This window comes from Lithobates pipiens, unplaced genomic scaffold (assembly GCF_037356315.1).
Source record: "Lithobates pipiens isolate NorthernLeopardFrog02 unplaced genomic scaffold, aLitPip1_a1.2 Scaffold_23, whole genome shotgun sequence".
NCBI classification, from domain to species: Eukaryota; Metazoa; Chordata; class Amphibia; order Anura; family Ranidae; genus Lithobates; species Lithobates pipiens.
The window spans coordinates 118714647-118855807 of record NW_027507785.1 but is presented as its reverse complement, the minus strand read 5'-3'; the positions used below and the strand labels follow the sequence as shown (position 1 = coordinate 118855807).

General features: G+C 44.8%; 1 protein-coding gene across 1 annotated transcript; it reads right to left on the bottom strand.

Annotated features, from left to right (window-relative positions):
• Positions 1–27618: 27618 nt before the first annotated feature.
• On the bottom strand, positions 27619–139641 carry IFT27 (intraflagellar transport 27). Its single transcript, XM_077452261.1, has 7 exons — positions 139415–139641; positions 77560–77639; positions 71321–71380; positions 50334–50393; positions 32925–33042; positions 28975–29084; positions 27619–28099 (listed from the first exon to the last, which is right to left on the bottom strand). The coding sequence occupies exons 1-7, from the start codon at positions 139446–139448 to the stop codon at positions 28001–28003; spliced, it is 561 nt and encodes a 186-aa protein (XP_077308387.1). The 5' UTR covers positions 139449–139641; the 3' UTR covers positions 27619–28000.
• Between the last annotated feature and the right edge of the window lie 1520 nt (positions 139642–141161).

Sequence of the window (141161 nt, the reverse complement as noted above, 5' to 3'; positions counted from 1 at the left end):
GTGGACGAGTCCGTTCATTTCAAAAGTAGGGTGGATAGTACGGCGGACTTAGTACGCCATATTAGTCCGCTGAAAAAGTGCCGTGTGTGGGCAAGTAGCCCGTTCGGAAAGTCCGACGGACAGTCTGGCGGGAAGTCCGCCAGACTAAGTCCGTCGGATAGTCGGCTACATGTGTACGCGGCATCAGTCCGCCGGATAGTCTGATCGTGTGTACGTGGCATAAGGAGTTTACCAGCTTTTACCAGAGTGCAGGGGTTGCTAGGGTCTGGATTCAACCAGACAGCCATGACAAGGTGAGTGGCCAAAAAATATTCATAACAATCCGGGAAAGATAGGCCACCCTGGGAGGGGCGCATTAAAGCAGACAGTTTATATATAGGAGTTTGCAGGCCCCAAAGTAAGGAAGAGAAATTTTGTTTGAGGTGCTTAAAAAGAGACTTCAGAATCAACTGGGAGGAGTGTTTGAATAAACAGATTTTGCCAAAGGAGAGGTTTAGACGGACTCATCCTAATAGCATCACATGCAATTCCAATAGAGATGACTGATTCCATCATTACATCAGGGGGAGCCCTGCAAAACGGGTAGACCATTTGCAAGTGCATGTATATATTATATTGATGTAGCTTTGAAGTAGCCGAAAGATTACTTCAGGGTTACATCATTGCCCAAAGCTGGCAGTCTCACGTTTATGGCTAAATCCCACCCTACCTCAGTTTTATATCCTATCGGAGCCACATGCCTGGACTAAATGTAATATTAAGGTGATATCACAAGTAGTTACCAACCAATCCTTGATTCCCCTGCCTCTACTCTCCTCTACATATACTATCCTTGTGTCCTATCAATTTTGATATTTCCAACTCTCCCCTGCTCGCTGCAGTCAGTTCCGACAGTGCGCCCCACAGGTTATTCAATCTGTTCTAGAGAGTGCACTAAGATCGGAATGCACGGATAAACCCACCATCTGTATTCTCATCTCATTACTGTATCCCTGCCTGTCTTGGTCTTATGCCACGTACACACGACCAAACTTTTTGACAGCAAAGGTCCGACAGAACGAATTCGGACAATGTCGGACAATTTGATCGTGTGTGGGCTCCATCGGACCTTTGCTTGCCAAAAATCCAAACATAAAAATAGAACATGTTTTACATTTTTCCACCGGACCTAGTTCCTAGTGGGAAACCCGTTCATCTGTATGCTGGTCCGACGGACGCAGGGCAGCTACAGCACCTGCCCGTGAGAATGTTTCCAGCGAGATCCTATTGCGCTGGTTCTCGGCTGCAGGGTACTGTACACATCTTGCGCTCGCTGCAATAGGAAAAACACATTTTTCTATTGCAGCATGTGTGAGAGAGGTGTCAATGTCCCTTAGGTCTGGTATGGATTTTAAGGGGAACCCCCTGCGCTGAAAAAAAAGCATGGGGGTCCCCCCAAGGTCCATACCAGGCCCTTATCCGAGCACACAGCCAGGTCAGGAAAGGGGTGCCATCATAAGGGGTGGGGTCACCAAGCATGCAGCCCGGCCGGTCAGTAAAGGGGGTGCCGTTATAATGGGTGGGGTCACTGGGTGACATCACCCGGTGACCGCGCCCCATGCCTATATAAGTCGCTGCACACCGCGTACATAGCATTACAGAGGGAGAGAGCGTTGTGTCAACATTAGAAGAGAAGAGGAAATAAAACAACAGAAGAGATCGGGTCACTGCTAGCAAAAGAGCAGACGATAGCGGAGGAGCCCGGGAGAAGAATTCGGAGAGCGGGAGAAGAGGCCGGAGAGAGTGGAGGAGTCGGAAGAGACCCCCGAAGACGGAAGAGACCCCTGGAGCAGCCTAATAAACTACTTTAAAAACCTGTCTAGTGTGTTTTTTTTATTGACTTTCATTCCCCCCAGGTGAATGGGTAGGGGTACGATGTACCCCATACTTATTCACATAGGGTGGGGGGCTGGGATCTGGGGGCCCTCTTATTAAAGGGGGCTCCCAGATTCTGATAAGCCCCCTGCCCACAGACCCCGACAATCAACGGCCAGGGTTGTCGGGAAGAGGCCCTTGTCATCAACATGGGGACAAGGTGCTTTGGGCCGGGGGCACTTGCTCGTCCCCACCTCCTTTCCTGATCGGCTGAGCTGTGTGCTCGGATAAGGGTCTGGTATGGACCTTGGGGGCCCCCACGCCATTTTTTCAGGGCAGGGGATTCCCCTTAAAATCCATACCAGGTGACAGAGCTCGCATGGTGTCAATCTCACCGATAAAACCGGTGAGACTGACATCCTTTTCTAGTCCCATCGTAACTCATCATATTCAAAATGAATGGACTTTAGCCCATGTGTGGGCAAAACTGTTCATTTGGAAGTCTGTTGTAACTCCATCGGGAAGACCGGCGGACCTAGTCTACCAGGAAGTCCGGTCACGCGTGGGCAAGTTCGTTAGTTCGGAAAGTCAATCGGAACTCTGCCGGAAGTACGTCGGGAAGTCTGTCGGACCTAGTCTGCTGGAAAGTCCGGTCATGTGTACATGGCATTAGGGCTTGACTTCCACGAGATGTCCCTTTTGATCCCTGTTCCCTTTACGATCTAATTCAGTTCAAATGGTTCATTGTACTTATTTTACTGCCTATAGATTGCATAAAAATGAATTCCATTTTGTCTCCTTGAGTGCTGGAGGTTTGGAGGGGTCCCTGGGATTTGTCATATATATTTTGGACCTGTCCTATAATTAAAAAATACTGGGAAGAAGTGTTGTAGTTAATACATTTAGTTATCTCCATCCTTTTGCAACCTTCAATGTCCATGTATATATTGGGCCTGGTGGAACATCCATTACCCACAGTGGTTGAGCGCACTTTGGTTAGCCTGCTTTTATTTTATGCAAGAAAAGCCATTGCACTACACGGGAAGAAACCCACTCCCCCATCCCATACATTCCTGAAACAACTGGTCAATAACAGCTTACCACTCTACAAGGATACTTATGCCAACAGAGTCTACCCTAAAAAATATAATGGGGTTTGGTCCAAATGGTCAGCGGAGCCTTCTATGGCTTCCGATATGTCCACAGAAATATGTTCCTTTTTAAAATATATTACTATTGGGGTACCCCCTAGCCATAGTGACATCTCATATCTTTAGACTGTTCATACCTACAGTGCCTTGAAAAAGTATTAATTTTGTTATGTTACAACCAAAAACGTAAATGTATTTTATTGGGATAGACCAACACAAAGTGGCAGATAATTGTGAAGTGGAAGGAAAATGATAAATGGTTTTCAAATAAAATAAAAAAAAATGTGGCGTTGCATTTGTATTCAGCCCCCCTGAGCCAATACTTTTTGGAATCACCTTTTGGTATAAATACAGCTGAAAGTCTTTTTGGGTATGTCTCCCAGCTTTGCACATCTAAAGAGTGAAATTTTTGCCCAATCTTCTTTGCAAAATAGCTCAAGCTCTGTCAGATTGGATGGAGAGTGTCTGTGAACAGCATTTTTTAAGTCTTGCCACAGATTCTCAATTGGATTTAGATCTGAACTTTGACTGGGTCGTTCTAACACATGAATATGCTTTAACCACTTAAGGACCGCCACATGGCAATGTACGTCGGTGCAATGGCACCAACAGGCACAAGCACGTACATGTACGTGCTCTCCTTCCAGCGGGTGGGGGGTCCGATCGGTCCGTTTCGCTGCAGGAGCAACCCGGGATGAGGGGATGGCCGTTGGTTTCTGGCCATCCCCTCTCGATCGCTCCTGGCGAATGAGAAGCTTCCTCCGCTGTGTATAGTAAACACAGGCAGGGAGGAAGTGATGTCATTCTCCTCGGGCGGTCTTTTTGACTGGACTACAAGGAGAACAGTGAAAGTAAGTGTGCACCAACACTACACTGACATGTAGGCACACAAACCCCCCCCCCCCCCCCCGATCGCCCCCGCTCCCCCTCCCCCTCCCAGTCACAGTGTCACTGATTGCAGTGATCATTTATTTACTGATCACTGCATTCAGTGTCAGTTGTGACAGTAAAAACTGTCAGGGCAGTTAGTGTTAGGTCCAGGGTAGCCCCCTACCCCCCAATAAAGGTTTAACCCCCTGATTGCCCCTAGAGTTAACCCTTTCACCCCCTTTTGCCAGTGTCACTAAGCAATCGTTTTTCTGATTGCTGCATTAGTGTCACTGGTGCCGCTAAGTAGCTAGTTATTCTTTTAGGTTCACCGCCAGGTTTTTATAGCGCTAGGTACCCCGATATACTACCCAATAACGGTTTTAACCCTGATTGCCCCTAGTTAACCCTTTCACCCCCTTTTGCCAGTATCACTAAGCGATAATTTTTCTGATCGCTGCATTAGTGTCACTGGTGCCGCTAAGTTATTTTTTTAGGTTCATCGCCAGGTTTTTATAGCGCTAGGTACCCCGATATACTACCCAATAATGGTTTTAACCCCCTGATTGCCACTAGTTAACCCTTTCACCCCCTTTTGCCAGTGTCACTAAGCGATCGTTTTTCTGATCGCTGCATTAGTGTCACTGGTGCCGCTAAGTAGCTAGTTATTTTTTTAGGTTCACCACCAGGTTTTTATAGTGCTAGGTACCCCGATATACTACCCAATAATGGTTTTAACCCCCTGATTGCCCCTAGTTAACCCTTTCACCCCCTTTTGCCAGTGTCACTAAGCAATCATTTTTCTGATCGCTGCATTAGTGTCACTGGTGCCGTTAGGTAGCTAGTTCTTTTTATAGGTTCACCGCCAGGTTTTTATAGCGCTAGGTACCCCGATATACTACCCAATAATGGTTTTAACCCCCTGATTGCCCCTAGTTAACCCTTTCACCCCTTTTTGCCAGGGTCACTAAGCGATAATTTTTCTGATTGCTGCATTCGTGTCACTAGTGTCGCTAGGTAGCTAGTTATTTTTTTTAGGTTCACCGCCAGGTTTTTATAGCGCTAGGTACCCCCGTATACTACCCAATAATGGTTTTAACCCCCTCATTGCCCCTAGTTAACCCTTTCACCAGTGATCACCGTATAAGTGTCACTGGTGACGCTGGTTAGCCAGTTAGTTATTTAGATTCCCCGTCAGGTTTTTATATAGCACCAGGGACCCCCATATACTACCTAATAAAGATTTTAACCCCCTGTTTGCCCCTAGTTAACCCTTTCACCAGTGATCACTGTATAAGTGTTACGGGTGACTCTGGTTAGTTAGTTTGCTTTTTATAGCATCAGGGCACCCACCATTTATTACCCAATAAAGGTTTAACCCCCTGATCACCCGACGGGTGATATCAATTAGGTTTTAGGGTCAGGGTCTGCGTCGCCCCAGGCAGCGCTAGGTTAGTGCCAGTACCGCTAACACCCACGCGCAAAGCATACACCTCCCGTAGTGGTATAGAATCTGAACAGATCAATATCTGACTGATCAGATCTATACTAGCGTCCCCAGCAGTTTAGGGTTCCAAAAAAAGCATTGTTAGTGGGATCAGCCCAGATACCTCCTTTCACCTGCGTTTTGCCCCTCCGCCCAGCCCATCCAAGTGCAGTACTAAACACATAACTGCAGCGTTCGCAGAGTCAGGCCTGATCCCTGCGATCGCTAACAGGTTTTTTTTGTATTGTTTTATATTTAAATCCAGAAGGCAGTGCTTGGTTTTCGGGGTCCCGAACGTGGCTAGGCTCCCAAAAAGTCCCCCACATGTGGTATCCCCATACTCGGGAGAAGCAGCAGAATTTATTTTGGGGTGTAATTTCACTTATGCCCTTAGCATGTGTGAGCAATATATCATTTAGTGACAACTTTGTGCAAAAAAATAAAAAAAATTGTAATATTCCTGCAACTTGTGGCAAAATATAAAATATTTCATGGACTCAACATGCCTCTCAGTAAATAGCTCGGGGTGTCTACTTTCCAAAATGGGGTAATTTGGGGGGGTTTTGTGCTATTTTGGCATGTTATGGCCTTCGAAACTGTGATAGGTAGTGAGGAGTGAAATCAAAAATTTGCACCCTTAGAAATCCTGAAGGCAGTGATTGGTTTTCGGGGTGCCGTACGTGGCTAGACTCCCAAAAAGTCCCACATATGTGGTATCCACGTACTCAGGAGAAGCAGCAGAATATATTTTGGGGTGCAATTCCACATATAACTATGGCATGTGTGAGCAATATATCATTTAGTGACAACTTTTTGTAAATTTTTTCTTTTTTGTGTGTCATTATTCAATCACTTGGGACAAAAAAAAAATATTCAATGGGCTCAACATGCCCCTCAGCAATTTTCTTGGGGTGTCTACTTTCCAAAATTGGGTCATTTGGGGGGGTTTTGTGTTATTTTGGCATTTTATGGCCTTCGAAACTGTGATAGGTAGTGAGGAGTGAAATCAAAAATTTGCACCCTTAGAAATCCTGAAGTCAGTGATTGGTTTTCGGGGTGCCGTACGCGGCTAGACTCCCAAAAAGTCCCACATATGTGGTATCCCCGTACTCAGGAGAAGCAGCAGAATATATTTTGGGGTGCAATTCCACATATAACTATGGCATGTGTGAGCAATATATCATTTAGTGACAACTTTTTGTAAACTTTTTTTTTTGTGTCATTATTCAATCACTTGGGACAAAAAAATAAAAATATTCAATGGGCTCAACATGCCCTTCAGCAATTTCCTTGGGGTGTCTACTTTCCAAAATGGGGTCATTTGGGGGAGGGGGTTGTACTGCCCTGCCATTTTAGCACCTCAAGAAATGAAATAGGCAGTCATAAATTAAAAGCTGTGTAAATTCCAGAAAATGTACTCTAGTTTGTAGACGCTATAACTTTTGCGCATACCAATAAATATACGCTTATTGACATTTTTTTTTACTAAAGACATGTGGCTGAATAAATTTTGCCCTAAATTTATGACTAAAATTGAGTTTATTCGATTTTTCTTATAACAAAAAGTAGAAAATATCTTTTTTTCTCAAAATTTTCTGTCTTTTTCCATTTATATCGCAAAAAATAAAAATCGCAGAGGCAATCAAATACCATCAAAAGAAAGCTCTATTTGTGGGAAGAAAAGGACGCAAATTTTGTTTGGGTACAACATTGCATGATCGCGCAATTACCAATTAAAGCAGTGCAGTGCGAAATTGTAAAAAGACCTCTGGTCCTTAGGCTGACAATTGGTCCGGGGCTGAAGTGGTTAATCAAAACCATTCCATTGTAGCTCTGGCTATATGCTTCGGGTCGTTTTCCTACTGGAAGGTGAACCTCTGCTCCAGTCTCAAGTCTTTTGCAGACAGGTTTTCTTCTAAAATTGCACTGTAGTTGGCTCCATCCATCTTCTCATCAACTCTGACCAGCTTTCCTGTCCCTGCTGAAGAAAAGCATTCCCACAACATGATGCTGCCACCACCATGTTTCATGGTGGGGATGATATGTTTAGGGTGTTTGGCAGTGTTAGTTTTTTGCCACACATAGCATTTTGCTTTTAGTCCAAAAAGTTAAATTTTGGTCTCATCTGACCAGAGCACCTTCTTTCACCTGTTTGCTGTGTCCCCCACATGGTTTCTTGCAAAAGGAACTTTTTATGGTTTTCTTTCAACAATGTCTTTCTTCCTGCCACTCTTCCATAAAGGCCAGATTTGTGGAGTGCACGACTAAGTTGTCCTGTGGACAGATTCTCCCACCCGAGCTGTGGATCTCTGCAGCTCCTTCAGGTTACCATGGGCTTCTTGGCTGCTTCTCTGATTAATACTTTCCTTGCCCAGCCTGTCAGTTTAGGTTTACAGACATGTATTGGTAGGTTTGCAGTTGTGCAATACTCATTCCATTTTCGGATGATGGATTGCACAGTGCTCTGTGAGATGTTCAAAGCTTGGGATATTTTATTATATCCTAACCCTGCTTTAAACTTCTTCACAACTATATCCTTGACCTGTCTGGTGTGTTCCATGACCTTTATAATGCGGTTTGTTCACTAAGGACTTCACAAAACAGCTGTATTTATACTGAGATTAAATTACACATAGGTGGACTCTATTTACTAATTAGGTGACCACAGCAATTAGTTCCACTAGATTTTAATTAGGGGTATCAGAGTAAAGGGGGCTGAATACAAAGGCATGCCACACTTTTTAGATATTTATTTGTAAAGTATTTTGAAAACAATTTATCATTTTCCTTCCCCTTCAAAATTATGTGACACTTTGTGTTGGTCTATCTCTATCACATGAAATCCCAATAAAATACATTTAAGTTTTTGGTTGTAACATGACAAAATGTGGAAAATCTCAAGGGGTAAGAATATTTTTTCAAGGCACTGCACTTGTTATGCTGCTTATGTTATCTAAGTGAGCCATGCCTTATGTCCCACTGATGTAATCCTCTCTCTCTTTCTCGGATTCGTCTTGCAGTGATTTTTGTTTTAAAATAATACTATGCAGCCCTTATTGGATAATGTAATAAACATATAAAGCCCATATAGCTGAATTTGAGGTCCCCGCCAACTGATACATTAATGGTATATTGGTACATAGGGAAGCCCTTACTATTGCCTGCTCAGTATAACTTCATATAGAGTTTCACTTACAGAGAAGCTTCTGCTGTGTTCTGTCTTTTGAAAATTCTGCGCTTTACAAAGCGCGCTGAACAAATTCCTTTGTAAAGCACAGAATATTTCAAAGACAGAACACAGCAGAAGCTTCTCTGTAAGTGAAACTCTATATGAAGCCATACTGAGCAGGCAGTAGGACTTTTCTATGTACCAATATACCATTACCGGTCATTTTCATTATTGTGATCTAATGCTTAAAAATATTGGATGCTTATAAGTATGTTTTTTTTTTATTACAGATTGAGATTTTCATAACATCCTTCACTATGGGATCTTTTATTTTATTTATACTTTGCCAAGCTATTGTCATCCGGGTTTCGATTATGTGAAGGGTCGTGTTGCCAGTTGCTCGAGCCTTTTATGATATGGAGCTTGAAAATATAGCCGTTAACTTGATGTCCAGTGCAAAGCTTGGGTTAGACCTGTGTTGTATGCGGATATGACCACTCTATAATTTAAGGGTCCAACCCCTCTGGTAAGGAGACTTGCTAGAATCATTGTGGTGTTGTGTGTGTCACCTATCACACTGAAGCTGCTGTGGGGCCTTTATCTGTCTCTCAAATATGGAAATTGATTGGCAGGCGGGATTCTTCCTGGGTCCATCAACCCTGGGCTGTGAGTACGCCCCAAATTCCCCCCCAACCGGTCAGGCTAGGGTCCGTTGTGATCACCGTCCAATGAAGATGAAGAGGAAGAAACGACTTCCCGGAACCGAATGACCGGCGATCTCAGCCACCAGAGTAGGGAATCCCTGACTAGCTGGCTCACCCGAATTTGACAATCCAGGGACAACAGAGATTTGTCCTATTTGGGCAGTATCTCCTTTTGCAAGACTCGAGTGTGGAATTGAGCATAAGGTACCGCCTCGAAAGTGGTTACCATGAGACCCAGGACTCACATGCAAAAACACAGCGACGACCACCTACGAGATACCAACAACTTTACCGCAGCTTGAAGAGTCTGCAACTTGTCTGGAGGGAGAAAGACTCTCGCCTCTGAGGAGCCCAGAAGCAAGCCCAGGTACTCCAGGCGTTGAGTCGGCACAAACACCACCTTCTGTAGGTTCAGTACCCAACCAAACACCCGAAGAGTTTGCATGGTGATTGCCACATCTCTTATTAATTCTGAGGGGGAAGCTGCCCTCAGAAGGAGGTCATCCAGGTAACTCACGGTTGTGATCCCTTGCTGCCTCAGCAAAGCCAAAATTGGGGCTAGCATCTTGGTGAAGACCCTCAGTGCCGATGCCAGGCCAAAAGGGAGCTTCCCCCTGATAGAGTGCAGTGACCACTGAGCGAACTGATTTCATCCTGAACCTTTATACTTTCAGAAAGCTGATGAGGGCCTTGAGGTCCAGGACCGGACGGACCCCTTTCCTTTGGGACTACAAACAGATTGGAGTAGAATCCCTGAAACCTTTCCGGCATCGGTACAGGCACTATCACCCCATGGAGAAGCAGGTCCTGTACTGCCCCAAACAGGGCCTCCCGACGAGCTGGAAGATGATGAAGGTTGGAGGGAAAAAATCTGTTTGGTGGACAAGAAAGAAACTCTATCTTGTACCCTGAGGAAACCAGTTTGCAGACCCATTGGTTGGAAGGTCCACCGAGCTGCAAACTCCCGAAGGCGACTCCCCACCCAAGCGTCGGGCTGGGGCAAACCTTCATATGGTAACAGATTTGCTTGCAGGCTTGTTTGGCTTGCGAAACCAGGGATACTTTTGTCCCTCAGCAGGCACCTTGTCGGACTGGGAACGATTACCTGCCGACCCAGGCGGACAAAAAATCCGCTTCCGAGCGGAAAAGGAGGACCCTTACCTACGGTGTGGCTCCTTACCTTTCCTGGACTGTGGGAGCAACGTACTCTTAGCCCCAGTAACATTCTTAATAATGTCATCCAGCGAAGCTCCAAATAGCTTTTCTCCCTGGAAGGGCAAGTCCGCCAGTGCTTTCTTAGATGCTTGGGCCGCAGACCAGCATTTCAGCCAAGTCAGGCGACGTAGCACTACTGCGGATACGGAGGCTCTAGAGAGCAAGGGGGCCGTTTTTAAAGTCACATCGCAGGCATACTTAAAGCCCTGCACCAACTGATCTGCCAGCTCCACGCAGGCCAGGGAAGCCTGTTGCTTTTCCAATTCACAATGCAACAACTTAGCCCATTCAGTCAGCGTCTGTGATACCAGGGCCGTGGCTAACATTGGCTGCAATGCTGACCCCACCACGGTAAACATGGACTGGGCAACCGCCTGGGACCTTCTGTGGGCAGGGTCCTTGAAAGCAGGAGTTCCTTCCACCGGAATCGTGGTTACCTTATTTAACCTGGATACCGGGGGGGTCAACAATCGGAGGAGATGTCCATTTCTTCAGGAAACTCTCCTCAAAGGGGTAACGCACCGCCATGCGTTTTGGGACCGAAAAGGTCCGCTGCGGTTTTCCCCATTCCTTCTAAATAAACTTATCAAAATAAGTTAGGTAAGGAAACACCTTAGGCGTGTGGGCCGGCTTGTGGGACCTGAAAGGGACCGACACCTTTGTAGATGCCCCCACCGTATCCTCCATTTTTAGGGTATCCGCACTGCTGTAATACATGGCTCCTACAAGCCTCTTTTCCTGCGCTGACCCGGACACTGGGTCAGCCTCACTGTCCGAATGGTCCTGGTCCACATCCTCTGATACATCAGAACAGGGGCCGCGAGTCACAGCGGGGGCCTGAGTCTGAATCAGAGACTGAGGTGGCCCCCCGCAAGACTCACCACCCTGACCCAGGTACTGCGCTGTGCTGCCGCTCTCCCCTGTGCCATCCACGAGGTGTCTGTGTGGAAGCGTGCTGTTCTAGAAGGAAAAAAGTGCCCAATGCTAGAGACAAAACCACCCGAGGCTACTAGAAAATGGCCGCCGGCCACCTCAGCAAGAAACGTCTGAGAGCACCAAGAAAATAGCCACCAAACTACTAGAAAATGGCTAAAGGCAAAAAACTAGCTGTGGCTACCACAAAATGGCCCCAGGATAATGGCAGAGGAGCGCACGGTGGCCTCCCCACATGGCTCACACAGCACAGACACCCACCATGGCCCAGAAAAAAGGGAAGAGGATGAGTGAACCCCCAACTCCCAGCGAAGCCCCCTGCCAGGACCCCGAGCCCCCCCGGCCAGGTACGTGCACCGCACCCCCATGTGCCCAGTCAAACAATGGCCCATAGCATGAGGAGGAGGGAAAGGACAGGGAGAGGACAAAGGGAGAGCGAGAGACTCCCTAGTCGACCTTCCAGGTTATGCCCAGCTGCTCCATCCTGCTAAGACAGGTGGAACCATACTTACCCCTCCTGCAGGAACTGCTGGACACATTCCACAGACAGAGCCATCACCCAAGCAGTACGGGGTGGCTGCCGGCCATGGCAGACTGTGAAACAGACAGCAGTAGCCCGGTCATATGTGTACCCCGGAATAGTGATGGCCGAACGGTTCGCCCGGCGGTCGTTTCGCGGCGAATTTCCGACATTCGCGGTCCGCACGTTCGAACGCCTTTTTCCGTCGTTCGCCGCGGCGGACTTACGTGTTTAATGTATACAAGAACTTTAACCTTTGGTGACACGTTTATCATGTGATACAGGACAGCCAATTGAGACATGACAGCACATGGACACTTGTACATTCCCCCTAACCTATAAATACACCCGATCCGGTGGCCATTTTACATTCTTTCTTCTGTTAAGATAGGGACAGGTTCCTGTGTGGAGTAGGGAGAGATAAACCACTAGCTATTTGGTACACAAAAGTTCTTTTCAGGACTGGTATAGGTGTTAGGTGTTGATAGGTTTGCTGTGCTGCTGATTCTTGCAGCAGCCTGAGTGTCTTTTGTTAGTTTAGAGAAAGGGAAAGGACGGTGTATGCTACAGGGACAGCCAGATTAGTCTTTCATCATCATCATCATCATCATCATCATTAGCTGTTACTATCAAGGTCCACAAAAGAGCTGTTCCAGTAACCACTAATCGTTCTCTTTTTTTGCCAATTTGTATAGGGACAGGAAGGAAGCAGTGTTGTCAGGCAGTGAGGGTAATTTTAAAGACTTGCTGTTATTATTAGTTCCACAAAGGTTCTTTTCAGGACTGGTATCAGTGGTACAGTAATAGGCTTGTACATGTATAATATTCTTTCTTCCAAATATAGAAAGGATATTATACTTGACTGCTGCCCTTCTGCTGCAGTCTGCTAAACATTCACAACTCACTTGTTCCACAAAAGTTCTTATAGCGGTATAGGGACTGACGTACAGTCTGCTAAAAACTAATACACAACCTGCTTGGTCCACAAAAGTTCTTATAAGGACTGGTAACTTGGTATAGGGTGCTACGGTACATAGGCTTGAGTGCGGTACAGTCTGCTGTTCTGTAAGGACCGCTATCGGTCCACAATAGATAGGGTTGACGTGCACCACTGCTGACCGCTCACCTATACTGCAGCAGTCCTTCAGCGGTATAGGGACTGACGTACAGTCTGCTAAACACTAATACACAACCTGCTTGTTCCACAAAAGTTCTTATAAGGACTGGTAACTTGGTATAGGGTGCTACGGTACATAGGCTTGAGTGCGGTACAGTCTGCTGTTCTGTAAGGACCGCTATCGGTCCACAATAGATAGGGTTGACGTGCACCACTGCTGACCGCTCACCTATACTGCAGCAGTCCTTCAGCGGTATAGGGACTGACGTACAGTCTGCTAATCACTAACACACAACCTGCTTGTTCCACAAAAGTTCTTATAAGGACTGGTAACTTGGTATAGGGTGCTACGGTACATAGGCTTGAGTGCGGTACAGTCTGCTGTTCTGTAAGGACCGCTATCGGTCCACAATAGATAGGGTTGACGTGCACCACTGCTGACCGCTCACCTATACTGCAGCAGTCCTTCAGCGGTATAGGGACTGACGTACAGTCTGCTAAACACTAATACACAACCTGCTTGTTCCACAAAAGTTCTTATAAGGACTGGTAACTTGGTATAGGGTGCTACGGTACATAGGCTTGAGTGCGGTACAGTCTGCTGTTCTGTAAGGACCGCTATCGGTCCACAATAGATAGGGTTGACGTGCACCACTGCTGACCGCTGCCCTATACTGCAGCAGTCCTTCAGCGGTATAGGGACTGACGTACAGTCTGCTAAACACTAATACACAACCTGCTTGGTCCACAAAAGTTCTTATAAGGACTGGTAACTTGGTATAGGGTGCTACGGTACATAGGCTTGAGTGCGGTACAGTCTGCTGTTCTGTAAGGACCGCTATCGGTCCACAATAGATAGGGTTGACGTGCACCACTGCTGACCGCTCACCTATACTGCAGCAGTCCTTCAGCGGTATAGGGACTGACGTACAGTCTGCTAATCACTAACACACAACCTGCTTGTTCCACAAAAGTTCTTATAAGGACTGGTAACTTGGTATAGGGTGCTACGGTACATAGGCTTGAGTGCGGTACAGTCTGCTGTTCTGTAAGGACCGCTATCGGTCCACAATAGATAGGGTTGACGTGCACCACTGCTGACCGCTGCCCTATACTGCAGCAGTCCTTCAGCGGTATAGGGACTGACGTACAGTCTGCTAAACACTAATACACAACCTGCTTGGTCCACAAAAGTTCTTATAAGGACTGGTAACTTGGTATAGGGTGCTACGGTACATAGGCTTGAGTGCGGTACAGTCTGCTGTTCTGTAAGGACCGCTATCGGTCCACAATAGATAGGGTTGACGTGCACCACTGCTGACCGCTGCCCTATACTGCAGCAGTCCTTCAGCGGTATAGGGACTGACGTACAGTCTGCTAAACACTAATACACAACCTGCTTGGTCCACAAAAGTTCTTATAAGGACTGGTAACTTGGTATAGGGTGCTACGGTACATAGGCTTGAGTGCGGTACAGTCTGCTGTTCTGTAAGGACCGCTATCGGTCCACAATAGATAGGGTTGACGTGCACCACTGCTGACCGCTGCCCTATACTGCAGCAGTCCTTCAGCGGTATAGGGACTGACGTACAGTCTGCTAAACACTAATACACAACCTGCTTGGTCCACAAAAGTTCTTATAAGGACTGGTAACTTGGTATAGGGTGCTACGGTACATAGGCTTGAGTGCGGTACAGTCTGCTGTTCTGTAAGGACCGCTATAGGTCCACAATAGATAGGGTTGACGTGCACCACTGCTGACCGCTCACCTATACTGCAGCAGTCCTTCAGCGGTATAGGGACTAAGAGTTTTGTCACAGGGTCATTTAAAAAATGACATGCAGAGGAAGAGGCAGGCCCTTCCGCAGGGGTGGTAGGGGTAGGGCAGGAGCAACAGGCTTGAGCCAAAGTGGGAAGTTGCAGAAGGTGCGTTCAATTACTTTAAAGGATGCACCAGACTTGGTTGAGTGGCTCGCTCAGCCTTACTCTTCTGCACCCTCCTCATCCTCTCGATCTGCACCCTCTTCTTCACTCTCTGCTATGTGCACCCCCAAAGACACTACCACCAACAACACGACCACCACCACCACCACCACATACCTTCCGCTTGAGTCACTGGAATTATTTTCCGATCCATATCAAGAGGACATTTCTGATGCGCAGCCACTCTTGGTATTGGATCAGGAAGAGGAGGTAGCAACAAGCGCTACTCAGCAGTCTGACGCCAGTACCCAGATCAGCCCAAGGAGGAGGTTGGTCCCCGGTGTTGCTGCCTACTCCGAGATCTCTACTTATAGCGGTGGGGAAGGTGACGTTGATGATGACGTGTCTAGTGATGTCACGTGGGTGCCCACAAGAGAGGAAGAGGAGGGGAGTTCAGAGGGAGATATGGACCAGCAGATAGGGAGGAGAAGCAGCAATGACTTACATTGCACAGCAGGGACAAAGCAGACTGCAAATGTATCAGGAGCGAGTCATCGACCATGTACGGTCACATCTGGCGCTCCCAGGACACCGGCACATGGCTCCGCAGTGTGGGCTTTTTTTAACGTGTCCGCTGCTGACAATAGCGTTGCCATCTGCAATCTTTGCAGTCAACGCGTTAGTCGCGGTAAGCCCAATACTCACCTAGGGACGACCGCCTTAAGAAGGCACATGAGCAGCCATCACCGAGCCCAGTGGGAGCAACGGAACACACAAAGCCACACTGCAGGCTCTCACCGTCCAGCCTCGTCTTCTACTTCTCCTTCTCCTCTCTCCTCACAATTGTCCTCCACTCCACCTTCCATCACGCCAAGCTCACATTTTTCTGCAAAAAGGCAGGCTTCCGTGGGCCTAATGTTTGAGCGTAAAAAAATGATGATGCCGGATAACCCTCTTGCCCAACGGTTGGCGGCTGGCTTGTCAGAACTCATAGCCCGCCAACTACTGCCATATAAACTGGTGGACTCGGAGGCCTTTCGCAAATTTGTGGCCATTGGAACACCACAATGGAAGGTCCCAGGAAGGAAGTATTTCTCAGAGAAGGGCATCCCAGAGCTATATGGCCATGTTCAGCGGCAAGTGAATGTATCTCTGGCACACAGTGTCGGTGCCAAGATACATCTGACCACAGACACGTGGTCTAGCAAACACGGGCAGGGAAGGTATATCAGTTTTACTGCCCACTGGGTGAACCTTCTGACGGCCGTCAAGCATGTAACCCGTGGCACCCGTGTAGATTTGGTTTTACCGCCACGGATTGCATGCAGGCCTGACTCTTCTTCTCCTCCTCCTACTCCATCCTCCTCCCTCTCCTCCTCAGCTGCCTCCTCCTTTTCCGCTGCTAGCGTCTCTTCCACTGCACCGCCCAAGCTCCCCAGAACCTATTCCACATGCCAGGTGAGACGTTGCCATGCCGTGCTGCGTCTGTTGTGCCTGGAAGCAAAGAGCCACACTGGCCCGGCACTCCTTTCAGCTTTGCGTTCACAGGCAGATGAGTGGCTAACACCGCTCAATTTGACAGTTGGTAAAGTGGTGTGTGACAACGGTGCCAATCTGCTTAGCGCATTGAAACAGGGCAAAATCACGCACGTGCCGTGCATGGCACACGTCTTAAACTTGGTCGTGCAGCGATTCCTTGTCAAATACCCTGGGGTCCAGGACATCTTGCGGCAGGCAAGGAAAATCTCGGCCCATTTCAGAAGATCTTACACGGCCATGGCTCGCCTTGCTGACATTCAGCGGCGACACCATCTGCCGGTCAGACGTCTTATTTGCGATTGCCCGACGCGATGGAACTCAACCTTCTATATGCTTGATAGGCTGCTCCAGCAGAAACGTGCAGTTAACGTCTACCTGTATGAACTCTGCGAAAGAAACGGTTCTGGGGAGCTGGGTTTTTTTTCACCGCGCCAGTGGCTGCTCATGCGCGACACATGCAGACTTCTGCGGCCATTTGAGGAGATCACCAAACTGGTCAGTCGCAGCCATGGCGCCATCAGTGACATGGTACCTTATGCCTTCTTTCTGGAGCGTGCATTGCGTCGTGTCATTGATCAGGCTGTGGAGGAGCAGGAGCGGGAAGATGAGGAAGTCGCAATGCTGGATGAATTCCCAGGGGGGGCTACTCTATCTGAGACAAGTCAACAACAGGAGTCTGATGAGGAGTCAGAGGAGGATGGTGCCGGGGCGGATGAGCAGGAGCAAGAAGAGCATGCTTTAAACCTTTCTGGGATCCCTGTTGTGCGAGGATGGGGAGAGGAGAATGAAGAGGACGACATTATCCTGGATGATGAGCAGGAGCCAGGCCACCACACCGCTTCCACTTTAGTGCAAATGGGGGCCTTCATGCTCCAGTGTTTTAATAGGGACCCCCGTATAAAAAGCATGAGGGTCAAGGACCAGTACTGGGTGGCAACGTACTTAGACCCCCGGTACAAACACAAAATGGCGGAAATGTTACCGCCGTCGCAGAGGGCTGTCAGAATGCAGCACTTCCAGGCCTTGCTTCGAGAAATGCTGCATTCTGCTTTTGCGTGCGCTGGCAGAGGAGCAATTCCCACTCCCAGAGAAGGATTTGCGGGTACCAATCCAACAGCGCCTGCAAGAAGAGGCCGGTTTGAAGATGTGTTGGTGACTTCGGATATGAGGTCATTCTTTCAGCCGACCCATCGACAGGTGTCATCCGGATCCAGCATCAGGGAACGCCTAGACCGTCAGGTGTCCGACTACATTGGGTTAACGGCCGATGTGGACGCTCTGAGGAGTGATGAACCCCTAGACTACTGGGTGGGCAGGCTTGACCTCTGGCCAGAGCTTGCCCAATTTGCAATCGAACTGTTGGCTTGCCCCTCATCCAGTGTCCTGTCCGAAAGGACGTTCAGCGCAGCAGGGGGGATTGTGACCGATAAGCGTACTCGCCTAGCTCACCACAGTGTTAACTACCTCACATTTCTAAAAATGAATGAGGCATGGATCTCGGAGGAATTCAACACATGTGACCAGTAGACCATGTATATGTCTATAAACTATTTTTTTAATCAAGCACACAGACCTTCTTAATTCATTTGGCTCACTTCCTTGACCCAAAAAAGCACACCGTACTATATGCCCCTACCCTCCTCTTTGAAGAGGTTGAGCGGTGTCATATTTCTACTGGGGCTGCTTATGATATCCCTGTGCTGTGCTGACTTCCTCCTGGGGGTTCTTATTATGAAGGGATCACACTATCCCTGTGCTGTGCTGACTTCCTCCTGGGGGTTCTTATTATGAGGGGATCACACCATCCCTGTGCTGTGCTGAATTCCTCCTGGGGCTGCTTACGGTGCTGCTGTCAGTGCTGTATGTCACGGTGCTGCTGTCAGCGCTGTATGTCACGGTGCTGCTGTCAGCGCTGTATGTCACGGTGCTGCTGTCAGCGCTGTATGTCACGGTGCTGCTGTCAGCGCTGTATGTCACGGTGCTGCTGTCAGCGCTGTATGTCACGGTGCTGCTGTCAGCGCTGTATGTCACGGTGCTGCTGTCAGCGCTGTATGTCACGGTGCTGCTGTCAGCGCTGTATGTCACGGTGCTGCTGTCAGCGCTGTATGTCACGGTGCTGCTGTCAGCGCTGTATGTCACGGTGCTGCTGTCAGCGCTGTATGTCACGGTGCTGCTGTCAGTGCTCTGTATTACGGTGCTGCTGTCAGATGCCTCTATCACGGTGCATGTGTCATTCCGGTATGTCACGCTGCTGGTGATCATCTCCTGCACCCTCTTCTTTGCCTACCCTGGTCCCTGACCTTCCCTCTCCTCCATTGCCTTCATTAGCTCCATAGTCCTGAATTGTTAGAACAATTTCCCAAATAAAATAAAAATGCTTGTAGTTATCGATCCCAAATTCACCTCATACATGTATTATGTCATTGTCCAGATGGTGGGACTACGTTTTACCCCCTAATAATTACCACGTGGCCGCAAATTCGACATGAAGGTTTGCAAAGTTTGCCTCCCATTGAAGTCAATGGGGCCCGCGGCGAACGGTCGGTTTCGCGAACGTTTGGGTCCGTTCGCATTTCGCGTTCGCGAAACGTCCCGTCGGAAGTTCGTCCATCACTACCCCGGAACATATAGCTCACCAGCCACCCCTGGAATAGATGGAGCATGTTGTGGCTGACACAGCGCGTAGCTAGGCTCACGCCCAATGACCAGGCTGGGGAGACTACAAGGATCTATATTATCGAGCCTGTCACCCAGCCCGGCTGTTGATTGAAGATCACAGGAATCAAAAATGCTGAAAAAAAGAAAATCCCAGGACCAATGGTCCAATCGGGAGCCAGGTCCTTCTATACTAGGCAGAAAAAACTGAGCTGCTGGATGCAGTATGAGGGGTTATAGCTAGTAGGACCGCCCCCCTGGGCAGTACTGTGCAAGTGTGCCTAGTCCTCTCCTAAAGGGGCGATATAACCCTAAGGTCAAGGAGAGCTGCTGTGTCCTTCAATGAACGATAGAGAAATGCAGGTAGCCAGATTTAAAAAGGAAAACACCTTCACCATATCTTCACTAATATTGTAGTGAGATATGATAGTGACGGAAGCACTCTACTATGCAGAGGCCAGTTGTGAGGATCATTGGGGACAATGGTAACATATTTCATCTTTGGTGCATATTCAACATATTTATTGGGGGTTTTCAGCGTGTTCAGTAGGAGGGATGATATGCAGCTTGCTGACTGCATCAAAAGCTTTTCAGGTGCAGGAATTTGCTGGTAAATAAAGGCTGTATAACCTCTTCTTGGTATTTTAGGAAGGAGTTGTGTCTTCCTGTGGCCCTGTATGTAACGTAGGAGCTTTAAGTGGCCAATTGGAATAGATAGATGAACACTTTTTCTATACCATTAAATGGATCCTCAGGTTGCTAGGTAGGGAATCAACATTTGGTCGTTATAATCTACACCTCCCATGAATTGATTGTAATCGTGTATGCAATTCCCGCTTGTCCTTCCATTTAAGGGTTCAAATTTTCTCATTGTGGAAACTTTCCAACTCTCCCTTTTAGCTTTGTGGTCACCAGTCTTTGAAGAAAGCCCTTGCGCTTTATTCCCACTGTACCACACACCCCTTGAGTTTTCTGCAGATAAATGTGTTGGAAAAGTGGCCGGCTGGTATAAACATTGTTCACATGGCGGTGGTAACAGGGGGTGATCTAAGGTCTAACAGTTTTTCTGCTGTTGCGCATATATTTTGGGCATCCAGGGGGCTCCAGGTGGCTGTCTTCATAATCATGGAAGTCATATAGTTTATGCACCCTGTGGCCCTCTTACAAAGTTTATATAACTACACTCCATATGTGGCATGTTTACGGGGGATATATTGTTTGATGCCTAGCCTGAATATTAAATGGATGAAGGATTCATCAATGCAGGTATGTTTGTCAGGAATACAAATTTTGGGGAAAAATATTTGAAAAGTTACCTAATTTGGTATTACATGTTGTATTCAGGGTAACGCCAGGGAGGGCACATAACATTCTCGTTGAAATGCAGGAAACTCAAACTATTATATAACAAGTTCTGGTCATTACGGAGGAATACAATAGCATATGATGAAAGAGGTGTTTGAACTAATAGAACTGCAATTACATTTTTTGTGTGTCCCATATTTAGGGTAAAGCCAATAAATATTTTAAATTCTTCATGGACTTCCAAACGGGTGGGCATTCACGGAATTGGGATTATCCGTGATGTAATGCTGGGCACACAGATTACACTGGTTCACAATTTAATTGAAAAAAATAAAAATAATACAAAAACTGAAGAGGTGTATAATTTGAGGTTTATTTTTGCCTGAATGGGGATGATAAGTGCTGCTGAATTAGAAGGTAGTCATAAATAATTTAAAAGTTCCTCTGGGACACTAGTAGGGGCCCCGAATCCTTTTTGGTTGATGTGATAACCCACTACTTCTATTTACATTTCATCCAGATGTACTGCACTGCTGATGCTTGCTTGCTTGCTGCTGTTCAAAATGCTTCATTCTTTTTGTAGGAACCCCTTTCATTGTCTGAATCAGAGGCTGTTACTGAACCGCTGCTCTCCATGGGTTCACATTCACAAACCTGAATCTGGCTGTGAAAGCTTCTCCTCGCAACTTTTTTGCTCATAACCTGAAAAATAAATCCGCACTTGTGAACCTTCTTTTGGACATGGCGTTCAGGACACCAGTTCTGGCGATCAGGTTACGCTGGCTCTTGTGACACTGTACTGATGTGCAGTGTTGGTCATCTTACTTTAAAAAAGTAATTAGTTAAGTTACAAATTACTTCTCCCAAAAAGTAGTTGTGTTAGTAACTTGGTTACTACATTGGAAAAGTAATTAGTTACTCAGCAACGTAATGGACTTTTTTTTTTAAAATATTCTGTAGCCGGACTAGCGAAGGAAGTGAATGTCACCGCCTCCATCGGCGAGATTGACACCTCGCGAGCCCTATCACCTGGTATGGATTTAAAGGGGAACCCCTACGCTGAGAAAAAGGCGTGGGGGTCCCCCCAAAGTCCATAGCAGACCCTTATGCGAGCACGCAGCCCAGACGGTCAGAAAAGGGGGTGGGGATGAGCGAGCACCCCCCCCTCCTGAACCATACCAGGCCACGTTCCCTCAACATTGGGGGATGCTTTGGGGAAGGGGTGCCTTGCGTCCCCCACCTTGTCCCCATGTTGATGAGGACAAGTGCCTCTTCCCAACAACCCTGGCTGTTGGTTATGGGAGTCTGTGGGCAGGGGACTTGTCAGAATCTAGGAGCCCCTTTAATAAGGGGGCCCCCTACCCTATGTGAATGAGTATGGGGTGCGATGTACCCCTACCCATTCGCCTGGGGAAAAAAGTGTTAAAAAAAAAAACACAAAAAAACAGAGGTTTTTAAAGTACTTTATTAGACAGCTCCGGGGGTCTTCTTGCCGGGCTCCTCCACTATCTTCTGCTCTTTTACTAGCGGAGCTTCTTCTTTCTTCCCGATGTTGATACAACGCTCGCTCCGGCCATAATGGCAGTGACAGGTTGTGCAGCGACTTATATAGGCATAAGGGGCGGGGTCACCAGGTGATGTCACATGGTGACCCGCCCCTTATGTCACAGTCCCAGCATCCCCCGGGACTGTGACATAAGGGGCGGGGTCACCATGTGATCGGGTGATGCCACATGGTGACCCTGTCCCTTATGATGTCACAGTCCCGGGGGGATGCTGGGACTGTGACAGCATACGGGGTGGGGTCTACATGTGACATCACCCAGTGACCCCGCCCCTTATGCCTATATAAGTCGCCGCACAACGCATCCCTGCCATTACGGACGGAGAGAGCATTGTGTCAACATAAGGAGGAAGGAGGAAGATAGCGACAAGACCAGGCCAATGCTAGTAAAACTACTGGTTTCTCAGACATTGGCACTGGTGTGACTATCAGAACAGTGTTGCTGGCTTTACTGCCTCTGTGGACATTGGCAATGGTGTGATGGTGATCAGGACACTGATACTGGAGTATACTCACCTGGCGTCACTGACACAGGTATGCAATCAGGGTCACTAGCTAGCTGCACTGGTCAGAGGACTGTGGCTGGTGCTGGAGGTCAAGGACATTGTGGCAGACAGCACATTAGTGACAAATCACACTGGTGTGGCTATCATTAAGGGACACTCTAGCTGGATTCACTTGTGTTTTAGTGGAGAAACACTGTGTAATACAGGGGTTAAAGCATGTGTTACACACACACAAAAAAAAAGGATCCTGTTGCTTTAAAGTATGAATAACAGCACAGTGCTGTGTAATTTGGCCCTTTCTATCATCTAAAATACCTGGGTGATCCTGCCCTCCCCTCTGTAAAATGACCACGGTTTATCATGGCTGCTAAGCCCTGACATCATGGTCAGTTTATGTACCGCCGTCATCCGCTGTCTGTCCTCTCTCTCTCCCTCCCTCTTTCCCTCCCTGCCTGACAGTTTGTTCCAGTACCCACCCCTCTGCTGAAATGAATGACATTTTTAGGCAATCCCGTGTTCCATAATACTATGTGCCCATGTGCTTTATGAAAACAATGCAGTTCTATACCTTACTTAAGAGCGCCGCTCACGTGACTGCCCATCACTCTCCTGTTCTCCTCCACACATCATTCAAATACTACAGGGCCAATTTCCTGTACTCGGTCCTGTGATCCATGCACCCAGGGGATGGAATGATCGCAAGGTACACCACTGCAGGCTCTGTGAGCTCTGAAAGAGTGGCTGATGTGAGAGACTGTGTGTACACACACACACACACACACTAATAATATATATATGCACTCCCACATTAACACTACTCCTATCCAGCCATTTTTCTACATGGGCCAGATAGGAATCCGCAATAATGGTTTTCCAAAATACTTGCAACATACAGAATTTATCTGATCAGGGTAAGGATAAATATTATTATATTATACAAGAGTTATATAGCTCCAACAGTTTGCGCAGCGCTTTACAATATAAAAGGGAGACAATACAGAAACAATACAAGAGGGTTTGGAGTGCCCTGCTCCTGGAGCTTACAAACGAATAGAGAGGGACTGGTGGAACAAAGGGTAATAACTGTGAGGGATGAACTTATGAGAGAAATAACAGCTTCAGTTATTAGCTGAATGCAGGATAGGCTTCCCTGAAAAGATGAGTTTTCAGGGATTACCTAAAAGTAGAAGATACCTGGACAGATTAGGGGTAGGGAAGTTCCAGAGGATGGGAGAAGCTCTGGAGCAGTCCTGTAGACGAGCATGGGAGGAGAAGACAAGGGAGCTACAGAGTAGGACTTCTTGGTGGGAGGAGAGAGGAAGGTTTGATTAAAATTTGGAAACAAGATTGCTGATGTAGCTCAGGGCAGAGTTGTAAATGACTTTGTATGTTAGTTATGTTTTGAATTTCATTGGTTGGACACTGAATGGTTGGTAAGGTGGAAGAGTCTGGCAGCAGCATTCATTACAAACTGAAGAGGGGATAGCCTATGAAGAGGTATGCAGAGGTGAAATATACAAGATTTGGACAGCGAGGTATTACAGAGGTGAAGTCTACAAGATTTGGACAGCAAGATATTACAGAGGTGAAGTCTACAAGATTTGGACAACGATTGGATTTGGGGCTGAAAGGACAGATCAGTGTCCAGGATTACACCTAGTACTCTGGCATGAGGGGGGAAGGACTAATCGTGGTAATACTGATCTTGATAGAGAAGGCGGGGGGGGGGGGGGGGGGGAGAACAGGCAGGAAGGATTATTATGAGCTCAGTTTTAGAAAGATCATATTTGAGGAAGTGGTGTGACATCCATGCTGATGTCAGTTAATAAGTTAGTAATGCGAGAGGAAACTGAAGGAGTGAGGTGAGGAGTAGGTAGATAGATTTGGGTGTCATCAGCATAGAGATGGTACTGGAAGTCATGGGTGTTTATCAAGTGACCAAGGGAGGGGTAGATGGAGAAGAGGAAGGGCCTGAGGACAGAACCTTGAGGGACCCCGCAGAAAGAGGAAGTAGATAGGAGACCAAGTTATATGTAACACTGAAAAAACACTGTGAAAGGTAGGAGAACTAGGAGAGAGCAGAGTTCTGAAGGCATAGAGAGTAGGGATTTTTGAGGAGGAGGGGATGCTCAACAGTATCAAAGGCTACAGAAAGGTCTAGTAGTACGAGTATGGAGTAGTGGACACTGAAAAAAGAGAATGATTAAAGTGATGAAGGGTTTCTACAGGTAATTGTTTACTGCTTGGAGATATAGGTGGTTGAAGACAAGGACACTGTGAAAGAGATGAGGTTGTGATCAGACAGAGGAAAGGGGGTGTTGGTGAGGTTGCTAGGAGTGCAGAGATGGGAGAAAACAAGGTCAAGAATATTACCATCAGAGTGAGTGGAGGACTGTGCCCATTGTGTTAGGTCTAAAGATGAGGTTAAGTTAAAAAGTTGAGATGTAGTCAGGCTGTTAACATTATTGGGGATGTTAAAATCACCAAGAATAAGAGTCGGTATTACAGCAGAGAGAAAGTAGGGTAGTCAAGCAGAGAAATCATCATGGAAGCGTGACATCAGTCCAGGAGGATGACAGATCACTGCAAACCTCAGAGAAAGCGGAAAAAACAGATGAATACAGAGAATTTAAAAGAATAGAAGGATATAGAGTGAGGGGTAGGAAGGACTTGAAAGGTGCTCAGTGGGAATAGAAGCAAACCAACTCCACCTCCTTTCCGACCATTGGGTCTGGGCGAGAGAGTCCAGTGGAGGCCTCCATGGGAGAGGGCTGCGAGAGAAGCAGGATCAGATGCTTGAAGTCAGATTTCTGCAATTGCAAGTGGGTTAAGGGACTGAGAGACAAAAAAAAGTAATGGACAAGGGTGAGCTTGTTACACACAAAGTGGACATTCCAGAGCGCACATGAGAAGGGGGGGGGGGTGGTTTTTGGGGGCAGGGGGATCGAGAATAAACTGCATGCATTGCGGCTACTGCTGGAGTAAGGAGGGTACAGGGTGTGGGGGTGAGATACTGGAGGACCCAGATTAGGGGAAGATAATTCCAAAGATTAGGAGGAGGGTTATGCTGGCCATATACAATATGAAAAATCGGCCGAAATTCAGTCATTTAGCCAGTTTGTTGGTTTTTCGGCTAGTTAATAGGCACAAAATCGATAATCCCTGGGACGTTTTTGAGCCGAAATAACAAAGGACACATTTGGAGATTGTCTGCTGAATGTACGATAAATTGAAAGGTTAATGTGTTTCCGGTCCAAACTGTCTGCACTAGGTATATGTAAAAAAAAATTCAAAAAATGCATTAATTTATGTCCACTGAATGATTTATCGGTCATTACATGATGGCACTATCATTTACGCTTGTGGCCAAATGTTCGTTTTTTCGAAAATGGGTTTGGCCGATTTTTCATATGGTGTATGGCCAGCATAAGGAAAGTAAGATGGGAGTGGCAGTGCACATACCTCCCTGTCCTGTTTCTTTGGTCAGTATGCGGGTTAAGTATTTGCAAGAGGTGATGAGAACAGTAGTAGGGAGAGGGTAGAAGTAAGGGCGATATGTACAAGCTTTGGGGTGGAGAAGAGGGTAAAGAAAAGAGAATTGGAGAACAGAGGACACTAATATGAGAAGGAAAAGTAGAGGGGGCATATTAAAAAGGGTAGGAGTAGGAAACAGACTTGTAAGAGATCCTTTCCAAAGTGTTGGTTTGCTTGCGGTCAGTCCACTGTTGAGCAGAGTTCTTTGTTGTTTCTTCTTGCAGCTTTTAAGTATCCTGCTTTAAACTCCTGTGTTAAAGTGCTGAACACTCCTGCAAAAAAAGCCCTGACTGTGCCCTCTGTCTGTCACATTCCCCATAAGTTGATCTAAATTTATAGGGAAATGGGGCAGGAAAGGATTTACCAACTAGGAACTGATATGGAACACACAAATAGAAAGATTACTCATGTTTCACTATATACAAATTAAAAATCTTTTGAAGAGATCTGTCAAGCCACTTGAGAGATACAATGCTTCTCATCTCTTTCCTACCAACTCCTAAATGGATGCACACTCTACTGAAGACCCTACATTTCTTGATAAATGGGGAAAAGACCTTCGACTGTCAGAGAAACAAGAAAGCACAATTTTATTCTTCGCCCACAGAGCCTTTTTTTGTAACAAATATCAACAGATTTCCTACAAACTTGTGACCAGATGGTACAGGAACACACCTGTAGTCCTCGCCAAACATTTTCCAAATAGTATCCCATTATGTTGGCGCTCACCTAGGTTCTTATTATGCCCCTTTTTGCGCTAGATAATAAAACTGAAGCAGTATTACTCCACCTTATGACTATGTCCTGGAAGATGCATAAGAAACTTCTATTAATTCACCTACCAAGCCTTGTAGACCAAGCTCCTGGAAACATACCAGTCCACTGACCCGAAAACAATGTTCTGGCAGGGTGCTACCCATGGGGACCAATTTTAAGATCCCCCTTTAACTTCTGGTTCTTCCACAATCCCCTCACTCTGACCCTACCTTTCCCTGAACAAATCCTAAAATAAAAAACACTTGTTGATATGTTCACTGAATACTTAAAGTGGTTGTAAACCCTTACAGACAACTTTTTGCTACAGGTAAGCCTATAATAAGGCTTACCTGTAGCTGCCCAGGATATATCCTAAACCTGCACAGTTTAGGAGATATCCCCTGTCCACTGCATGTGCCAATGTCATCGACACATGCGCAGTGGAGCAATGGCACGTATGTGCTGCTGCTTCAGTGAGTGTGCCGTTGCCGGTGGCTCCTGCGGGCATGCACGGGAGTGACATCATCGCGGCTCCAGCCCATCACAGCGCCAGAGCCACGATACCTGAAGTAACCCCCCCCCCCCCCCCCCCGAGTGATGTCGCCAGTCGGTGCTGTGTACAGGCACCGCAGTGAGGGCTTCGATCTAAGGTGAGTATTACATAATGAGCTAGTATGCTATGCATACTAGCTCATTATGCCTTTATCTTGCAGGTGTTAGTTTTTTTTGTTTTGTTTTTTAAGTGGGTTTACAACCACTTTAATGCTGATAATTTAATTAAATTACATTTTCTTAAGATTATATTGAGACAAATCGAATGTTCCTTGTGTCCTGTCAGACTGTCTTTTATTTGTCTACATTATATTTACAAATCCTGCTGGACAGGATGACTTCAAGCACACAGAATACTTGTTAAGTGCTTTGTTTTTCCTGTTATAGTGAACCATTCTAAAAAAAAAAAAAAAAAAAAAAAAAAAAACACATGAAAAACCATTCCTAAATAAAACAAAAAGGTAATAAACAGCACTATAAAATATATAAAAATATATGTTTGCAAAAATTTTAACATGTTCCACAATTTCATTTTCCCCAACAATAGTCCTATACAACTGAGACATTAATAAAGACTGTATGACAACAATTCATACAACCCAGTCTTTGACTGTAGCCCCACAATCCAGATGGAAAAAGATAGCTTGAGTCTATAGAAGATTTCTGAATCCTTCCATTTTCTCTTGGTACAAATGATGAAATGCTTTTGCCAGTGCTCGAAATGGTTGATCATAGTTTTCCAGCTCTTTCTGCAAAGAAATCATATTACATAGAACAATCGCTCAGTTACCGTAATTTTAATTTATTGAAAAAAAAAGAAAAGGAAAAAGGTTTATAAACCATCTCTAGAATGTATTACTGTTCAGGAGCCCCTACAGAACTTTCTACTGTTATCCTTAGCAATGCCACGCTGTATGATGTGGGATAAATTGGGAAGAGTGAAACTCAAAAAGAATACAAAAATAGAAGTGTGTTAGATATTTGCATCTGATATTTCTGAGAATGGCTGCACAGTGTGCCTTTTTAATCCAAATGAAATCAATGGGTTTGTGAAAAACACACTATCAATTCTCCAAAAGCCAAAAGGTCCCCCCGCTCTCTCTTATCATCCATTAATCTTATCAGTAAGGGGTGGAGGTAAAGCATAGAGCTACAACCATCCCTAATGATTGTCCATCCTCTTTTAGAGAAAACTGCTCTAGAAATGGTACATAAAGGAGATAAATTATATGTTCTCAACATGCTTAATTTCTTATCATGGTTTGTGTGGGTGTGTGTATGCATTTGGGTCTTCACCATAGTAAAACATTTTGCTCAAACTTAATCAAAGAGTTAATTTTACCACTCAAAAAGTACTTATATCACTATATAAAGACCTAGTTTCTAGTTTGGGAAAAAAAAATAAGACTTATTCTAAACAAGTGATAGCGCAATTAGCTACTGAAAACTTGATGCTGCCAACACCAGATTAACTGAAAGAAAAAGGGGTGGATTAACAAAACTCTCTTATGTAGAGAAGCAAAAAGGTAGAAGAATAGTTCTCGAGATCGACAGCTGTTTGGTACAGCATGCAGCCAAGAATAGTTTGTCTCGCTTATCTGCTTTATACACAAGATGTAATTACCGCGGATGTCTCAAAATACTCCAATCCGTGGCTCACTGCCCACTCTTCAGCTTGATTCTTCTCCACCACTCTGCGGCCAGTTAGGTCTGTTTTGTTTGCCACCAGAACTCCTAATGAGAAAGAAGAACAGATAAGCGATGGATCTGAACCAATACTACAGGGACAGAAGGCAAAATAAAAAACAGAAAATGGGAACCAGAAAGCAAACAGTGAATAGATGCAAATTTTGAAAAGCATTGAGGGGAAAAAAAAAACAAAAAAAACGACAGGCATCCATATTTCCCTTCATTATTATGATCACTACAAGAGACGGAAAGTGGGCTAGCAGCAAAGTTCAGCAGCCACTGAAGTGGGTCAATGGTTGACGTTCCGCAGAAAGCCACATCTATATTGTCAGGTAAAGCTTTTGTTGTATTCGTAAAGCTACATCTTGTCACTAGCCTTACCTATGGCCTAGTCCCACAGATAAAAAAAAAGTTTGTGTTGGGTCTTTTGAATTACCCCCCATGATAGTGTAGGAAGTTATGTTATTTAGAATAGAATAATAAGAGAGCAGCATACATGTGAGGACATGTCCAATAGTATGGAAATATCAAGACCCTGCCTTGAAAGCTTCACCTGAAGCAGTTCCAGGTATTTCCTAGCAGAGGAGGCTAGTCCTAATGCAAAATTGGACAACAGCATTATATTTCAGTCGAAGCATTCCTTTTGCTTGTTCAAGGAGCAAACATTGCCATTAAAAACAGAGGGTAAGTGGCAGGCATCTCTCACAAATTTGGCTACTGCTGTAGCCAATAAAAATAATAAGGTTTTCAGTGTCATTTGCACAGGCAAGAAAATCAACATGGTTCTAAATCGCTTTGTTTGCTCTGGATCAAGTACTTCACTTGCTTCTTTTAAGTGACAATTTTTTCCCCCCCCAGCTCTTGGGATGCTTTGCATCAGCAAAATACAGCGGATAAAATAGGTATTGAACATATCATAATTTTTCTAGGTAAATATATTTCTAAAGGTGCTACTGACATGAAATTTTCACGTCGGCAACAACCCATAGTTACATAGTTATTCAGGTTGAAAAAAAGACATAAGTACATCTAATTCATCCAAAAAATAAATAAAAAATACAATCCCATATACACAATCCTTCACGCACAGCTGATCCAGAAGAAGGCGACAAACCTTGCCAAACCATGCTCAAATTTGCTACACCAGGGGAAAAATATCCTTCCTGACCCCCGAGAGGCAAACAGGTTTTCCCTGGATCAACTTTACCTATAAAAAAGGTTAGTACCCAGTTATATTATGTACATTTAGGAAAGAATCCAGGCCATTTTTAAAGCAATCTACTAAGCTGGCCAGAATCACCCCTGGAGAGAGTCTATTCCACATTTTCACAGCTCTTACTGTGAAGAAACCTTTCTGTATTTGGAGACAACAACCGCAGCTTGGCATTGCAAGCTATTATTGAGCTTATGATCTACCCAAACCCCCAGATCTTTCTCCACTATGGATCCCCCCAGTTGTACCCCCCCCCCCCCCCAGTATGATGCATGCATATTCTTAGCCCCCAAGGGCATAACTTTACATTTATCAACATTAAACCTCACTTGCTACTTAGTTGCCCAATTAGACAGGGCATTGAGGTTGGCTTGTAAATTGAAGACATCCTGTAAGGACGTTATTCCACTGCATAGCTTGGTGTCTTCTGCAAATACAGAAAATCCACGCAATCCATACAAAGAAATGAAACCGCTAACTCAGGGCTCGACAAACCCCAGGTGCCAGGACACCATGGCGACCAGAAACTGCGTCCTGGCGCCTAGGCTTCTGCCAGTTACTCACTGCTTGCACTCCCATTGCTGTCATGTATGCTGCTAAAGTTTGCCATCTGCCCTGATGCCTAACACTTTATAACTGAGCAGAGGGCCTTGTAGACTGACAGCTGAGTGCCAAGTGCTGGGCGCTCTGTACGATCCTGTGGCCAGCACAAGAAACCTGTAAGCCGTACTGCTTGTCAGACAAAATTATCTATAACCGACAGCTGAAATCAGTACGGCCTGCCCCTCCAAGATGAACTCATTCCCGGGCCAGGGAGCGGTAGCAGTGCGGCATGGGAGCAGAGTACCAACTGTGCACTCTGGGCGATCCTGCACCTGGTACAAGAAGAAGCCTGAAAGCTGTACTACTTTTCAGGCAGAGCCATTTCCACCCCACAGGGTAAAAGTCCATTCTGGCTTGCCTCTCTAAGATTATTTTCCTGGGCCAGGGAGAAAAAGCGTGGCATGGGAGTGGATTGTATTGGATGTAAGGTAGATGAAAGTAGTTGCTATGTTTACTGTTTCATGCAAAAATGCTCAGCTGATGTTTATGGGTGGACACTTTTGCTGCAAAAGACTTCAAGTCATATATAATCTAAAGTTCTGTTTTGTTCTCAGGGAAATCCTGAGCAGACTAAGCAAGATGCTAAAACTGCAGCATGTAGGATTTTTTTAAACATATCATGCCTCTGAAACATAAACCCAAATGGTCTGGATTTTAGGTATAGTTTATGATGTACAAAAAAATGCTTGAGATTGTGAGGGGGGGGGGGGGGGGAGCTGGGCGCAGTTTGGCATGTTCAGCAAATGACCTTTTTCCCCGACACTGCAGCTGAGCCAAAGTTTCTGTCCACGCATTGGCATCCCTGTGCACTCCCCTCTCCCTCTGCACCAGCCAATCTGTGCGCACTGTGGCCCACCCTTCCTCCTTCCCGCCAGTCCCTGCGCCTGACGCTGGAGACAAGCAGGGAGGCAAGCAGAGTCCAGGCAACACGGTATGCCACACACCACAATGAATACATCAAAAATATCAGCCCGAACAAATTCAAGTGTCAAATACCCACACCCTGAGAGCCCCAAAGAGAAACGCATCCTCTGAAACCGCCTAGTGAGAAAGCCGTCCCACCGGCTCCAGTCCCCTTGATGTTCAAATTCTAAATCTGCCATCTCCGTCGTTGAAAATAAAGCCCTGTTAATAAAAAAAAAAAAAAAAAAAAAAGGGTCCTTACTTTCTAGCTGGCTCCTAGATTCAAAGCAAATTTGTCAAACCCTGCGCTAACTGAAATGTATTCAACACTTCGTACAAAATCTTTTGTTAGTAATGATAGCTTCAATATGCCTTCTGTATGGAGAAACTAGTCACATGCATTGCTCAGATGTGATTTTGGCCCATTCTTCCACACAATCTTCAAATCTTGAAGGTTCCGTTGGCCTCTTCAATGAACTCTGATCTTTAGTTCTGTCGGTAGCTAGAATCTAAGAGCGGCACATAGCTACATTTGTTGGGAACGTTAACAGCTATTTTGGCCAAAGCTTTACATGGATAACCAAATAATCTGTTAAAATTTGAAAAGACCAATGTAAATTATACAGTGGGGGAAATAATTATTTGATACCCTGCAGAAATGAAGGGTCTAAAATTTTTATCATAGGTGAATTTTAAGTGCTAGAGACAGAATATCGATAAAAAAAAAAAACGAGAAAATCTGTAAAGAAGAGTGGATCAAAATCCCTCCTGAGATACGTGCAAACCTGGTCACTAATTACAAGAAACATCTTACCTCTGTGCTTGCCAACAAGGGTTTCTCCACCAAGTACTAAGTCATGTTTTGCTTGGAGATCAAAAACTTATTTTACTCACTGAACTGCAACTCAATTTATAACAGTTGTATTGTGGGGTTTTGTCTCTATCATTTAAAATACACCTATAACAAAAATTATAGACCCTTCATTTGTTTTAAGTGGACAAACTTACAAAATCAGCAGGAGATCAAATAATTATTTTCCCCACTGTATATGACGACAAATGTACACATAGCTATAAAATGTAAGGATAAAAGAAAAGAAGAGCATTAACTGATAGGAGTACATATAAACAAGCTATGCAAAATTAAGTTGGCGGTTGTCACTAACCTGGGAGGTGAGGGCTCATGGTTTTGGATTTCACTCTCTGCAGCCATCTTGAACAGTCAGTAAAAGATGCCTCACTGGTTACATCAAACACTAAGCACAAAGCACCAGGCTGGTCCCACTGACAAGGTAAAAGCATATTAAACCATTAATGTACCATCCCTGTAGGCTTTCATTAACAAGCACACTGCCATATTTATGTCCCCAGATAAGTGTTATGAAATAAGGATGGTGCCCTCTAATTGCCAACGATGCCTAGAGAGTACAATACTGGCAGTTGATACAAGGGGTCCTGCGTGTTTTTGCCATATATCCAGTTCTGTAAAATAAAATCTGAAGACCTATCTTGCTGGTGCGTTCCACCCACAGTGAGGACATGCACCATCAGTGAACCTTTAGGTGATGGTTGTTACATTTATTCACTTTTGCTAAAACATGGAGGAATATATAAGTGTGTTGATCTTATATTCATATTTTGTAACACCTTAAATCTTTGATTTAATGATGCACATGTGTCATTGGATTATGCTAGAGATAAAATCAAATGTCCCTTTCAAAAAAATAGATACAAGCATAAGAACTGATTAACAAAGTATATACCGTACATTCATGTGAAAAAGTAAATACACCCTGGAATACACCATGGAAATTGTTGACTTTTTTTTAAACATATTTGAATAGGTGAAGACTTGATCTTTATTCAAACACTACCTACAGAAAAAAAATACCTTTGGGTCTGGTATGAGAATTAAGGGGAAGCCTGAAGCAAAATAAAAAGTAAAAAACAGTTTGGGGGTCCCCATAAATTCCATACCAGGCCCTTCAGGTCTGATATGGAAATTAAGGGGAACCCTGCACCAAATTTAAAATAATGGCAACCTGGCAGGCCGCAGGAAAAGAGGGGGGAGGAGAGAGCACCCCCCCAAACCGTACCAGGCCACATGCCTTCAACATGGAGAGGGTGCTTTGGGGTCAGTCCCCAAAGCACCTTGACCCGACAATTCATTACAGCCGTGATCAGTTTTGAATGACAATTTTTCCTTCAATATTTCCCTAGAAATGTAATTTTGCTGTGGTACTTTTCTAAACACTGGAAAAATATGCTACTTTGCAGGCATACTATAGACACCTCCTAGGCACGATATTTAACCACTGGCTTACTAGGCACTTAAACCCCCCCAATTGGCCCAGACCAATTTTCAGCTTTCAGCGCTGACACACTTTGAATAACAATTGTGCGGTCATACAACACTGTACCCAAATTAAATTTTTATCATTTTTTTTCACACAAATAGAGCTTTCTTTTGGTGGTATTTAATCACAGCTGGGAATTTTTATTTTTTGCTAAACAAAAAAAGATGTAAAATTTTGAAAAATAAAATAAAAAAAATGTTTCATAGTTTGTTACATGATCTGCGCAATAATCAGGCCATAACCATCAAACCATCAGATAAAGGGGGAGCAGTCGTTGTGATAGATACAGGCAAATATATACAAGAGGACCAGAGGCAGCTGGCAAATAATACTTACTACATAAAACTGGATTATGATCCGACCCAGGATTTTACTAAGCAATTAAAAGATCTCATTGCGACAATACCAAGCCACCTACATTCAGAACTCATCAATGCAATTCCAGATAATCCAGAAATTGGAGACTTCTACATGCTGCCCAAGATTCACAAGCCAGGAAATCCAGGCAGACCCATTATAACAGGTATGAATACACTTACCGCACATATCTCAGGCCTTGTAGAAAACATGTTAAAACCTTTAGTCATGAACACTGCGAGTTTCCTACAAGACACCACTGATTTTCTGAACAAGCTTAACAATATACAATTACCACCAAATACACTTCTAGTCACCATGGATGTAGAATCTCTGTACAGTAACATCCCTCACAAGGATGGGTTGACAGCATGTCACAGATTCTTATCATCCTCACCAAACCAGAAATACACTGCTGAGGATGTGACACAGCTCATCGAATTCATTCTTACACACAACTACTTCACTTTCAATAATGACATCTATCTCCAGTGTATGGGTACTGCTATGGGTAGCAAAATGACACCCCAATATGCAAACTTATTTATGGCTGACCTGGAGGACAAATTCCTGAACAGCAGCCAACAAAAGCCATACAGATATTATCACTATATTGATGATATCTTCATGATATGGACTGAAGGTGAAGAAAATCTAAACCAATTCTTCTCATTGATCAACACTTTTCACCCATCTATTAAACTAAAAATGGATTATTCAAACACACGTCAACTTCCTAGACACTACAGTATACATCAGGGATCACAAGCTTCATACAGAAAACCGACTGACCGATGCAGCTATCTTCACAGTTCCAGTTTTCACCCACAACACACTAAACGGGCCATCATACACAGCCAGGCCATCAGATACCACCGAATTTGTTCAGACCCAGAAGACAGAGATAAACATCTCAGAACACTGGCAGACTCCTTCCACAAGAAAGGTTACAAAGAGAAAACCATCAACAACAGCATAAACACAGCCTTGAAAACCCAAAGAGAAAATTTCCTCCAATACACAGAGAAAAAAAACAAATAACCGAGTACCTCTAGTCACCACATACAACCCAGCACCAGAAGGGATCAAAAAGATAATCAAAGATTTACAACCCATTATAACAGAGGATGAAACTCTGAAAGGAATATTCCAACAACCTCCATTATTGGCTTCCAGACAACCAGCCAACCTCAGACACAAACTAATCAGCAGGAAACTTTACTCTGATTATGAAGTCACAAATAATGGAAGCAAACCCTGCAATAAAAAGTGCTGCAAACTATGCAACCAGATCAATCTATCCAAAAGTGTCACACACACACACACACACACACGCACACACACACACACACACAGGACCTTCAATATCATGGGATCTTACAACTGTACCTCCAGTAATGTTGTGTACCTCATCCAATGCAAAAGGTGCAGCAAAGGATCTTATGTTGGTGAAACAGGACAGAAGTTGCAAACGAGGATGAATTTACACAGACATACCATCAAGGAACATAAAGAAGACAGTTTATGCACACCTGTGGGACATCACTTCTCACAACCGGACCACACTATAGAAGACCTCAATGTTTTAGTTCTTAAAGGGAATTTCAGAACTATCCAGGAAAGGAAAACCTTTGAACTAAGAATGATAATTCTTTTTGACACAAAAAATAATGGCCTGAATTTAGATATAGGTTTCCTTACTCATTATACTAAAGTTTTACAACCCCCTCTGTGACTAGCAACCCCCCCCCCCCCCCCCCCCTCCATTCCATAGCTCTCCCTCTGTCTCATCTCCCTAACTCTTCTGTTATCTTTATTGCCATTGATTTGTATGTGTTTTTTTTTTTTTTTTTTTTTTTTTACATTCTGCTTAAAAATGTGTAAACCAGTACTGCTTGGACCTTGAAGAAGGGGACATACCCCGAAAGCTTGTGCTGAAAAATTGTATGTTAGTGCAAATAAAAAAAGTATCACGTCAGTACTTAATTTTCTCTGTCACAATTGCACTAATACGGCCACAATCACATTAAGTATAGTTTGTTATAAAGTTTTGCAAAGAGGTAATTTTTCTCCTTCGTTGATATGTGCTGATGAGGTGGCACTGGTGAGCACTGATGGGCAATGATAGGCACAGTTAAGGTGGGACAGATTTAAGCATTAAAAAGAAAAAAAAAATCACTTCTCCCGAAAAAACGTCAGTTTTTAAAAAACAAAATTGCATTGATACATATCCCCTGGGGCAGCAGGACCCAGGTCCCCAAACACTTTTTATGACAATAACTTGCATATAAGCCTTTAAAATGAGAACTTGATTTTTCATGTTCATGTCCTCTAGACTTTAACAGTGTTCACGTGTTCTGCCAAATTTTTTGCCTGTTCGCAAGTTCTGGTGCAAACTGAACCAGGGGGTGTTCAGCTCATCCCTACTCCCTACATTTACCTCCATCACAAACCCATGAAATCAGAATCAAATGTTCTGATTAGGTTCCAATGGCTAGAAGCTACTCAAAGTGGTTGTAAAGGTAGAAGGTAGATCTAATATCCCAGAAGAGAAGGATCGGGGATCAATGGTTTTGCATGGAGCAGGTAAGAACAACATGTTTTTTATTTAAAAATATAGCATTTGCAGTCACTTTAAGGAGTATGTAGAGGGAACAGTCCTAATTTAGCTCTCAGGTATCTAGGCTCTCTTTGTAATGGATGTGCATGCTGACATCATTTATTGAATAAAAGAGCTCTCTAAGGCCCTCACAAAAGGTTGTGGATGCCTAGGAGTCTGGCAAGGAATTTAACAAGATAATCAAATTATTTGAAAGCAATCATTCCACTGTATGGAAAATAATCCACCAGTGGCGTAGATTTCAAACAACTAATTTGCCAATAAAATTTCACTGGGGTATTTACAGGTAATGCTTGCAATAGTTGATGTCCAATTACATGCATCTACAAATCAGAAATCAATTGAACCAACTTAACTTGCATGGAAGATGTACCAGGAAAAAAAAAAAAAATTTGATTAACCAGTGAATTCCATATTTTGGAGTATAGTGCAGGACACAAAAGTCATAGACAATGTTTTATATGCTGCTACCTTCAAGTGACTCTGTAGGAATTTTATAGCAAGCAAGAAGGAGAAACAGAGGACAGATGGAGGGGACTTGTGTATCGTACTCCAAGATGTGGAGTCTATTGGTAATTCAACATTGGCATTGTTTTAATTGTATAGTACAGGACACAAGATAGTCAACCACAGAGCACAGACCATGGAACACTGAGCAATACACTAAGGGGTGGCCAACAACATAGCAAATAGAGATGGGCCTAACACCTCCCAGTCCGGTTTGCACCAGAACTCTCGGTCATCACAAAAGTTCGCAAAAACTGCAAACCTTATTAAAGTCTATGGGACCCGAATTAAAAATAAAAAAATAAAAAAAATAAATCCTAATAATTTTGAAGGCTTATATACAAGTTATTGACCATAAAAAGGGTACGAGGGCCCAGTTACTGCTCTGGGGGACATGTACCAATGCAAAAAAAAAAAAAAAAATTTAAGTGATTTTAATGATGCTTAAAGTGAAACATTAAAAATGAAAAATTCCTTTAAATACAGTTGTGCTCATAAGTTTACATATCCTGGCAGAATTTATGATTTCTTGGTAATTTTTGGCCTGATAACACGCACACAAGTTGACCCAAAGGGGTTTGAATGGCTATTACAAGGTAACCATCCTCACCTGTGATCTGTTTGCTTGTAATTAATGTGTGTGTGTGTGTGTATAAAAAGTCAATGAGTTTTTGGACTCCTGACAGATCCCTGCATCATTTATCCAGTGCTGCACTGATGTTTCTGGATTCTGAGTCATGAGGAAAGCAAAAGGATCTGTGGGAAAAGGTAGTAGAACTGTATAAAACAGGAAAGGGATATAAAAAGATATCCAGGAAATTGAGAATCAGCAATGTTCAAACTCTAATCAAGAAGTGGAAAAATGAGGGGTTCTGTTGAAACCGAACCATGGTCAGGTAGACCATCTAAAATTTCAGCCACAGCTGTCATGAAAATTGTTTGGGATACAAAGAAAAACCCACAAATAACTTCAGGTGAAATACAGGACTCAGAAAACACGTGGTGTGGCTGTTTCAAGATGCATTAGAAGAAAGCCATTACTATACAAATGCCACAAAGTATCCTGCTTAGAAATGCGTCAAACAGCACAGTGACAAGCCTCAAACCTTCTGGCACAAAGTCATTTGGAGTGAGGAGACCAAAATGTAGCTCTTTTGGCCACAACCATAAACGAAACATTTGGAGAGGAGTCAGCAAGGCCTATGATGAAAGGTACACCATTCCTAATGTGAAACATGGAGGTGGATCACTGATCTTTTGGGGATGTGTGAGCTACAAAAACCACAGGAAATTTGGTCAAAATTGATGGCAAGATGAATGCAGTATGTTATCAAAAAATACTTGAGGAACATTTGCATTCATCAGCCAGGAAGCTGCGCATGGGACATACTTGGACATTCCAACATGACAATTATCCAAAACACAAGGCCAAGTCGACCTGTCATTGGCTACAGCAGAATAAAGTGAAGGTTCTGGAGTGGCCATCTGGTTCTCCTGACCTCAATATCATTGAGCCACTCTGGGGAGATCTCAAACGTGCAGTTCATGCAAGACAGCCCAAGAATTTCCAGGAACTGGAGGCTGTTTGCCAAGTGGAATGGGCAGCTTTACCATCTGAGAAGATAAAGAGCCTCATCCACAAATACCACAAAAGACTTCAAGCTGTCATTGATGTTAAAGGGGCAATACACGGTATTAAGAACTGGGGTATATAAACTTTTGATCAGGGTCCTTTGGTAGTGTCTGTTGCCATTATGATTTAAAAAGAGTAAACACAGTTGAATGATAATAAATGGCTTCAGCCAAACACCAACCACGAGTGAAAGAAAAGTTTTTGTGTTTAAATAATCTTTATTTATGAAAGACAGGGTAATACATTTCAATAAACATTTACCAAAGGTAGTGGCTTCAAATAATACACCAGTCATTTTTTTTTTTTTCACACAAGAGGGTTACGAGAACATAAATGACAGTCAATCACAATAGGACCTGTCTGCTGAGAGTGTGACAAATCTGTCCTCCTAAGAGGAGTTATTGTGCGTGTTAAATTTGTCTGGCTTCCTAGACAATACTTATATTATGGTGTATCGCATGGGGTTAAGTGGTGGGCCAGATGGATGCGTGCGGGGGGGGGGGGGCGCACTTACGCCTCCAACTAACCTCTTACCCTACCACCCCCCATCCGGGACCATCCAAAGCCCAGGTGTCTGCACCATGGTGCCACAAAGGTGCCAGTCCCCCTTACAAGTCGGGGTGTCTCATGGTATCAGACCGCCTAATTCTGTCAGGCTAACCTGCTCACCTATTTCTCACCCATCACCTAGTATTTAACAGATAGGCCACCTGAGGACAGGGAGCTATAACCAGTTGAAACAAAGTAGTAGAAGGTGGTAAAGGGAGAAAAAGAAAGAGAGAATAGAACATAACTGGAACCTCACGTCCAATCCCGCCTCCGCTCCGAGCTCTGCCGGCATCTCAACACATGCTGGAAAGCTAAAAGGAGAGAAAAGAACATCTTGTCCCTGCTCCCCCAATTGGCTAAATAACTTATTGGTGTGCTAGAGCCCTTTCAGCTCTGGGTTCCCATCTGTGAGCCTCAGGGTTGTCCCCTCAGGGATGGTTCCGCCAATTCCAGTAGGGCCACATCTAAGCTGGAAGGCACATGGCCCGAATCCGAGACATATGCAGTCCAGGTCCGCCAAGTTGTGGTGAAGCGGTTATGGACACCCATGCAGGCAACGATCCAATCCTCTGCCTCTCAGATGTCACTCACCCTACGACACCATTCCCCCCTTACTTGGGATTTGTGGGCGCTTCCATTATATGGGAAGTAGCCGCTTAGCTACGTTTAGTAAGTGGGGCAGCACACTTTTCCTTTACTGGCTCACTGGCATAGGGAGGAATGTGTAACAGAAAGTGGACAGAGAGAGGTATGTCTATGCCCATAATTTCTTTGATTTGGGACTTGACGTCTTCCCAGTAAGGTTTGATCACCAGGCAATCCCACCAAATGTGCAGAAGGGTGCCCCTGTGGCCGCAGCCCCTTCAGCACTGGTCTGATGTGGATGGTTATATTCTTGCCAAGTCTGCCGGTACTCGGTACCAGCGTAGCAGTATTTTGTAGTTCATTTCCTGTGGCTTGAAGTGGATTTCGCTAGATCGGGTAAGTTGGTAGAGGGAAGATAGTTGGGTGGGGGTGAAAACTATCCCATTCCCAGGCCCAGATGTATGAGTTCCAAGACCATGTATGGGATCGGTTCCTCTGCTATGAAGAGGCGTTCAAAAGGTGTAAGGGTGGAGATGTCTCGTATGGAGTTCCCTTGTGTTTTAAAAAAATGGTGGAGTTGCCTATAGCCCCAAAACTCTGTAGGCAAACTCCCAGTCCAGTCTCTGAGGGTTTCGAGGGGTATTCATTTTCTGCCCTGCATTAATTTACCACAGCTGGCGCTACCATTATCTACCCAGGGACCGAAAAATGCCACCTGATCTCCAGGCGGGAACCATGGATAACCTCCCAGTGGGGCTAGTGGGGACACAGGGGGTGCCAGTGCCAAGTTGGCGTAGAGTCGGTCCCAGGTTTTCAGAGCCTGTGTCGTCAGCAGAGAAGTAGAGTCAGACAGCCCACTGTGTTCCCAGGCCAGCCACAGAGCATAGGCTAAATTTCTGCACGCCATATATTTCTCTAGGGAGACCCATAGTTTGGATTGAGTGTGGAAGCGCCAGTTAAGTATCCTCTAAAGGACTATAGCCCTATAATACCTTTGGGTATCTGGTAGGCCAAGACCTCCTGTGTCTCTATGGCGGTGCCATAGTCTAAGTGCAATTCTTGGTCTCTTATTGCAGATGAAGGTTATCAGACTGGATAATTGGGCAAAAAAGCTCCTAGGTAGGGACACAGGCACCATCTGCATATAAAGCAATACTCCTGGGAGAATATTACATTTTGATAATGTTGAGTCTTCCTATCCAAGTCAAAGCTGTCTTAGTCCACAGGGCCAGATCTTTTTTTTTTATAGTTGTCAGTAGGGGGGGGGGGGGAAGTTAGTGGTATATAGGGTGTCAAACTTGTCAGTCAGCCGTATACTTAAGTATTTCTGGGACGATTTAGCGCAAGTGATTGGGAAGGCAGTCTGTAACCTGTCAGTCAGGGAGGGCGGCAATTGGTTATGAAGTTAGAGAATGCCCCAAAGTGTTGGAGTTCCCGCATCAGATTAGGCAGGGAGATCAGGGGTTCCGTTAGGTGGAAAAGCACGTCGTCGGCATATCCCGAGAGCTTGTGCTCCGTGTGACCCACCGTAAGTCCTTTAAAGTGGCGAAAGAGGGCATCCCTGTCTTGTGCTATTTCTGATCGGGAATCTCGGGGAGAGGAAGCCGTTGACCTTGTCCTGAGCACTCGGGTCCGAATACAGAGGCATGATCCAGATAAGCATGTGTGAAAGTAAGCACAGCACTTAAATAAGTCCAGTCCACCTGATCAAAGGCTTTCATCGCATCAGTGGGCAGGATCAGGTAGGGGGGGGGGGATTCAGGGGAGGAACGCACCCAGTGGATAAGGTGGATTGCCCTGATAGAGTTGTCTCCAGCCTCTTGGCCTGTGATAAACCCTGTCTGATCTGGGTGGACAATTAGTGGGATAAGGTGTTTTAGTCTGGTCGCAGGGATCTTAGCTAGTATTTTTATGTCCACATTAAGAAGGGATATGGGTCTGTAACTTTGGGGCACAATGGGTCTTTCCCCTCTGGGGATTACTGAAATATGGGCCAATATGGCCTCACTAGGGATTGCATTGTTGTCTGCTTTAGAATTAAAATTAGCTGCACATCGACTCTGACAATAGGGGTAGGAATAGTTCATACTATGCCTAGGTGAACCCGTCAGGGCCTGGGCTCGTCCCGTTAGGCAAAGATTTCACCGTGGACTCCAGCTCGGTGGTGGTGATGGGGGCTTCCAGTGTGGCGCGCTGCTCGTCTGTCAGCAGGGGTAGGCCAGAAGCAGTCAGACAAGTTTGGATGTCCTTCAGTCTCGCAGCCTGGGTCCCTGGGGTCTGTGTGCAGCTCAGGTTATAAAGGGTGGCATAGTAGTCCTGGGAGCCCAGAGGCCATTTGGGAGGACCTGACCGTGAATTAATCTGAGGAGAGGAGCAGCTTGTGTACATAAATGAGCGTGCGCTTCTTCCTAAGAGCTCTAGCCAACATACGGCCACAGTTGTCTGCGTGCCTGTCGGTCCAGTAATCCTGCAAATAATTCTCTTAATTCCGTCAGTGTTCTCAGAGCCTCTGGGTCACCGCCCTGCTTATGTTAAAGTTCCGCCTGCTGGAGTGCCTGAAGTACCCTGTTATAGTCTGCTTGTCAAACTTTCTTAAGTCTGGATCCCTGAGAGATCAGTTCGCCTCTCACCACTACCTTGTGGCCCTCCCAAATAATCCCCTTGCTTATCCCTTCCGTGTTGTTTTCTTTGAATTAGTGGGGCAGAACCCCTGTGACCCCGGGGACCACTGCCGCATGGTCCAACAGGGAATAATTTAGGCGCCACAATCAGGCCTTATGGGTGCCCTGCGGCAAGATTAGTTTTTGTGTTATCATTCATATTTTCTGAAAAATGGCCAAGAACTCAAATTCTTCCATGGGAATGGAAACTTATGAGCACAACTGCATAGTGCCTGAGGGGTTCACTTAGTCTGTAAAGTGGTGCATCTGTACCGTGTATAGAACCTGCTGCAGCAAAACTGACATTTATAAAAGGAAAAAAAAATGTAATTTAAATAAATTTTCGATGCAAGCTCTCTTTATTTGGGCAAGCTGGAATTTAAATGCTGGACATATGGGTGTCAGGGAGTGTATTTTTTTTCTTCAATGCAGCAGCTGAGGAAGACAAGTTTGCCTGCTATACTCCACAACTTAGTGGTGTGCTGCTGGCAGACGTATTGCAAGGACCTGGGACATCCTTTGCTATACCATCATCCCTGTCAGTGGAGGCTGCTGAGAGTTCATGAGATATAGCGGGAGTAGACATGAAAGATGAGGAGTGAGGAGGAGAAGAATTGTGTCCCTTGTGTGTGGCTTTCAGGTGCTCTTGCCAACGGATGGAGTGATGGGAGGTCCAGCATGTGGTACCCAAGTGGCTGGTGCTTGATCTGCTTGCGGAAGAGATTGCAAATTCCAACAGTGCGATCGGCTGCACATGTGCTAAAAAAGCCCACACAGCTGAGCTGTGGGAAGTGGGCTGGGAGCTAACAGCTCCACAATCTGATGGGATAGGGTGACTGCTCTCTACTCTTCCATGCTGGCTGCCTCTGGAGGACTTCCTGCCTCGTTGGGGTTATGCCTCCCCCTCACTTTCCCCCTCTGCTCTATCCAGTACCCAAGTCACGTCAGTGACCTCATCATCATCATCCACTCCATCATCATCACTGGAGCCAACTTGGCAATACACTGGGGCAGGGGGAACAGGACTGCCAATTTGTTTTTTATAAGTGTTCTCCCCTCTCTGTAGTCTCATGTTACTCCTTTCCTCTACTTCAGAATCAACATCTGAATCAAGTAATGTCTGCGCATCCTCAAAAAGCAAGTGGTTGACGCTGTGTTCAAATAATTCAGCCGACTCATCCATGCATGATGCTGGGGCTATGTCAGGAGTAGCTGTGGACAAGGAGGCAGAATAAGCTGCTCTGGCAGCTGCAGTGGACTGTGCACTAGGGTCAGTTTGGGTCATAGAGGATGAAGATGATTTAGTAAGCCAGTCCACCCCCTCCTCTACATGCTGTGGCTGGGTAGCACGGGAAACATCACCAAAACAGAGACAAATGTGCCCTGCCTGAGGACAGACCATGTTCACCTTTGCCTCTGTACATAGACGCTGCTGGCTCCCTCATAGTGGCACGGAAATGCCTACCTCTCCTTGTTGGCATCCCAGACATAATGGGGGGGGGGGGGGGGGGGCTTGTTACCCAAATTTAATAGAAACTGGGAAAAGTGCGACTGGACACATGCTGAGAGAAATGTAAAAACTATTAAAAAAAATATGAAAACATAAAGGGGGAACCTTTTCGCCAACTCTAATAGCAAACAGATCCACAAAAGAAAGGGTCAACAGACCTTAAACACTCAGAGGACAGCTTGAAGCACCTTGCGACCAAACCATCAGCAGAGGCCTGAACATCTACCCAGTAAAACTTTTAAAAAGTATGAACAGAAGACCAGGTGGCAGATTTGCAAATCTGCAAAACATAGACTTGATGCTGAAAAACCCAAGAAACATCCACAGATCTGGTGGAATAAGCCCTAATAGGAAAGAGAGGAACCTGTTTCCTGAGGGCGTAAACCCTGGAAATGAGTTGCCTGAGTCACCTAGCAATGGTGGAAGAGGAAGCTAAATTCTCCTTTCTGGGGAGGGCATAAAGGGATTATGTTTTTTTGAAAAAAAGATATTGCACGTAGATAGGCCCTAACCCCTCTGACCACATCCAGGTATTAGAGTGAGATCTCCTTGGTGCGTTTCAGAGCAGAACATTGGAAAGGGAGGAAAATATCCTCATTGAGATGAAAGGAAGGGATAACTTTGGGCTGCAAGGAAGGTCTGGGTCTTAGGACAACCTTGCTTTATATAAGTCAAGAAAGGCCTCCTTGCAAGAAAGAGCCACCAACTTGGAGGCACACCTTGAGAGAAATAATGGCCACCAGAAAGGCCACCTTACCCTTGAGATCCGTCAATGGGATATCCCACATGAGTTCAAAGGTACTATAAAATGTCTAAATGGGATAAAGCTATGTGGAGCTTTTCTTTACATGATTAATTACCCATGGAGTGATTTGCAACCCTTGGTATTCGGATGACATGCCTTTGACTTTCCAAGGCTTGTGATATACTCGATGGCGAGTTTTAACCCCTAGGGGAGTGACTCACGCGGTGTGGGTCTTGGTGTATGGTGCACGCTTATTAACATCAACTAAGACTACCACCTAATATCAGAATTTTTATCACCAACTGTTGCTTATAAGATTAAATACATATGAATGCCGGTCATGCTTTAACGACTGACAGGAGTGCACAAGATTATGCTTTTGGACTATCCTTTTTACTATAAGTTTATGCATTTATGTGAATTTTATAGCGGCTGCTTTTTATGCATCATTGAGTTGATTGACATCATTCACGTGATTGTTGTATTTTTTTGATTAACTTTATTAGTCACATAGCGCTGAGTAGCGTGAGTAGGCCTAAAAATTACCCTAAGGCCGCGTACACACGGGCGGACTGTTCGCCCAACCTTGTCCGCTGAACAGTGTTTGGGCGGACAGTCCGCTCGTGTGTAGGCTTTCAGCGGACAGTTTCAGCGGACAGTTGGACGGACAAAGTCTTTCGGAAATTCCGAAAAACTGTCCGCTGAAACTGTGTTTGAGCGAACAGTCCGCCCGTGTGTGGGCTTGTCCGCTGTACTTTCGAAATGAGCGGACTGTTCCCGCTCGGAAAGTCCGCCCATTTCGAGCACGTGTACAGGTAGGCGGGGCCCGCGAAGGAGACGTCGCGGGCTCCGCCGCCTGGAATGGGCTTAAAGGGGAACCCCAACGCCGAAAAAAATCGGCGTGGGGGTTCCCCCCAAGTCCACACCAGACCCTTGTCCGAGCACGCTACCCGGCCGGCCAGGAAAGGGGGGCGAGCGAGCGCGCCCCCCCTCCTGAGCCGTACCAGGCCGCGTGCCCTCAACATGGGGGGTGCCTTGGGGAAGGGGGGGCCGCGCGGCCCCCCCACCCCAAAGCACCTTGTCCCCATGTTGATGAGGACAAGGGCCTCTTCCCGACAACCCTGGCCGTTGGTTGTCGGGGTCTGCGGGCGGGGGGCTTATCGGAATCCGGGAGCCCCCTTTAAGAAGGGGGCCCCCGGATACCGGCCCCCCACCCTATGTGAATGAGTATGGGGTACAATGTACCCCTACCCATTCACCTGTGAAATAAAAGTACAAAAAAAAACACAACACATGGAAAAAGTATTTTATTGCACAGCTCCGGGGGTCTTCCGTCTTCGGGGGTCTTCTCGCCGGACTCCTCCGCTATGTGTGTGTAGCTCTTTTACTAGCGGAGGAGTCCGGCTTTCTTCCTCCCCACCGCCGGCCTCTTCTCCCGACTTCGGGGGTCTTGTCCCCCTCTTCGGTTCTTCTGCCGGGCCACCGCGCCTGGTCCGGTGGCCCGGTCTTCTGTCGCCGTCTTCCGTTCTTCTGTCGCCGCCTTCGGTTCTTCTGCCGGGCCACCGCGCCTTCTTGTAGCTCTTTTACAGGCGGTGGCCCGGTCTTCTGTCGCCGCCGCCGCCTTCCGTTCTTGTTCTTCTTCTTGTTCTTCTTCTTGTTCTCCTGGAGATGTTGACTCGACGAGCTCTCCGGCCGGAATGCCAGGGACACGCTCCGCTGCCACTTATATAGTGACAATGGGGCGGTGTCACATGGTATATGTCACATGGGTTGGTCACATGGGTTGATGTCACATGGGGACTATGACATCGTAAGGGGGCGGGGTCACCATGTGACCAACCCATGTGACATATACCATGTGACACCGCCCCATTGTCACTATATAAGTGGCAGCCGAGCGTGTCCCTGGCATTCCGGCCGGAGAGCTCGTCGAGTCAACATCTCCAGGAGAAGAAGAAGAAGAACAAGAAGAAGAACAAGAACGGAAGGCGGCGGCGGCGGCGACAGAAGACCGGGCCACCGCCTGTAAAAGAGCTACAAGAAGGCGCGGTGGCCCGGCAGAAGAACCGAAGGCGGCGACAGAAGAACGGAAGACGGCGACAGAAGACCGGGCCACCGGACCAGGCGCGGTGGCCCGGCAGAAGAACCGAAGAGGGGGACAAGACCCCCGAAGTCGGGAGAAGAGGCCGGCGGCGGGGAGGAAGAAAGCCGGACTCCTCCGCTAGTAAAAGAGCTACACACACATAGCGGAGGAGTCCGGCGAGAAGACCCCCGAAGACGGAAGACCCCCGGAGCTGTGCAATAAAATATTTTTTCCATGTGTTGTGTTTTTTTTTGTACTTTTATTTCACAGGTGAATGGGTAGGGGTACATTGTACCCCATACTCATTCACATAGGGTGGGGGGCCGGTATCCGGGGGCCCCCTTCTTAAAGGGGGCTCCCGGATTCCGATAAGCCCCCCGCCCGCAGACCCCGACAACCAACGGCCAGGGTTGTCGGGAAGAGGCCCTTGTCCTCATCAACATGGGGACAAGGTGCTTTGGGGTGGGGGGGCCGCGCGGCCCCCCCTTCCCCAAGGCACCCCCCATGTTGAGGGCACGCGGCCTGGTACGGCTCAGGAGGGGGGGCGCGCTCGCTCGCCCCCCTTTCCTGGCCGGCCGGGTAGCGTGCTCGGACAAGGGTCTGGTGTGGACTTGGGGGGAACCCCCACGCCGATTTTTTTCGGCGTTGGGGTTCCCCTTTAAGCCCATTCCAGGCGGCGGAGCCCGCGACGTCTCCTTCGCGGGCCCCGCCTACCTGTACACGCGCTCGAAATGGGCGGATTTGCCTCCTCCTTACGTGGGCGAGTCCGTTCATTTCAAAAGTTGAGCGAACTGTTTGCCCAACCTTGTTCGTCAAACAGTCCGCTCGTGTGTGGGCAAGTCCGCTCATGCAAATTTTGAGCGGACTGTTTGCCGAAACTGTTTGACGAACAAGGTTGGGCAAACAGTCCGCGCGTGTGTACGCGGCCTTAGATTAGTTGAGGGAGAATATTCACTGAAGGGAATGCATATACCAGTCTGAACTGAGAACAAGAGATCACCAGGGCATCCACTGCGAAAGCCAAAGGATCCCTGGGCCTGACCAAAAACTTGTTGAATCTGAAGACCATGATGTCCACATATTTGGTGTTTCCCATCAGGAAGATCTTGGGGTGGAAGGTCCACTCCTCTGAGACCAGACTTTGCTGGCTCAGGAAGTTAGCATGTAAATTTTCCACTCCCAGTATGTAAATAGCAGAGAGTGTTGGAATATGGCTTGACACCTAGGAGATAATCAGGCTAGCTTTGTTCTTGGCTGCCTAACTTCTGGTGGTTTATGCAGGCCACAGCTGTGGTGTTGTCTGACTGCACCCTAATGGGTGACTGTGTAGGAGAGGGGTCCAGGGTGGGAGGAGTCAGTCTTATGGCTCTCAGTTCCAAAATGTTGATAGGAAGATTTGGCTTCTGTGGGGACCATATTACCTGGTCTGATAATGGGAATCTAACTCAATTGTGTAGAGCTTGTTAGTGAGCTCACGCCAATCAGGAAGTGCATTTTCAGGTCTTGATGGCTCACTTTTATTTATTTTTTTAATAAAACAAATAAAAACATCATAAAAAAACATGTTTTTAAATAAAACAAAAGTTCCTTACATCAGGTTGTCCCACACAGGGGTTTTCACCATCAGTGCACAGGCTTACTCCTGCTTAGGCTTCGGTTCCAGGCCTCTGGTAGGGTTCCACAGAACATCTTGCACAACCCCTCAGTGTTCATGCACCTATCTCACAGCCCCTAGGACTCTCCCATTCCTCTAGGTTCTCTCAGTCCTCTAGAATTGCTCAGCCATTTCGACTCTCCCAATCTTTTAGACAAGGAACCTCTTGACTCCAGCATGGAGTACTGTCTCCTGAGGGGAGCACACCAGTCTCCTAATGGGAGTTCTGAGCTATGCCCAAGCCTATGATTATAAAGGCTGTGTGCACACTTAGGCTGCTGGTCCCCAGTAAGACCTGGATGTTCGGTTGGAGGCTTCTTCCCTCCAAAAGTTCTTTGAGGCCACAAAATGCTGGAAACCAAATTTGAGAATTACAAAATTTTGAGTGCTCCAGTTTTAGTAAATCTTCCCCAATGTGTTGAAAGCACATGACAAAAAAAAAAACTTTGAACAGGGGCCCTAATAGCAGTGCTTGTATGTACAAATATGACAAAAAAGAAAAAAAAGAAAAGAGAATAGAAAGTTGGAAAGCCACTTGTAAGCTTATTTATTGCAGTAAGCATAGTCGGTACCTCTTTCATGCAACCTCTTCTTATTTAGACCATAGTTATGTTATTAATGGTCCAGCTTATTACATAACTATTCTTTTCATGAAGCAATCAAATTTCTCAATCCTATGAAACTTTAGAGAAGAGGCTCAAACCAGGTAATTAGGAACTGAGATCTGCGACATTGTTTCTTCTTGTGTTCACATCACCTGTGATCCCACACATCAATCACATAACTACCATCCCGATGTTCCGAAGATCCAGGCTGTGATGTTCAGAGGGAAGGGGGCAGTGTGTACAGAGAGGAGGAACAGTATATGCAATGGGTGAATTTATTATGGGATAATTCCCAGGTGGTGTTGATGTGTGATTTCTAATCAGACCATTAGGCCACACCTAATATTCATCAAAATGTGACCACACCCTTTTTTCAGCAGCACACTACGTGCACCACAGTTCAGGTTCTCCCTGAAGTGGGAGATATGCAAAAGTTGCTCTAGATCAGGGGTGCTCAACCTGTGGCTCTCCAGCTGTTGCGGAACTACAAGTCCCATGAGGCATGGCAAGGCTGAAAAGTACATGTATGACTCCCAAAAGCAGAGGCATGATGGGACTTGTAGTTTCACAACAGCTGGAGAGCCACAGGTTGAGCATCCCTGCTCTAGATCCTACACGTACAATACTATCTACTACTAAGACTAATTTTTGTCATCCATCTTTCATTTTTATTAACGATGAAAAGGAGAAAAAAAAAAAAAAACACTTACCAACACTTCTGTCATCTCAAAAAACATTGCCTTTCCAGGAGAGTCACACAGAAAGAGTTCCTAGAAGTAAGACAAAAGAATAGTATACTTGGTTATGTAAAATAACCTTATTTGCCATTTTATAGCCTTGCAGAGCATTAACTAAGCATTGTAAACATCCATGACACATTTGCCCATACTGCAACAGATTTTGGACCTGACAGACACTCCTACAGTAGTTTGGACATTCACTACATACAGTAGGGTCTTCTACCAGAGGGGTAGGAGGAACTTCCCTCTGCAGACAGGAACAAAAGAGCATTGCTTGTGCTCGTTCCTCCACCACTCAAACTGCCGCTTTTTATTTTTGTCAATGAATATTAGGCAGGTTCAGATTGGCTGATGTGGAGATTGTGACACCATTTGATCCTCCTTTCCACCTCTCCCAATCTGAGTCTGCCTAATATTCATTGACAAATTACAAGGCGGCTTCTGAATGATGGAGCAGAAAAAGTTGCTCCTACCCCTCCGGAAGACGACACTGCTTACTGTATGTAGCAAATGATGCTGCAGTGGATTGCGACATACCCAGCGGCCATACAGTTATGACATGTATAGGACTGGTTTAACCAAGAAGGCCCACAGTAAGTCTGATAAAAATACTGTAACAGCTGACTTTTATTAAAACGGACACTAATCTGTCCAGGGGTCCAGCGCCATGTTCACCCTAAACTTCTTCAGGTCCCCAGCTGTCAGGAAAGGGTTCACCTGCTGGTAGCACTGTGGCTCCCAGATCTACAGGGTGCAGTTCCGGTGTCCACCAGTGGGTGTCTGTCATGGTTATGCATTAGAGTTGTTCTCCTTACCTGTCTGCATGTGTTCATTTCTAGAGACCAGCCGAGCTTCACCTGACTGCTTTTATTTCCTTCCTCTGGAATGGCTCCACCCTAGCCCCTATCAGACTACACTATATTAACCTTTGCACTGCTAGCCTATCCTGCTGATCAACCTTTGTGTATTAGCTTCCTGTTTCCTGTCGTGTGCTCTGCTTCCGATTTCCGTTACCGACCTTGGCGTGTTCTGACCATCCCTGCTTGCCTGTGACCCTGACCTATTGGCGTGTACCCGACTATTCTGTTCTGCTTGTGGCCCCGACCTTGGCTTTGTCCCTCACCATCCCTATCCTCCTGTTACCTACTGTGGGTGTGAGCTGGGGGACCCTGGGGGTCGCGACCTGGAGCCAGTTGCAGCCAAGACCATCTTCACCACTCGAAGCTCTGGTGAACACCAGCTGGCTCTTAGACTCCGCGCCCCGGGGAATCTTACGCTCTTACCCCAGTGGGATCTGTCCCCCGTCTGCAGCCGTCAGCCGTAGGGCCCACAGCCTTGCGGTGCATCCCCAACCCTACAGTGTGCACCTGTCACCTGGCCTCAAGGTGACCTGACAGTGTCCCTCAGCAGCAAGAAGCTCAGATCATCTCATGTAATCAGTCATCACCTGATGCTTGTTGCAGGATGGGTATTTAAGCCCTACCTATGCTCTTCCTTCCTGCCTTGGTGTTTGTCTCCATGTGCTCCTGACCGGCATTCCTGCATCCTGATCCTGGACCCTATCCCCGAGCCTGCAGTCTGATCCCTTCCTACCTGTTCGCCCTGTCTTCAGTTACCCTCTCTTTGTCCTGTCTTGTTCCCAGCTCCATCTGCTTGACCTCCCATGTATGACCCTGGCTCTGTTATAACCATGCTTCGCTGATCCTGTTTTCCTGTATGTACTTGGTTTGGGCAGTTGTTCATTGGGTGTCACTATTTGTTTGGTTATCTGGTTTGATTTACACAGTTTTGGTAAATTGGAGGTGCATTTACCTTTACTTACTTATTTTTAAATAAATTATAGTATTTTATACTTTACTTGTGTATGGTATTCTCTGTGGCAGACCACATATTTCTGGGCACACCTGTTTATGACACCAGTGCTCGTATGTTTACTGTGGGTAGTTGGCTGTGAATCCTTGCAGCTTCATAGCAACTGCTCACTGCGCAAGTGAAAGCCGCGCTGCATTTTTTTTTTATAGTGCCACAGTCTTCTGGGACCCGTGACATGTCCCAGGTGACTACAGGGGGAGGTGAGAACTTCCGGAGGATTGCAGCAGAAATCTGACTGGAGGTGGGAGCAGCTACCTCGGGTACCCCTGCTCTCCGACCTTCCCAAAAAAGTGCCATAATTAGAAGAGGAGTGAGTGGATGGCATCAAGTGAAATTTCCCCTTTTAGAGTGATGTTCTGTTTTAATTTGTTAGTCAAGTCCATCTAAACTTGCTTCTGCATCTAATGCCGCGTACACACAATCAAACAATCGGGTGGAAAAGTCCGGCAAACTCAAGTCCGCCGGACAATCCCCCCGTGTGTAGCCTCCGGCGGACTTTTTTTTACCCGAAAGTACGGCGGACTTAGAAAGTAGTTTTGCACTCCAATCTTCCCGCCGGACTTGCATTTTGGCGGACAATCCGGTCGTGCGTATGCCAGTCCGCCGTACTTTTGTAAATGAACGGACTTTTCCCGCCTGGAGAAAAGTCCGCTCATATTGAGCACGTCTCCAGGTAGGCGGGGCCCGCGAAGGATGCGTCACTGGCCCCGCCACCTGGTATGGACTTAAAGGGGAACCCCAGGTCCACATCAGACCCTTGTCTGAGCATGCTACCCGGCCAGCCAGGAAAGGGTGGACGAGCGAGCGCCCCCCCCCCCCTCCTGAGCCATACCAGGCCGCGTGCCCTCAACATGGGGGGTGCCTTGGGGAGGGGGGGGGCGCTCGGCCCCCACCAACCCAAAGCACCTTGTCCCGTGTTGATGAGGACAAGGGCCTCTTCCCGACAACCCTGGCCGTTGGTTGTCGGGGTCTGCGGGCGGGGGGCTTATCGGAATCCGGCTTTCTTCCTCGTCGGCGCCCTCTTCTTCCGACTTTGGGGGTCTTGTCCCCCTCTTCGGTTCTTCTTCTTCTGCTGGGCCACCATGCCTTCTTCTAGCTCTTTTACAGGCGGTGGCCGGTCTTCTGTCGTCGCCGCTTTCGCAGTCTTCTGTTCTTCTCTTCAGATGTTGCCTTGTCGCATCCTCCGCTCACAATGGCACCGACACGACGCGTGGCGACTTATATAGGGACATCACCGGATGATGTCCCCGCCCATTATGGTGTCACAGTCCCAGACTTATGTGACATCATAATAGGCGGGGACATCATCCGTGGATGTCCCTATATAAGTCGCTGCGTGCCTTGTCCCCGTCATTGTGAGCAGAGAGAGCGACGAGGCAACATCTGAAGAGAACAGAAGATTGCGAAAGCGGCGACAGAAGACTGGGCCACCGCCTGTAAAAGAGCTAGAAGAAGGCGCGGTGGCCCAGCAGAAGAACCGAAGAGGGGGACAAGACCCCCGAAGTCAGAAGAAGAGGGTGGCGGTGAGGAAGAAAGCCGGGCTCCTCCGCTAGCAAAAGAGCTAGAAGAAGATGGAGGAGGAGTCCGGCGAGAAGACCCCCGGAGCTGTGCAATAAACTATTTTAACCCTTGTGTACTTTATTTTACAGGTGAATGGGTAGGGGTACATTGTACCCCATACTCATTCACATAGGGTGGGGGGGCCGGTATCCGGGGGCCCCCTTATTAAAGGGGGCTCCCGGATTCCGATAAGCCCCCCGCCCACAGACCCCGACAACCAACGGCCAGGGTTGTCGGGAAAAGGCCCTTGTCCTCATCAACATGGGGACAAGGCGCTTTGGGGTGGGGGGTACAGCTCAGGAGGGGGGGGGGGGGGCGCTCGCTCATCCCCTTCTTTCCTGGCCGGCTGGGTAGTGTGCTCGGACAAGGGTCTGATGTGGACCTGGGGGGACCCCCACTCCGATTTTTTCGTCGTTGGGGTTCCTCTTTAAGTCCATACCAGGTGGCGGGGCCAGCGACGCATCCTTTGCGGGCCCCGCCTACCTGGAGACGCGCTCAAAATGAGCGGACTTTCCTCCGCGTGTGTGGGCGAATCCGTTCATTTCAAAAGTACGGCGGGTAGTCCGGCGGACTTAGTACGCAGTATAAGTCCGCTGAAAAAGTGGCGTGTGTGGGAAAGTAGCCCGTTCGGAAAGTCCGCCGGATAGTCCGCTACGTGTGTACGCGGAATAAGGCTACTATCTCACCGAATGACAATGCCGTTACCCAATGGTGTCTCCTTTGCTCCTCCAGGGTGGAGACACTGACAGGAAGTGTGTTACTGGCCATGTCACCAGGTGAAAATAAAGGTAAAAAGTCCTCATGCACACAGGGCATTTTTACTGATGCTTTTAGGAGCGTCAGGCTTTTTTTCTTTTTTTGCTTGCAGCTTCAAAACGCTCCATGTTATGCTATGTGTCCATTCACATTCTGGCTTTTAGAAGCTATTAGTGGAATAGGCGTTTAGAAGCTGTAAAAAAAAAAAACAATGGCCAGCGTGTTCAGAAGACCAGCATGAGAGCTGTAAAAATGCTTGACGCTCCTAAATGCATGTTAACTCTGATTACAGTGTTTAGCCGTGTCAAGCTTCCCTCCTTTCTCTTTGGCCCCCTCTTCCCTTTTCATCCTCCGATCGCACCCTTTTTTCCATCCCCTCCCAATTCTCCCCCCCCCCCCCATCCCCTTACCCCTCCTTTCCCACCCTCTTGTTTCCCCATTTGCTTCCCTTACACTATTCAACTTAATCTAAACATCATGTTCCTCTTTTGAACTTGGTATGCCAATATACAGATTTATACATCTGACAATATCTGCAAATATTGATGGACTTTAGAGGATTGAGTTGTGTTCCCCATGGACTTGGCTGACTAGGTGATAACAGTGTCTCACACATTGATTATACAGGTAACTATAATATTCACAAACATTTAGTTTAGTATAAAATAATTTATTAATTCCTCTGTTTAGGATACCTACGTTGGATATACCATCTGCATACTTTAAAATCATAAATGAATGTAAAATACTACATTATGAATTTAAAATAATATTCAAATATGTCCTTTAATCACAAGATAACACTGCAATAATAAAATGTATAAATGTCCTAATGAATGTTTGCAATCAATTACAGTACCTTCTAGACTTTAGAGGATTCAAGGCCCTGATGAAGCGGGCAGCCTGTGAAATGCACTGGCCAATATATGGAATCCTAAGGCCTAAAGATATACTACCATGGCCGTCACATGTGTGAATATGTTTATAACATATATGGTTTTAATGTCTTTCGATATAAAATAAAACTGTATGTAATTTCACATTCACTGAGTTGGTGTTTAATATAACCTAGAAGGCACAAAGTCCTATTCAATTTCATGTTTTTTGTATTGAACAGATAATGTTGTCGTGTTGTATCCAATTTTATCTTTTAGTTGCTATGATGCACTACAGCACTGGTCAATTTTTACTTCAGCGTGGGGGTTAACAAGTACATCTTAATGTGTATTGTACATTATAGTAAAAGGACAAGTTTTCCTCTGTGTGGGGTAAATGTATGCAGACTCCAAAGGAAACTGTATACACTTGCCTCGCACATGGGGGGGGGGATTCACTGGAAGAAGCCAATTGTATTTTTTTTTACTTAGTGCCAAGAGCCACAAGAGAAATAAAAAGACAAAAAGGCACCTTAGAAAAAAATGTATTCAAAGAAAAAACTTTTGTTAACCACTTGCCGACCAGCGCACGACGATGTACGTCGACAGAATGGCACGGGCAGGCAAATGGGCGTACATGTACGTCCCTTTAAATTTGCCGCCCTGCCGCTCTGGTCGGGACCCCCGTGAGTCCGGTCGCGGGACCCGCGGACTCGATCGCCGAGGGCATCCCCGCGATTGTCTCATGGAGCGGCCGAATGGAGAAGTGCCATTGTAAACAACATTTCTCCATTCTGCCTAGCAACTAGTGACGCTGATCTCTGCTCCATGTGATTGGAGCAGAGATCAGTGTTCACTAAATGAAAGCCCAACCCCCCCACAGTTAGTAACATGCCCCTAGGAACACTTAACCCCTACACTGCCACCCACTGGTTAACCCCTTCACTGCCAGTGTCATTTACACAGGAATCACTGCATTTATATAGCAGTGATTACTGTATAAATGACAATGGTCCCAAAAATGTGTCAAAAATGTCCGATGGGTCCCCCACAATGTCGCAGTCACAATAAAAATCGCTGATCGCCACCATTACTAGTAAAAAAAAAAATAATAAAAAATTATTAATAAAAATGCTATAAAACTATCCCTATTTTGTAAACGCTATAACTTTTGCGCAAACCAATCAATAATCGCTTATTGCGATTTTTTTTACCAAAAATATGTAGAAGAATACGTATCGGCCTAAACTGAGGGAAAAAAAATGTTTTTTTTATATATTTTTGCGGGATATTATAACAAAAAGTAAAAAATAATGAATTTTTTTCAAAATTGTCGCTCTATTTTTGTTTATAGCGCAAAAAATAAAAACCGCAGGGGTGATCAAATACCACCAAAAGAAAGCTCTATTTGTGGGAAAAAAAGGACGTCAATTTTGTTTGGGAGCCACGTCGCACGCAATTGTCAGTTAAAGCGACCCAGTGCCGAATCGCAAAAAGCGGTCTGGTCTTTGACCAGCAAATTGGTCCGGTCTGAAAGTGGTTAAAGGAAGTAAGCAGAGTTAATGCATAAACAAAATATATTACACGTATTGATCCTGTACTTTTGTCTCCGGTGATACGAAAAAATTAACTAATGTTTAAAAAATAAAATAAAAAAATAAATTAACCAATTGCAGATGGTCATAACACGTGCAGTTGAACGCAAGTCCATAAACTGAACATGTTGACTTGGATTATGTGGCTCCAGTTCAACAGTGCCTCTCTCCTTGTCCTGCAGAAAGTTATGAAATTTACACAACAGGCCAGTATCACTTTAATGGTATTTTCAATGTCCAGATGCATGCATGACAGGAGTACTCTCCACTTTGTGGTGCAGATGCTGAAGACACATTCAACAACCGGGGGAGGGGGGCATGGCTGAGTCGATAATTGAATAATTTTTGTTTCTGGCTATGACCGTAGCCACTGTATGGCCTCATTCGATTTTCTGCCAGTCCAAAGGCCTCATCTGCTATCATGACCGAGACTGGACTGGGTTCTTCTGTACAATGTAGAGGCCTGCTGGGTGAAATGTGAAGGCATCTTTCATGTAGGCGATGTCCAAAAGCCGACTTGCAAATGACACGGGCATTACCTTGGCTTTCAGGATAACAAAAATGTAAAATACCCGATTGTCACAAGCAGCCGCTCCTCCGGATACACACTTGTTTGCACCCAAGTGTTCATTCTTGCCAGCCTTGGTCTGAGCCTCTCCAGCAGGTCATCAAATGAAGAAATGAACATCCGAGAAGTTGAAAAAAACTTTCTGGATGCATGCGTAGTTGGGTATGCAAATTTGAAAAGTACCTCGAAAAGAGACTCTGGGATATAATAGGATGCTTCCAGAAACGATGACGATGGCTGCTTCTCTCCTCCTCCACCTGTCTCCCTCTCCTCCTCCGTAATGCAATCAGGATGGTCTCGTCGATTTTCCGAACATCAGGATCCATTACATTAATCAAATACTCAAATACTCGCAGATGCTCTCAGATACTCTCTCCCCAACCAAAATGGAGCAGAGTAATGACGATTATAACATATTTATTTATATGCATTGTAGAAAATTTGGGAGTGGAAAATAGAACAGGGAGTCTTTAAAAAAAAAAAAAAAGCTTTTAAGCGCGAACGTGGATAAACGCCTATTAATGCTTGTGCAAAATGTGGCTAAAAGCACGTTTTTAATGACACTTTTTCCTGACTGGCCTTGCAGCTCATTTTTTTTTAAATGCCCTATGTGCACGAGGACTAAAGAAAGAAAAGGAATGCAGCCACCACATTTGATGATTGGTAAGTGGCAATATATAAATATATTTAAGTTTTGTTTTAGGGATTAATACTGCTTTAACTCTCCAGCATCTACCAAAGTATATGTTTTGGGTTGACTGACCCTTTGATGGTTTTCAACCAACATTGCAGTTTAAAAGGCATCCATTTGCTGTTTTCAAACATAAAACATTCCATAATAAAATGTCTTTGCATTGCTCAGGTTCAATGGTTTGTGGCTTTCTGCTAATGTTCCTTCATGTGTTGCTCTTGGATACAAGTGAATAGCAGCTCTGTCATTAATTCCATCTTTGGATGCCGATAGCTTACAACACGTCTGCAGATAATTGATCACAGAGGTGTCAATTATATTCTACTGTGATTTTTGGGGTACTTAGCAACCTGTTAAGTCAATGTATGACCATTAATAATACAATAGGACTATAGTATTTCCACACAGCTACTTACACCCACATTCTGCATCTTGTTTGTTCACTTTCATACTATGACAAAGTGCTGTTTCTTCTTTTGTTGAAGGACACTTTTGTAAGTCAGTCAAAGTTGTTTTCAGAAGAGTACCTGACGGTTCTTTTTTTTTTGCACAAGCAGCTAAAACACAAACATTCATCCCTTTGACCATGAGCCCTGCAACCATAGAATTTTCATTGCTTAATTTACAAAATGCGAATTGCCAATCAACTTTTGCAGCTGTATTTGAAATTGAGATTTCTTTCAAGGTTAACTCCTTTTTCGTATAGTGTTCTTGTGATTTTTTTTGTACCACTGTAATATTTTAATTATATATGTCCCTAAAATAAATGTGGCTAGTAGGAAGTACTCCTATGCTGTAGATGTACACTTTTTTTTTTTACCCTACTCTTAAGAAACCTTGGAGTTCTGGCATGTGCTATACGCTAATGACCCAATTTCAGGCTGACTCATGTTATTAGTCATTCCCAAATCTTTTATACAAGTAGAAATAAGCAGATCAAATTTCTGTAGCATCTTGGCAGAGATTTTTCAGGATGGTGGGTATTTCACCCATCATTTTAAAAGGAAATATGCTGCAAATGCCAGTGCATTACATTTCAATGTTAGTAGTTTTAAGTCCAGGACTTTTTGCAATGAAAACAATGAAAATGAATTGCATAAGTATCTTTTTAACCTTGAACCTAGCTACCTTTTTCTTATTTCACACTCTTAACACTTGATATTTTCCCCCCTAACTAAAAACCTAATCTTAAAGAGGGAGTCCAGCCGAAAAAAAAATATTAATTTTAATTTTATTATTAATTATAAATACTACAGCTGCTGACTTTTAATAAATGCACCCCCCTCCCCTCTGAAAGGTGCCAACTGTGGCAGCGGAGGGTTCTGATGAGAGGAAGTTCCACTTTAGGGAAGAACTCCACTTTAATGCCCAACTCTAGCCAAAACGTCTTTTTATATTTTTGATGGTGGGAAAGGGTTAGAATCTGTCAGATTTTCATTTCTGTGCATCCTTTGGGGAGATTCACCCTGCATCCTGTTCCAATGATACTTTTTAACAGGGACAGAAAGTGAGAGATAAGTTTACAGTGGTCAACAAAAACAATGGCCAAAAATCTTCCACTGGGGATCCAAAGACAGCTTTAAATAATGGGATTTGCTCTCTTCCTGTTGTTTCTTTAGAAAAGGAAAAAAAAAAAAAAAGGGGGGGGGGGGACATCTCTCCAGTGGGGATTGACAAATTGTTACAATGTTTATCAACTGATAAAGAATGCTTTGATTCTTGGCAGATTCACAGTTTTTCTCTTCCTTTCTTTTGAAGGCTGTGGCTTCAGAAGAGCAGAGAGAATTCTTTGCATAGAATTGTGCAACACTTTAGTCAAGATCGCGCTAACGATTCCTGACAATTAATTATGCAGCTCTACTGGATATACAGTGAAACAAACGAGGAGGAGGACATCAGAGGAGCCCACCCTGCATACCCCAGCATATAGGGGTCGGCAAAACTTGACCTAGTAATAGAGGTCAAAGATAGAGGTGAGCACATTCGTTGAGAGGTGGTGGGGCGCACCGAAGCATCAGCACTTTTTTGATTACAGATTATCCTAATTACATGGACTCACCTATGAATTGCTTATACATGCTGCACTTTTAAGGATTTTTTTCGGTTTATGCGATTTATGCTGCGACTGTTTTTTGCGATTATGCCATTTTGTTGCGATTTTTTCACAGTACACATGGCGTTTCACATTTATTTGCACTGTTATTAGAGTACATCTAGGCACAAGTGTTTGATGTTATGCAATTGATATCTATATATGATCCACCAATACTATTCACTAAGGACAATAAGAAGGAAGATTTCAGACTTTGTTTGCACTTACGCGATTTTATTATAAGATTGTGATGTCGCGATTATGCTATTTTGTTGCAATTTTTTTCAAAAGTATACATTTTGTTTCACATTTCACTTATATTTGTGTATTCACCAATATTATTTACCAAAGACACTAAGGAAGAAGGTTTCTGATTTCTGGAAGTTAATTGCGCCATGCTTTTCACTCATAATTCTCTACTCAACCTGTCTCCTTTATGCTTTGGGGGATGAAATCTCTGTTGCGGAATGACTCCCTGATGAAACCTCTCTCTACTATATACAAAGCCCTTCAACCTACGATACATGGTGGACTTGAGAAACCTTTATTGTGCTGGCGTGGGGCCGTCCTGGAGTTAGATTCCGAGGATGTCCAGAGCCATGAAAACCTAGCTAGGCTTGCTACTATTTTTTTCCCGCAAATCTATATTACTCAACTGGAAATCCCCTCAAGCCCCTACAGTTGATTTCTGGAAGTCCATAGTCAATAAGATGGTGCCACTATATAAATATACTTATGAGTCTAGAGCAGGGATTTCCAAAATATGGCCTGCAGACCACTCTCACTTCAGGGACCGTTCTCTTTAAACTTTGTTGGGTTGGGGGACGTTCGCTGCATACTCCATTCCCCCCGCACTGTACAGAGCAAGTCCTGCAAACTTACAAAGCCTGCCCCTCCCGACACCGTACTGTGCTATTGGTTGCTAGGACCACCTAGCAACCGATGGAGTACTTCATTAGAGTCCTTTTGTTACAACGTCTTTTACACAGGGTGCCTATGTAAATCGCAGGACCAGAGCTGTGAGGTGCACCATATCAGATATTTCAGAAGCACAAGCTAGAGATTTCTGATGGGGAGGCAAATGTGCTTGGGGGGTTCTGAGGGGGACAAAAAAAAAAAAAAAAAAAAAAAAAAAAAGTACATGGTGGGCTATGAGGGGGACATAAAATGTACACGGGGGGCTGTGATGAGGAAAAAATGTTCGGGGGGCTCAGAAGGGTACATAAATGTGTGTGAGGGGACATGATGGGGGTGCTCTGAGGGGGACATAAATTTACATGGGGGCAAAAAAGTACATAGGGGCGCTCCGAGGGGGATAAAAAAAGTACATGGGGGGCTCTCAAGGGGACACAAATATACATGAGGGGCTCTCAAGGGGACACAAATGTACATGAGGGGCTCTCAAGGGGAGACAAGTGTACATGAGGGGCTCTCAAGGGGACACAAGTGTATGTGGGGGGCTCTGAGCAGAGACATAAATCTGTACATGGGGGGGCTTTGAGGGGGACACTAAATGTACATGGGGAGCTGTGATAAGGACATAAATGTGTGTGAGCGGGCTGTGATGGGGACATAAATGTGCATGGGGGGCTCTGAGGGGGACAAAAAAAAAAGTACATGGGGGGGTCTGAGGGGAACAAAAAAAAAAAAAAAAGTAGTACATGTGGGGGCTCTGAGGGCGACAAAAAAAGTAAGTGGAGGGCTCTCAAGGGGACACAAATGTACATGGGAGACGCTGAGCAGAGAAATAAATGAATACGGGGGGGGGGGGGGGGGCTCTGAAGGGGACACTAAATGTACATGGGGGGCTGTGATGAGGATGTAAATGTGCCTGGGAGGGCTCTAAGGGGGACATAAATGTGTGTGAGGAGGCTCTGAGAGGGACACAAATGTGCATGTGGCTGTGATGGGGACATAAATGTGTTTGATGGGGTCCATGAAGGGGAAACACAAATAAGTGGGAGGCTCTGATGGTGACACAAATGTGAGGGGAACTCTGGGGATAGAGATGTATAGGGATACGCTAAAGGGAGCAAAGGTGCAAGGCCCCGGGGCATGATGCCGGCAAAGGATACAGGAGCACCATCCAGCACCGCTGCCAGTTGCCTGGCAAATTCTTTTCTATTCTGCTGCTGCAGTTTCAATTATAACTAACACATTTTTTTCGGCACTCAAATTTGTTTAAAATTTACAATGTGGCCCTTGAAGTAAGAAGTTTGGAGACCCATAGTCTAGAGGATGCCCCAGTAAATTCTCCAAGGTCCTGGAAAATCAAACACATGAAGGTGGCTATCTAACCCATGATGTAATGAATAGAGCTCTGTGTCCCGTGATGTAATTTCAAGAAAAGGATTTTACAGGTAAGCCGTTTTAAAAAAAAAATCCTATTTTAATTAATACTTTATATACCATTACATTATCCCTATGCTCCCAATGCTAATATATACATAATGAGCTAACAAGAATTATTTTATATTATATATATATATATATATATATACAGTGGTGTGAAAAAGTGTTTGCCCCCTTCCTCATTTCCTGTTCCTTTGCATGTTTGTCACACTTAAGTGTTTCGGAACATCAAACCAATTTAAACAATAGTCAAGGACAACACAAGTAAACACAAAATGCAATTTGTAAATGAAGGTGTTTATTATTAAAGGTGAAAAAAAATCCAAACCATCATGGCCCTGTGTGAAAAAGTGATTGCCCCCTAAACCTAATAACTGGTTGGGCCACCCTTAGCAGCAACAACTGCAACCAAGCGTTTGCGATAACGTGCAATGAGGCTTTTACAGCGTCCTGGAGGAATTTTGGCCCACTCATCTTTGCAGAATTGTCCTAATTCAGTTACATTAGAGGGTTTTCGAGCATGAACGGCCTTTTTAAGGTCATACCACAACATCTCAATAGGATTCAGGTCAGGACTTTGGCTAGGCCACTCCAAAGTCTTCATTTTGTTTTTCTTCAGCCATTCGGTGGTGGACTTGCTGGTGTGTTTAGGATCATTGTCCTGCTGCAGAACCCAAGTTCGTTTCAGCTTGAGTACACGAACAGATGGTCAGACATTCTCCTTCAGGATCTCTTGGTAGACAGCAGAATTCATAGTTCCTTTTATCACGGCAAGTCTTCCAGGTCCTGAAGCAGCAAAACAGCCCCAGACCATCACACTACCACCACCATATTTTACTGTTGGTATAATGTTCTTTTTATGAAATGCAGTGTTCCTTCTACGCCAGATATACTTGGACACACACCTTCCAAATAGTTCCACTTTTGTCTCATCGGTCCACAGAATGTTGTCCCAAAAGTCTCGGGGATCATCAAGATGTGTTGTGGAGAAATTGAGACGAGCTTTGATGTTCTTTTTGCTCAGCAGTGGTTTTCTCCTTGGAACTCTGCCATGCAGGCCATTTTTGCCCAGTCTTTTCCTGATGGTGGAGGCATGAACGCTGACCTTAACTGAGGCAAGTGAGGCCTGCAGTTCCTTGGACGTTGTTGTGGGGTCTTTTGTGACCTCTTGGATGAGTCGTCGCTGCGCTCTTGGGGTAATTTTGGGCGGCCGGCCACTCCTGGGAAGGTTCACCACTGTTCCATGTCTTCGCCATTTGTGGATAATGGCTCTCACTGTGGTTCGCTGGATTCCCAAAGCTTTGGAAATGGCTTTATAACCCTTTCCAGACTGATAGATCTCAATTACTTTCTTTCTCAATTGTTCCTGAATTTCTTTGGGTCTCGGCATGATGTGTAGCTTTTAAGGATCTTCTGGTGGACCTTACTGTGTCAAGCAGCTCCTATTTAAGTGATGCCTTGATTGTGAACAGGTGTGGCAATAATCAGGCCTGGGTGTGGCTAGAGAAATTGAACTCAGGTGTGGACAACCAAAGTTATAGTATGTTTTAACAAGGGGGGCAATCACTTTTTCACACAGGGCCATGATGGTTTGGATTTTTTTTCACCTTTAATAATAAACACCTTCATTTACAAATTGCATTTTGTGTTTACTTGTGTTGTCCTTGACTATTGTTTAAATTGGTTTGATGTTCCGAAACACTTAAGTGCGACAAACATGCAAAGGAACAGGAAATGAGGAAGGGGGGCAAACACTTTTTCACACCACTGTATATATATATATATATATATATATATATATTTTTTTTTTATATGGTATTGCTGAAATATGCCATGTAGCATCCCCACTGTTACCGGGACTTGTAGTCCCATATATTGTTTCTTAGTTGTATTCTTATTTTTGTATTTTTTAAATATTTAGTATTATGGCATTATACATTGGTTATCCACTTTATTATCAATCTCCCCGCTTCCTTTCCTTATTGTGGTTTTAGCCGACACTTGGTATTCATTTCTTGCTTACAACTCAGTTTAACATCGCTGGCACCCCGCCCCTTGTCACACCCATTTTCCTATATCTGTGATCCAGCAAAGACTCATCTCCATCGGCATGAAGAAGAAGCCTATCAGATACTCTGAAACACGTCCTGCCCAATAGACGTCACTTCCGGCCCGTGCGCTCCATGCTGGTTCTGGGCGCATCTGAGGTGACATCCACGAGTTCAGCGTTCCATGCTGGTTTACTACAACACAGCTATCTCTCCACTGGTCTCCTGTCACGCGGTTTCCCTCTGCTGGACAGCTGGCATCAACACCTTGCTGCGGACCTGACCATCCTAGGACTACACCTACTGCTGGACTTCTTTACACATATGATGAGCTTTTTACTTCTACCTCTAGTAAGGTTTTTTTTAACCCTTTGGGTAAAAAAGTCCTAATGCTGCTGCATTTAGAGGCTTATTTTTTATCCTGTTACTGAGTAGTGTAGCTGGCTGGCTGCGGAATGAGGGAGTGTGATTTATGTTGAAGTGGGCTTGTTCACATTTAACATGTACAGGCCTAGTGTACCCTCCCACATTCCCTCCAATTCCCAAAAATTCATGGGAAATGTAGTTTGATTATGGTGTAGAGAGAGAGAGAGAGAGGAGAGGATATCATGGAAGGATATCATGTAATTCCTGTTCTAACAACTCCTTCTTGGCAGAATAGCTGCTGAATTTTTTTGAATTATTGAGAATTCAATTAGACTTTTCTCTTCAAAAGTATGGAATTTTACAAATGTAATAACTGTTTAGTGTTTTGCGTAGGGGGGGTGTACTAATGGGGGATTTTTTGCCAATCCTGGAGTTCTGCTTTAAGGATTCTTGTCTGTCTCTTGGCAAACTTGAAGTTTCAGCTCCCTCCATATATTTTCGATTAAGGTCTGGAGACTGACTAGGCCACTCCATGACCTGAATGTGCTTCTTTTTATGCCACTCCATTGTTGCCTTGGCGGTATGTTTTGGGTTATTGTCATGCTTCAAGACCCATCAACTAACCCATATTCAGTGTTCTGGCTGATGAAGAAGGTTCTCATCCAAGATTTTACAATACATGCCCCTGTCCATTGGCCTTTCAATGCGGCAAAGTCGGCCTGTACCTTTAGGGTACTTTAGGGGCTTCAAGACAGTGGCTGATTTTTCAAGGTGCAAGCTTTGGGGCTATCATCTGTATCTATCCTTCACTACTAGCTTTGTTACTGACCTGTAGCAAGCTTGTGCATACCAGCTGTTGGAACTCTAAATAAACTCATTAAAGAGTAAGTAAACCCTGATGGGTTTACTTCCTCTTTCATCCCCTGCGAAGGTAAAGCATAATGGACTACTATGCATCGCATAGTAGCCCATTATGTGTCACTTACCTGACACAGGAGCCAGCGAAGTCACCGCTGTCCCCTGTAGTCCGGCGCATCCATCTTCTCGGTGGGTCTCGCTGCTCCGCCGCTGTCATTTGGCGAAGCCGCGATGACGTCAGTCCCACGCATGCGCACAGGAGCCGCCACTCGCAGCATATCGCCGTTGACCGCGGCACGCCGCTGACAGCGGTGCATGTCTTTCGGCAAATATCTCCTAAACCGTGCAGGTTTAGGAGATATTTCTTGGACCTACAGGTAAGCCTTAATCTAGGCTTACCTGTAGGTCAAAGTTGGTTGTAAGGGTTTACAACCACTTTAATATAGTAAGAATAGGGACTACTGCTATGGAGCATGCACTTTTAAAAACAGGCCAGCCATGATATCTCATATTTTGTTCCCCTGACAGGTTCCCTTTTAAAACCGTGGCCACTAGTCTTGGGGCTTATAATGTGGCCCCTCAGAATGTATTTACTTGAAAACACCAGTTCGTTGAATTTGCCTGGATCCACTGATCACTAGAGCATCAGTCCCAAATCTGCTGATGAATAGAACTTGTCCAGAATCTGCTGATTAATTGACCGGCTTCCTGAGTGTTAAGGATTAGCTGTCCTGTACAAGAACTGAGCACTCACCACATTTAAGAATGATTTATTTTATACTCCTGTTAGAAAGCTAGCTTTTCATATATCTGTGAATTAACGTTGATGTAACAGAGTGTAAACCGTTTTACACTTATTAACTCATTAGGTTTCATCAACTGTATATAGCATTGTGTATACAAAACATTTAGATGTTAATTTAGATTTAGTGTTATGCTGGGTCTCTGTATTAAGTACAAAGGAACCATGCAATTTTCTTTTCTAAATCAAATTAAAGGCATATAATGCCTTATAATAAGAATGGTGGTATCTGTAAAATTCAGAAAATATATACTTATTGTACTTGTTTAGGAAAAATGTCTTACAAAGTCTCTACCCAACTGCAAAAAAAGCTATGCCACAGCAAAAAACAAACCAACAAAACAAAAACAGAAGTATATCTCTGCACATATTTCTAAAGCCCCATACACAGGATCAGACTTTGTACAAACTTTCCCGTGGACTTTTGTACAAAGGGCGTTGGCCGTAAGTTTGTATTGCAAACACATGATCAGACCTTTTTAGGCAACAAACACGAACGTAATGACGTTTCAACGTACTGACGACATTTCAAAAGAGGACGTTCAATTACTCCAGTGCCACCTAACTTCTGTATTGTTGTCTGATCTTTTGCATTGGCTCTGAGCATGCGTGTTTGTACCTTGTACAAAAGTCCGATGGTTTTGCGTACACACGATCGGACTTTGCTCCATCAGACTTATGTTGTCAAAAAAGTTTGTCCGTTCGCACAGCCAACAAAAGTCAGGTGAAAACCGAAAACACACGGTCGGATGTTGCTCCAAAACAGCCAATTTGCATGTTTGTTGTCAAAAAGTCTGATCGTGTGTACGGGCCTTAAGTTTAATCTCGTTTAGTCTTGGTTTACACTGGTGAGATGGGGGAACCAGCAGGATTCCTGTGTGGGTTCCCGCATCGCATCTGACTCGCAGGCAGTTCACACTGACATGTGCGAACCACTGCGGGTGTCAAAATAAAGTTAATGAATCGGTTCGCAGAACACAATGCAAACTGTGGAATCGGATTGCATAGGTCTGAACACCTATGCTATACGATTCCAATAGGGACCAAAAAAAGGGTCCTGCACCATTTTGGTGCGAACGTGATGGGATTTCAGCCATAAAACTGTATTGCTGAATTTGCATCGCACATACATCGCATGTGATATGCACAGCAATGCACCGAGAATCACATGCGATGTCTGGCAATGCACAAGTGTGAACCCAGCCTAAAAGTACCAAGTACAGAAAAATATCCGTCTACATAAGTTGTACCGGTTTATCCGCAGCCATTTTTTTCTGTAGATCTTCTAAAAACACAGATCAAATGATTTCTTTTGTCAGCTCTAGTAACGGGGGGCATGGATCTGACATCACACACAGTGCAGAGCCAGAGCACAGAGTTCTCCGATAGCTGAGTGGAGGGACACACGTCCCTCCACACATGCTCTTAGAAAAATACACAAAGCTAAGGCTATGAGTCACCTGCTGTGTGCTGGAGGTGGGTGAGCCGTCTTCCCTGCTGGCTGTTGTGTCTGGAAAAAATGGTCAGAAGTTACTCATGTCAGCAGAGAGGACAGATCCGAGACGAGCCACACTTGAGGCTTTGGATTTAGGCTAGTACACACTATAGCGGGATGTGCTTTGTTCATTTTTCATGTCTAAGGTTTTTACAACCACTTTAAGTGCTTACTGGATTTCTGCCAAACACGTGTTTCCTGTACTTGCAGCATTTGTAAAAAAAGACAAAACATGGAAAAATGTGCATGTATTGCAAATATGTACTAAATAATATTATTTATATATATTTTTTTTATTTTTTTTTTGCTCAGAGAACCAGTTCACCCATTTACCTTATATCAGGAATCCCTGTTGTGGACTAGTTTGTAATGCAGCAGAAGTATTCATTCATACACACACCTACTGTGGGGTTCTTGTGATCTTTCACATACAGAAAACCTGATGTACTGTCAATACTTATGTTTCTTACAGCCATAAGATTGAATCCTATGGTCTGGCAATACTCATATTGAAAATGACTTCATTTACAGACTGACATATGTTGTCCCTGTCCAATGGAATGTCCTGCCAGTTTTTTCTGGAAATGTTATTAAGCTATGCAATATAATACCAGCTTTACTCACACATGTGTACTTATGATTTTAAAGTGGTTTTAAAGGCAAACTTTTTTTTTTTTTTACCTTAATACAATTTCTCACCAATACCATGCCTTCATCCCAGGCATCCCCAAACACTTCTAGGCTTCTGTCAGTTAACTTCTGTGAGGTAGGAGTGGGGGGCATGGCTGAGCCACGCTGTGCGAGTCTAGGGATGCACACAGCTCGGGTCAGGAGTCTTCCTGCACAACTGCCCCCTCAGCACACAGCTTGCTGTTAGGGCACTAAGAGAAGAGGAGGAGCCAAAAGCTCTGATGGGAGACTCGAGAAGAGGTAGTAAGCTACCACTCTGTGCAATTTCATTGCACAGAACAGCCAAGTATAATATGTTTTCTTATTTTAAATGTATAAAAAATAAGAAGCTTTTTTTTTTACAACTACTTCAAACATCACATTAAAGCTGTGTTTGAATGGATTCATCTGGAATATTTCTGACCTACCATTTAGCTTATGAGGTTTAGAGAACCTAACAAACCTTCCTTGCTTACATGACATAAGCATTACAAGTAGGTTCTGAAATGGCCCTTACCTAACGTTTATCTATTATAATATAAGGTTACTGAAAATGATCCATCTTAGCCACATATGCATAAACATTAGGGCACAATAATATGCAAGCGTCTTCAAACAAGACAGAAAGAAATGAACAGTTTTGCCCCGTATGCCACTAATCATAATTTATCTGTAAATATTCTAAATTCATAAATGCATACTGCAGATTATTACTGCTACTTACAAACTGTTTAAATGTGTTACTAAACCCAGGACCATGCATTCAATATATCTGGTCTCCCACAGTACACAGAACATGGAAATGCAACTATTTTAGTAAATATAAACTGCCAAATGCCTTTTCTAATCAGCAGTATATAGCAGTCTTGTGACTTCTATCGGTGTCTGGCCCAGCACTGGTTAAAGCTTATAGTATGACATTTTATTCTTCTCTGGCTGTCCTATGAGGCTGCATGACCCCTTACCCTCTGTCTGGAAAGTGCTGATTGGCCCTGTGCTGATCACATGCACACTCCCAAAGAATAAAAAAAAGCTCCCTAGCAATATACACCTAATTGAGCATGTGTGCATTTTATGGAAAGGGCCAGGGACTTTTTTTTCTGGTTTTTGGTTCCATAGACTTCAATGGATGAAAAACGTGTATTGAAAAATGCAAAATGCACCTGGATTATGCAAACTGCAATCTGCATAGGTGTGAATTAGGCCTTAGGCCAGGGGTCTCAAAGTGGTGGCCCTCCAGCTGTTGCGAAACTACAAGTTCCATGAGGCATCGCAAGGCTGACAGTTACAAGCATGACTCCATCAGGCAGAGGCATGATGGGACTTGTAGTGCCGCAACAACTGGAGGGCTGCCACTTTGAGACCCCTACCTTAGGCCTAAGGCCTGATTCACACCTATGGTATACGGTCGATCACATGCATCCTCCTAAGAAAAAAAAACTCTAGCAATACACACCAACTGAGCATGTGCAGCCTGTCCCCTGGCTCTGTATTATCAGCAGGTGGATTGGGAACAGTAAAAGTAGTGGAGGATCAGAGAAGACAGGTTCAAACAACCTTTTTACACAATACGGAGGATTAACCCCTTAGATTCCACAATGACTGTAACAAACTTGCTTTACTGCATATACAGGTTTACACTACTGTTGTGGGTTTAGTAACACTTTAAGGGTCCTTTCAAATGGTCGTTCAGTTCAAATGCCCCTGTTGGTTTTTCAGAAGGATATGAATAGAAGCTTCATTTGTGTCTATGAGCAAGTGGATGTAACCAGAAGTGGTTTTGTTTACATCTGACTACTTCAGAGTCTGTTTAGGTCAGACAAAAAATGGAATTGCTTTTCCAAACTTTGCATCTTGACTACAAACCTGACGGATCTGAGGTAGTCGGATGTAAATGTCCATTTCCATTCACCTGCCCATGGACTTAACATGGGTGCCTTAATGTCCAGATATCCAAACAAGAAAACTCGCTGCTCCAGGTGAGATGAAATGCCTGATGATCTGGACAGTTTCCCGCCTCCGCATGTAGCCAAAAATAGAAGAAATGGACGCACTCCGTACTCTATCAAAATTCTTTTTTATTCAGAACATCCCAAGTGTTGATATATTTTGTCAACACTTGGGATGACCTGAATAAAAAAGAATTTTGATTGAGTACGGAGTGCGCCCGTTTCTTCTATTATTGCCTTAACGTTCAGACAGAACAAGTGAATGGACGTGGATTTCACAAAGGTGATTTCCATACAGCCTGGCGCCAATATCGGATCTGTTGGCCAGTATGAGGGGAGCCTTGCTGAATAGGTCAGATATGGAGTAGCCATTTTTAATTAAATCTTACAGAATAAATCCTTTACATACCACACTATCACCAGTATCTGGAATCGGTACAGTTTTCATAATAACATCCATGGTAGTTGTCTGAAAGAAAGTTAAAAAAAGAAAACATATTTAGCTGTTTACATACATAGGCCACTGTAGGTCCCGTTTATAAAACAGCAGCATGGACTCATAGCAGCAACAACAATATAGCTTTAGAAATGAGAAAATGTGGCAATAAAGGAAGAAGCTGGCAACTACAGGCTAGTGAGTTTAACCACTGAGCACTTTTACCCCCTTCCTGCCCAGGCCAATTTTCAGCTTTCAGTGCTGTCATATTTTGAATGACAATTGCACGGTCATACAACACTGTACCCATATGAAAATGTAATAAATTTTTTGAGACAGAGCAAGCTTTCTTTTGGTGGTATTTAATCATCTCTGGGTTTTTTATTTTTTACTGAACAAATGAAAAAAAGACAGAAAATGTTTAGAAAAAAAAAAGAAGCTGTTCTTCGTTCCTCTTAAAGTTTTGCAAATAAGTTACAGTATTTTTCTTCTTTGCTAATCTGTGCTGATGAGGCTGCACTGATAAGGAGGCACTGATTATCAGGGCACTGAGGATCAGTTCTGGGGAGACATCTATGGACGCCCTCCCAGAACAGGAGAGCCGCGCTGTAGCCGCCTTTCAGCTATGGCGCAGGTCTGAGGTTGTTAACATTTGTAGTAGTAAAATGCATGGAATTACTTGTAAAAAAAAAAAAAAGATCAATGATCATTCACAGTGGCTAAGTGGTTAGCACTTCCGCCTAGCAGCACTAAAGTCATCAGTTTGAATCCCCACCATGGCACTATCTGCCTGGAGTGTGTATATTCTCCCTGTACCTGAGTGGAGTGAGTTTACTCCAGGTACTCTGGTTTCCTCCCACACTCCAAAGACATGCTGGTTAGTTAATTTGCGCCTGTTTAAATTTACCCTAGTATGCGTATGTATGAATAGGAGTTAAGGACTTCAGATTGTAAGCACCTTGAGGGCAAGGACTGATATTAATGTACAAATATATATAGCGCTACGTAAATTGATGTATCTATACAAGTACCTGTAATAAATAATTACATTTAACATGCATAATTTTCTGGACCCAAAGCAGCATGGTTTTACTGAGGGCAGAAAGAAAGCAGTATTTTGGGGGGCATCATTAGCAGGATCAATGACATGAGCGAGGTCCTGATTAACCCATTTAGTTATTTAGTAAGGCCCCATTCATATTTGTGAATGTGGCCTGTTGTGCTTAGCCATGGGAGACTCAGCAAGTTCCCTGTGATTAGCTGTGGGTGGGATGAACTATTCAAACCAATGGGAGGAGGACAGTGCTTTCAGCGATTCACAGCCGTTTGCATGTAATCGGACATGCAGTTATTACCTGCAGATGCTCGTCCCTGGACACAGACATTCTGCATCCAAGATAGATCAACCACTGGTATTTGCATAAAGATGAGTGCAGCGCTAAAACAAACAAACAAGTATTTTTTTCAATTTTGCAAGTGGAAAAATTTAAAAAAAGGAAAACGAAGGCAGAGTCCCAGTGCAAAAAATTATTTTCCAAATTTACAAGGGAAAAAAAAATAAAAAAAAAAAAGAAAGAAAAAAACTAAAGCAAAGTCCCAGTGCAAAAATCAATCCATATATAAAAAAGCAAACATCCATTCATATGTGACAACGGTGGCAAGTAATAAATAATCATGCAGAATCTTCAAATAAATGTGCATCCAGCTCCACACCCAAGTGAGTGAGTAGCCTGCTTACCAGCTATCCGTGACTGCTAGAAAGCAGTCTCACCTAGCACAGGGAAATCATTCTCCCCAAGACCATTAAAGATGTTTGGAACTGCTGGGGGACAATGTCAATTGGAGTCTCCCCTTACATCAGAGAGCCAGATAGAATCTTGCGGCGGGCTGGATCTGGCACACAGGCTGTAGTTTGGAGACCCTGTCAGTCTTCTTATTACATTCAAAGCACAAGCCTTAGATTCTGCATGATTTTTTTATTACTTGTCACTGTTGTCACATATGGATGGAAGTTTGCTTTTTTTTTTATATATGGATTGATTTTTGCACTGGGACTTCGCTTTATTTTATTCTTTTTATATTTTTTTTCTTTTTTGTTTCTTTTTATATTTTTCCCTTGTAAATTTGGAAACTAATTTACAAGGAATCTGCCTTAGTTTTCCTTTTTTTACATTTTTTCACTTGCATAATTGCAAAAAATTACTTTACTTGTTTGTATAGCGCTGCACTGATGTTTATGCATATTCACTTGGAGTTTTTGAATTTGAATTTTTAGTGCTGGCTGCTTGTTGTATTTCACTATACTTTATATTTATTTTACATTTAATTTTTATGATTTTCTAGCGCAGCATTAGCCCATCGTGGGTTCTTTGAAAACTATTTACTTCCTGACCAATAGCATGTGAACGGCCGCGAATAGCTGCTGTGTGAATGGGGCCTTGGACCTCAATTAGAATTCTATGTCCAGTTCTGGAGACCTTACTTACACAAAGATAATATAGAACTAGTCCAGAGATGGCCAACAAAAATAGAGAACAGTTTGAGGGATAAAATATAATCAGTCAAAAGTATATCAAGAGAGATTGCAGAAAATTTAAGAAGTATCATTATAGTTTAAAATCTTTGTTAAATCCCCTAGGGACCAAGAAAATAACAGCTGTGAATTTCTAAATTTATCATTTCTGGAGTGCTTACTTATGCATGCCATACATGGTCGAATTTACAGAAAAGAATATTCGTGGCCGGGAATCTTTTCTCTCCGTAAATTTTCTTTTCTTGCACATGCGCGCTTTTTTTCTTATTATATTTCTCGCACAATTCTCCCATCATCGATTAGAAAATCTTTTTTTTTCAAAAAATTTCCAACATTCCTGAAATTTTATTGCCGCACGAAAATCGGCTGTTGCTGCAGGCCACTAATGGTGTGAAATTCGTATGAAAAAATTCTTAGATATGATTTTCGAAAGAAAATTCTTTCGAAATTTGAACCGTGTATGGCCGGCATAACTGACATTTGGAAATAGGAGAGATGCCATGATGTATGTGGGAATAAAAATGAGGAGAGTGAAACGTGCCACCTTCCAGTCATGTGGTGGTGTGCTCCAAATTTAATGTGGCTAATAAAGTGGGTTTGGCTTCACAGCATATAGCTTGCAGTGTTTCACCTGTCCCGCTTTGTTTTTCTATGTTTTAGAAAAAATAGGGCAGACTTGTACACTGAAGAGAAACGGACAGTAAAATAAGTCATATCATTGTTATCAGTGTGAGAAAAGTAAGCCCCATTGTTGATGTCAGTGTGATAAAACAAGCCCTACATTGTTGGTGTCAGCAGGAGCAAAATAACTACAGATCTTCGGTGTCAGCGGTAGAAAGAATAAGTATTGGCATTCAGTGGTTACTTACCTGAACATAGATTTATTACCATGCTGCCACTCTGCATCTGCCAGGAATACACAGTACTGTCAGATGATCACTCCACTGCCACTCTGCAAAATGCTAACTATTCTGGATCCTGCGGGACATCAACAGTGCAGGACAGTCTCTAAAATCACAGCACTCTTCTGCAAGACCCAGGACAATTGGCAACAGAGCGACTGTACCTACTGTATTTGTGAAAGATGTTGGGGAGGCAAAGAGTTTATCCCCTTCAGTAAGGCATCTCATTTTATTTTTTTCTGTTTAATCACAGGCACTTGTATTTGTAGACTATGCTTTATCCAGAATTCTTAAACCGGCCATACATGGATCAAAATTTGTGCGGTTGGTTCAGCAGGAACTGGCCACATTTTGATCCATGTATGTGCACCCTGGTTTTACACAAGTCAATCGATAAACAACCAGCCTGTTGGGTTTTTCCCAAACAATCAGTGCCGCTGGCTATAACTGGCAAAACAAATCATAAGGGGAGCTGCGATGCGAAAGGGGCTTTGCGATGTAAAGAGGCACTGCAAAGTAAAGGGGGGACTGTGATGTGAAGGGGAATGGAGGACACTGTGGGACTGCTTTAAAGGGGGAGGGGGAAATGTGATGTAAAGCGGAGTGGGACTGTGGACACTGATGAAAAAGCGCGGGGGGGGGGGGGGGTTAGGGTGGGTTTCTGTGATGATAAGAGGGGTTTATTATCCCAATATACTAAGGGGGCCAATGATGCGATAGGGAAACTGAGGACACTTATATAAAGAGGTGACTGGTACGTAAAAGGGACTATGATTTGAAGAGTAGGCTGAAGACACTGAAGTACAGGGGAAACTGTGATGTAAAGGGGGCACTGATGTGTTGAAGGGATACGGACTTCTGCCGAAGAAAATTTTACTGACTGAACCTTTGTATATTTTAATTCAAGACCCCTGTAAAACCATGCCTTGAAAAAATTTTCATACCCCTTGAAATTTTCCACATTTTATCATGTTACAACCAAAAACTTAAATGTATTTTATTGGGATTTTATGTGATAGACCAACACAAGTGGCACAATATTGTGAAGCAGAAGGAAAATGTTTAATTGTTATCAAAAGTTTTTACAAATGAATATCTGAAAAGTCGGGCATGCATTTGTATTCAGCCCCCCTGAGACAATGCTTTGTAGAACCACCCTTCACTGCAATTACAGCTGTAAGTCTTTTTGGGGATGTCTCTATGAGCTTTGCACATCTAGCGTGAAAATGTTGCCCATTATTCTTTGCAAAATAGCTCAAGCTCTGTCAGAGAACATCTGCGAACAGCTATTTTCAAGTCTTGCCACATATTCTCAATTGGATTTAGGTCTGGATTTTGTCTGGGGCATTCTAAAAACATTAATATGCTTTGATCTAAACCATTCCATTGTATTGCTCACTGTATGTTTAGGGTTGTTGTCCTTCTGGAAGGTGAATCTATGTCCCAGTCTCAGGTCTTTTGAAGACTAACAGGTTTTTTTCTAAGATCACCCTATATTTGGCTCCATCCATCTTCCCACCATCTCTGACTAGCTTCCCTGTCTGTGCTGAAGAAAAGCATCCCCACAACATGATGCTGCCATCACCATGTTTCATAGTGGGGATGGTGTGTTCAGGCTGATGTGCAGTGTTAGTTTTCCATCACACGTTTTGTCTTAAGGCCAAAAAGCTAAATATCTAACCAGAGCACCTTCTTCCACACGTTTGCCGTGTACCCCATATGGCTTCTCGCAAACTGCAAACAGGACTTCCTATGGCTTTCTTTCAACAAGGTCTTTCTTCTTGCCACTCCTCCATTCTGGCCAGATTTGTGGAGTGCACGACTAATAGTTGTTCCAGTGGACAGATTCTTCCACATGAGCTGTGGATCTCTAAAGCGCCTCCAGAGTTACAATGGACCTCTTGACTACTTCTCTTATTAATGCTCTCCTTGCAGGGCCTTGTCAGTTTAGGTGGACGGCCATGTCTTGGTAGGTTTGCAGTTGTGCCATACTCTTTCCATTTTTGGATGATGGATTGAACAGTGCTCCATGAGATGTTCAAAGTTTGGGATATTTTTTTACAATCTAACCTTGCTTTAGAGCCGGTTCACACTGCGGGCGATGCGAGGCGACACGACTCGCCTCGCCGCGCTCTGGCAAGTCGCCCCCGTTCTGAGAGGAGCGACGCGAGTCGCTCCGACTCAGAAAAAAGGTTCCTGTACTACTTCTGGGCGACCTCGGGGCGACTTGCATTGACTTCTATACAGAAGTCATCTGCAAGTTGCCGCTGAGGTCGCGGCGAGGCAAGTCAGTGTCGCCTCGCATCGCCTGCAGTGTGAACCGGCCCTAAAACTTCTCCACAACTTTATCCCTGACCTGTCTGGTGTGTTCCTTGGCATTTATAATGCTGTTGGTTCACTAACATTTGAAGGCTTCACAGAACAGCTGTATTTATACAGAGATTAAATTACACACAAGTGGACTCCATTTACAAATTAGGTGACTTCTAAAGGCAATTGGTTTCACTAGATTTTAGTTAGGGGGCTGAATACAAATGCACGTCACACTTTTCAGATTTTTTTTTTCACTAATTTTGAAACCCATTTATCATTTTCCTTCCACTTCACATTTATGTGGCACTTTGTGTTGGTCTATCACATAAAATCCCAATAAAATATATTTAAGTTTTTGGTTGTAACATGACAAAACGTGGAAAATTTCAAAGGGTGTGAATACTTTTTCAAGTCACTTTAGATGGATACCAATATTACTCACTGACCACGCTTTATAGTCTTACCATAGTGTAGTTCTTCTGGAAGTGGCTTCCATCACTCCGAAACAGCTGGATCAGTGTGCTTTTGCCAACTGTTGAGTCACCTGTTTTTGAAAAAAACACAATTGTCACATCATATTATAACCTTCATAGTATAAAATCGGCAACATCAATACGTTTTGCTTGTAAAAAAAAAGTATTTAATACCTTATTAAAAACTCCAATTGTCCCAATAACTTTACTTCAGAGCCCATTTTGGGTGCCATGTCAAAAATTGTATGTGCTTCTCATGTGCATGATCATGGACACTCTACTAAGAAAATACAGTAATGATGGCAATAGATTGGCAATGTAATATAGCAACAGAGATGGTCTTTAATTTAGGAACAAGTTGGCTAAATACAATGGCCCAATGACACTTGTGCTTAAAAGGTTTTAGAGAGGGGGTAGGACATTGGCCACAGTTCCTACACCAGGTCTTTTTAGCCTTTAATCTGCAACATTCTTATTAGTTTATTTGTTGGCTTTTGTGTATTTTTCTGGCATTGTGCTACATCCACTTCTGTTCAGTTACCATGCTTAATCAACAATATCTGATTGCTAGAGGCAGTAGTAACACAGATGTTGCATATTACCACCATCACGGTGAAATATGCTCTCCTAGGATAACTTTCTGAAAGCAAAATTCCAGTAAAGCTTAGGTTTAGAGATTTTTCTTTTAAATCAGCACCAGGGACGATACTTATAACGAAATGTGTCCCTTGTTAGGGCCGCTGATAGGGCAGTACAACCGGCCCTGTTGTACCGAGCCCGGCCCCATCAGCTACACAGCGAGGCCTGGGCAGCATTACGGTTCATTGCTGCATTAAATAATACAAAAAAAAAAAAAAAAAAACTTCTACCCCAATCCTTCTTGTTTATGGAGTGGGGGGGTTATAGCATTTTCCTGGGCCCCATTGGGTCAACAGAGGGGCCCAGGTGAGCGCAGAGGGGGGACTATTTCTTCATTTTTGGGGCACATGTACATCATGCTGCCCCGCTACTCAAATGATGCTTGAACAAGCATCTAATCAAACCGATTTTGATTTGATCAGATGCTTTGGAGGCCAGATACGACGTCTAAAAGACCCCAGATTTCTCCATAAGGAGAACCTCTCATGGCCCATGCCATCACAAGGGTTGTTATTTCTCCCTTGGGAAATAAATATTTTTTTTAAAGATATAGTGTACAATTTTTAAATAAAAATAAATAAATAAAAGTAAAATTTTAACTGCCCCCTACTCCATCATGCAATTGTGAACACACAAGTTGTGTGAACAGCAAAAAACCTGCATTTTGCTTTGCGCCAGGGACAGGGTGTGATTGAAGGGGCCCTATAATTCGTAACAGCGGCCCTGTCCCTTGTAATTATCACTGCTATGTTTGTTGAAAGCTTCATTCCTCTTTCACCTCAAATACTCTTCAACACCTGTGATCTTCCAGTGCTACAGGGTTTATACAAGCTGCTGAGCCTGTCACATGCACATGTCTGACTATAGTGCTCACCATGCCCGTCCTTTCCACCTGCTCTTCCATTCATTAAAGCTGTACTCTGGCTTCCTGCAATGAAAAGTGCTGCAAGAATGGAGGAGGCAGACTTTCATTCATCCATTCAAAGAACAACCTCTGCTAACTCACTGGCACATTTCACTTTGTATGGCTGTAATACGAGTGTCCACTCTTCCACAGGTTCTTTAATGAGGGTTTTACCTCTGAAGTTTTGATCATCAAAACTTACGGCAAGTTTATTTATTTTTTCTAACCTGGTAATGTAAGTTATCCACTTGCCGACCGTCTCCTTTACATATGTTGGCACTTTGAAGATGAATATTTTGGTAACGGCAGCAGCTGCTGCCACAACCAAGGTATCCACCTCTTCAGGAGCCGGACACGTTTACAATAATGGTGGTCTCTGTGGCGGATTCGCCGCGAGAGCACCGTTATCAGCGGCAAGAGAGGGGCCCCCCTCCTGCCACTCTCCCGTGCCCTTCGCCGCTTACCGGAGCCGTCGGCAGTAGTGGAGGCGATCGGGTCCTTGTCGTGGCTGGGTATGGAGACGAGTGAGGTGAAGATGCCCCCCACCCGTCTCCATTACATAGCAGGGTGGAAGCGACGTCATAACGTCACTTCAGCCCATACATCTTAAAGGGCCATTTTTTCAGTGTCATTTTTTCAAAATGACAACATTTTTATTTATTTATTTTTTATTGCATTTTAGTCCAAATATGAGATCTGATGACTTTTTGACATCAGATCTCATATTTAAGAGGACCGGTTATGCTTTTTTTCTATTACAAGGGATGTTTACAATATTTTTTTTTTTTTTTTTTGTAAAAGCGCCCCATCCCCGAAGAGCTCATGCGCAGAAGCAAACACATATGTGACTAGCGCCCGCAATCGAAAACGGTGGTAAAACCACACATGTGTGGTATCGCCACAATCGTTGGAGCGATAGCAATAATTCTAGTCCTAGACCTTCTCTATAACTCAAAACATGCAACCTGTAGAATTTTTTAAATGTCGCCTATGGAAATTTTCAAAGGTAAATGTTTGACGCCAGTCCATGAGCGGGTGCAATTTTGAAGTGTGGCATGTTGGGTATCAATTTACTTGCCGTAACATTATCTTTCATAATGTAAAAAAAAATTGGGCTAACTTTACTGTTGTCTTATTTATTTTTAATTCAAAAAAGTGAATTTTTGTCCAAAAAAAGTGCGCTTGTAAGATCGCTGCACAAACACGGTGTGAAAAAAAGTATTGCAATGACAGCCATTTTATTCTCTAGGGTGTTAGAAAAAAAACAAAACAATATAATGTTTGGGGGTTCCCATGTAATTTTCTAGCAAAAAAAAAAACTTTTAAACTTGTAAACAGCAAAATCTCTAAATGAGGCTAGTCCTTAAGTGGTTTTATTAACCTAAAGCTCGGTATACATGTTCAGTTATTTTCATTCAACCAGCAGGATAGATCCCCACATAAACACAACGATGTGTGGTGCAGGGATCTCACCCACTGTGCTATTGTACTCCGACAGGGGGGACTCCCAACCCCCACCAAATATGATTGCTGGTTATCAGTAGGACTGTTTGACAGAAGAATCGGCTTCTGTTGAATAGACAGAGGTACTCAGATATGGGTGCACTGGACTTTAGTCCCCAGTTAAGGTCCCTCACTACTGCCACTTCTAGGAACTGAGGACTGCTAATCCAGCACTGAAGATGCTCCCTCGCTGGTCGGTCCTCTGCTGCTTATAATGACATCAGTTCTCTTTTGGGTCCTGAGTGGAGCCTGTCACAGGATAACCAATAGGAATTGTCAATGCCATGCAGATGCTCAGACAAAATAGGCAACTCAGCAAAAAAAAAAAAAAAAAAAAAAAAAGAAAAAAAATCGAACCACGCCACTTCCGCTTTCTTTAAATCATCAGTAATTGCTGATTTGGACACAACACCGGCTACCGAATACAGTCCGGTAAAGGAATATTTTGCTGTTTTCACAGCACAGTGGCTAACAAGGACAAAGTTGCCGCTGCCTTGGAGGAGGCCATTTTCTTGGTTAGTTTTGGAGAGGAGTAACAATCTCTGCTCATAAAATCATGATAGTGCTATAGTCTAGTGCACCAGACTCTATTCGGTTGTCAGTGTTGTGTCCAAAGAGCAATTTATGAAAATAATCAGCAATTTGTCAAAATGTGCAATTCATGATGGTTTAAAGAAAATGGAAGTGACGTGGGTTGCTCCTTCTGATGTGGACCCCCAAAGAAACACTCCACCATTAGTAAACAGAAGAGGAAAGCAGGCTCAGGATTACAGTGCTGTGTGACTGTAGCTTTAAGAAAGTAAAAAAATAAAAATAAAAAAAATAAAAAGGCATTTGGATTTTTAATTTTTTTTTTTTTTTTTTAATACAGCAATTAGAGGAGTGCTAGCATTTGCTGGAGGAATGTTAGACAAACTGTATATGTGTTTCACTTCAGTGCAATCACATGCTTACTGACCATTGTATGTAATGTACTGGAATGCCATATTCCTTCTTAAATAAACTCATCTTGATTTAAACGGGGAGGGGATCTTTATCCTGGAGATATATAGAAGCATTTATAGGCACATACAAAATCGCAGACTGCAGAAACATACCCAAACAATCTATGCCACTACCTTTTCTTTGCTCTTCACGGAATCACCTATAGGTGTCTATTGGCTTTGGCAAAACAATCCAACCCTAGTATGGAGCTGGGATGTTTACAGAGATTATAGAGGTGACCTCATCAGTGTTGTTAAGCTATTTTAAGGTCGATCCTTAAAGTGTTAAACACCCCAGTGATATGAAAATAGTTCAACTGCCCCCCACAGCGCCCACAGCTTATAAATCTTGTTTTTACATTAACATGTTGCCACTACATACACCTTTTTGGCTGACCTGTATACCACGGTCAGTGATAAACTGCACAGGTTCTCCAGTGCTGAGAGTTCAGGTAGGAGGAGATTTCCACTTCAGCTTGTATACATGCCCACATGTGTGATGCCAATATCATGTGACCTGGCTAGCTCTGAGAACAAGTAATTATTCTCTCCAGCATAAAAGACACAACTGAGCATGTGCAGGTCGGCTACCCTGCCTGTGCTAGCTGGCCTTCCCCAGATAGACAATGCAGGAGGGAAGGATCTGTGCATACAGGATAAAAACAGGCTTTTTATATAATGCAGAGGATTAACCCCTTAAAGAGGAAGTAAACCCTGATGGGTTTACTTCCTCTTTCATTCCCTGCAAAGGCAAAGCATAATGGACTACTATGCATCGCATAGTAGCCCATTATGTGTCACTTACCTGACACAGGAGCCAGCGATGTCACCGCTATCCCCTGTAGTCCAGCGCATCCATCTTTTCGGTGGGGTCTCGCAGCTCCGCCGCTGTCATTCGGCGGAGCCGCGATGACGTCACTCCCGCGCATGCGCACGGGAGCCGACACGCGCGGCAGCTCCATTGTTGGAAATGCCGCGCTCAGTGCGCCTGCGCGCCGCTGTCTACGGCGCATGCGCCGTAGACATCGGTGCCTGTCTTCGGGCAAATATCTCCTAAACCGTATAGGTTTAGGAGATATTTCTTGGACCTACAGGTAAGCCTTAATCTAGGCTTACCTGTAGGTATAAGTGGTTTGTAAGGGTTTACAACCACTTTAAGTTCCACAGTGAGTATAACAAGCATGCTATGCTGCATATACAGACAATATTTACTGTTGTGGGTTTAGTAACACTTTAACCAAGCTGTATTAGTTAAAGCGGAGGAAAGTGTGCACTAACCTGTCTATGAAGTGTGGGAAGATTAGTTAGGAAAGGATTTTAAAGCTTCCAGCAGGTGCATTTCCTGTGCATAATTTGCGGTTTAGTCACATCATAGCTTACACTTTGCAAGCTGTAGACCAGAGACCAGAAATAAAAGGGACATGGATAATAAAGTGAAAAGGGCATTTTGTAGATATATTATCCCCATGTGTATGGTCAAAGAGCAAATGATGCCGGAGAACTATAATGCAAGCTGAGAAGTTTTGAGACCCATGTGAGACAGTTAATATGTAAAATGAATTCTGAGCCATTTCAGTGGTGTAGGTGCTATGTAGGAGCAGTCAGCGAGAGACAGGGGTGTGTGGGAGTCAGCCTCGTATGCTTGTCATTTCTGTTAATTGTACATATTTTGCAACCCCGTTTCACAACTATATTCTGCTGAAATGCTCAGCATTGTGGAAGTGGGAGATTTCTTAAAGGGATGTACTGCTTTTATAGATCCTTTGCTTCTATGAACATTAATCTTACATTGCTTAAAAAGAGTATAAAATACCATTCATCCAAAAAGATATTTCAAAAACATTACATTGCAACTAATGTCACCTTCCTGTAATCCCCCGCACAGCTGTATTCTGGGATATATTGGACTAGCACTGGAAGCCAATGCTTTGAAATATTTCTGCGCTTGTATTGTCTTCATCTTGATCAAGCTGTGTAGCTGCTGTAGTAACCATCAAGGACCTGGCTATGTTATTTGGCAGGGGAGTCTTAACCACATGGTAGGCTGCACAAAATGAAATTTTTTTTGCAGGTAAACCAACCCTTGTTTATCTTTAACCTCAAAACAAAAAACTTAAAACATACATTTATTAATAACACTGAAAAATAGATATGCAGAAGTTGTGACAAACTGATATTTGATGCTATATTAATAATAACCAATAGCAACTAAACTTTTGCTGATCTGACTTGCTATTGCCTGTTCAACCTAGGGTACTTAGGCATCGTAATGGGATGATTAGTACATACTGTGATGAATCATTAACCACTTAAGCCCCAGACTATTTTGCAGCTAAAGGACCAGGCCCCTTTTTGCGATTCGGCACTGCATTTCTTTAACTGACAATTGCGCGGTCGTGCAACGTAGCTCCCCAACAAAATTGGCGTCCTTTTTTTGCTACATATAGAGCTTTCTTTTGGTGGTATTTGATCACCTCTACAGTTTTTATTTTTTGCGCTATAAACAAAAATAGAGCGACAATTTTGAAAAAAATTCTATATTTTTTACTTGTTGCTATAATAAATATCCCCCAAAAATATATTAAAAAAAATCATTTTTTACTCAGTTTGGGCCGATACGTATTCTTCTACATATTTTTGGTAAATAAAAATAAATAAAAAATAAATTGCAATAAGCGTTTATTGATTGGTTTGCGCAAAAGTTATAGCGTCTACAATATAGGGGATAGTTTTATGGCATTTTTATCAGTAATTTTTTTTTACTAGTAATGGCGGCGATCAGCGATTTTTATTGTGATTGCAACATTATGGCGGACACATCGGACAATTTTGACACATTTTTGGGACCACTGGCATTAATACAGCGATCAGTGCAATTAAAAATGCATTGATTACTGGCAGTGAATGGGGTTAACACTAGGGGGCAGTGTAGGGGTTAAGCGTGACCTAATGTGCGTTTCTTAATGTAGGGGGGGCGTGGCTTGGCGTGTGACATCACTGATCGTTGTTCCCTATGACAGGGAACAGACGACCAGTGACAAGCTCACTAGGAAGCACGGGGAGAGGTTTACACTTACCTCTCCCCGTTCAGCTCTGTGACCCGATTGCGGGACACCGGCAGCGATCGGGTCTGCGGGTCCCGCGGCCACAGTCACGGAGCTCAGGACCGGGTCGCGAGTGCGGCGTTGCCGGCGGCCCACGCGCGCGACCCACGGCTGGGCTCCTGAAGGGCAATGTACCTGTACGTGCTAGTGCCCAGCCGTGCCATTCTGCCGACGTATATCGTCGTGAGGCGGTCCTTAAGTGGTTAAATACAGATGCTTGAGGGAATAGTGCCTGCAGAGTCCAACAGGCTTTGGCATTCTGACACCAGTTCCCATCAATGAATTGCCTGAGTGCCCTTCACTCCAATGTGGGTTCATTTTACAGCCAGCATAGGATATACAAAGCAGAACTGCCAAGTTCACAGAGACCGATATAGGTTACTTTCACACTGTAGCAGAGGCGGCGGTAAAGCACCGTTCGTTTTAGCTGCACTTTACTCTGGTTTTAGTGGCGATTTTCGGCTGCTAGCGGGGCACTTTTAACCCTGGTTAGCGGTTGAAGAAGGGGTTAAGTCCCCGTGTTGCAGCGCTTTCAAGATCCCTTTTCAGGCGCTTCAGAAGCGCTGCACATTAATTCCAATGGGCAGGGGTGCTCCCACCTCATCCCAAAGATGCTGCTTGCAGGACTTTTTTTCCCGTCCTGCAAGCGCCCTGCCCCAGTGTGAAAGCCCAAGTGCTTGAGACTCAGTTTTCAGGTGCTTTACAGGCACTATTTTTAGCGTTAAAACGCCTGAAAAACGCCTGGAAAATGCCTTCAGTGTGAACGTAGCCTTACTAAAGCAGGGATCTCCACACTTTTTAGTAAGGATGAGCTCAGGCGGGTTCGCAAACAGCACGTGCAGAGCCCTTCAAAAAGTTGGCACTGCAGAGCGCTAATCACAAGCAGTGAGACATTGTCCCGCTGCGCGGCTGCAGAGATCAAGAAATGTCTCGCTGCCTGTGATTAGCATTGTACAGTGCCAACTTCCTCCCAGGCTCTGCACGTGCTGTTTGCGAACGCGCCTGAGCTCATCCTTACTTTTTAGCAAAAGGCTGCAAAAAGTCTATTAGAGCCCACTTTATTTCATGGGTGGATTTCCTTTTAACCATGGAGGCTTGGTGTCACAGGTGACCATTACCTGAGTCTGTCTCCATGCAAATACAGCCTGCCTAGGAACACCTATATCTCCAGACTGCCATACACCCGGCATTTTGATATTTGCTTAAAGCTGGCCATACATTTTCATTTTCTTATTCAATTTTCTTTAGACTTACCTTCAATTATGTAGTGCAAGGGCCTGCCTGATACAAATTGAAAATGTTTAGGTCTGACCTCATAGTATATGGGTTTTGCTAAAGAAAAATTGTACAAGAAAATGATCCCCACAGCTTGCAACAGGGCTGAGGTCTCTTGAAAGAAGTGCAGAACAAGGTTGCTGTGTGGGTCCAAAATAAGGTATGTATAGAAAATGTAATGGTTTTATATACCGTATATTAATAAACAACAAAATAGTGTAGCGCTAATTTAAATAATGATATCTTCACAAAAGAAAATAAGCAAAATTAAGCAATCGTAAGTGCTGAAAAAAGGAGATTAAATCCTGTAGAGTGTGATTAATACACGTAAACTGAAAAACACGTGCAATACAATGTCCAGGTGGGGACAATCATAGATGAAAAACAGAAAATAGAGTCCTCTATAGTGTAACTAATACACGTGAAATAAGATAAGGGACATTCTTCAAACGAAGTAGACGTTTCACTGATCAGATGTAGTAGGGTGTATCAGCTTGTCTGGAGTGGTCTAAAAAGTAGATGGAATACTCTTACCAGATGCGGTGGACTCCCCAGTCTTACGACAGAGTCAGGCACGCTTGGGGTCTACACATGAGACCAGATGGTAGATGGGAAGTGGTCGAAGCGGATTCACAGGAGACTCCAAATGGTGGAATAGCCGTGGTGGGCGACTTTCAGGAGGTCCCTCAGGAAGTCCGGATCAGGCGTTTCGACAGAGAGTGTCTTCAACAGGGGCATAATAATAATTTATGCCCCTGTTCTGGTAAGAGTATTCCATCTACTTTTTAGACCACTCCAGACAAGCTGATACACCCTACTACATCTGATCAGTGAAACGTCTACTTCGTTTGAAGAATGTCCCTTATCTTATTTCACGTGTATTAGTTACACTATAGAGGACTCTATTTTCTGTTTTTCATCTATGATTGTCCCCACCTGGACATTGTATTGCACGTGTTTTTCAGTTTACGTGTATTAATCACACTCTAGAGGATTTAATTTCCTTTTTTCAGCACTTACGATTGCTTAATTTTGCTTATTTTCTTTTGCGAAGATATCATTATTTAAATTAGCGCTACACTATTTTGTTGTTTATTTTTGTTTGGGCTTTGTTTGTTCGAAGTGTTAGCAGCTGTTTTTCCACTCTTATTTTCAATATAGCGCGGTGTTTCTCCCCCCCCCCCCCCCCCCATCCTTATATACCGTATATACTCAAGTATAAGCCGAGTTTTTCAGCACTTTTTTTTTCAGGCTTATACTCGAGTCTGTGCCCATCTGCAGCCTCATGCACCGGATCTCCTGGCGCTGTGACATTCAGTTTAGTCGGTGGCCGTACAGTGTAACAAAGCCCAGCCTTCTCCTCGTCCTCGTTAGGTGGAACACCGACTCACTGCTGGGAAACTGAATCAGTGTTCCGTCACAGATGAGGAAGAGGAGGAGGAGGCGGGGCTTTGTCGCCAACTAGACTGCATGTCACAGTGCTAGGAGATCAGGTACATGTGGCTGCAGATGGACACAGTGAGGCTTGCAGATGGCACAGTGGGGCTTGCAGATGGGAATTGTTGACCCTCTTTTTCCACATACAGTAACTGCTGCATTTCCCACCCTAGGCTTATACTCGAGTAAATAATTTTACCACAAAAAACTGGGACAACTTAGGTGCCTCGGATTATATTTGGGTTGGCTTATATTCGAGTATATACAGTAAACAGTATTTCAGCTTTTAGGTCTATGGGCTGGGCACAGATGCACTTTGAATAATCAAATTAATGACTGCTAAACGGCGTGGAAACCCAAATAAAAATGACATTTCAGTCCAGGCCAGACAGACATTTAGCTTCAATTCTTAAAAGTGTTATTAAACCTAAATACATTTCTTGCCTTCATATATTGCTTGCTTGAGTTTTAATGTCCCTGTGCCCCCCTCCCCTTCCCTGTGTGAAGGGGAAGAGAGGGGACAAGAGAACAGTGCTGTGCATGGCTGCATCTTTTCTCCCCTACTTCCTCTTTACACTGCACGTGAGCAGCAGCAGGATCCATTGGTGGCCCAAGTCCCGCTGTGTAAGTCTATGGAGCACGGCTCCGTAGAGACACAGCTCAGGAGTGCGGGGACTACCTCTCCCCGTAGCCAGCAGCTGGCTATGGTAGTCCTGCAGAAGAAGAGGAGGAGCCAAGATCACTGCGGGGGACCCCAGAAGAGAAGGATCAGGGCCGCTCTGTGCAATGCCACTGCATGGAGCAGGTAAGCATAACAGTAAGGGCCGGTTCACACTGCGGGCGATGCGAGGCGACGCGACTTGCCTCGCCGCGATCTGACAAGTCGCCCCCGTTCTGTACAATGGAACCGTTCTGAGAGGAGCGACTCGAGTCGCTCCGACTCAGAAAAAAGGTTCCTGTACTACTTTCGGGCGACCTCGGGGCGACTTGCATTGACTTCTATACAGAAGTCATTTGCAAGTTGCCGCTGAGGTCGCGGCAGGTCGCGGCGAGGCAAGTCGGTGTCGCCTCGCATCGCCCGCAGTGTGAACCGGCCCTTAGTATAAGATGTTTGTTATTTTAATAAAATAAAAACAAATTGAGTTTAGTAACACCTTAAAACACTGCAAGTGTGCACTCTGGTGCTGGACTCACAGGGAGGAGTTTTGGTTTAGGGAACACCTGTGCTGGATTGCCACTTGCATGCTGGGAGGCACTTAGGGCCATCCTGGCTATAGACTCTGGATGAGACAGGAAGCTATGAAGCCGTGGCCTGGCAAAAGGAAGGCCACAGCTCCGTACTAAGCCATGGCTCAATGGTTGAAGGCCATTGCCTTAGATGATCTCACACTGCAGATACACAACTATAATTTTGTAGGCATAGGTGTGCCTAGGCATCCACACATCAGAAAACACACTGCTATTTTTCAAGAGGAAACAAGACAAAAGTGTACATTCTTCAGGGAACTGCTGACAAATAACATTTCTAGATGTTCCCTATAGCATATCAAATCTTAAAGTGGTATTAAAGCCAAAAGCAAACAAAATTATTATACTGCACCTAACAATTCTTAGATGTGATAGGCTCGTTTTTATTTTCGCCTGGTGATCCTGCCAGTAAGTCTGTTAACTGCAACATTTGTAGGACAGCTTGTTCTGTTGAAAAGCAACAGTGTTGAGACAAACCATTTTACACTGACAGGGGTGTCTACAATGATCGGCTTTTATTTATGTAAAACCTTTATCCCAAAAAGGACTTTTTTGCAACTGTTTATAAAGTGTTAGCTGAAGTACAGAATCAATTTGTTAGTGTATCCAATCTGCCAGTACATCTAATGCCGTGTACACACGAGCGGACTGTATGGCGTACTTAGTCCGTCATACAATCCGACGGACAGTCCGTCATACTTTCGACTGAACGGACTTGACCACACACGGATGCACAAACAGTCCGTCGAAAGTTTGCGCGATGACGTGTACAGCACGTATGACGGGACTAGAAATAGGAAGTCCAATACACAGCAAAGCACCCTTCCGCCGTGTAAATCCTTTCTGAGAATGCGCCATTCTTAGTCCGTCGAACTAGCCTACTGACGAGCGGATTGTCCGCTGAAACCAAAGTACGACGGACAGAATTTCGAAAAATCCGAAATACTTAGTACGCCAGACTGCACACTGAAAGAGTCCGCTGAAGCCCACACATGAGCGGACTGTCCGCTGAAATGTGTTTCGACGGACTAAGTACGCCATACAGTCCGCCCGTGTGTACGCGGCATAACACTCCCCTTCTCCAGATGAACAATCCTGCTGTCCAAAGATGCCCCTGTGCTCCTTTATCCTGAGTGGGGGCACTCTAATACAAGAGGTGTGTTACTGGCCAGATCACCAGGTGAGCACAGAGGGAAAAAGAAAACTGATGCAGCCAATACATCTAATGATTGGCAAACTGCAAATTTTGGTTTTGGGTTTATAAACGCTTTAACTTTTTGTGCTCCGGTCCACTTCAAAGCCTGGTTTCTACAGTGTTTCACAAAAGTTAGTACATCCCTCACATTTTTGTAAATATTTTATTATATGTTTTTATGTGACAACACTGAAGAAATGACACTTTGCTACAATGTAAAGTAGTGAGTGTACAGCTTGTATAACAGTGTAAATGTGCTGTCCCCTCCAAAGAACACAGCTATTAATACGTGAATAAAAATCGATCGGCGCAATAATGTGAATATATAAATAAATATGTTATTGTAAGTAAGCTGCTGTCTCTTTAAGTGATTCCACTCTCAGCTCTAAAGCAATAATACAAAATACTGTGCTGGGCTACTAATTCTCAGAACAATATAATCAACAAATATTGTATATGTTCCAAAATAAATGTGTATTATCTAAAAAAAACTGTATAAATATATGTCTCAAAAGTGCATGCATAAAGTGCCTGATTGAAGAAAATCCAGCCCAAGTGAAGTGCAGATAAAGGCAAGTACTATCACAAGCCGCTCACCTCATAGACAGGTAAAATTAGCAGTTGTCCCCTCTGGGGATAATCAAGACACCCAGTGCACTCTGGATGTTGAGGGAATGTGGCCTGGTATGGTCCAGGAGGGGAGGGATGCCCGCTCGCCCTCCCTCCCTTTCCTAACCTGTCAGGATGCATGCTCGGATAAGAGTCTGGTATTGTTTCGGGGGGGGAACCTCGCGCCACTTTTTTTTTTTGGCAAGGGGTTTCCCTTCAAGAGCATCAGCACACAAGCCACACCGCAAGTCGGATCATCATGTTCCAACTTCTGGTGCGACTTCTATTCAAAAATCATGGGGCTCCCATAGGGAACCATTGATTTTGAATAGAGGCATGAGAAACGCCTAACGTGGCTGTATCCAGCATTGAGCCGCATTTAGCAGCTTTTACCAGAGTCAGGCGTTTTTACAGCTCTAACCCGCGCCTCAGAATGCGCTGGTCCTTGTTTCTTTTTAGTAGCTTGAAAAAGCCTATGTGTGCACGAGGCCATAAAATGACACGGATAGGCATTTTTAAGCTGCAAAAAAAAAAAAGTCTGACGCTGCTATTAGCAGCTGTAAAAATGCCCCGTGTGCATGAGGCCTTAGACAAGCACTATAACACACAACTTAACAGATGGCACTTCTATCCTGCAAAGGCCCTCTGACCACTCCTGATCCCTTTGTGGGCTGTCTACACTCAAAAACCAACACCTTATAACCTATTTGTGTATATTGCCAATTTGCTTTCTACCTGTCCATCATGGATATCATTGTAGTTTCTGTCTGTACATGTTCATTTCCTCATCCCCAGTGCACTGGTAAAATTGGCTACTTTTTTACATAATGAGCGGAAAATTAAGAAATAGACAGCTGCCAACTGTGTAAGCAGCAATTATGGCCTAGTATTGCTACAATCATAAAGGCTAGTACACACAGGTCGAATATCGATCAGTTCAACAGGAACTGGCCATTATTTGGCCCATGTGTATGTAGTGGATGACATTTGGGATCAAATGTCACACGCATTGTAAATTTAGTTTTTGCCTCAGGACCTTACAGTACTGAGGGTTAATTGTGTAGCTAAGCCTTAACACCAGTCTGGCCAGGCCATGATTGATGTTCTGCCTGGTCATGTGAGCGGTGAGATGCACATGACAGGCTAGAACCAGGCCTGGTTGGATGTTTGGGTATGGCCTTCTCGGAGCCAATCAGCGGGAGTACCGGGCCCGCTGAGGAATCTGGGAGGGGGTACTTAAGCAGGTGTGGGTCACATGTTCGGGGTTCCGGAGTTGTTCGAGAGACCCGTGTGGTCTGTTCTGGTTCCAGGACCGGGGTAGCCCCGTGAGGGGTCCTGGTCACGGGGTGTTTGACATCCTGCAGCATGTTCGTGTCAGTGGCTCCCGATAGACCCGACTGGTCTGAGGTAGGGATCCGTCTGTTCCCCGAGTCTCAAGACCTGCTGGTCCAAGGCGCTGTAACTGAGGGAGGATTCAGAATGTCCGTGTGTGTTGTCGGCTTGGAGGGGCACCACAGCTCGTACAAGTGACCGGGGGAGGACTCTTCGGAGGAGGGACGGGAAGTGGCATCCTGAGAAGTGCCTGGTTACTGATTTGGGAAGGACATTGACGAGTTCACACTTTTCCAGTACCTCAAAGGAAGCGAGAAACGTTCCAGGTACGGTTGGAAAAAGGTTCCCGTTTATCTTCAGTTGATTGTTCAAGTTTTGAGTCAACGTGCTGACTGCCATGACCTCTGGCTAGGAGTCTGCTCAGCCTTGAAGTACCCAGCTGTGAGTGGAAGTAGAGACTTTGTTAGACCTGCAGTTCAAGGTACCCGAGTTCTTCACCCTTGCCCTCCGTTCCCAAAGAGACTGCGTTTTGTGAAAGTTCTACTGAAAAATAAAACCTTTTGAAAGGACTTTATCTGTGTCAGTATACAAGTCATTGGATATCAACCCTGGGAACCCCTAGACGCAGAAAAGCAGGCCAGGAGAAGGTAACCGGTAAGCCCATTAAGTCAAGGCCACCCTGCAACGGGTTCTGGCCGCTACACGTACAGCTGTCCTTCTGACAAGAGCCGGTCTAAGGACTGGCTTTTGTTGAGAGGACACGCTGGAAAACCAGCAACCAATCAGCGCTCGCAGTCAACAATGGCTGTGAGCACCGATTCGTGGGTTCTGGCTTTAAGAGGAAGTAAACCCTTATGAGTTTACTTCCTCTTTCATTCCCTGCAAAGGCAAAGCATAATGGACTACTATGCATCGCATAGTAGCCCATTATGTCTCACTTACCTGACACAGGAGCCAGCGAAGTCGCCGCTGTCCCCTGTAGTCCGCCGCATCCATCTTGTTGGTGGGGTCGCGCAGCTCCGCCGCTGTCATTAGGCGAAGCCGCAATGTCGTCACTCCCGCGCATGCGCACGGGAGCTGACACGCACGGCAGCTCCATTCTTGGAAATGCCGGGCTCAGTGCGCATGCGCGCCGCTGACTACGGCGCATGCGCCGTAGACAGCGGTGCCCGTTTTCGGGCAAATATCTCCTAAACCATATAGGTTTAGGAGATATTGCTTGGACCTACAAGTAAGCCTTAATCTAGGCTTACCTGTAGGTCAAAGTGGTTTGTAAGGGTTTACAACCACTTTTAGTGGTGGGCGAGGGGTCCCCCTGTCAGAACACTGAAGCACAACAGGAGAGATTGCTGCACTAACATCGCTTGTTTTGCACAGCAATCTCTCCATTTTAACAAAAAAAACTAACTGAATGTGTGTAACAGGCATATACAGTACTATCAGGCAAATTCACTCAATAGATATGGAGATGGATATTAGGTTAGCCATGGGGAAGATAAGCGCCTAGACAGAAAGCCCACTGTAAACATGTACATTATTATTTTTGATGGAGATGATGGGGATGTCATATTTCATAAACAAGCTGAATGTACACTGCTAAGTATAGGAAAATGTGCTTATTAGGCAGGGGTCAAGTGTGGGAACTCCCACCCAAGGTCCACTCCCCCACCAAAAAACAAATACAGTGCAACATTTATTGTAAAGTGCCAGTTTACAAACAAAAACAAAACAAAATAAGTTAACTTGTCAAACTAACAAAATAATCACCACAATCTGTGATGATCTTTCCCTTGCAGGGAATTTCTAACACAAATGCACCCTGTTCCAAATTATTATGCAAATTCTATGTTACACAGCCCATTAGAAAATATCCCACAAACTGAAATAACATTGCCCTTGCCGTGCAAGATTATCAACTTTACGAGATTTAGTATCATCTGCGCTGCGACGTGTGGTCAGCCATTTTGTGATATATGGTAAAGGATCCCATAAATGCACAGGAGGGCCAATGAGACTAATAAACAAAAGAGAAGACAGGCGTTCAACGCCAAGCTCACTCCTAATGGGTGACATCACCAAATTCATTACTATTCCTCCCTATGACACCAATGATGGGGCACTATTCCTCCCACTGACACTAATGATGATGATGGGGCACGATTCCTCCCACTGACACCAATGATGGGGGACTATTCCTTCCACCAGAGAGCAGGTGTGCCCATCAGAGTGCCCCCCATCAGAGAGCAGGTATCCCCTCAGAGTGTCCCCAGAGTTCCCCATGAGCCATCACAAAGTAGAAAAACGTGTACCTGGATAAGTCCTTGACGAAGGAGCATGCTGCAGGGGGGGGGCAAAAGCCGGGCGGAGGAACTTGCTGATGAGGGCGGGGAGCACAGGTGATCTCATTGGATTGTTAGAACAATGGCGGTTCTAGGAGCCAATGACAGTATTGCAGCGGAGATCTAGCGCTGCAGATTGGCAGGCGCGACCCTGTATAATATAGCCGCGGCTGCTGGAGGAGGAGAACCGAGGGAGGGGAGGACGCCGTCCTTCACTATGCGGCGATGCTGGGTACCGCCACTTAGTGAAGGATCGGCTCGGGCGGCTCTAGTCCTGCACAGGGAACAGCGTTCCTGCTGTGAAAAAAGTGCAGGGATGCCATTCCCATGTGTTCCCGCAGGACTCGAGCCCTGTTATTAGGCAAGTTGGAGGGTGTGTGCTCTAAGAAAAATTGAAAAAACTGCAGTCTTTTTCTGCAACGTTTCCTGAAAAATCACAAAGTGCAACTCTAGCCAGTCAAACTTTTTAAAATAATTTTTTTAATTAGTTCTAAAGGCAACACATACTGACCTTAATTAATGCATTCACTGCATTAAAGTGGAGGTCTGCCCACCCCTGCGAAAATTAAAAGCCAGCAGCTACACATACTGCAGCTACTGACTTTTAATAATAGGACACTCACCTGTACTGGAGTTCAGCGATGTTGGCACCGCAGCTGATGTTTCCATCAGCTGTTGGGTGCTGCCGCCACCATTGCTGGCAAGGGAACCCGGTAGTGAAGCATTACGGCTTCACGCCAGGTCCCTACTGGCCCGGTGGCAGGGGAAGGAGGAGGGAGCCAAGCTGCTGACGTAATGCGCCACAAACGGGTCTCTCGGAAGTGGGGAAAGGATACCCTGTCAAAGACAGGTATCCGCTCCCTCCCCCATCCCCATGACTTTGACAGCAGCAGGAGCCAATGGTGCCACACAGCTGTCTCAGCTAATGAGGGGAGTCCTGGGCAGCCAAGACAATCTTACAACATTGCTGGATAGAGAAGGGGCTCAGGTGTTAGGGGGAATTTTTTTCCCACAAATAGAGCTTTCTTTTGGTGGTATTTGATCACCTCTGCAGTTTTTATTTTTTGCGCTACAAATAAAAAAATACCGAAAATTTAGAAAAAAAATATATGTTTTTTTTGTTTCAGTTTCAAAACTTTGTAAATAAGTATGTTTTCTCCTTCACTGATGGGGCTACACTGATGGGCACCAATGATGTGGCGCCAATGAAGTGGCACTGATGAGGTGGCATTGTTGGACACTGATATGTGGCACTAATAGGTGGCACTAATGGGCACTGATAGGTGGCACAAATTGGCACTGATAGGTGGCACGGATTGGCACGGATGGGCGGCACAGATGGGCGGCACAGATGGGCATGGATGGGCGGCACAGATGGGCATGGATGGGCGGCACGGATGGGCGGCACGGATGGGCGGCACGGATGGGCGGCACGGATGGGCGGCACGGATGGGCGGCACAGATGGGCGGCACAGATGGGCGGCACAGATGGGCGGCACGGATGGGCGGCACGGATGGGCGGCACGGATGGGCGGCACGGATGGGCGGCACAGATGGGCGGCACAGATGGGCGGCACGGATGGGCGGCACGGATGGGCGGCACAGATGGGCACAGATGGGCGGCACAGATGGGCACGGATGGGCACTCATAGGTGGCACAGGTGGGCACTCATAGGCGGCACAGGTGGGCACTCATAGGCAGCACAGGTGGGCACTCATAGGCAGCACAGGTGGGCACTCATAGGCGGCACAGGTGGGCACTCATAGGCGGCACAGGTGGGCACTCATAGGCGGCACAGGTGGGCACTCATAGGCGGCACAGGTGGGCACTCATAGGCGGCACAGGTGGGCACTCATAGGCGGCATTGTATTGTTATACTGTACTAATGGATGCCAATCAGTGCCAAACAATAATGCATGCCAATCAGTGATGCCCATTGTGAGCACTGATTGGCATCCATTATGGGCACTGATTGGCATCCATTGTGGCACTGACTGGCATCCCTGGTGGTCTAGGGAGGATTACCTTTTGCTGGGCATCCCTGGTGGTCTGGTGGCGTCCCTGGTGGTCCAGTGCGGGCAACCTTGGGGGGGCTGTGCTGATAATCGATCAGCACAGACCCCCCCCCTGTCAGAGGAGCAGCCGATCGGCTCTCCTCTACTCGCGTCTGACAGACGCGAGTGAGGAAAAGCCGATCACCGGCTCTTCCTATTTACACTGTGATCAGCTGTGATTGGACACGGCTGATCACGTGGTAAAGAGTCTCCGTCGGAGACTCTTTACTGAGATCGTAGTTGCCGGGTGTCAGACTGACACGCCGCAACAACGATCACCGCAGCGGCTCATAATCCTGATCACGTCATATGACATCCGATCGGGATTATGCAACCACTTTGCCACCGTCAATTGCCTATAGGGCGGGCGGCAAGTGGTTAATCACTAGGGAGTTTATTTTTTGCTAAACAAATTCAAAAGGACCGAAAATTTTGAAAAAAAAGGGGGAAAAAAAAAAGAAGGGACGTTTTTCTTTGTTTCTGTTATAAAATGTTGTAAATAATGAGATTTATGACCTACTGTAAAATACATTTCTCCGAGTTCATTGACAGACACAGTGCTCCATTATTTAGAACCATAGGGTTATACTGCCCCCTACAAGAGTAGGACACTAGGCAGAAAAAATAAAAAGACTTGGCTACGCCTATGTACAGTCCTAGGTGTTATACACCCCCCTCTCTGCTCTAGGCCTTCAGTTTAGTAACAAGCAGTGTCAGAAGTATTAAAACTCCTTAGAAGGGTGGGTGCTGTGTCTGTCAATGAACTCAGAGAAATGGATTTTACGGTAAGTCAAAAATCTAATTTTCTGTTTCGTTCACTGAGACACAGAGCTCCATTATTCAGAACCATAGGGATGTCCCAAAGAAGTGCCAAACATGAGGGGTGTAACAAAAAATCCCAGACTTGCACAATGGATGTCTGATGACAGAAGGCCTAAGAAGCACTAAGCACCCGAGAAGAATGCGCCATAACAGGGAAAGGAGGAACTCTATCCCTGACAGAATAGGCCAGAGTCATCATCTGTCTGATCCATCCAGAAGTCACAGAAGAAGCAGACAGCCCCTTTCTTGGCTGGTCCGTGATCACAGCGAGTCTGACCTACAAAAAGACTTAGTGGCTGCCAAATAGACCCGAATCACCCAAACCAAATCCAGGGCAGATAAGGAAAATTCTTTAGGGTGTGTTAACCAGGGACACAAGGAAGGCAACACAATGTCCTTATTCAAAGGGGAAATCTGAGGAAGGAACGATGGAAAAGGGCAAAGAACCACCTTAACCGTGTGTAACACAGTGTAAGGTGTACGACAAGATAACGCCACCATTTCCAACACCCTGCAAGCAGAGGCGATAGCCACCAAGAGGCCACCTTCCGAGACAGAGTAAGCAGTGGAATCTCTTGAATATATTGAAAGAGAGGCTTCTATAGAACCAAAATCACCAAGTTCAGATTCCACAGCGGTAGAAGAGACCACACCGGTGGAACCAGACATCGAATCCCCTTGAATAAAAAAAGGTATGCACCAGGGAGTGCGAGACCAAGGGACATTGAAGACGACCACCCAGGCTGACACCTGGCCCTTGATGGTATTCATGGCCCATTTTTGCTCAACTGCCCATGAAGGGAGGTCGGAATAGGAGCCACCAAGAAGAACGAGGATAAATGCCCGGTCACTCACAATAGGATATATGCGCTTTCCACATCCGGAGGTAGAACCTCCTAGAAGGTAGACTCCCTAGCCATCAGCAGTGTTGAAACTGCAGCACCTGGCTCATCACAGCCAGGCCGTTATAACCAGGGACTCTAAAGCAGGATGGAAGAACGGCCCTTGGGACAGTAGATCCTCCCTATGAGGCAGTCGCCAAGGATCGTCGGCGACCAGGCGTACCCAGAGCGACGGGACTCATCCAGAGCCTATGGAATGACTGGAATCCCTGCGCCCGTGATTCTGCGCAAAAGCCACAGCAGAAGCTGGAGAGGAGGAAATGCGTAGAGCAAATGTTACGGGCCTCATGAGCCACCAGAGTGATTGAGGTGCTCACCAGAGGATCCCATGACCTTGCCAGAAACCTTGGTACCATTCTGTTGAGTCAGGACGCAAACATATCTAGCTCAGGAGTGCCCCATCAGAGACATATCCGATGAAACACAGCCCAGTGAAGGGCCCATCCCATGGTCCAACCCTAGCCAACTGAGGCATCCACCTGTCATATTTCACTCCTGGAATGCGTACGTTGGAGAGGGCTGGAAGGAGATGTTCTGCACACCGGAGGATACTGGCAACTGCCAGGGCTGCCAACATCCTATTTGGCCCGCCCTGGTGATTGACATTAGTCACCGCCGCTGCATTGTCCGTCTGGATCCGTACCAGGAGCCCCCAAAGTCGATCCATCCATGATCCAGACATAGCCTGATCGGTCAAAGTTCCAGGATAATGCTACTCCGCCAAAGAACCAGAGAGTGAAACCACCAGACCAGGGAACCTCTGGTTTCCTGGCTCAGCTGAATCCGATTGTCCAAAGACCTCAGGCACTTGTCCTATTATGCCAGGATCTTCCTGAAGGGAGCTTGTATGGAACTGTGCAAATGGAATCACTTCAAAAAAGGTAGATACCATCAGACCCAACACCCACATGCAGGTCGACAGGGAGGCCCACCTGCCAGACAACAGTAACTGAAAACGCAACATGCAACTTCTGAAGTTTGTCCAGGGGAAGAAACACTGACCAGAGCTGTAGCCCGGATCAGACTCAGATAATCCAATGTTCTGGACTGGGCCAAAGCAGACTTCAGATAGTATATATGAAATCTGTCAAGGTCTACATAGGAGCTACGTTGCCCATGGGGGTAGTCAAGGATTCACAGAAGAGGATCGTCCAGGCAGCCCAGGACTGCAAACATCCACTGATGTAACCACGCCAGATCCGGGGCCAACACCTCATGAACACCCGAGGAGTGGTGGCAAGACCACGCACTGATAATGCTCAGGACCCACAGTAAAAATGGAGGAAATGTTGGGGTCTTGCACATAGTGGAACACGTAAGTATTTGTGATGCCACCGTCGTGCGGACAGATTCCATCCTGAACTTCTGTACCCACACAAGGCAGGTGAGGGCCCGGAGATCGAGAACTGGATGTACCATGTCTTCCATCTTTTGGACTGTGAACAGGTTTGAATAAAACCCCTGAAACTGTTCCCAACACGGGAACTGGGACAATCACACTCTGAAGCAACAGGGCTTGCACAGCCCCACGTGAACAGCATATGGTCCGGCGACAGACGCACATTGGAAGCAAAAAAGCATTTTTTTGGGAACAAGGCCGGAAAACTATCTTGTAACCGGACAAAATCAAAACGCATAATGAGGTCATCCAGGGTAGCCCCCCACAATACATGTCTAAGCACCACTGTGGAAACAGAGCTCAGCAACCAGGGGAACTGAGGTCAAGAGGCATAGCAGACAAACTGTATTGCCTAGACCAACAGGTCCGCAAAAGTAAGGGGATTCTGCTCTCCCATCAGGTACAGTGCTTTGCGAAAGTATTCGGCCCCCTTGAACTTTTCAACCTTTTGCCACATTTCAGGCTTCAAACATAAAGATATAACATTTTTATTTTTTGTGAAGAATCACCAACAAGTGGGACACAATTGTGAAGTGGAATGAAATCTATTGGATTTTTGAAACTTTTTTAACTAATAAAAAAATGAAAAGTGGGGCGTGCAAAATTATTCAGCTGCAAGTCGCTTGGGGTATGTCTCCATCAGTTTTGCACATCGAGAGACTGAAATTCTTGCCCATTCTTCCTTGCAAAACAGCTCGAGCTCAGTGAGGTTGGATGGAGAGCGTTTGTGAATAGCAGTTTTCAGCCCTTTCCACAGATTCTCGATTAGATTCAGGTCTGGACTTTGACTTAGCCATTCTAACACCTGGATACGTTTATTTGTGAACCATTCCTTTGTAGATTTTGCTGTATGTTTGGGATCATTGTCTTGTTGGAAGATAAATCTCCGTCCCAGTTTCAGGTCTTTTGCAGACTTCAACAGGTTTTCATCCAGAATGGTCCTGTATTTGGCTGCATCCATCTTCCCCTCAATTTTAACCATCTTCCCTGTCCCTGTTGAAGAAAAGCAGGCCCAAACCATGATGCTGCCACCACCAAGTTTGACAGTGGGGATGGTGTGTTGAGGGTGATGAGCTGTGTTGCTTTTACGCCAAACATATCGTTTTGCATTGTGGGCAAAAAGTTCGATTTTGGTTTCATCTGACCAGAGCACCTTCTTCTACATGTTTGGTGTGTCTCCCAGGTGGCTTGTGGCAAACTTTAGACAAGACTTTTTATGGATATCTTTGAGAAATGGCTTTCTTCTTGCCACTCTTCCATAAAGGCCAGATTTGTGCAGTGTACGACTGATTGTTGTCCTATGGACAGACTCTCCCACCTCAGCTGTAGTTCTCTGCAGTTCATCCAGAGTGATCATGGGCCTCTTGGCTGCATCTCTGATCAGTCTTCTCCTTGTCTGAGCTGAAAGTTTAGAGGGACGGCCAGGTCTTGGTAGATTTGCAGTGGTCTGATACTCCTTCCATTTCAAAAGGATTGCTTGCACAGTGCTCCTTGGGATGTTTAAAGCTTGGGAAATCTTTTTGTATCCAAATCCGGCTTTAAACTTCTCCACAACAGTATTACGGACCTGCCTGGTGTGTTCCTTAGTCTTCATGATGCTCTCTGCGCTTTCAACAGAACCCTAAGACTATCACAGAGCAGGTGCATTTATACAGAGACTTGATTACACACAGGTGGATTCTATTTATCACCATCAGTCATTTAGGACAACATTAGATCATTCAGAGATCCTCGCTGAACTTCTGGAGTGAGTTTGCTGCACTAAAAGTAAAGGGGCCGAATAATTTTGCACGCACCACTTTTCAGTTTTTTATTTGCTAAAAAAGTTTAAATTATCCAATAGATTTCGTTCCACTTCACAATTATGTCCCACTTGTTGGTGATTCTTCACAAAAAATTAAAATTTTATATCTTTATGTTTGAAGCCTGAAATGTGGCAAAAGGTTGAAAAGTTCAAGGGGGCCGAATACTCGCAAAGGCACTGTATGTAAGCTGGATCTTTAGAAGCCAGAGATTCCTCTATTGGAATCATGGTTGCCTTGAGCAGCCTAGAGACAGGGTGGTCCACTGCTGGTGGAACAGTACACTTCTGAACGAGGGACTCCTCAAAGGGGTACTTCACAGCAAGTGTTTTTGGAAACACAAAGGTGTACTTTGGACACTCCCAGTCTTGATGGACAAATTTGGCAAAATAAGAGGGAGAAGGGAATGCTTTCGCCATGCAAGACGGCTCATGGGTGCCAAAGGGGAACCGTCCCTTTGCCGCAGCCACCGCTGCATCCCTCATCTTGAAAGGTTCCCGCATAGATGTAATAAGTGCGAAAAAACAGCACCTTTTCATGCACCACTGCAGTTGAGGAGGAATCATCCTCACTCTCCGACAGGACGTGTGGCCACCAACCGCACAAGGTGGGCCACGTCCGTGGCGGCAGAGCCAGATATAGGATCGTTCGAGACAGAGGAGGTAGGGGGGGTGCTATATGCCTAAGCACCACCACAAAAAACTCAGGAGTGGGCCACCAACTGGGACCCCCACCGCCCAAGGCCCACACAGGAGATGTCGACCGAGGCCCCTCACAGGGGGGCACAGACCGAGGTCCCTCACAGGGGGGCACAGACCGAGGCCCCACAAAGGTGGACACTGTCCGAGGCCCTGCACAGGGGACGCTGATGGATGCCGCCCACATGAGGCACCACTGAGGCCCCTAACAAGGGGGCTAAGGCCCCTCAAAGGAAGCGCTAGGAGCATCTATGCCGGGTCCACCTAGCGGACTCCCAAAAGGAGATCGCCCTCAGAGCCCCCACAGCACCGCACCTTTGGTAGGAGGCTTTTGTGGCCGCGAGTGCGCGGCCCACAGGGGGGGAACCGGACCGATTCAAGCCACTCAACGGAGGGCAGACACCCAAAAACGGAAAGCGCTGGCCTCTGCCGCCCGCCCAGGGGCTGCCCATCCAGCAACCGGCTGGTAGGCCTAAGTTACAGGCGGACGTCTGGTCACCTGCCTCCTAGGCCCAACCACTCCAGCAGATGGGCCCAAGGGATACCCACCAGTAGCAGCCCCGAGGGTGGAAGGTGGGGAAGGTTTGTCTAAAAAGCACCTAGGTCAGAAGCCTGAGCCTAACCCGGGAAGGGAGGGGAAGAGGAGAACCCCGGAGAGACCAACCTCCCCAGGGAGTACCCATGCCCCACATGTTCAGGGAAGGAGAAAAAGGGGGCCCCGTACTTACCGATCAGGAGTACAATGACCACAATTAAAGCTAACCATGTGTCCCAAACAAATAGCAGCGGTGCGGTGCACTGGCAGGACGCTCAAAAAAGTCCTGCAAGCAGCATCTTGAGGCGCTGTAGGAGCGGTGTACATGAAATCAATGGGCAGCGCCGTCGAAGCACAGCTGCACTTTTAACAGCAGTTAATGGGGGTTAAAAGCGCAGCGAAAACAGTAAAGCGCCATTATCAATAGCAACGATTTCCCGCAGACGCCCGGCGCTGCCCAGTGTGAAAGTGCCCTACGTATCACTTTAAGCTGAGGTACAAACACACACCTAATTTCATTCAATCACTAAAAAGTCCATGTGAGGCCTAGCATTATCAGTAACAAGACCTGCTGCTTCCAAATCTCCTTGGGGAAAAAAAGAAAAGAAAATCTCAGGTTTGTTACTCTGTGCTCTTTCTTTGCCAATAAAAGGTCTCTCTCATTCCTTAACACAAGAGCAATAAACTCTTTGGGGGTCTGTAATTACGGAGAGTAATTCTGCTGCTCTCTTGTCTGTTTAAAGGCACTCGAGACGTGCAATTTCTTTACCCATGTAATCACGTACCCTACCGCGTGGTATTGTGCACATTATACACAATATGATAATGTATATAATCAAAGAGCTGCTATGTAACGTTTCCACTTTCTTGGCCACTTTAGACCAATAAGTAGTTGTGATTTTGTGTCATATAAACAGAATGCTTAGATGATCACAGCTCCACAATGCTCCTTAGGTGCAGACATGGGAAACCCGGGGTGACAGCAATAAATGCTACAAAGCTTATGCGAGTTATATCTGCAACAAGGTTTTTGAACAGATAGTGTACAAGTAGTTTAAAAAACTGGTTATACTAGAACAAGAGACAAAATAACAAATATTAAAATTAGCAACATGATTATGTATAAAAATAAATAAAAAATAGCCAAAAAACAGGAAACTAAGAAATAAATTAAGCCCTGGTTCGCACTGAGCTGCAGGAATAAAGCTGTGCGACTTCAGCTGAACTCGCACGATTTCACTCCTGCATGTCAGTCCCGATTTCGGTGGTGGTTTCTGTAAAGATGCCAATGAAAATCACACCCTGAAATAGCAAAAAGTAGTGCAGAAACTACTTTTTGAAATCAGTGCCACTGCTGGCAATTCCCACCGATTGACATGTCAAATCGAATGTCAAAATACAACAATGTGAACCAGGGCTAAGAGCCGGTTCACACAGCGGGCGATGCGAGGCGACACGACTCGCCTCGCCTCGCTCTCGCAAGTCGCCCCCGTTCTGTACAATGGAACCGTTCTGAGAGGAGCGACTCGAGTCGCCCTGACTCAGAAAAAAGGTTCCTGTACTACTTTTGGGCGACCTCGGGGCGACTTGCATTAACTTCTATACAGAAGTCATTTGCAAGTCGCCGCTGAGGCCGCGGCAGGTCGCGGCGAGGCAAGTCGGAGTCGCCTCGCCTCGCCTGCTGTGTGAACCGGCCCTTAAGGTTATGTCTAGTTAAACTTTTGAGCTTATAAAAAACTGCTAGGTTGCATGGAGCCTATGGCCCCTTTCACACACGTTCATGTTCAGGTCCTCCTGTCAGTTTTTTTCAGGTGGACCTGAACAGACTATTCATGTACATTTATGGAGCGACGGATGTCAGCTGTGACATGTCCGCTGACATCCAATCCACTCCATCCAGACGGATCTAAACCCTATTTTCCATCTATCTGGTATGGTCTGCAGATCCGCCAGCTCAGCGGGGATCAGAGGATCGATCCCTGCTGAGCAAGAGGAGTCTGTGAAAACAGATCTGCATGTGTGAAAGGGGCCTAATGCCGTGTACACCTGATCGGACTATCCGTGTGTGGGCTCTGGCGGACTTTCTTTCCAAAAGTCCGGCGGACTTAGAAAGAAGTTTTGACTCAAAATTGTCCGCCAGACAATGCGCCCGTCTGTGTGCTAGTCCGCCAAACTTTTGAAATGAATGGACTTGACCACACACAGAAAAGTCTGTTCATTTTGAACGTGACTCCAGGTAGACGGGACTAGCGAAGGAAGTGAATGTCACCGCCTCCATCGGCGAGATTGATACCACGCTGGCCCTGTCACCTGGTATGGATTTAAAGGGGAACCCCTACGCAGAAAAAAAAAATGGCATGGGGGTCCCCCAAAGTCCATAACAGACCCTTATCCGAGCACGCAGCCCGGCCGGTCAGGAAAGGGGGTGGGGACGGGCAACCCCACCCCTTGTCCCCATATAAGTCGCCACACAACGCGTCTCTGCCATTGTGGCCAGAGAGAGCGTCGTGTCAACATCGCAAGGAAGAAGAGAAGGCAGCGGTGACAGAAGAGCGGGCCAACGCTAGACAATGGGGGTGTGGCCATCAGATGACGTCATCCAGAGGCACCGTCCCTTATGCCCTGGGTGGTGATGTCACAAGGGGCGGGGCCTCCAAATGACATAATCTGATGACCAAGTCCCCATCGTTATCCAAGACATGCTTGACATCAGCGCAGACAGATCAGTGGGATGCAGCATCGGAGGAGAGTCTTCTGTGGGAGCGGCGGCAGAGGAAGAACACCAGACAAAGACAGGATAAAGAAGAAGAGCGGAAAAAAAGCAGGAGAAGGAGAAGCCTGGAGGAGGAAGATGCAGGAAGAAGCGTGAAAGAAGTAGATGTTTTTAAAAAAAAAAGACTCGTCAAAAACCGTCAACTGTATTTTTTCACACTACATTACTTTTTTTGGTGAATGGGTAGAGGTACAATGTACCCCAAACTCATTCACATGGGGGTGGGAATTCCAGATTCCGATAAGCCCCCCCACCCGTAAACCCCGACAACCACCAGCCAGGGTTGGTTAATAAAAAGATGCCATAAATCTATTTTGTAGAAGCTACAACTTTTGTGCAAATAAATCAATATTAGCTTATTGTGATTTTTTTTTTTTTTTTACCAAAAATAGTTTTTTGGGGGTATTGTTGCTCTTTTTTGTTTATAGCGCAAAAAATAAAAACCGCAGAGGTGATCAAGACCACCAAAAGAAAGCTCTAGACCACGAAATTGTCAGTTAAAGCGTTACAGTACCATATAGCAAAAAAATGGCCTGGTCATTACGGGGGTAAATCCTTCTGGAGTTAAAGTGGTAAACCTTAAAAATTAGTTACATGTGATCTGTCATGTTATTATATTTCTGCCTGCCAAAGTTCTCATTTACCTGGTTGATCCTGCCTGTGCTGCTCCTCCAAGTAAACTGACCACACTGGCATGGGAGCCGATCCATGCTAACGTGGCTAGTTTACATTTTGCCATCATCCCGCTGAGGATACAGGCACACTGTGCAAGAGCGGCGGTCTGATAAGAAGGTTGCCCCTTGATTTTGTTACAAGCAGGTACCTGCCTCTTTCACTCCCCCCGGACTACCAGCAACCTATTTACTTCATATACTTCATACCCTATTATGGGTTCCTATACGCCTATAGGAAGTCCTGTGATACTATAAATGGCCCCTTACCCAGGAACTGGTTTAATGCTGGATACATATGTCGGGAGTTGAATTACTATTATATACAGTTTTATAGGCGTTGCTTATATACCTTTTATATATACACTGTTTTGTAAGTCTGCTTTTGATGCTCCTGAAGAAGCGCAAGGCGCATAACATGTAGAGCCCAGGATTTTATCATCACCTCTAATCTGTCTTCATAGCCTCTATCTGGAATTCAATGTCTGATTATGGAATGAGTAGTCATCCACCGTCAATCTTTTTATGTCATTTCCCTCGACTTTATTCAGTGTTGATTTTAATGTTTCTACAGTAGGTGCCGCCGATGTGTTTTAAGCGCGATGGGATCACACTGGAAATCACTGCTGCGAGCTGCTAACAGCGGCAATATTGGCACAATATCGGCAGCACCCACTGTATGTTTTTTTTATACTAATAAACCTATGTGGTTGTGCCTAAAAAGTCCAAGCCCCCCCTTTTTTATTTTTTTTTTATTTTTTTTATATGTCTCTGTCTAAGTTATAGGACGTGGCACTTGATATCTTTAGCATTATCCACAGTACCACTCTATGGTGATACGTAATAATTTATTCTTCTTTTATTGCTGTCACATGCACACAATGCCCAGTGCAACTTCAAGTTGCTGTAGGCCTCTTAGTAGCCTCATTGACCAGTTTCCTCCTGGCTCTTTCATCCAGTGTGGCGCATTGTCCTGATCCAGGGAGGGCCTGTGTTGTACCAAATACCTTCCATTTCTTAAAGTGGTTGTAAACCCTCACATATACCCAGTGAAGTGAATAGCCTCAAATGATACAAAGATGTAACAAATCCTCCTGCATACATTTTACTTGTACATCTGCTGTCTTCTCCTTTCTAAAGTGCAGGTCGTATTAAAAATCTTTCTTCATCTTCCAGCAGTACATATGAAACAGTGGGAGAGACTGCACTTACAGTGCATGCAAAAGTATTCACCCCCTTGGCTTTTTACCTATTTTGTTACATTACAGCTTTTAGTTCAATGTTTTTTTAATCTGAATTATATGTGATGGATCAGAACACAATAGTCTAAGTTGGTGAAGTAAAATTAGAAAAATAAGGAGCATGAGCCCAAGATGTGTGTCCAAGATGAACGCATAGACCGGGAGCTCTGCGCTGCTCTGGCCTAAAGATCCCCACGGCAGCCGTCTGAGCCCTCGTTCTGGCCAGGCAAGCAGATCTGTGGACTGGGGACACTCCAAGCGCCAGCCCGATGACCACAGGCACAGCTCGGAGAAATCTAGCCCACAAACATGACAGAAGCAGCACGGTCCGACCATCCCAAAATGGTGGCCGCTCCCACACAAGTCACATCCAGTGCCACAGAGTCCATAGCTGACCAGGACCAGGCTGACCTCCCAGCCTCCCAGTCACTAGAAGCCGCAGTGAGTACTCCACAACAAGGGGCCCCCCTCACCTGCTTCAACTGAATCCCTGCTAGGGAGAACCCTGGGAGGGCTAGCCCTCACTCTACAGCAGGAAATGCTGCACAGTCCAGATCTATCGGATCCAGAAATCAGGGACTCCGCTCTCTCTCCCACAGATTTTCCCTCTACGATGGTCACCTTTTCTCAAATGTTGACCAGAGGCCTGTTACACTGCAGCCAAGAACACAGCCTCCATACATGTAGATCTACAGCAGATAGGTTCCAGAATTGAGGTGATTGAGCAAAAATTGGACCAAGCAGCTCTGAGAATAAACCAGAACACTGCCAGAAACCAGGAGCTCCAGGACCAACTTGAGGCAGCTACCGCCAAAATAGAACATTGCGGCGTACCGGAGGCAATCGGTTCTTCACCCTTGCTGGATGTGAGGGGAGGATGGCCCCCACCTGTCTCCATAACAATGCAGGGCAGAAGCAACGTCATAACGTTACTTCCGCCCATAGCTCTTACTCACTTAAGCCCCGGACCATTTTGCAGGCCAAAGATCAGAGCACGTTTTGCGATTCGGCACTGCGTCGATTTAACTGACAATTGCGGTCGTGTGACGTGGCTCCCAAACAAAGTTGACGTTCTTTTTTTTCCCACAAATAGAGCTTTCTTTTGGTTGTATTTGATCACCCCCACGGTTTTTATTTTTTGCGCTTTAAACAAAAAAAAGTGTGACCATTTTGAAAAAAAAAAAAAAAAACACCCATTCTTTTTTACATTTTGCTATAATAAATATATAAGTATTCTTCTACATATTTTTGGTAAAAAAATAAAAAAATATCGCAATAAGCGATTATTGATTGGTTTGCGCAAGTTATAGTGTTTCCAAAACAGGATAGTTTTATGGCACTTTTAATTAATATTTTTTTTTTTACTAGTAATGGCGATGATCAGCAATTTTTATCGTGACTGCGACATTGTGGCGGACACATCGGACATTTTGGACACATTTTTGGGACCATTGTAATTTATACAGCAATCAGTGCTATACAAATGCACCGATTCCTGTGTAAATGACATTGGCAGTGAAGGAGTTAACTGCTAGGTGGCAGTTTAGGGGGTTAAGTGAGCCGTGGGGAGTGTTTTCAACTGAGGGGAGCATGGCTGTGTATGACATGTCACTGATCTCTGCTCCGATCACAGGGAGCAGAGATCAGTGACACTGTCGCTAGGCAGAACGGGGAGATGCTTGTTTACATTAGCATCTCCCCGTTCTTCCTCCCCGTGAGACGATTGTGGGTATCCCCGCGGAGATAGTCCGCAAGACCCGCAATCGGACTCACGGAGATTCCGACCGACGCAATGAGTTAATTAAAAAATGACTAGACTGCTCTCATCCTGGAGTGGGTGCCTCTCGACACCTAAGTGATACTCTCAAGTCAGGGGAAAGTGGTTAAAATTTATGGGGAGTTATTTAGTCATGTTGGGCTACCAAATGATATGAAACTGCTCCTTTTTAGCAACTGGCTTCTATTTGCTCATGGATTATTTGTGGTGTTCTAGTTTTAGCTTTTTACAGGTTACGTTGGCAAAGTTTCGAAGCTCTGGCAATTGTCTGCATGGCTACCGTGAGAGCAAATGTTACCAATTTCAATTGTTTGTTGCTCATTCCCAACAGCTTTTGTTGAGGACTGGGATACATTGATTTGCTCTCACAGTTGGTTTAGTTAATACAGAGAGCATCTGGAACACTCTGGTCAAGGCTGATTTAGCAAATTGGTATGTCCACCAGGTGTGGATAAATGCTTCCTGCTCCCACAATTTCAAAAGCAGGCCAAGGAATATCCCGCAACATATGTAACAATTTTGGTATGGTCCAGGTACAAGGCTAGGATCTTGTCATAGCAATCACGTTTCGGGAGTATGACCAGTTTGTAATATCTGTTACCAAAGGTTATATTGAGGTCTTCCATCTATTTCTATGTGTATGCTGGTAATTCAGATGTGTGAATTATTAAGCATTAAATATAGCAGACAATTTCTGGGGAATGTGGGTCCCAATGACACTTTTACTTAGTGTAGTGGGATACAGTAAAGGTGGGCTGGGTAGGATGATTGAAATGAAATGTTTAATGTGCAATTATCTAAAAATTCTGTGTTCAGAAGGTTATAATAGTCTTTCAGCATTTGAAAGGATTGAACCCTGCCTTTGGTTAGAAGTTTGAAAAGCTAAGTGATGCCTAGGGACTTCCATTCTTTAAAACTGAATTCCAAGAATTCAGCTTCTTTGTAAAAAGCGAAAGCACACTATGAGTGCATGACATCTCCTGGGCTTACTGTATCTCTATTATTTACATCTGACAGTTTTATTGTATTCCTGAAAGAAGGCTGCTATATTTCCGGAAGCCCAACACTGATGCTTTAGGTCCAATCATTTTCAACATTAAAGACGGAGTAGCTGCTATGCCTGCCCTCCCCTCCTCTTGCCCAATCACAGAAGCCTTTGTATTATGAACTCATTCATAAAATACAAAGGCTTCTCTGAATGGACAGCAAAGGAGAGGGGCAGGCATAGCTGCTGTGTGTTTGTGTGCGTCTCTCTCTCTCTCTCATAGCCCCGGCAGAGCCAAAAACTCATCATATGTAAATAATAGAGAAGTTTCCAGGCGAGTCAAAGCCTGGACGAATGCTGGGTTATAGAATGGGCAGCAGGGAAAGAAGACCACCACACTACTTAGTGTTATCCAGTTTACTTAAAGTGTGAGAGGTGATTGGATAGAGATCTGTTTTCTGTCCTGGAGTCTCATCCAAAGAAGACTATTAATTTTTAGATCTGTGATATGTGAAATAGGATTTTTGAAGATTTCTTAGTCTCAGGTCACCTTGTATCTGTTCTGGTACAACATGGATTTCTGAAGACAAACTGAAGTATTTGCCATTGGAGAATCTGTAAAAAGTGTGTGTGTGTGTGTGTGTGTGTGTGTGTGTGGTCAACTTGGACTGGCAGCACCTGGAACTTGTACAGACGTTTTTGAAAGCAAAGCCGGATAAGTGATCTTAACTGCAACCACGCATTAAATCAGTGTTGATGGGAGAATCCCTAATGTGGAGCTATTGTGTTCTTCCAGCAGGGGACACGAAGAGCCATCCTGGCTCGAAGAATCATGCAAGGATTACTGCTTGCAGCTGCAGACGATGTCAATAATTGTATGAAAATTTGACATACTGGTTGTACCCAAGTTGATCAGCTTGGGTACATTCAGCCTGCCCATAAATGGTGCGTATATAGGCCGGTTACTGCTGAACCAAACAAGATTTGAACTGTCTATAGCTGGCTTAAGACATTTTCACATGAAAACAGATCATGCCCTTGTATCAGTATTTTTCTGAACCACCTTTGGCTTCATTTTCAGCCTTTAGCCTGTTGGGATATGTCTCTACTAACTTTGCAATATTTGCCCACTCTTCTTTGCAGGACTGCTTAAGTTCAGTTAAGTTTGATGGTGACCATTTGTGGACTACAGTCTTCAAGTCATTCCACAGGTGTTTAAATCTGGGCGCTGACTATGCCATGCAAAGACATTCACCTTTTTCTCCTTCAACCACTGTGTGGCAATTTTTCTGTGTGCTTTGGGTCACTGCCATGTTGGAAAGTGAACTTTCTTCGCACTGACATCTTTCTGGCAGAGGGCAGCAGATTTTCCTCAAGAATGTGATGGTATTTTGCCCTATCCATTTTTCACTTCTATCCTGACAAGTGCTCCAGTCCCTGCTGCAGGAAAACAACCTCATCACGGAATACCACCACCGTCATGCTTTACCGTAGGAATGGTGTCATTTGGATGATGAGCTGTATTGGATATCCACCAGACATATCGTTTAGTATTCAAGCCAAATAATTAAATTTTAGTCTCATTTGATCACAACACCTTTTTCCATGTGGCCCCAGAATCTTTAAGGTGTGGTTTGGTAAAGCTCAGTCGTGGCTGCATGTGGCGGCCTTTCTTGAGAAGTGGCTTTTTTCTTGCAACTCTCTCATACAAGCCACATTTGTGGAGAATTTGTGACATGAGAAGAAAAAGGGGTGTGCTCGGATAGACCCTGTTGTTGGACTTTATTGGCATTACATGAGAGCAAACATATTTTTGGATAAAAAATATATACAATTTTATTTATAAAATGTAAAATTACAAAACAAATTTAAATTACGCTTACATTATGGTGGTGAAAAAAAAAAAAAAAAAACATTTTCGCTCAATAAGTTTCAGCCTCTGAAATTTCAGTGCATCTCTAGTTTTTAGCAAGCAGATGGCCCTTTAACCACTTGCCAACCACGTTATAGCCGAATGATGGCTACAGTGCGACCCTTTACCACGAGATCAGCTGTGTCCAATCACAGCTGATCACAATGTAAACAGAAGTCGGTTATCAACACTCCTTTCCTCATGTCAACAGCATAAGGAGAGGAGAAGACAGCCAATAACTGGATTGTGTATAAGGGACATGTACATTGATAATCAGGGCACTGGTTATCAGTGCAGCCCCAACAGTGCCCACAAGTGCTGCCAATCAGTGCCACCTACCAGTGCCGCCTATCAGTATCCATCAATGCAGTCTCATCAGCACGCATCAGTGAAGGAGAAAAATTACCTGTTTTCTGGGACTTTGTAACAAACTATGACATTTTTTTTTCTTTTAAATTGTTATTTTTTTCGTTTATTTTGGAAAAAATGAAAAACCCTGCAGTGAGTAACCACTTTAAGGACCGGAAGGTTTTACCCCCTTTATTACCAGGCCATTTTTTGAGATACGGAACTTCGTTACTTTAACCGACAATTGCGTGGGTGTGCAACGTTGTACCCAAATAAAATGTATGTCCTTTTTTTCCCACAAATAGAGCTTTCTTTTGGTGGTATTTGATCACATCTGCTATAAACAAAGACTGACAATTTTGAAAAAAAATAATATCTTTTTTACTTTCTCCTATAATACATTTAAAAAATAAAAAATACTATACAATTTTAGGCCAATATGTATTCTGCTACATATTTTTGGTAAAATCACAATAAGCGTATATTGAGGAGGGAGTTGCAGTAGTCAAGGCAAGAGATAACCAGGAGCTTTGTGGTTTCCTTGGTTAGAAAGGGACGTAGCTTGGAGATGTTGCGGAGGTTGAGGCGGCAAGCTTTGGAAAGTGATTGGATATGGGGCCGAAAGGAGAGTTCAGAGTCCAGGATAACACCTAGAACCCTGACATGTGGGGATGGGTGGATGGTTGTGCCATTGCTCTTGACAGACAAGTCAGGGGAAGAGGCGTGTGGGGAGGAATTATAATAAACTCGGTTTTGGACAAGTTGAGTTTGAGGAAGTGGTGTGACATCCATACAGATATGTCTGTTAGCAAGTTAGTGATGCGTGAGGAGACTGATGGAGTGAGTTGAGGGGTGGAGAGATAGATTTGAGTGCCGTCAGCATAGAAATGATATTGAAAGCCATGAGAGGCTATCAGCTGACCCAGGGCAGAGGTGTAGATTGAAAATAAAAGAGGTCCAAGAACAGAACCTTTGGGAACCCCGACAGAGAAGGGAAGAGGAGTGGAGGAAGTAGAATTGTAAGTGACACTGAAGGTGAGTTGGGATAGGTAGGATGAAAGCCACTGAAGAGCATAGTCATGGAGACCAAGGGAGTAAAGTTTTTTGAGGAGGAGGGGGTGGTCAACTGTGTCAAAGGAAGCTGAAAGATCCAGAAGTAGGCGTACAGAATAGTGTCTGTTGGTTTTTGCAGTTAGTAAGTCATTTGTGAGCAGGGGCGGACTGACCATTGGGCCACTCGGGCACTGCCCGAGGGCCCCGAGCCACTAGGGGGCCCCATCAGGGTTGCCAGCCTCAGTAAAACCAGCGTCAGTGTGTAAAAATCTGTTTTTTTTTTACATCTGTCTCTGAAATGTCCCTTACCGACATCCTTTTTGGTCTAAAAATCCCAAGATTATTGCTGCACCACCTCTCCAGTACCTTCTCAGCCAATAGAAACATGTCTGTGTATACTGTGTGATTGTATACTGTGTGTGTGTATACTGTGTGGCCCCTTGGATTGCCTGGGGGCCCCATAATCTCCTATTGCCCAGGGGCCCCATGAGTAGTCAGTCCACCCCTGTTTGTGAGTTTTAAAAGAGCAGATTCTGTGGAGTGTTGAGGGCGAAATCCAGATTGAAGGAGATCAAGAAGGTTATTCTTAAAGAGGTGGTCACTCAGTTGGTTGTCAACCAGGCGTTCAAGGAGTTTAGAGGAAAAGGGGAGCATGGAGATAGGGCGTAGGTTCTTAAGATTGTTAGGGTCCAAGGATGGCTTTTTAAGTATGGGGGTGACCAGTGCATGTTTTAGAGCATTGGGGAAAATGCCAGAGGTGAGGGAGAGATTGAAGATGTGGGTTAAAGAGTGTAGGATAGAGTCAGAGGGCGACCGTAGTGTTTGAGAGGGAATAGGGTCCAGGGGGCAGGTGGGCTTTAGAAAGAAGCTTAGCAACTTTGTCTGTTGTAGCAGATTTGAATAAGGGGAGTGTCAATTGTATTTGTGGATATGGGGTCTTAACTGGGGGAGATATCTGTAGAGTGGATATTTCATCACAGATTGCTAATCAGTTCAAAAACAAGATTGATACAATCTCTTGGGCAGTGAGTGAGTCAGTGGGTGAAGGCTGTGGAGGACGAAGTAGAGAGTTGAAGGCAGAGAAACGTTTCCTGGGACTGGATGAGAAGGTGTTAGAGCTGTAAAGTAGGTCTGCTTGGAGTGTGGAGGAAAGAATAGTATTTCTGGAGGGCAGATTTGTATTGGTTGAAGTCTTTATGAGACTTAGTCTTGTGCCACAGATGCTCAAGAGCATGACTACGTTTTTTGAGAAGTTTAGTATCATCTGTTTGCCAGGGTTGTCAGAGTCAAGGCCTGATTCTGCGTGTAGTGAGGGGAGCGAGCTTGTCCAGGGTGGAGGACAGGGATTTATTGTAGATGGAAGTGGCTTGGTTGGGGCAGTACAGGGGAGAGATTTTGTAATAGAGGTGGTCAGTAGCAGAATAAAGGAGAGAAGGGTTGAAGTTGCGAAAAATTTCTGCGGGTGATGGTTAGGCGATTGGAGGTAAAGGTGGTGGAAGACAGGGACAGAGAGAGAAACTAATAAGATGGTGATCAGAGAGAGGAAAAGGTTTGATTAGTTGCATGGAGCGTATAGGTAGGAGAATACAAGATCAAGGGTGTTGCCATCAGAGTGAGTAGAAGCCTGTACCCATTGCATCAGGTCAAACAAAGAGGTTAAACTAAGAAGTTTAGAAGTAGGGATGAGCTTCGTGTTCGAGTCGAACGTACGTTCGACTCGAACATTGGCCGTTCGGCGAATTCCGAACGTTTTGGCCGTTCGCGTCAAAATTCGAGTGACGCGCGCGCGGACCACAATGCACTGCGTTGGCGCAGTGCATTGCTGCCCGATGATTGGCCAAGCAGGCACTGTGACCCCGCATGCTTGGCCAATCGCAGCGCCGGCAGCGAGGAGAGCCATGATTGGCCACAGGCATCCTGCCTGTGGCCAATCATAGCTCAGGCTGTGTAGTGCACGCCCCACACTATATAAGGCCGCCTTTAAGGCGGCCTCCTGTAGTGTGTTACTTTGCATCTGAAGCAGTGGGTGTTCTGTGTACCTTCAACACAGTACACACCAATCGTTTTTTGGCTGATTTCCTATCTTGCTGCTGTGTAGTGGTTGTTGTCTGTGCCCTATATGCAGTATACACCACTATATTCACCTCACCTATATAGCTAGTGATCTAGCTTTAACCACTTAACAACTGCCCATTGCCGATTAACGGCTTCAGGGCGGTTGTTTAACTCAGAGAGGCCGTTAATTAACGGCCTCCCAGAATTCTGCTCTCGCGTGCCCCGAGGTGTGCGCACTCGAGAGCATCCGTGACCGCCGGGTCCATAGGACCCGGCGCATCACGGTAAACGGCCGCTCATAGCGGCCGTTTACCACGTGATTGCTCCGTCAAATGACGGAGTGATCACTTGGAAACAAACCGGCGTCATGTTATGACGCCTGTTCCTCCCTCCCCTTTCTGTACCGATCGGTACAGCGGAGGGGAAAGAGATCGGTGTCAGCAGCGATGTGGGCTGCATCTGCAGTGCCCACATCGCTGCTCACCGAATTTAACCCCTCAATTCCCTGCCAATACTCTGCAATACCAGTGCATACTCTGCAGTACCCTGCCATTACTCTGCAGTACCCCGCCATTACTCTGCAGTACCCCGCCATTACTCTGCAGTACCCCGCCATTACTCTGCAGTACCCCGCCATTACTCTGCAGTACCCCGCCATTACTCTGCAGTACCCCGCCATTACTCTGCAGTACCCCGCCATTACTCTGCAGTACCCCGCCATTACTCTGCAGTACCCCGCCATTACTCTGCAGTGCAGTACCCCGCCATTACTCTGCAGTGCAGTACCCCGCCATTACTCTGCAGTGCAGTACCCCGCCATTACTCTGCAGTGCAGTACCCTGCCATTACTCTGCAGTGCAGTACCCTGCCATTACTCTGTAGTACCCCGCCATTACTCTGTAGTACCCCGCCATTACTCTGCAGTGCAGTACCCCGCCATTACTCTGCAGTGCAGTACCCTGCCATTACTCTGCAGTGCAGTACCCCGCCATTACTCTGCAGTACCCCGCCATTACTCTGCAGTGCAGTACCCCGCCATTACTCTGCAGTGCAGTACCCCGCCATTACTCTGCAGTGCAGTACCCCGCCATTACTCTGCAGTGCAGTACCCCGCCATTACTCTGCAGTGCAGTACCCCGCCATTACTCTGCAGTGCAGTACCCTGCTATTACTCTGTAGTACCCCGCCAATACCCCGCCAATACTCTGTAATACCCTGCCATAAATTGCCATACCCAGCCATACTCAGAGATACCCAGCCATACTCGGTGATACCCTGAAATACCCAGCCATAGACGCCCCCCACCCCTCACCGCCCTCCGGTGCTTCTACCAACTCGCCAGTACGATCAAAGCCAGAATCTTTTTTTTATTTTTTATTTCAGGCTTCCCAGCCTAGAGGTGAGATGTGGGGTCATATTGACCCCCCAGATTTCACTGTAAAGAGGACCTGTCACCCCATATTCCTATTACAAGGGATGTTTACATTTCTTGTAATAGGAATAAAAGTGATCAAAAATATATTTTTGGGAAAAAAAATGTCAAGCTAAAATAAATAAAGTAAAATGAACAATAAAAAAATAAAATAAAAATTAAAGCGCCCATGTCCCCATGTGCCACACATGTGAGGTATCGCCGAGAATGTTAGAGCGAGAGCAATAATTCTAGTCCTAGACCTCCTCTGCAACTCAAAACATGTAACCAGTAAAAAAATATTTAAAGCGTCGCCTATGGGGATTTTTTAAGTAGCGACGTTTGGCGCCATTCCACGGGCATGTGCAATTTTAAAGAGTGACATGTTTGATATCTATTTACTCAGCATAACTTCATCTTTCACTTTATGCAAACATTGGGCTAACAAGTGGTTAATAATAGAGCTTGCAGTCAGTAGTGTTAGGAGATAGTGCGTGCTGTCTGCGTGCTCTGTACCCAGTACATACCGCTATAATATAGGGCAGGCCCCTACTTTCAAACATCCAACTTACAAACATCTCCTACTTGCAAACGCAAGGAGACAGCAGCAAGTGAGATGAAAAAAGATGGACGACAAAACAAATTATACAGGGGTGATAACCCTTCCCTATGTTTTCCAAAAAGCTTAAAGATAGTTTTTTTGACTGGAGCTACACTTTAAAAATGTACCGGTTGAAAATGACAAACAGATTCAACTTAACACAACAAACCTACACAGTCCCTGTCTTGTTTGCACCGCCTGTATACTGCTGTTCTGAGTATATAGGGCCTGGGGGCCACACGCATTTCCTTTTTTTAATATGGGTACGGGGTTCCCCTTAATATGCGTACAAGACCCAAATAGGCTGGTAATGGGCAGGGAGGGCTACCCATGCCATGTTTCTCAATGATTTTCAACCATATTGCAGGAACCAGATATAACATTAAAACCGCAAGCAGTTTTAAATGGTGTTATTTCCGTTTAATGTCATTTTGTGCAGGGACTGTTCTAAACACGGGAAACACGTGGCACTTCACAGGCATACTACAGACACCCCGCAGGCACCATATTTAAAGGAATATTTCACTTTTTTTTTTTCACTTTAATCGTCATTAAAATCAGTGCTCCCGCCAAAACTGTAGTTTTTAAAACTTTTTTTTGCATTGACCCATGTCCCCTGAGGCAGGAGGCAGGTCGCCAAACCCTTTTTAGGACACTATCTTGCATATTAGCCGTTAAAATTAGCACTTTCCAATTCGAACGTTCGAGTCCCATAGACTTCAATGGGGTTCTAACGTTTGTACCGAACGCGGGGGTCGTTCGCAAGTTCTGGTGCGAACCGAACCGGGGGGTGTTCGGCTCATCCCTATTTAGAAGTAGCAGGAGTGTTTGTATTAACAGGGATGTTGAAATCACCGAGAAGGATTGTGGGAATTTCCGGAGAGAGAAAGTAGGCTAGCCAGGCAGAAAACTCATCAAGGATAAACAATAACAATAAAAATTTAGTTTGGGTACAGCGTTGCATGACTGCGCAATTGTCAAAGTATGATAGTGTTAAAAGCTGAAAATTGGCCTGGGCAGGAAGTGGGTAAAAGTGCCCAGCAGGCAAGTGGTTAAAATATGTAGGCCCAACCACTAAATTCTTATATACCCTCTAGCATGACCTTGTTCAGGTACCTCCTCTTATATGATGGCAGTGCTCTGTACATTTCTCCCAATTGTGCTACTGCGATGTCACCTTCCCGTGGTAGCTACTAGCAGCCATTTCAACACACATTACGCAGACGCAGTCCACTGCTGTCACCATTCGGAAACCCGCTCTGAGAAATTCTATGCAGCAATCTTTGGAGTGCATGCATGTAGACAAGTAGTGGTTGAAAAGTGGCTGCAGGCAACCAGCAGCACCAAAATACAAGAGATGAAAAGTATTAAAAAAATGCCATTACTCTTGATATATAATGCTTTCGCAAACGTAACCACTTCACCACTTCAGCCCAGATTTGGCTGCTCAATGACCAGGCCATTTTTTGCGATACGGCACTGCGTCGCTTTAACTGAAAACTGTGCAGTCATGTGACACTGTTCCTACAAATAGAGCTTTCTTTTGGTGGTATGTGATCATCTCTGCAGTTTTTATTTTTTGCGCTATAAACAAAAAGAGAGCAACAATTAAAAAAAAATAAAAAAATCATCGCAATAAGCGTATATTGATTGGCTTGCACAAAAGTTATAGCGTCTACAAAATAGGAGATAGATTTGTCATTTTTTATTAGAATTTTTTATTTTTTTACTAATAGTAATGGCGTAATAATGAGTAATAATTAGTAATGGTGGCGATCTGCGATTTTTATCAAGACTGCGATCTTATAGTGGACAAGTCGGACACTTGACACATTTTTGGGACGATTGACAATTATACAGCGATCAGTCACCGATTACTGTATAAATGTCACTGGCAGGGAAGGGGTTAACACTAGGGGGCAATCAAGGGGTTCACTGTATTCCCTAGGTGTGTTCTAACTGTAGGGTGAGGGGACTGACTATAGGAGATGACAGATTTTGGCTCCTGGCCATATACTCACGATCTGCCTCTCCTCTCAGAGCAGAACAGGGATTTGTGTGCTTACACACACACACACACACACACACACACACACACACACACACACACACACGTCCCTGTTCTGCCCCTCGTGCAGTGCAGCGGGCACCGGCTAACCTGCTTAAAGGAGCTGATGTACAGCAACAACCATTCGCGGGATCGTGCCGACCTGCCGAAGTATGATGGCAGCTGGTCGGCAAGTGGTTAATGTCTTTCAGTTAGCCCTTGTTCAACAGGACAAATCGCATGACAAGTCGCACCCTATTGTCGGCAATGGCACTGTTCAAATCGGTGCGACGCTGACTTTGCGGAGACACATTGATTTAAAAAAGTAGTTCCAACACTGCTTTTGCCGATTTCCAGTGCGATTTGCATTGACATCTGTGCATGAAGCCGCACAGCTGTCTTCAAAGTCACATCTGAAGTCGAACACACATGTGGCTTTGAAATAGTCTAATTTCAGATGAAGTCACATGGGCTTAGGGTTTACATTTACATTGTTCTTAACCACTTTAGCCCCGGACCAATTTGCAGCCAAAGGACCAGGCCCCTTTTTGCGTGTGTGTGTGTGTTGGGTGTGTGTTTTAACTGTAGGGGGCGTGGTTTGGCATCTGACGCCACTGATCGTCTTTCACTATAACAGGGAACAGACGATCAGTGACAGGCTCAGTAGGAAGCACAAGGAGAGGTTTACACAGACCTCTTCTCATTCTTCAGCTCTGTGACCCGATCGTGGGACACCAGTGGTGATTGGGTCCGCTGATCCCGCGGCAACAGTCACAGCGCTCAGGACCGGGTTGCGAGCGCGCCACGGCTGGGCACTTAAAGAGCAACGTACCTGTACGTGCTTGTGCCCAGCCGTGCCATTCTGCCGACGTAAATGTGCAAGAGGCGGTCCTTAAGCGGTTAAAGTATCAAAAATTACTCAAACCAGTCACAGCAAAGCTACCAGCATTTTCACAAGGCAGGCCACATATCAACTGCAAGGACTGTGAACCACTCTAAAACAAACCAATTAAACTCTGTATCTATAAGCTTTGTAGAGAGATCATTTTTACAACACAGACACTGATAGCTTTTTTTAACCACTTGACCACTGGGCACTTAAACACCCTTAATAACCAGACCAATTTTCAGCTTTCGGTGCTCTCGCATTTTGAATGACAATTACTCAGTCATGCAACACTGGACCTATATGAAATTTTTGTCCTTTTTTTCACACAAATAGAGCTTTCTTTTGGTGGTATTTAATCACCTCTGGGGTTTTTATTTTTTGTGCTATAAAAGAAAAAATACCGAAAATTCTGTAAAAAAATGAATTTTTCTTTGTTTCTGTTAGAAAATTTAGCAGATTAGTAATTTTTTCTTCATAAATTTTGGCCAAAATTTATACCACTACATATCTTTGGTAAAAATTGGTGGATATTATTTGGTCTTTGTGAAAGTTATAGAGTCCACAAGCTATGGTGCCAATATCTGAAAATTGATCACACCTGAAGTACTGACGGCCTATTTCAATTCTTGAGACCCTAACATGCCAGAAAAGTACAAATACCCCCCAAATGACCCCTTTTTGGAAAGAAGACATTCCAAGGTATTTAGTAAGGGGCATGATGAGTTTTTTGAAGTTGTCATTTTTTCCCACAATTCTTTGCAAAATCAAGATTCTTTTTACTTTTTTTTTTTTTTTTTCACAAAATTGTCATATTATCAGGTTATTTCTCACACACAGCATATGTATACCACAAATTACACCCCAAAACACATTCTGCTATTACTCCCAAGTACGGCAATACCACATGTGTGAGACTTTTACACAGTGTGGCCACATACAGAGGCCCAACATGCAGGGAGCGCCATCAGGCGTTCTGGAGCACCCAGGACAATTCTGACATTTCTCTCCTACATGTAAAAATCATCATTTATTTGCTAGAAAATTACATAGAACCCCAAAACATTATATACGTTTTTTTAGCAAACAACCTGGAGAATACAATGGTGGTCTTTGCAACTTTTTATCTCGCACGGTATTTGCGCAGTAATTTTTCGAATGCTTTTTTTTGGAAAAAAAACAGTTTTGTGCTTAAAAAAAAAAAAAAAAAAAAAACACAGTAAAGTTAGCCCAATTTTTGCATAATGTGAAAGATGAAGTTACGCTGAGTAAATAGATACCTAATATGTCACTCTTCAAAATTGCACACGCTCGTGGAATGGCGCCAAACGTCGATACTTAAAAATCCCCATAGGCGACGATTTAATTTTTTTTTACTGGTTATATGTTTTGAGTTACAGAGGAGGTCTAGGGCTAGAATTATTGCTCTCGCTCTAACGTTCGCAGCGATACCTCACATGTGTGGTTTGAACACCGTTTTCATATGTGGGCGGGACTTACGTATGCGTTCGCTTCTGCATGCGAGCACATGGGGACAGGGGCGCTTTAAAAAAAACATTTTTTTTTATTGTTCATTTTACTTTATTTATTTTAGTTTGACATTTTTTTCCCCAAAAATAATTTTTTTGATCACTTTTATTCCTATTACAAGGAATGTAAACATCCCTTGTAATAGGAATATGGCATGACAGGTCCTCTTTACAGTGAGATGTGGGGTCAATAAGACCCCACATCTCACTTCTAAGCTGGGAAGCCTGAAAAAAAAAAAAAAAAGATTCTGGCTTTGATCGTATTAGCGATTCGGTAGAAGCACCGGAGGGCGGAGGGCGGCGGGAGGGGGGGGATGTCTATGGCTGGGTATTGCAGGGTATCACCGACTATGGCTGGGTATCTCAGAGTATGGCGTTGCAGAGTACTGCGTTGCAGAGCATTGCAGGGTATTGGCGGGTGTTGCAGAGCATTGCAGAGTGTTGCAGGGTATTGGAGAGCATTGCAGAGTGTTGCAGGGTATTGGAGAGCATTGCAGAGTGTTGCAGGGTATTGGCGGGTGTTGCAGAGTTGTTGCAAGGTATTGCGGAGTGTTGCAGGGCATTGCGGAGTGTTGCAGGGCATTGCAGAGTGTTGCAGGGCATTGCAGAGTGTTGCAGGGCATTGCAGAGTGTTGCAGGGCATTGCAGAGTGTTGCAGGGCATTGCAGAGTGTTGCAGGGCATTGCAGAGTGTTGCAGGGCATTGCAGAGTGTTGCAGGGCATTGCAGAGTGTTGCAGGGCATTGCAGAGTGTTGCAGGGCATTGCAGAGTGTTGCAGGGCATTGCAGAGTGTTGCAGGGCATTGCAGAGTGTTGCAGGGCATTGCAGAGTGTTGCAGGGCATTGCAGAGTGTTGCAGGGCATTGCAGAGTGTTGCAGGGCATTGCAGAGTGTTGCAGGGCATTGCAGAGTGTTGCAGGGCATTGCAGAGTGTTGCAGGGCATTGCAGAGTGTTGCAGGGCGTTGCAGAGCGTTGCAGAGTGTTGCAGGGCATTGCAGAGTGTTGCAGGGCATTGCAGAGTGTTGCAGGGCATTGCAGAGTGTTGCAGGGCATTGCAGAGTGTTGCAGGGCATTGCAGAGTGTTGCAGGGCATTGCAGAGTGTTGCAGGGCATTGCAGAGTGTTGCAGGGCATTGCAGAGTAATGCAGAGTAATGGCAGGGTATTGCAGAGTAATGCAGGGAATCGAGGGGTTAATTTTCGGTGAGCAGCGATGTGGGCACTGCAGATGCAGCCCACATCGCTGCTGACACCGATCTCTTCCCCCTCCGCTGTACCGATCGGTACAGAGAGGGGGAGGGAGGAACCGGCGTCATAACATGACGCCGGCTTGTTTACAAGTGATCACTCCGTCATTTGACGGAGCGATCACGTGGTAAACGGCCGCGACGAGCGGCCGTTTACCGTCATTCGTGATGCGCCGGGTCCACTGGACCCAGCGGTCATGGATGCTCTCGTGTGCGCGCCCCAGGGGGCGCGCGAGAGCAGAATTCTGGGAGGCCTCTCAGAGTTAATTAACGGCCTCTCAGAGTTAAACAACCGCCCTGAAGCCGTTAATCGGCAATGGGCGGTTGTTAAGTGGTTAACTATGAAAACAGTTCTTGGCAGTAGAGATGTGCAGGATGGAAAAATTTGTCTGGTTTCAAATTTGTTTGTTAATAATTTGTTTCATCATATTTGATATGTTAGGAAGATTTGTTCTCAGAATTTGTTTTATATATTTGGATTTGTTTCATATATTCGTTTTCGAATTGGAATTATATTTCAATAAATACAGTAAGATATAAAAGTAAAATAAAGCGATGATTCCCATTTAGGCTGCTTTATAGAATAAAATATATTCTATTCTACTCTATTCTATGATTTTCTATTCTATTTTTTTATTATGTTCTTTTCTATTTTATTCTATTATTTTCCTTTATTTTCTATTATATTCTATTGTGTGTGGTTCTATATTTTGCTATAAAGCAGCCCAAGTAGAAAGCATCATCTAATTCCACTTCTAAACCTTACTGGATTTATTGCAATATGTTTCAATTTTGTATTTGAATGTGGATAATTCGTTTTTTTTATTATTTTATTTTGGATATGTTGAAATACGTTAGTATTGGGTATTACAAGTGTCACATGGCAAAGCGTTAAAAAAAAATAAAAAAAAAAACAACATTTACTGTGAATGTGAAATAATAAAAAAAAAAAATATCAAAAACTGTATCCAAGAGATACATCCGAATCGCCAAACCGCAAAAAAAATTTTGTCCGAATTTTGATTTGTAACGAAACAAATCGCTAATGTCTACTTGGCAGGCTGCTAGCCTAGTGTTAACAACCAGGCTCTAAGGGCCTGTTCACACCACATGCAGTCCAGTGTGTTTGTTTTCTGTTTTTCTCAAAAACGCATGGAAAGTAGGCTGCAGTTCTAGCGCATTCCAGGTCCAGAAAAAAAAAAAAAAAAAAAAAAAGTAGAACATTCTGCATTTTTCCTGCACTGGAACGGTGTAAAATGCATCAAAAATGCACCAAAAATGCACGAACATACATGTCCTTATTTAACCACTTAAAGCGGGGTTCCACCCTAAAGTGGAACTTCTGCTGATCGGAACCCTCCCCCCCTCCGGTGTCACAATTGGCACCTTACAGGGGGGAGGGGGGTGGCGATACCTGTCAAAGACAGGTATTTACACCCACTTCCGGGCATAGACTCCCGTGGGAGTCTATGTCATTTCCTGTCCTGCCGCGCTGTCTGCTGGGACACACACGGGTCCCAGTCACAGTGCGGACAATTCCTATTGCGCTGCGCGACTCGCGCATGCGCAGTAGGGAACCGGGAAGTGAAGCCGATTCGCTTCACTTCCTGATTCCCTCACCTAGAATGGTGACGGCAGCAGCCGAGAGCCGAGCGATCGATTGGCCTCGGCATCGCTGGAACCCGGGACAGGTGAGTGTCCATTTATTAAAAGTCAGCAGCTGTAGTATTTATAGCTGCTGGCTTTTAATATTTTTTTTTTTTTTTTTTTTTTTTTTTAGGTGGAATACCTCTAAGGACCAGGCCTCTTTTTCAGATTTGGTGTTTACATGTTTAACCACTTAAGGACCGCCGTATTGCCAATGTACGTCATTGCAATGGCACGTACAGGCACAAGCACGTACATGCTTGGCTTCCAGCGGGTGGGGGGTCCGATCAGACCCCCTCCCGCTGGATACGGTGGTCCGTTTCGCTTCAGGAGCGCTCCGGGATGAGGGGATGGCCGTTGGTTTCTGGCCATCCCCTCTCGATCGCTCCTGGCGAATGAGAAGCTTCCTCCCACTGTGTATTGTATACACAGGCAGGGAGGACGTGATGTCATTCTCCTCGGGGCGGTCTTTTTGACCGGACTACGAGGAGAAGACAGAAAGTAAGTGTGCACCAACACTACACTGACATGTAGGCAAACAAACACCCCCCCGTCCCCCTCCCCCCCCCCCCCCCCCCCAGTCACATTGTCATTGATTGCAGTGATCATTTATTTACTGATCACTGCATTCAGTGTCAGTTGTAAAAGTAAAAACTGTCAGGGCAGTTAGTGTTAGGTCCAGGGTAGCCCCCTACCACCCCCCAATAAAGGTTTAACCCCCTGATTGCCCCTAGAGTTAACCCTTTCACCCCCTTTTGCCAGTGTCACTAAGAGATCATTTTTCTGATCGCTGCATTAGTGTCGCTAGGTAGCTAGATATTTTTTTAGGTTCACCGCCAGGTTTTTATAGCGCTAGGTACCCCGATATACTACCCAATAATGGTTTTAACCCCCTGATTGCCCCTAGTTAACCCTTTCACCCCCTTTTGCCAGTGTCACTAAGCGATCATTTTTCTGATCGCTGCATTAGTGTCACTAGTGTCGCTATGAAGCTAGTTATTTTTTTAGGTTCACTGCCAGGATTTTATAGCGCTAGGTACCCCCATATACTATCCAATAATGGTTTTAACCCCCTGATTGCCCCTAGTTAACCCTTTCACCAGCGATCACAGTATAAGTGTCACTGGTGATGCTGGTTAGCCAGTTAGTCATTTAGGTTCCCTGTCAGGTTTTTATATAGCGCCAGGGACCCCCATATACTACCTAATAAAAATTTGAACCCCCTGATTGCCCCTAGTTAATTCTTTCACCAGTGATCACCGTATAAGTGTTACGGGTGACTCTGGTTAGCTTGCTTTTTATAGCATCAGGGCACCCACCATTTATTACCCAATAAAGGTTTAACCCCCTGATCACCCGGCAGGTGATATCAATTAGGTTTTAGGGTCAGGGTCTGCGTCGCCCCAGGCAGCGCTAGGTTAGTGCCAGTACCGCTAACACCCACACGCAAAGCATAAACCTCCCGTAGTGGTATAGAATCTGAACAGATCAATATCTGATCTGATCAGATCTATACTAGCATCCCCAGCAGTTTAGGGTTCCAAAAAAACGCATTGTTAGCGGGATCAGCCCAGATACCTGCTGGCACCTGCGTTTTGCCCCTCTGCCCAGCCCACCCAAGTGCAGTATCGATCGATCACTGTCACTTACAAAACACTAAACACATAACTGCAGCGATCGCAGAGTCAGGCCTGATCCCTGCGATCGCTAACAGTTTTTTTTGGTAGCATTTTATATTTAAATCCGGAAGGCAGTGCTTGGTTTTCGGGGTCCCGTACGTGGCTAGGCTCCCAAAAAGTCCCCCACATGTGGTATCCCCGTACTCGGGAGAAGCAGCAGAATTTATTTTGGGGTGTAATTTGACTTATGCCCATAGCATGTGTGAGCAATATCATTTAGTGACAACTTTGTGCAAAAAAAAAAAAAATTTTAAATTTCTGCAACTTGTGGCAAAATATAAAATATTTCATGGACTCAACATGCCTCTCAGTAAATAGCTTGGGGTGTCTACTTTCCAAAATGGGGTCATTTGGGGGGGTTTTGTGCTATTTTGGCATTTTATGGCCTTCGAAACTGTGATAGGTAGTGAGGAGTGAAATCAAAAATTTGCACCCTTAGAAATCCTGAAGGCAGTGATTGGTTTTCGGGGTGCCGTACGCGGCTAGACTCCCAAAAAGTCCCACATATGTGGTATCCCCGTACTCAGGAGAAGCAGCAGAATATATTTTGGGGTGAAATTCCACATATAACTATGGCATGTGTGAGCAATATATCATTTAGTGACAACTTTTTGTAAACTTTTTTTTTTTATTGTCTCATTATTCAATCACTTGGGACAAAAAAACAAAAAAAAAAAATATTCAATGGGCTCAACATGCCACTCCACAACTTCCTTGGGGTGTCTACTTTCCAAAATAGGGTCATTTGGGGGGGGTTTGTACTGCCCTGCCATTTTAGCACCTCAAGAAATGAGATAGGCAGTCGTAAATTAAAAGCTGTGTAAATTCCAGAAAATGTACTCTAGTTTGTAGACGCTATAACTTTTTCGCAAACCAATAAATATACGCTTATTGACATTTTTTTTTTACTAAAGACATGTGGCTGAATAAATTTGGCCCTAAATGTATGACTAAAATTGAGTTTATTCGATTTTTCTTATAACAAAAAGTAGAAAATATCATTTTTTCTCAAAATTTTCGGTCTTTTTCCATTTATATCGCAAAAAATAAAAATCGCAGAGGCAATCAAATACCATAAAAAGAAAGCTCTATTTGTGGGAAGAAAAGGACGCAAATTTTGTTTGGGTACAACATTGCATGACCGCGCAATTACCAGTTAAAGCAGTGCAGTGCGAAATTGTAAAAAGACCTCTGGTCCTTAGGCTGTTAATTGGTCCGGGGCTGAAGTGGTTAAAACAGTTTTTTTTTTTTGCTATAAAATTACTTAGAACCCCCAAACATTTTATATTGTTTTTTTTCTAACACCCTAGAGAATAAAATGGCAGTCATTGAAATACTTTTTTTCACACCGTATTTTGCGCAGCGGTCTTACAAGCGCACTTTTTTTTGGAAAAAAATTCACTTTTTTAAATAAAAAAATAAGACAACAGTAAAATTAGCCCAATTTTTTTTTATATTGTGAAAGATAATGGTACGCCGAGTAAATTGATACCCAACACGTCACACTTCAAAATTGCGCCCGCTCGTGGAATGGCGTCAAACTTTTAGCCTCAAAAATCTCCATAAGCGACATTTAAAAAATTCTACAGGTTGCATTTTTTGCGTTACAGAGGAGGTCTAGGGCTAGAATTATTGCTCTCGCTCTACCGATCACGGCAATACCTCACATGTGTGGTTTGACCACTGTTTTCATATGCGGGCGCTACTCACGTATACGCTCGCTTCTGTGCGCAAGCTCGTCGTGACGGGGTGTTTTTAAAAACCTTTTTTTTTTCTTATTTATTTCAATTGATTTGGTTTATTGTTACACTGTTTTAAAAAAAAAAAATGGATCACTTTTATTCCTATTACAAGGAATGTAAACATACCTTGTAATAGAAAAAAGCATGACAGGTCCTCTTAAATATGAGATCTGGGGTCAAAAAGTCCTCAGATCTCATATTTGGACTAAAATGCAAAAAAAAAAAAATATATATATATACCTTTAAGATGTATGGAGCGGAAGTGACGTTTTGACGTCGCTTCCTCCCTTCTATGGCATAGAGACGAGTGGGGGCCATCTTAGCCTCACTCGTCTCCATACCCAGCTAGCGAAAGGACCCGATCGCCTCCGCCACTACCGACGGCTCCGGTAAACGGCGGAAGGTGCGGGAGGGGGGGTGGCACCTCTCCCGCCGCCGATAGCGGTGATCTCACGGTGAATCTGTCACGGACACCACCGTTATCGTGCAGACGACCGGCGCCTGAAGAGATGGCCATCTCGGGTTGTGGCAGCAGCTGCTGCCGTTACCGAGATATCCCTCTTCAGAAATAGGACGTACATCGTCGTGCGCTGGTCGGTAAGTGGTTAAGGTTAAAAAAAAAAAAAAAAAAAAGAAGGGGAAAATGCACTGGACTGAATCAAAAGTAGGGTTCCCGATGTGAAGCTACACGGCTGGATTCCCGTACCCGCAATGGCCGTGGCATGCACCGGACAGCTAATGGAAACATCAGCTGCGGTGCCAACATCACTGGACTCCAGAACAGACGAGTGTCCTATTATTAAAAGCCAACAGCTGCAATAGCTGTAGCTGCTGGCTTTTCATTTTTGCAGAGGTGGGCGGACCTCCACTTTAATCCAGGAGGCATGAAAAAGACAGACTTACCTTTTTTTTCTAGTTCCTGTGAGATTCCTTCCCGCCAGTAGGAAGGTTTCCCAAAGCCAGCCCACTTCACTGACTGCGGCTGCCGCCATGCCAACTTCATTACATACTACCAAAAAGAGGTTTGTAGCAGCTGACCAGGGTTCAGGTTTTTAAAAACTGAAGAAAGAGGGTCAGCGTGACATTAAAGCGATTGTAAAGTCTAAACGTTTATCACCTTATGCATTAAGGTGAAAAATCTACTTTGCTCCCACTGCTTTCAATGAAATCCAGTGACTGGTTCGGGGGGGGGCGCTCTCTGTGGGCGCACTGAAGGGTAGGAGCCAGAAGCGCCTCCGGCGAACCCCAGGAGAGGAGGATTGGGGGGGCTGCTTGTTATTTTTACTTTTAAAAAACACCTTTACAACCCCTTTAACCGCCCTATGTACATATACTGGGGCAGGGTGGCCCTTACGTGCAAAATCCCATACCCATACGTGGTCTCTTCTTCCTGGTCTGGGGCGCATGCAGCACTGGAGACCCACTCCCGCTGTGATTGGACACAGAGGGAGCCAATCAGCGGGTCGTTCTGCTGATCATTCGGAGAGAGGCAGAGTGGAAAATGCTAAGCAGAAACATGGAGCTCTCATTTCCTTTAGTCAAAGTACATCCCCCACAGTTAGAAAGCACCCCCCTACAGACACCTTTAACCCTTTGATTGCCCCTGATGTTAACCCCTTCCCTGCCAGTGTCATTAGTACATAATGAAAAAAGAAAAAAGGAATTTGGGGACTTTAAATGAGGCAGGAACCAAAGGGGGTAACTGCCTACATCCCTATCATTGATTAAAATTGAGAGAAAAATGGTGGGACTTTGTATAAAGCACACTAGTACAGTGACAGTTCGTTTTTTTTTTTTTTAGCACTGCATTGCTTTCACTGGTTCACAAAAAGTGTCACTTAGTGTCAGATTTGTGCGCTCACTATAAAATCGCTGATCACCGCCATTACTAGTAAAAAATATAAATAAAAAGTCCCTAAAGCTATCCCGTAGTTTGTAGGTGCTTAACTTATTGAGATTTTTTAATTTAATTTTTTTTTAACCAAAAAACATGTAGAAGAATACACATTGGCCTAAATTGATGAAGAATTTTGATTTTTTTTTTATTGGATATGTTTTATAGCAGAAAGTAAAAGTTTTTTTTTTTAATTGTTTAAATTTGTTTATAGTGTAAAAAATAAATAAAACACAGAGGTGATCATATTTGATTAACCTCCCTGGTGGTATGATTATTTCAGATTTTAGGTGCTGAAAGCGGTACAATTATTTTGCATGGAAATTTGGCGTTTTATTATTGTAGTCCTGTAATTCTTAGGAATTACTCACTTAAAATCTGTCCAAACCAGAGTCTAGTAGACATCCCCGGTATGATAAAGTTTGAAAAATGAAATCATAAATAATATAATAAATAACTAATTACACCAAATAATAATATAACAATACTAAAAATTATTCAATAATGTAATCAAATCAAAAACACTGAAATTTGCTCAGTTGCAGAATTGTCACTGTCATTACTTTTCAGTATTTGATGACGGATCTCCGCACAAATCGCTATCCCTCAATTCTGCGAGTGATTACAATTTATTATCGCTGTTTTCTAGCTGGTCTAAAACCATTTTTGATGTAAAGGGACAGTTTTGGTTGCTATGGACAATCTCCAGTTTCCAGGCATAAAGAACAGTTTTTATAATATAAAACTGCATGCAGGACACTGGAGAAACCACTGGGGACAAAGGGGATGTGAAATACATACAGCAATGTAATCTGCAAGATTACATTATACTGTATGTATACTGTGTGTTTCACTTTTTGAATTTGGCGCCGTTCTCCGTCCCCTTGATAGATCGAGCGGAGCACGGCTTGCTCATACCGCGGGGGGGGGGGGGGGACAGGGCAAGTAAAGTCTCCTTGCATTCAGCGATGCGGTCCCGAGTCTGGCTCGGGGTTACCGCTTTTGGTATAAAATCTCCACCCGAGCCAGACTCAGGAATACCGCCAGGGGGGTTAATACCACCAAAAGAAAGCTCTATTTGTGGGAAAAAGGACAGCAATTTTATTTGGGTACAGCGCCGCATGACCGCGCAATTGTCAGTTAAAATAACTCAGTGCTGTATTGATAAAAATGGCCTGGTCAGGAAGGGGGTAAAACCCCAGAGCTGAAGTGGTTAAGACAGCTAGAGATTTCTCTAGGTCAGCAATGACAACCTCATGGTTTGCCTTATTCAATACATTTGTAAGCCACTGACCTGGAACAAGAATACAAATTATTCATTTTCTGCAGGTCAGGGACTGACAAAGCATAGAAAATCTTTAAATGTGACCTAACACCACTAACCCCCCCCCCCCCCCCCCGATCTCGGCTGTATTTACCTCCCCTGATCCTGAGCTGTCAGGGCTCATGCAAAATCCTCCACCGGTCTGGTGAAATCCCTGCTGCTTTCTCTCCTCTCTGCCCAGTGCTGCAAGGACAGACCAGACAGATTCTGATTGGTCAGCACAGTCCATGTTTAAGTGGAACTAAACCCATCAATTTAACAATTCCCAAAACAGTACCATTCAAGGCATGCTGTGAACAATAAACTATCACAGTTGCTTGTGCTTTCAAATGAACTGTCAAGCCATCAAAAAGCTGGTGTCACAACTGTGCCCATGTGCAGTACTATGGTAACTGCTGATCAAACAGAGGATAAGATGGCAGCTACCTTGACTGTAAAGGGTTTAGCTAGAATTTAGGCTGGCCATACATGAAGCACAATCTGATGAACTGGCCAAAATCTGCTCAGTGTGGCCCTGTTGACTGGCCCCTGCCCACCATTCCTCGATGAAAAAAAATCAAAGGAGCTGGGCAGAAAATTGTCAGCCAAACGACACCTGCATCCAATCAGATTCACTTATAGTTCAGGTACTTGACAGCCACGTTGTCATAATACAAAACCAGCAGCAGGAGATTTGTTTGCTCCATGATATGCAACATGGAAAAATCTATAGGTGTATGGCACACAGGTGCAGAAATCTGTTGTCCATACACCTTAATCGATTTTGATCACTGCAGCGGAAACAATTCTCAGCCCAGTAGTTGCCTCTCCACACTAGCAGATGCCACTTTACGGCTGCCCAGACTAGTTCAAAGTACTCCGAGCCGAATGCTGCATCAATGCTGGCTGCTGCTCTGGACTTGCTGCTCCTGGTTGCTAAGCAACCAATGCTACAAGCCTGATCTGCTAACAGTATTCATATAAGCGTTGTTCCAGAGAGAGCATCTCTGCACCTGCAATCCCTGACTGCATGACAGTTCACTAAGCTCTCTGTATTATAAACACCTGCTATGTTTTTGTCCAATACAATTATGTTTTTACTATTTTTGTATCTCAGTGTTGATCTCCTTCAACCTTTTTCTACATGCACTTACTCCAACATAAGCGTCAAATCCTTGCTCGGAACTCATTGACTGTATTGGTACCAATTATGCATGAGCTACATTTGCTTGAAGCCAGGTTTGGGTCCAAACCCAGAAGCCAGCTGTCATTCTTGGTCCAATGAGATATGGGAAGGAGATTACAAAAGGATAAAGTCAGCTGCGGGGTGGGTAAAGTTCGGTGCTCCTGACATCATTAACCTAATATGGCCACATGAACATATTAGGACAGTATAGCTGATCATGTGGCCACATTAACATGTTCCAAAGTAGAGGTCGACCGATATATCGGCCGATATTTGCCGTTTTTTAAATAATCGGCATCGGCCGATTTGAGCTGATAAAAAGCCGATTTAGAACTACAGCGGGACTTTTCTATTACAGAAGTCATTTCAGTCAGTGTAAGTTGCCTGAGTCGTCATAGAAACGTCTTTCCTCCTCTCTGGGCAGGCTGCCAAGAAAAGAACAGAAAGATACAATGTTTACACTTGAATGAATGAAGTCATCTCTGTGTGTAGAAGTTCTCAGTTTAACCATTTAAAGACTAAATCTTTTCTGACACTTGTTGCTTACAAGTAAAAATCCTGTATTTTCTGCCAGAAAATCACTTAGACCCCCCAAAAAATTATATATATTTTTTTAGCAGAGATCCTAAGGAATAAAATAGCGGTTGTTGCAATATTTTATGTCACACGGCATTTGCACAGAGGTCTTTCAAATGCATTTTTTTTTTAGGAAAAAAATACTATTTAAAAAATAAAAATAAAATAAAAACAGTAAAGTTAGCCCATTTTTTTTTTCGTACAAAAGTTTTGACTACCTGTTTTTATTTAATATATAGTTTTTGTTTTTTTTTTTAATCTAAATCATACATACAAGTAAACTGATTGGAGGTTTGTTTTGTTTAATAAATGTTTAAATGTAAGAAATTTTCTGTATCACTTATGAAGGCTGCTTTCACAGTGGAGCGGGCAGGCGTTGATGGTAAAACGCAAGTTTTAGCGGCTCTTTACCATCATTTTAGCGGTGCTATTTGGCTGCTAGTGGGGCACATATAACCCAGCTAGCGGCCAAGGAGGAGGTTAAATGCGCCCATGAAGCACTGCTGCCAAATCGCATTGCATGCGCTTCAGCAGTGGTGCCCATTCATATCAATGGGCAGGAGTGGTGGAGGAGCGGTATACACCACTCCAAACGTGCTGCTTGCAGGACTTTTTTTTTTTAAGATCCTGCCAGCGCATCGCCTCAGTGTGAAAGCACTCTGTCTTTCACACAGACTGCAGGGGAGCCGTTTTACAGGCGCTATTTTTAGCCCAAAAGCGCCTGAAAAACGCCCCAGTGGGAAAGGTGTGTTAGATCAAGGGGGATTAAAAAATAAAATAAAAAAGGAAAAAAATAAATAAAATAAAATCGGCCTACCATATTGGCCCAAAAAAAAAAATCGGCATCATATATCGGCTATCGGCCGCCATGATTTCTAAATATCGGCATCGGCCAGAGAAAAACCCATATCGGTCGACCTCTATTCCAAATGTGAACTTATCCTTCAAAATGTATCTATACCCCAAAACAAATTTTGTCTGGTTAGCAAGTGAACGCACCTCCTGTCTTCAGGTGTCTCCACTCTGGATGGAGGAGAAATGAAGACACCTTTGGACAGCAGCTTTGTCAGTCTGGGGGGAGGGTAATGAGGGCACATGAAGATTTACAACCCCAATTCCAAAAAAGTTGGGACGCCGTGTAAAAGCAACATAAAAAACAGAATGCAATGATTTGCAAATCTCATAAATCCATATTTTATTCCCAATAGAAAACATTTCAAAGGTTAAACAAAAAATGTAGCATTAAAAAAATAAAACATAAGGTCATTTTGAAACTGGTGGCAACAACACATTTCAACAAAGTTGGGACAGGACAACTAAAAGCTGGCAAAGTACAACGCCAATTCAGTTGGGACAGGGCCAGGTTTACCACACTGTATCATCCTTCTCTTCTAACAACACTCTTTAAACATCTGGGAATGGAGGAGACCAGTTGCTGGAGTTTTGGGAGAGGAATGTTGTCCTGTTCCTGCCTGAGCATATGCTGCTCTAAAACCTGGATATATCCTTCAGCATTCCTGGTCCCTTTCCAGATGTGCAAGCTGCCAATTCCATACACACTAATACACCCACATACCATCAGAGATGCAGACTTTTTAACTAGCCAATAACAAGCTGGTTCCCCTCATAGTACAGAAGTCATGTATAGCAAGAGGAAAGAAAAAAACAAAAACAAAAAAAAAACCCTTCTGTCTTTAGAATTACTTTAAATCACTTCCTTCTCCTGCCCAGGACTACATGTTCCATGAGGCATTGCTCCTTACACATTCACTGACAAGTTTTCAGGCACTTGCTGACATGTATGGATGGTGTACTGAGCTGTATGTGTGCTGCACTGGATTTCCTGATATATAAACAAATAATTATTCTGTATGCAGGCCAACTAATCAGCTGACCAACTAATCGATTATGAAAATAGCTGACAACTATTTTTATAATCAATTATGTTGATTCGTTGTTTCAGTCCTACTTTCTATTAGTAAACCACACCTGTAGCCACACTTAGGCCCCTTTCACACTGGGGTGGGAGTATCGTTTTAGCGGCGGTATTCAGCCGCTAGCGGGGAGGTTTTAACCACTGTATCTGGAGAAAAGGGGTTAAAACCTCCTGCAAAGGGGCGCTTTGCCGGCAGTATAGCTGCGCTGCCCCATTGATTTCAATGGGTAGGAGCGGTTTAGGAGCGGTGAATACACCGCTCCAAAGATGCTGCTAGCAGGACTTTTTTCACTGTCTTGCTAGCGCACCACTCCAGTGTGAAAGCCCTCTGGCTTTCACACTGGAGTGAAAGGGACCCTTTTTTTGAGGCGCTACACAGGTGCTATTTTAAGGGCTGTAGCACCTGAAAACCGCCTCAGTGTGAAAAGGGCCTTACACTTCACATGTTACCAAAGTATCTTAAAGTGGTTGTATACTTCAGACATGAAATATGAAAAAAGCATATCCCTCTGTAGTAATTACGCGTCTCAATTAAGAGCATTAAGTGCCATTTCTGTCTGCCGATTATTTGTTCTGCTATCTGCATGAGTCGCTTCTGAGAGAAAAAAAGGTGACGGGGAGGGATCTCCAGCACACTCCCATTGATTGACAGCCTCAGCTCTGTTCCTGTGTGAAGGAGTGGTGTCCCTTCCCTTCAAACAGCTCTCAAAGTTCTCCCCATTGAGCTCTGAGAAGTGTGGTTTCAGCTCCCCGCCCCATTTTATTGACAGCTCAGACAAGCTTTATAAATTCTGGACTTTGAACGGCTGTATAGAAGACAAGACAGTTACAACATATATGTAAGAGGATTGGTTCATTCTCTGTGTATCACCTGAGGCCAGTCACTTCACTGGGCATATATGAGGGTTTACAAACACTGCAAAGCTGAACTAAACTCCTAGAAATCTTCATAATTTCCTTCCAGCGATGAGGTGGTTAAATCTCTTGCCACAAGCAAATGCTCACCTGCGCTCACAATGGTTAACCCAGGAGGTATACAGTGTGAAATTGCCTTCTTTACCCTGATGGTCTTGCTGCCCTTTCAGGGCAATGGGTATCCTCAGACTGAAAAATATGAAATAAAAAAAGAGAAGGGTGCACTAACCTAGTACATTACTTCAATAAAATGTATTACAAGATATAAGTAGCAAAAAATATATTCAAAAATGCATATTGTGTGAACGCATATTATAGCAAGTTAGATTGACTGCATGAAGGTCTATTCAAGTCCATCGGTACTGTCAGAAGACCAGGAGGCGTCCAAATGGATGACACAATTCATGGCCCTGGCTCTGATGAAAAGGGTTCGCCCTTGAAACATGTCAGCCACTTGGACGCCTCCTGGTGTTCCGGCAGTACCGATGGCCTTGACTAGACCTCCAGGCAAACAATTTCACTTGCTAGGATGTGTTCACACAATATGCGTTTGTGAGTATATTTATTGCGGTTTTTATCTTAATAATACTTTATTAAGGTAATACACAAGGTCAGTGCGCCCTTCTTTTTAGTTGATATTTTTAAATCCCTTGCCAGCCACTGCCATCTTTTCCCTGGCATTTCTATTTTCTGAGTTTTCAGCCTCTTAACAACTCTGACACAGATGTGTGGTGGCAAAAGGGTTGGCTTTAATGCCCACGCCTGCGTCGCTGTGGCGATGTTTAAATGCTGACAGTGCGCTCACCACTCTAAGCTAAAGATCGGTAGCCAGCAGAACAGGCTTTCAATCATGTGACAGTGGTCACATGATTCCTGATCCTTCCCACACATTCTGAACTTTTTAAAGGGATGCTGCGGCAGGCGGGAAGGGGGTTAGTTGGTCAGTCTGGGAATGATTTCATCCCGTGTCACTCCAGCATAGATTGAGGGTGCCGATGTTCTATCAGCTTACCGATACCCATCAGATCATGTAACAGAAGTGACGTTCCAACCAAAAAAATACTTACAGCGCATGCGCTATGCGTTCCACAGCGCTATGCATTCCAAACACTTCATGTTCTGACAGGTAGCGGAAATCTCAACACCCATGCAGACATCTTACTACACCCAACTACTTTAATTTAATTTTTTAATTACAGAGTCAATTTAACAATAAAGTGAGTGTATATAAATAAATATACTATGGGACAGTTCACACCATAGAAACGCAGTCCGGATACATTCCAGATGCTTTTCTGCATGCACATTTTTGATGCAGTCCAGTGCATTTTTCACTCTTTTTTTCTTAACCTTAACCGGATCCCGACCAGCTCACGCACATTTACTGCGGCACAATGACAAAGCTGCACGAAATCCCGTACATATACGGATGTTCCCTTTAAAAGCCACTAGAGGGCGTGCGCCCACTGCATGGCGGGGCAGTGGGCGTGAGAGCCAGGCGCGGGAATTTGTGTGTGTAAACACTAGGGGTGCAACGGATCGTCACCGATCCATGATCCACTCGGATCGGCACATGCTGCGCTCAGCGGTCTCGGCCTTAGGAAAGGTTGCGGCTTCTGCCTAGCTCCGAAGCATGTCATGACGCTGGTTCCTTTCTCCCCTCTCTGTACTGATCTGTACAGTGGAGGGAAGAGATCGGATGGAAGCAGCACTGTGGGCTGGATCTGTAGTGCCCACAGCGCTGCTCTGTGACAGCCATGCCTCCATGCCCTGCCAATATTACAGTGGGGACTATATGGTTGTGGAATTTTCACAGGTTTTTGCAAATTCAATTATTATTTGCTGATCCGAAAAATGATCCGATCCGTGACTCTGATCCAAGGAACGATCCAATCCGTGAGTTTTTTGATCCGTTGCACCCCTAGTAAACACACAAATCCCTGTGCTGTCATAGGAGAGGAGACATATTGTTTGTTCCTACTAAGTAGGAACAACGATATGTCTCCTCCCCTAGTCAGTCCTATCCCCATACAGTTAAAACCCCTTCCCTCACAGTGACATTTACACAGTTATAGCACTGATTGCTGAACAAATGTCAATGGTCCCAAAAAATTTGTCATTTTTGGGTATATTTATTATAGCAAAAAAGTAAAAAATATATTTTTTTCAAAATTGTCGCTCTTTTTTTGTTTATAACGTACAGCATTGCACTTGTCAGTTAAATTGACACAGTGCCAAATTGTAAAAAGTGCTCTGGTCAGGAAGGGGGTAAAATCTTCCGGGGCTGAAGTGGTTAAATAAGGACGTGTGTTCCAATGCGTTTTACAGCGTTGCAGTACAGTTCAGTGCAGGAAAAATGCAGCATGTTCTACTTTTTTTTTTCTGGAACTACAATCACTGGTGTGAACTATGCCATTGAAAACCATATAACCTACTTTACATGCGTTTTTGATGCAGAAAAAAAAATGCACTGGACTGCATGTGGTGTGAACTGGCTCTCTATCGATATCTGTGATGCCTTTTGGATGTTTAATTTTAAAAGTGTAAAGGTTCAACGCTGAGTAAGGATGGGCTCAGGCGTGTTTGCAGCGCCACATGCCCGAGCCCGCCAGGAAGCTTACACTGTGCAGCGCTAATCACAAGTAAGGATGAGCTCAGGTGTGTTCGCAAACAGCATGTGCAGAGCCCGCCAGGAAGTCGGGACTGCACAGCACTAATCACAAGCAGTGAGACATTGTCCCGATGTACTGCTGCAGAGATCGGGCAGTGTCTCGCTGCCTGTGATTAGCGCAGCGCGGTGCCAACTTCCTGGCAGGCTCTGCACGTGCTGTTTGCGAACACGCCTGAGCTCATCCTTAATCACAAGCAGTGAGACATTTCCCGACCTGTGCACCCGCGGATCGAGAAACGTCCCACTGCCCCTGATTAGCGATGTGCAGTGCCGACTTCCTGGCGGGCTCTGCACGTGTTTTTTTGTGAACACGCCTAAGCTCATTCTTAATAACAGGCAGTGAGACATTTCCCAGCCGCGGATCAAGAAACGTCTCTCTGCCCGTGATTAGCGCTGCGCAGTGTAAGCTTCCTGGCAGCTTGGGCATGTGGAGCTGCGAACAAGCCTGAGCATATCCTTAGCGCCGAGCAGTGCTGGGTGTACCAACATGGCCTCCACCACCTTCCTACTGCTGGCGTCCAGCTTCTTTCAAAAACGTAACATCAAAACACCATTCAAGTCAATACACTTATTTATATGCACTCACTTTATTGCTAAAATGACTCTGAGATTCAAGACGTAGCCGGGTGTAGTAAGATGGGTGTTCTATCAGATTACCGCTACCCATCAGATAATGAAGTGTTTGGAACGCACAGCTCATGTGCAGAAAGAATTTTTTGGTCGTAGTGATCTGACGGGTAGTGGTAATCTGATAGAACACGGGATCTCACGCTACACTGCGCATGCGCACCTGAGTGAAATCAATAGAAACCTGCAAGAAGTGTTTGTTATCACAGAGGAGACACAGTAAGTGTCTTCTACAATAAAGAGCTGCCTGCTCACTGTTGTTTTATTAGTTTCCTTCCACTTTAATACCATAGACAGTATACACAGAATACAACACACATAGAAGATACCAGAAGAGCAATGTCAGGGCACTTACCGGCTACAATACACTTAGCTGACAGTTTCACCATTATGCTGGGCACCTCCTTCCAATGCTCATGTAACCTCCCCCCTTCAACAGCAGGATGCAGACTGTGCACGACCACCGTCCTCTATCTCTCAGAGCTCAGCCCTGGCTCCCCAGCAGCGTCCAGAAGGCTTTGTTTACACTCCTGTATCCATGACCATGAGCAGCGTGCGCGTGCACATCCCTCCATTCATACACTGCACATTTGCACACTCCCTTCCCTACGCACTGCGCATGTGCGGGTTGTTCTGCACGCTCCCGTATTGCCGCACTGCGCATGTGCGGAGTATTGTGCACGGCCTGCACGCTCCCCAAATGTGTCTACTGTAATGAGCGCATCACTAAGCGTGCACCTGTGCGGCCCTATGATTAACCCTTTTATGAACAGCAGTTTATTAGGCGGCTACGCAGGTACAAAGTGGAAGTAAACTTCAAACTTTAAATTTTACCTATAGGTAAGTGTATAATAAGACTTACCTATAGGCATACCACCCAACAATTTGTCATGGGAATGAGGGACACCTACTTGCAAGCTATGTAGCCAATGGACACACCCCCTTAAAGGAGAATTAACCCCAAAAAGGTTAATTAAAGTGGAGGGCCACCCTAAAAAAAATAGAATTAATATTCTTAAAAAATATTAAAAAAAAAAGTTTAAGAAAATATATATTTTTTTAATTTACCAGAAACCCCTGTTGCTAGGCAGTCTTCCTAATCTGCCTCTTCCTACTCCGTGGTGATCCTTATTCCTCTCCTCCTCGCGTTGTCTTCTGGGGAATGGGGTGCCGTGTGATCTGGTGTGTGTCATTCACAAAGCGCCGCAGGAAACGGGCAGTGAAGCCACAAGGCTCCACTGCCTGTTTCCCTTAGTGAGGATGGGACACGATACGAGGGACGTATCAGCCTCAGGGGGGCCGACATCGCAGGCACCCTGGTCAGGTAAGTGTCTTTATTAAAAGTCAGCAGGTACAGTGTTTGTAGCTACTGACTTTTTTTTAAAAAAAAAAGTTCCGCTGGAACCCCCCTTTAAATGCACAAGGACTTTTTTTTGCCACTCCTATTCCTTTATATTGGCTTTTAACACTTACAAATGCAGCAATTTTGAATTTAAATTAAAGGTTTAGCACTGAGAAACTCTTTTTGGAAGATAAATAGTGCATTTTATATACAGCTATACGGATCATACCAAAATGAGAGACAAATGAGGAGGAAAGAGGGACATTGCTCCAAATCAGGGACAGTCCCTTGAAATCAGGGACAGTCAGGAGCTATGCCTATAGGTGGTAGTCAATATCTCCTAAGGGCCAGTTCACACAGCGGGCGATGCGAGGCGACACGACTTGCCTCGCTCCCGCAAGTCGCCCCCGTTCTGTACAATGGAACCGTTCTGAGAGGAGCGACTCGAGTCGCTCCGACTCAGAAAAAAGGTTCCTGTACTACTTCTGGGCGACTTCGGGGGCGACTTGCATTGACTTCTATACAGAAGTCCTCTGCAAGTCGCCGCTGAGGTCGCGGCGAGGCAAGTCGGAGACGCCTCGCTGCGCCTGCAGTGTGGACCGGCCCTAAGCGTGCATCATTTAGGAGATATATACTGTATATGCAGCCAGTGACATCACGGGCACATGTGCTCTGGAGGAACGGCCACCTGTGATGTTCCTTCAGAGCCCTGTGCCATGAACGGCGGCTCCGACCAGTCACAGAGCAGGAGAACGCAAAC

Coding starts and splice junctions, on each gene's coding strand:
- IFT27 (XM_077452261.1), bottom strand. CDS start 139,448: ATGGTGAAACTGTCAGCTAAGTGTATTGTAGCCG. Junction 50,394..71,320: donor CAGATACTGGTGATAGTGTG/GTATGTAAAGGA, acceptor TCTTACTTCTAG/GAACTCTTTCTGTGTGACTC. Junction 28,100..28,974: donor AGTATTTTGAGACATCCGCG/GTAATTACATCT, acceptor ATTTCTTTGCAG/AAAGAGCTGGAAAACTATGA.